The following is a 144,179-nucleotide window of genomic DNA, read 5'->3' as shown; positions in this document are numbered from 1 at the left end:
TTTTTATGTGATCAGTGTATGCTAAACTACAAATCCCTTCGCGCTTAGTATACCGATAGTGGGACACCCTGTATACATATTATAAAGGCGAAAGTTTGTAAGGATGTATGGATGTATGGATGTTTGTTACTCTTTCACGTAAAAACTACTGAACCGATTACAATGAAATTTAGCACACATATAGAGAGTAACTTGGATTAGCACATAGGATAGTTTTTATCCCGGAAATCCCACGGGAACGGGAACTATGCGGGTTTTCCTTTGCAAACGCGGGCGAAGCCGCGGGCGGAAATCTAGTTTAGTTATATGTTGATCCCCAGACTAGATATTGTAAGTTTACCATATTGTGAGTCAAAAAATGTACCGTAGTGGATTTCCTTTATCGCATCCCTGGTTGTTATCTATCTTTAATATAAATAAAGAAGTCTATTCGATGAGAGAAAAATTTCAAAGTCGCGTCACTAACCAATTGCAATACCGTCACGTCATGGAGTAAGGCGACGTTTTTGGTATCTTTGAATCTCGCCAAAGAAGTTTCACTTCTGACGCGACACACGCTCATTTTTCATATGCTTAGTTTCAGATACACTTGTTTTGTCCGCAGATGACACATGTTTTTTCAGTTATTTATTACAGCTGATCAAAGGAAACCATTTAGAATCTTAATTAATCACAGTTTTATTCAGAAATATATTTCATCTCCTATTCTAGGTTTAATTCAAAACGGCAGATGTCCGGTCGGAATTACTTAATTAAAATTGAGGAAATTCCTAATTTTTCTGAATATTCCTGAACCAGACTTTCAAGGTTTTAAATTAATGGAAAAGTTAATTGAGATTTCTATCACTTAGAGGGGCCCGTGACTTCGTTCACGTGAGAGGCGATAAATAGTGTTTTTCATAGATTCCAAATCTGTTGAAACTTTTTTCCTATTTAAAAAATATCTAGTATGTTACCCTTCATCAGAACATTCATCTTTATCCAAAGAAAATTCAATCCAAGTGACCAAGTCGTACCATTACATACATAGGTATATTGGGCCAGACAAACAGAAAAATAAAGAAAACGAAACAAATAGAAATTCCATAGATTTTGTTATAGATCAGAATAGTTATGATAATATGTTCAATGTTCATGTTCATGTTCATATTCATGTTCATATTCGTGTTCATGTTCATGTTCGTGTTCATGGTCATTTTAATTTTAGTTTTCACTAAAACATCACGAAAGAGTGCTAGACTACGCACGCCTGCCCTAGATACGTTTATCTACAGCCTACGTCAATCTCATACATTCGTAGTCTTTTCTATTGAACGCTACGCTAACAGAAAGCCACTTGACTAGGGGGGCTGTTTACACTAAAATAATTTGACACAGTGGGGCTCTAGCTCTTTGTTCGTTTGATGTAAATGCATCGTAAGAAAACATTATGTTCTTATTTTTATTTACTTAGAATAAACTATTAGTCTATTCTTTTGTTTAAACTATGCACCTGTTTTTACGCCTGTCTACCGTACCGAATATTATTTAGCTCCTACCTATATTTTCCGACGACCGCCTCCTTGGTACAGTGGTTGGGGCTTGAGCGTAGAACCGAGGGGTCCTGGGTTCGATTCCCGGTGGAGACGAAGAAAAAAAAAATGTCTCGGTCTGGCAGGACACAGAAGGCTGATCACCTACTTGTCCCTAAAGAAAATCGATCAGTGAAACAGATGTATGAATAATGCATCTGCCCCTTACCCCACTACGGGGACACGGGACTTCACTTTTTACCTATATTTTAATTCGAACGTCAATGCATTATTACAAACTATACAGGGTGTCCCACTATCGGTATAAAGCGCGAAGGGATATTATGTAGTTTTGCATACACTGATCACGTAAAAAATACTTAAACAACAAAACTACGTCAAAAAATTTTTGCAAAATTTTTCTTTAAAATCCATGTCTTCTCTAACTTCGCGCAGCCGGCATATACCTACCACTTGCTTGTTAGGGGTGTAGTACACAAAGAGTTCTAAGAATTCATCTATTTGAAAAAAAAATGCGTCTGGAATTTTTTAAGTATTTTTTACGTACCTACTCAGCGTATGCAAAACTATAACCTCATTTGAGCTTAGTATACCAACGGTGGTACACCCTGTATAGGTGCATAGTTATATTGATCGAAGAGAGTATTTTAAGCAATAGCATGCATCTTTGATAAAGGCCTTTGTCCAGTGGACGTCCCAAGGCTAACGACGACGGCGAATGACATACAATAGAGGTCTTTGTTGGCCATGTTGAGTTTTAGACGTAACTATAAAGTCACGGTTCAATGTTTTTCACTTAAAGTTTAGTTCGTTTACGGGAGCAATAAAGTACCTATGTACATTCAATACTATTCTATGAATGTATTATAATGCATAGTATATTCAATAATCGATAGATTCTTAAAACAATAATTATGAAAACGTACATCCGAACTGCCAATTTATGTAGCTTCTGTCTCTACCACGATTCTGATGATTGCAACGACTCCTCAAAAGACAAAATCCGTCCAGCGGTTTGGGCTGTAGGGCGTGCCAAAGAAATATACTTACATACATACACTCCTTTTTATGCAGTCAACTTTTTCAACTGTATAACAGGAAACACGAAAAATAAAATTTGACTTACGATTTACATAATATGTATATGCAAATTTTGAAATCGATAGCAATATTAGTATCGATATCAACCAACCTAGTAGTACTAGTATACCTAACTAGACCTGTGATAAATTTTTATGTGCTCTCTTATAAAAATGACGTTTTTCGCTTACTGAATAATAAATAGGAAGTTTCGATATACGGATTTTGAAGCTATCAAACATTGATCCTTGTAAAAAGTGTTCGAATGCACTGTTATCACGGCAAAGTTTATATGGAATCCGCGCAAGCTATTCCGCAGCACGCCCGCCCTTGTTTGTGTGTCGGCTTACGACCTCCGTGTAGGTTAGATTAGCTATCTATAGTATGGCTTGAGTATACAGTTTGAGCGATAGAAAGGATGATGGTGCTGCGATGAAAAATCGATCATATCTATACATATATTATAAAGCTGAAGAGTTTGTTTGTTTGAACGCGCTAATCTCAGGAAATACTGGTCCGATTTGAAAAATTCTTTCGGTGTTAGATAGCCCATTTATCGAGGAAGGCAGAAGGTATACATATATCAATACGCTAAAACCAACAGGAGCGGAGCAAGTTGCAAGTTAACATCAACGACTGGTATATTATATAAGTTATAAAATATATGACGATACATACAAATTAATTTTTGTAATTACATAATCTTAAAGAATACAAGACAATCATATTATTTAGTAAGTATAGATATTAATTAATCTTAAACAATACATAAAAAAAATTAAGGTCATAGTTACATAATAAATATTTTTTTCTTGTACTAGTACTAAGTAGGAGTCTAGAGTTATCTATTAACAAAAAAAAACTACGAAAGAGATACTAACACTTAACCTTACTCTCTTAAGAGTTACTGAGACTGATAAAACTTTAAAATCAGAAATTATAATAGAAACGTAAAGCAAACTCGAAAATTAAATTCATTCAAAGATATGCCGGATCTTCGTATAAAACTTTAATGTATAAGAATTAAGTCCTTTTGACTAACTTTTGAGGTTAGAACAACTTAAGTTACCACGTGTAAGTAACTCACACGTGGATTTAAAAATGGATAACCCATGCACATGTAAAGTGAAGATTCAGTTAGCATTCACTTTGTAACAGTTTATATAGAGTAAAAGCCTGCCCACGACTTTGCTAGCACGAACTAAAGATCGAATCAGTATTAAACATTGAGTTACTATGTACTACATACTAGAGAGGACATCGCTATTCACTACTATTTGTAACACGAGTTAAAGTCAATCGTCTCAAACCAATTTTTTTTGTTACATAGATTGGTTTTAATTGATAAGTTTATTCATATTTTTTTAATAAGATAAACAATATTTATTTGTTACATTGATTGGTTTTAATTTATAGTGATAAGAGGCAGAATATCTACAAGGTGTATGACTCACTGTCACGAGCCACCCATCGCCGCTGCGCTTGTCGCACAGATTTTGTTCGTGGTGTCCTCTCTATAATAATACCTCAATGGTATTAAATACTTACATTCAATAATTTACAGTAGCCTTTTTCATCCTCCTCTCATAAATTTCCAAAATGTGATAAAATTCTATAACTAAATACATAGCTCATCTAATAAATTGTTAAGTACTCGTTTAAATTGAATTATATTTCCTTTTCTTATAACACCTTTTGATGTTAGTGTGCTTATTCTCTTTTTACTAGTGTTGATTGCTCCAAGATGGAGCTGAAGCTGGATAAAACAAGAATATCACTGACTTAACTTTTTTATCACTACATAGTATAAAAAAAAAATGTTGTGTGGTTTTATGAAACCACGGTAAAAGTGAAACTGTTCGAACGGTTCCGAACACTGCTTTGTGTAGCGCATGTCGCGTGTCGGTCGGCTGCCGAGTAGGTATACCTACTCGGCAGCCGCGATACGTACGCGACATGCGCTACACAGACCAAAAAGTTTGAGACGATGTAATAAAAGTTTCACTTTAAAAAGTCGCTTTCTCTGTCCCTATGTCCCTATGTATGCTTAAATATTTAAAACTACGCAACGGATTTTGATGCGATTTTTTTTAATATATAGAGTGATTCAAGAGGAAGGGTTTAGTATATAATTTATTATGTTTTAGACAAAGCGGGCGAAGCCGCGGTCGGTAAACTAGTTAAATATAAAACAGTTATTTTAATATCCCCAAAACAGTTGACTAAATTACATAACAATTGATTGTTACAGCTGAAATTGCCAAGGGAGTAAAAGTCACAGTAACAAATCGTAACATTTTAGAAAGCCTTTGGACTTAGTAAATACAAAGCCCTATATTGCAAATTTACAGCATCGTTCAAAGAAACTTTACGATTTTATTCATTTTACGAGCTATTAAGCCATGTAATGAAATTCCTTAAGCAAATCAATACCCAAAAGTTGAAGGGAAAGAATTTGCCTTCACTAAATAATGTATAAATTAGAGTTCGTCGATACGACTGCAATATTGAGACAGTTTTAGATTAAATTTGAAAAGATGGGCAACGTTCTTATAAATCTGCACATATTATATTCATACCCTTTACCGTCTACGACAATACAAGTTAATACTTTTATGCATTCATTTTTTATTTGAATTAAGTGTCCTGTGTGATATCTAATTTATGTGTAGGTAAGGTCTGTGGTAAGGTCAAAGCAATGTAACATAATTTTTGATCAAAATATCAATATGTGACAGTTACCTACTCAAAGACAACCATGTTTTCTTAGTCTTAGTTTAAGAAATTGAGAGGTATACAAAGTGTTTGAGTATTAAATTTTTTTGTTTCAGCGTCAAGGCAATTGAGACCAATTACCTAATTAGAATCAAATAAAAACGTAGATTTCGAAATAAACTTACAACCCTTCCTAACATTTAAATTAGGCGGCAAAGTTTATACCATAAATTAGCATTTGCGATTGAGGTTTTTCAGTCTTTAGGGACGTTTTGAACCTTCAGTCATGATTTCCATGACCTGACATCCATCAAAAGTTTGAAGGTTGTCTGCTTTGGTCTCTGTAGAAATGATTATTCCAAATATTTACATTTTCCGATAATTATAACACGCTTTAGATGTAATAATTAACGAGATTTATGTATTTTATTTCAAAAGGGGAAAGGTTAATGTAGATTTTATCGTAATTATGATTCCTGCCCTGAGTCAAACGTATTAATTTGGTTTAATTAATCGTGGTTGTAAATCAAAACTGAGTTAAAAATTTTGTATTTATGTATAATATTAATTGATATCGTAATAAATTAATTACATAATATATAGATATCATAAAAAATATTTGATAACTCATCCACTTAAACTAATATTTGAGCAGGTTGAGGTAAGTAATAAGTTTTGATGAGGAAATTTTAACAAAAATTTATAAGCTCGTCTCTCTCTTCGCACCATACCTACTTAAATAAGCAATGGAAAAAATTAATATAGTTACTAATTTTTATCAATCAGAACAGTTTTTTCGCTTTAAAGGCTGCATTTATCAGCCCACGGCGTAATTCCACGCATAATCAAACCTAAAACTGTCAATACAATGCTGCATTTGAAAAGTGCAAGCTAATGTTCATGACGTCACTTCATCCTGGGTTAATTTCCTCCATCCCTGTCGCACCAGCTTCCGACGCTCGCACGTGTTGGATAGAATTCTAAAACAGTATTTGTTACAAAACAGGCCATAGTATAAACTGTATGGTGTATGGCCACTTTTCTAACATGTCAAGAGGATATTGGTAACATTCTGGACGAAATTTGTTTAATATTTTGTCTATGATTTATTCAAAATAATGTTTTATGTTCATGGAGTACATTTTTATATAAGTACCTAATCGATATTCTCACCAATTTCTTTCTACATTCAGAATACCTATAAATATACTTAATTCTAATAAAATATAAACATTAAACCGTAATCCGATTTTAAAACGCCAGGATAAACCTACGTTACCCACATTAACGGCTCGAGATTACTCCAGGGAAATGTTGTGCCCAATTCAACGCAAATCTAGATAAAATAAATATAAAGCCTAGCTTTCAATTCATTTTAACACAATATACCTAGCTTAAATCGATACATTAATAATATATCATACCATTATAATTATTTTAAGTTAAAATTTAAAATTGATGCGAAAAAAGGTACCGTTTCTTTCTTCTTATGATAATTAATCTTCTTATGACAGTGCATTTACATCAAACGAGCGAAAGCTCATTCTAACCCCACTATCCCAAATCATTTTAGTGTAAACAGGCGTAGAACATTCTTTCGTTGTTCTTAGTGCGTTCGAAAAGATTCTATGCAATGTTCTAATACTGAACAACACTGAATACGAGTTTTCGTTTACACTAAAAGATCAAAAGAATGCTCTTGTTCTCGCTCGAGCTCTATGTTCGTTTGATGTAAATGCACCGTAATGTCTGAAATTTATATTCATATAAAGAAATTTTTGAAATTTTTACGAACGTTTTGAAAATTGAAGCATTTTCTTTGTACATTTTGTATAACAAGTATGAGCGTTTAGGTATTTATTTACACCTCAGTGCAAATATCAAATACATAATTAATTAGTAAAATTATCGATGTCCATTAATTACGGTTGATTCATTGTCAACTGCGACATTGTAACAGGTGAATGTTAACCATTACAAGTTAAGTATATAATATCAAGTAGGGTTGCTATTAAAAGGTTAAGTTTTAGTTTTTCATGTGGCAATATTATTATATAATATATTCTTTCTTCAATTAGCGGTGAGGCAAGGTGTACGTGTCTCTTTACTGATAAATAAAAAATACTTGAAATATTAAATAATGGTTACCATGGTCTAGTCAATTGCGCAGAATATTATAGAGAACTAGTGCACTAAATATTTTAAACTCTCAAGAGGGGATGAATGATTGACACGATAGGAAAACAAGGCTTCAAAGTACGACTACAACGACGTACCTACCTGGGCCTTATTTCATGTAAATTCAATCTATGGATTATTTATTTTTACTTATTAAAATTGCTTTTGCTTATTGGTTTATATTCAAATGTTTGGAAAATCCTTAATAAAAATTTTCAGCTTATATTGTAAAAAACTAATCTCTAAAAATGAATTCTGATATCGAGTGTTTAATCTATATCTATACTAATATTATAAAGAGGAAAAGTTTGTAATTATGTATGTATGTATGTATGGTTTTCACGCATAAACTACTGGACCGATTTCAAAAATTCTTTCACCTTTAGAAAGCTGCATCTTCACTGAGCAACATAGGCTATATTGCATTCTGAAAAAAAATAGAGATCCTTACCAAAAATGCAATAATGTAACCCAAGATGTAAAAAATTCCTCAATAAAAGTTCTGTCATCGCGTGCGCTGCGGAATCTATGGAAGACAGAACAAAAAAATGTTCTACGGTATTATAGATAATAATATAATCCTTATCCCATTAAATGATGTTTTATTATAGTCTGTTTCAATACCAGCAAAATACTTTTTAAATGAAAAGAATTGGATATTCCATTCAAAAGATATAACGAATTTTTAAAAGTGTCAATCTACAGAAAATAGTAGGTATACTGTTCGAGCAGGCCGTAGTGCGGGACGGGGTAAAGGTGATTTTCATGTGATTAAAAATTAAACCTATAGTCCGACCTATAGTAGACTTTTCACTGTCACGATATCGCTATCTATGCGGATGAAACTGTAGGGCATTGCTAGTTTATTATAAATAAAGTGCTCAATAAAGAGCGATTTTTAAAGCCTATTTAGAGCGTTGAAAACTAATTTGCTTTTAAAATTTTAGACGCTTTTATCTCGCAACTGCTCCGAACAGAGATAATAATTTAAAGCACACGTTTTATCGTAATTAATTAACCTTAGAATTTTAATTATGTTTATACCACACAGAGTATTTATTATGTTCAACTGCTTTATATTCTAATAGCCATGCCCTGCGGTTTTACCCGCAGTGCTCCACTCGTGTTGGTCTTAGCGTGATGATATATACCTATAACCTTCATCGATAATTGTGCTATCTAACACCGAAACAGTTTTTCAAATCGGCCAAGTAGTTCCTGAGATTAGCGCGTTCAAACAAACAAACAAACTCTTCAGCTTTATAATATTAGTATAGATTAAATGCGAGTTCTACTTAATATTATAAATGCGAATTGTGAGGATGGATGTATGTGTATGTTTGTTACCTAAGTCTGTCACGCAAATACTATCGAACCGATCACAACGAAATTTAGCACACATAATATAGAGGGTACCTTGGATTAACACATAGAATAGGTTTGCCCCGGAAATCGCAACGGCAACTATGGTCTTTCTTTGAAAACGCGGGCAAAGTCGTGGGTGGAAAGCTAGTTTAAAATAAAGCAAAGTATGCACGTAATCCCTCTATTTTGAAATTCTTTTAAAACTTCTTTAAGCGCTTTTGCATCATGATATTATTACAATTAGTTACTACTGGAGAGCAATTGCAAGGAAAATGGAAAACTCTTGCGTTTGCTCTTTTGAAGCGATTTAAAATTCATGAGATGTAATTTCAAGCTTTTAATATTAATAAATAACAAGATTCTATCGCTATTTTTCACGAATGATATCACTTCGAATAATAAATGTCGTGTAGGATACTTATTCGGCTTTTACAAAAATTTGGCGTTTATTAAAATGCATCTGGCCATAACTATGTGACATTATGAAATACAATCGGCTAAGTGCGAGTCGTATTCGCGACACTAAGGGTTCCTTACAAACCTTTAAAAAACGAATGCCAAAAGTTTATAGTTTGACAATTCAAACCGAGAAACTAGAGAAATCCAGAATAAAACGGGGCGCTCTTTACCAACAAATAAATTCATTCAAGATAAAACACAAGCGAAGCATTCATTTTCATTGCCAACAATGCAAACAATTGCTACCTGTAATTTTGAATTTTGCGGCGTCAAACGTGTTTGAAAATCAGAGAAATTTCTAGAACATTAAAGTAAAAGAGATGAGCTTCTTTCAAGAATAGATTATTCTTATTTGAATACGAAAAGGAACAAATCCACAGCTTTCGCAACTCGATCAGTTTATTTCGTTCAAATTGCTTGAGAATTTTTAAAATGTTTGCCTTGCGTTATTTGGGGACGTATAATTTTGTTCTTTTACTAAACTCGCTGAATATATTTCTTTTTGGGTAGCACGTAAGTTTTTATTAAGTATTATTATCTACCTATTTAATTCTAGTATTATACTGATTACGATGTATGTTACGCAACTTTTGATTTAATATTTTTGTAGATGAACAATTGTCAATAAAGTTGTCATGCTTAGCTGTCGAATACTATAAAATGCCACCTTCCTTTGACTCGTGGCGCATTCGTACGAATCGTGCCTAGGGGCTCGGACGTTGTTTAGGTATATTACGACGTTTGACTCAACTACCCTCACTTTGCTGCGATTTGTTATCAACTGCCTACATCAATTAGGCAGTTGTGTAGAATCGCAGTACATTTATTAATAATTAAATTACTAATAAATGTACTGCGATTCTACATTCAAACTTATATTTAACCCGGCCTCTCGTATTATTTCTTATAATATGTATAAGGAAACATAAAGCAAAGCATATATTGTTAAATAGAGGCTTTGGTTTTTGACTAATCAGTTGGAATATGGAATTTAGAAGAGGTTATTAATCTCCTAGAGATTGTTATTCAAATTAGTCAAGTTTGAAGTAATAATTGTTTAAAGGCTCATTGATCTACAGTTCAATGGTTTCTTTTGTTGTGGTTTCAAACTATAAGTTTATATTTGTGACTAGCTGTGCCCCGCGGATTTACCCGCATAGATCCGCTTCTATTGGTCTTAGCCACAGACATGTTGTGGTCTTAGCGTAATGATAATATATAACCTACTCGATAAATGCAGGACTAACAGTGAAATAATTTTTGAAATCATACCCTTGGTTTCTGAGAATGGCGCGTTCAAACAAGCAAACAAACGAGCTTTATAAGCTGTTCAGCTTTATAATTTACAGTATAGATGAAATATTTTAAATTATTTACATCTAGAAACCGCAGTATAGACCGCTGTATCCATTAGCTGGGTCCACACCGGCCGATCCACCGCGATCCGATCGCGCGCGGCAGGCGCGCGATCCAAAGATGCGGGCGGTGTGGACGTGCCGCGCGCGATCCATGCACGCGTTTTGCCGCGCGCGATCCCTACCTCGTGCGATCCGTTAGCGGGCGGTTTTTGTACCCGCTTCAAAGGTGCCTCAGTTGCGTGATGCGCGCGGTGTGGACGGTTGTGTTGGATCGCGCGATCCACCTCACCATGGACATCTCAGAAAGTCGAATATCTCAAATTGATTAGCATTCATTCTTGCAAAATTGTGTTCAACTTCATCTGAAACTAACTCTGCGTACAGCTGAGTCCCAGATGCCAATCGATTTTTATAAAATTGTTTCACCCAAAACCGTCGATTTCTTTTTTTTTATTTTTTGCGCAAACATTTCAGTATAATAAAAGTTACTGCTGCAACGGCAAGACGCCGCCGTTGTACGTGTGACTCCATATCGTACAAGAGTTAGACTGGCTGAATCACGGATCGCCTTAGGATCACTTGGAGCGCATATTTTGGATCGCAAGTTTTTAAAGTGGATCGGCCTAACATGATCCACGATCCATTCTCCGCGATCCTGGATCGCGGATCGCGGGATCACTGGATCGGCCGGTGTGGACCCAGCTAATAAGATTCGTCTGGTTTTATAAAGAGCAGAGTTCAAGTTGAAAATATGGCTTTTGTATGATGGTAATAAATGCGCGGTTTGTAGGAATGTTTTATAGTAGTCACACTATTGCAATGTAGCTATTGTGTCGCTATATTATTTGCAATATTTCTGTTTTATTCATGAAAAAAAATAGTAAGTACTGAATGGACGCTTTGGCTACAAGGAGAAAATTTTTATGTGCCTTTTTAGTTTTCAAATAAACAAATTAAAGTTTTTAATATTTAATTCTTTTAAGGGGTATGATTTTGCAATCCTTGGCTAAAACTTATCCGTCCAATAAAGTATTATACGATCATATTAAAATATCACCTGTATTAATATGGAAATGCCGGGCAATAGGATACATGTGTAAAATGGTTGTTTAATTTGTTATTTGACGAATAAGTTTTATAAACGAATTTCATTATTGAAACTTCAATCTAAATTAAAACTCTGTACAAAGTGTATGCATAATTCTTGTCAAGTTTGACACATTACATTAGCATGTTGTGACAGACAGACGTACTGTTTTCATAATTTAATTAATTAATTTATCTGTACGTACGTTACTTCTTAAGTCATGTCGTTGTTGAGTAAATTGTCTTAAGGCTGCAGTCTAGCAAAATTGCGTTTTCAACAAGTTATTTGACAATTTTTTCCCGGCTAATGAAATGATAAACTGAATTTTTTTTTCTTGTTTATCAATTAGTGTTATATACGCAATGCGTGTGAATTTTTTCACATTTATAAAGTTACTTTATGTTACCTTAATCAGGCCTTCAAGATAAGTCTATTTCCCCCAAAGACATTTCGAGCTAAGTTTGTGCACTCACTACGTTGCAACCGATTACAATTTACACAATCTGATCAGCGCATTATTATCCTTATATAGTCGTTATTAAAAACTGCTGAACACAATTGCCGAAAAACTTATGATTTTCTTAATTAGAACGTTATAAATTCATTAAATTTCCCATTTTTTGCCTTACAAAATCTATTGATAAATACTGCTAAAAGTTATTTTTTCCATTAATTTATTCGAGTTGGTTGAAGACCAATGAGTATTAATCCTTTAAAAAAATTTTTTTTTGAATTTTGATAATTCCTTAAATATTAAAAAAATATTTAAAATAATTAGGAAAAATCCTAGCGAATTTCTTTAGTCGCGCTCCTTGGGCCGGAGCGTTCTGACGTGTGCTCTACGCTCGATTTTCCTTCATACCGAAGTGAAAGTTGCTCTACTTCATTAAATTTAATATTTTTGTTAATTGATTATTTTTATCTTAGTTTTGTGCAAATATTCGCATTTTTAAACATTTGATTTCGATATGGAAAATAAACGAAAAAAATACGCGTGTAACTACTAGAAAAAAAATTATCTTCGAACATAAAGTTAATGAAACCAAATAGATTGCAAAGGTGATTGGCAACAATTTCTTTATTTTACGGGGTGTCAGTAAAGGGATGTATATTTCTTTAAAACTAAAGTAAGCTCATAAATTTTCTTATAATATAATTTTTTTGAAGTTCCAAAAATGTTTATTTTTCGTTTGAGAAATACGAAATATAATATAAACTTGTATTGAGAACTTGAACTTCCCAAGTTCATCCGGGGAAATCCCCATACGGGGAAAATGATTTGTTTACTCCAAAATTGATCCGAGGTGTTTTAATTTTTTCTTCTAGTCATTTTCAACGTAGCGACTAGCGGCATGTTGTTTGATTATTAATTTTGTAACTTAAATACAGGATGTTGGTTTTATATTCTGATCTTACAGACGCGCTGACAAATTTAGTCCGCCATTTCTAGTTTAGTCTACCAACTCTAAGTACCAATATTAAAACGAATGGATTATCATCACATCATCAAAACTCAGATGTAATGGAAGATCACAATAACATAGAAAATTCAGTGGGTGTTGAGAACTAAACAAACAGAAGTAACAGAGACGCGAAGAATAAAAAAAGAGGACGAAAACGATAATTCGTTGATGCTTTCCCTTTTCGACGTATTGTTAGGGTACATCACCAATCTGCAAAAAACAAAACTGATGATTCCCAATTGCTGATTAAAAATGAAAAACAAATAATCGACAACAGTGGTGAAAATTTGCTGATCACAATGAAACATCCTTCAGTGGTAGCAGATTTACTCATTTCAAATGTATCGGTGAACAGCGTAAAGGAGAGGAGGACAGGAAAACATTATGAATGTGGATGGTGGATTGTATACAGGTTGTAATCGATAAGTATGTGCAGGCGATTATGACGTTATTATTGCAGGTATCAAAAAACTTAAAACTGATATCGAAATTACTTTACCTAATGAGCAAAATGACAATAATAACTTTTTAAAAGTATAACGAGAAATATCTAAAAAATTTACTTTATACACTCCCATATCAAAAAGGGAAAATGGGACTAGTAGAAGTTAAATGTCTTATTCCGGCAAAAGACATGAATGCGGAAGATGCGGTTAAAAAAAATTAAATATTTGAAATACAATGCAAAAAATAACACTTTTGTCATAGATAAGAATCGTGACTATTTTTTCTAAATTCAGGGACAACTAAACGTTGCAGAAGCAGAAGTCTGCTTATTTGCTGTTTGGACTGGAGTGAATCATTCGTTAAAAATAGAATATATAAAAAAGTATGTAACGTTTAGGCAAAATAAAATGATGGACCATTATCAAGATTTTACATAAATTGCCTACTGTCAGAATTGATTGATTCGAGACTTCAGCATTCGATGCCCATCAAGGACCCATCCTATATCATTCAAGCGATTGAAAAAAAAGAGATAAATCCAGTGCAACCGATAAAGCATCAGAATGCTAGCAAAAGATTTATTAGGTTTATCAATATAAATCTATATATTACACATAATATAATAAATCTGTAGAAGACGCGAAGACTGACATCCGCGCGGACGGAGTCGCGGGCGGAAGCTAGTCAGAAATAAATATCTTTTGTTTTCATTTAACACAAACATTACATTTTTTTTATTATATACAAAATTTGTTTATCCGTTTTATTAGTTAAACTGAACAACTTTCACTAAGAAACTTAGGTCGAAAAAAATGTATAGAGTTCTGCATTTTGTATGGAAAGCTTATTTTTTTTATATTTCGTCCAAATTTCTTTGTAAAAGTTGATCAGTTATATAAACATGAAGTTGAAGATATCAATAGAAAGTATTCGCAAATTTCGTGTACTGATAAAAAAAAATCACCCGGTGTTGTGTAATTTTCACGAAAATTGTTTCAAATTGTCATTTTTGGTACTTATTACGAATAATAAATTATACATACGAATGATTTAATTTTTAAAAATTAAGTGGAGCAACTTTCCCTTAGTACATTTGTATTATTTACATATAGGATGACAGGATGCATTTGTTTGCACTACTAGACCAAGCCCTTAAGTTCTTGTCATTTATAATTTTATGAACTTATTTCACAGAATAATATACTAGTAGATTTAGGGCCGATTTTTCAATGCTTGGATAAAACTTATCCGTCCAATAAAGTATTACACGATAACATTAAAATGTCACGTAAACTGTAAAATACGGGCAATTACAATACGTTTTTAAAATGGTAGTTTTATACATTATTCGACGAATAAGTTTTATCCAAGCATTGAAAAATCGGGGCTTAAACATACATAGGTCGTCTGTTAAATATACAAATGGTGAAAAATATTTTCAATTCATTATAATATTATCGTTTAAAGTTCAATTGAAAAAATGTTATAATCACACTTTTAAACGCTGAAGATGAAGCTTTTTTGTTGAATAGTTGAATCTTCAAAATCTGATAATCATGCAGGCATGTATTTTGACATAGTTCAAGTTTTTATATAGGCATGTTTAATGTATAGTTATTAGTTTGTTATTAATAAAAGCTAAACACAGTGTTCTTAAAATGTGTTTGAATACATTAAATATTACAGAAATAAATTATTTACCAATAGATGTTGTTTCTTATAAACTATTTAATAGAACATTTAGGTTTACACAGCTCTGAATAAAAATGTTGAAAACCATTAATTAATACGTTGTATATTCATTGACAAATAAAAACTTTTGCTGAGTTTATACACATAATAAATGCCACGTTTTACAGTTTCAATGCTATCTGATTGTAAATATATTAATATTTCACAATGAAATTTCGAATGGAGTTGAATGCAGTAATGAGATCGTTTTTATTACAGATAAAAAATAAAAGAGATTTTAAATATAACCAAAATAATAGTTAATTCTGATTGAAGTTTAAACTCCATAAAAGTGATACTTAAAGTTAAGTATAATGCTGTATTTATAGCTTAATAAAGTCGAATGTTTGATTATAATAAACTAGTTTATGTGCTCTTTAATTATTTTTGTAGGTTTTTCGTTGTTTTTCAACACGCTAACTTTTATATAGGTATATAATGCTTTTGTGCCTCATAGGTGTGTGTCATTTTTAACAAACTATTTTATTAACATTTAGCAAACCTATCGTTTCATATACAGTTTCTTTAAGAGCTATGTAAACTAAAAGTTTGTCACGTATTTAATAAAAATATCGTATAATTACAACAAGACTATTATATAAACATTCCCATACAAAATCTCAAAAATTCAGCTATTTCAGAAAACCAATATTTCCAAATAGCAGAGTTTCAGAAAACAGACTTTAATTATAAATACTCTGAAGGAATTTATCAAGAAGTTCAATTAAAACAAAGCCTCAAGATTAAAAGGCGTAGTATCTGATTGTAACTTGATTAAATAACTTGACCCTTCGCTTATTAATCCACTACTTAAAGTAAACAGTTCAATTTTAATTTAAGTTCAAATTTCTTGTTAACCTCAAAGACTTAATCAATATGGTCTTGTAGAAAAATCTTTTTAAAACTATTAATAAAGGGGGTACCTTTGTATGGGCTAGTGGCGTCGTGATGAACTTTAGTGGCCAGTGATGGATTATTTGGAACTTGGATATTTTAAAAGAGCTTAATGCATCCTTTTTTATAGCTTTAAAATTATTCAAACACAAAATATTATAATCCTAATCATAAATTCCTAACCATAATAATATTATAAATGCAAAAATAACTCTGTCTGTCTGTATGTAAAATAAATAAATATTATAGGACATTATTACACAAATCGACCTAGTCCCACAGTAAGCTCAAGTAAGGCTTGTGTTGTGGGTACTAGGCGACGATAAATATAATATTTTATAAATACATATATAGATAATAACACCCAGACCCAAGAACAAATAATTGAGTTCATCACACAAATATTTGCCCTGACCGGGGATCGAACCCGGGACCGTCGGCTTAGTAGGCAGTTACTTTACCACTGCGCCAACCGCGTCGTCAAATAAAATATATAGTGTAAAATATATAGTTGTTGCCCGAATGGTTAGTACAAACTTTCATTCCCTATTTTATCACCTATAAAGAATAATTTATCAAAATCCTTTCCCAGCCGATGCCTACAATCATCATAGTGGCTATTGCATACAAAATATCAACCTAGTACAATATTTTGGGCTGTGTGTTGATAGTTCAGTTTTTCAGTCATTTGTGTTTTATATATTCAGACAGGGATGTTGATTAATTTATACTATAAATTGCTATAAATTTTATAGCAATGTGTTCTAATTAATTAATTATGTTAAAGAGACTGTATCCAGCCACCGCCTACAATTCAAGGAATCTGTAGCATGATAATTATGTACTAACTTGATTTTGTACATAATGTTTATTAGTTCTGACTAATCAAGCTGAAATGTGATACCGTTATCAAGATACGATTTCCATGAAATAATCATTGAAGTCTTTTTGTAAGGTTTCGTCTTGAAAACTTTCATAGTTTTCAGTTTAGTTAATATCTTATATGGTATATAAATCAGAGTGTTCGTGAATTTTAAGTGTTAAAGGTCAAAATATTTTAAGACGTTATATCTGCTTTGAGATAGAAGATTCCTTTTTAACGCTACAACATGGTAAATGGTAAACTATGTTATAATGATTCAAAAGCGTTTCAGAAGAAGTCCAATTGAAAAAAATATACGTTTGAGTTTGAATTTAAACCTAATATATTTATTTCAGGAACACATATTTTACGGAATAAAAAGAGCGTGTGTGCCGAGCACACACGTCAGAAGTGAAACTTCTTTGGCAAGATTGAATCTTCAGATACCAAAATGGTTGTCTTACTCCATAATGCGACGGTATTGCCATGACGTGATCTTGAAATTTTCAATAAAATAAAAAATCTACAATTTACACAAACATTTCTTTGTTAGAAGTTGTGTGTCTTATTGCCCTTAATAATCCACCCTTGTTCATTCTTAAAGGGATGTGTGAAATGGGTTACTTGCAATAAGGTGAAGGAAACGAGTAAAGAGGAATTGAAGTGGTTGAGATATATCTTTGGGTTTCGACATAAATGATAAAACTAAATTTTCTTGCCTTTATTTAACGGTAAAGTTTCAGATAACGGGTTAAATGACAGCTTTGGGATGTATTGCTAATAGGTTATAGGAAGTGACTTATCTTTCGCCTAGAGAGAAAATATTCTCCTTTCTTCCTAGCCTTATCCCGTATCTTACGGGGTCGGCTGCCTAGAAAGGAGAATATTTTCTCTGTCATTTTTTATTAAAAAAAATATTTTCGTTTTTGACAGTCAGGTAAGCCAACATAACGGCATGGGAACTCTTTCGTGAAACGCACTCTAGTGAGGTACTATATTTTAGTTTAGACTAAGAGTGTGCTATTAATTGGATTAAGTTTTGTAATAATTACATTCGTAATAAGGTTTGTTTTTCCATTTTTTCTATTTAAGTTAAAGTATGAAAGTTAATTCAAAAGTGTGTTATAGATTATATCCGTGTATAATACATACCTTCTATTTTCATGAAATACACGACTTAATTTGTAACAAAATAATATATTGTCTTGCAAAACGGATTCCTCAGTATTATTAAAATGTGCATTATACATTTGTTGAACATCCATTAGTTTTCTAGTAGCTTTCGAATATAATATTTTATATCAATAACCTACGCACAATCGATACAGAAAGATTTTAAAGAAATGTATTTTTGGGAATGATAGGATCATTTTCATTTCCTATTCTATATGAAATTTTAAGCTACAACTAAACAGCTATTTTATTATAATAAAACAAGATTATAAACTATATATATATCTAATATCCTATTAATATTAATATTATAAAGGCGAAAGTTTGTAAGGATGTATGGATGTATGGATGTATGGATGTATGGATGTTTGTTACTCTTTCACGTAAAAACTACTGAACCGATTACAATGAAATTTAGCACACATATAGAGGGTAACTTGGATTAACACATAGGATAGGTTTTATCCCGGAAATCCCACGGGAACGGGAACTATGCGGGTTTTTCTTTGAAAACGCGGGCGAAGCCGCGGGCGGAAATCTAGTCTAGTATATTATAAAGGCGAAAGTTTGTAAGGATGTATGGATGTATGGATGTTTGTTACTCTTTCACGTAAAAACTACTGAACCGATTTCAATAAAATTTAGCACACATATAGAGGGTAACTTGGATTAACACATAGGATAGTTTTTATCCCGGAAATCCCACGGGAACGGGAACTATGCGGGTTTTCCTTTGCAAACGCGGGCGAAGCCGCGGCCGGAAATCTAGTAAACTATATTCGTCACTCCAACACTGAATAACTTCGCTAGCCATTCTCACCTACAAAAATGTGGAGTTTTTCCATTTAAAAACCGCAAGCCTTCGGGGAATTGAGCTTGAATACATTCCTTTAGATTCATGACCGCTGCTTGTTACGAGCACTGTTTTTCATTACTTTACTTATAGCATAAGAAGCAAGCATAAATAAGAAGTAAATAATTGTGTGACGAATGAGTCAGTATAATAAATAGAGGGCATAGAAAATAGTACTGCAATAAAATATTAAAGCTCCATTCTTATCATATGGATAAACACTTTTGACACAACGAACATAAAAATTTGTTTTGTATATATTTTGTAGCAACTATGGTACCGTCATAAATTTTGAGGTTCTTTTCTATCCTTTTTTGCTTATAGTCTTGTTTATTTTTCGGTAGCTCTGATAGTTTTCCCGCTAAGTATCTATTTTGATGTTGTTACATGAGGAGTTGTGTGTAAGTTATGTGTGTTCTCGAAGATTGATGAAAAATATTCTAGATTCTATTTCGTCGTCTTATGTGTTATTATTTTAAACTTATATGTGTAATTTACGAATGATTGGCAATATAACAAAATGAAAATTCCGTGATAAAAAGTTAAATTATAGTATATTTTAATCGAATCGTAAAATACACTGACTCTTATAGTCTACACTGACTGAGGGATCAGATTTATCCAGCTGATTGCACTTCTAATATCGCAGTGGAATCTCATTTCTAATGTTTTATTTGAAATTTCAAGACTTGTCCTCTCCGTTAATAAATTAATGTAACTTGTTTTTATATTGGATAAAGAAATAGATCTAGAGACAAATATTTTGTTGTATTGAAAAATTCCTAGCTGATAAAAAATGCTTTTGTAATGTTGATTTACATGTTTTAACACAGGAATACGTGTTTTAATCTTTATTTTTTAGTATACAGACTTAACAATTTTGATAGCTTTGTGACAGTATTTTTATATCCATACTTACCTACTTTAATATTACAAAGCTGAAGAGTTTGTTTGTTTGAACGCGCTAATCTCAGGAACTACTACTGGTCCGATTTCAAAAATTATTTCGGTAATATGGCATAGATTAAAACCAACAGGAGCGGAGCACTGCCGGTAAAACCGCGGGGCATACCTAGTGATTAAATAATTTTTGAAAATAAATTGAGTAGGTATGCGCCAGGATAGGAATAATACTCACCTAAACCATTTTGGTATGTATGTATTTTTAGGTATTTTTTAGGGATGTAACGATACCGATACCGATACCGATATATCGGCCGTTATCTATCGAATAACTACGTTATTTGAGGAATAAATCTATTGGCCGCTCCAACGGCCAGATAGCGCGCTATTCGACGGTTAGGCGTTTGAGTTGACAACTGACGCGTCAAATTTGGGATATTTTCGTATGTTATAACATAGAGCTTAGAATTATTAACAATTAAACCTCTTTCTATATAATTATTATCAATTAAAATCATATTGAAATTGATGTTTTTGATAGTACTGATGACCATGCCATTGAAAATTTGCCGAACGCTGCCTTTAAGTATGTCGTTTCCATCGTAAAATATATAAATTGAAACACAAATTTAACCAAACTCTTTACTCGAATCAAAACAATCAACAATCATAGAAGACAAGAGCAAAACAAATGCACTCCTGACGTGAGTCATAATGACGGTTGTTGACAAATTGCAAGAGTTGACTCTATCTCGCTCTAACCTGACTAATTTAATATGTTTGTTTCGCCACTCTGAGAGCAGAGCTGCCAATATGGAAATATTTGGTCAGATAGTTATTCATCAAATAAATCGCGATTGAAAAATAGGCGAGCCGTTATGAGTTAGATAAATAATTGAATAAATCTATTCGAGGGGTAGTTATTAGACTGTTTATCTCGGGATTGAAAAATCGGCCCTAAAATAAATGGTTTTGTTGTTTTTTGATTTGGCATTTTTATTTAAAAGAATACGATTAACAGTTGTCTCTGTTAAATGTTGGTAACTTTTTATGCATAATTCACTATTTATTTTTCTACCAAGCCATCGATATCGGTATCGGTATCGGTATCGCCGATACATTACTACAAATATCGGTATCGGTATCGTATCGGCAAAATCATGTATCGTTACATCCCTAGTATTTTTAATCATACTTAAGACAAAAAAAGCACAAAGATTCTATTAAAAATGACACAGAATCCTAAATCACCTAAAATCAGCGTTTACTTGAATCCGAACATTAAGCTGATCTTATAGAAAATTTTGTCTAAATAAAAAATGAATGGCGAAATTTGGATATTTTATTCAAACCTTTCAGTGGGTATCAAAAGCCTTATGAAATTCAAATGCGCTCTGGGATTTAAGATCGATCCCAGTATAATTTCACTCGAAATGTTGGCTGCTTCAACTAAACAGGGGTTTTAAAATCGCTGTCCAATTTGTCAATAACGTATTGAATTTTAAGGTGATGTTTTTATGGAATATTTGGTTATTAGTCGTGTTGTATATCATTGAGAATGAATGATATGTCTCTATAGTTAGCGAAATATGTAACTTAATTGTAAACATTAAGTGAAGTCCCATGTCCCCTAGTGGGGTAAGGGGCAGATGCATGATACATCTGTTTCACTGATCGATTTTCTATATGGACATTGGACAAGTAGGTGATCAGCTTTCTGTGTCCTGCCAGACCGAGACATTTTTTTTGTCGTCTCCACCGGGAATCGAACCCAGGACCCCTCGGTCACGCGTCAACCACTGTACCAAGGACGTGATATATTTAATAAATTATTATTATAGAAAAATAATCTGACAAAGAAAACGAGTGAGATGTTTATTGATTAATAGTTCATTATGTGAAATTATTGATATACATAGAGACTTATATTTTGCATTATTTCCATCAACATGACGATTACCTATGACGATAGTAATTTATAGAAATGTTATAAAAATTGTGGCTCTAACTTCTATACAAAATGCAAAAAAATATGCCTACAAATAGGTACCTATGAAATTATACACATACACACATGCAACTCACGTACTCTATAGTCATCCATTATAAATTATCTTCTATTACTACAAAAAATAAAAACTGGAGCATGAACTTCTGTCATCTGCTTGATTTGTGAGAGTCACTTTCTGTGTGAATTTCCGAACCTGCAAACCTTCTACATGAAATATTATGTATTTTATCTGTTAAAATATGCAAATAATACAAATTACTATATTAAAAGGCATCAACTACCGGATATGCTTTTTGTTCACTATGAATTTACGTGAAGACACTAATGCTTATAGCTCACCTATTTCTTTACATTATAATAAACACAGTTTCGGGAATACAGCTTTTATAAACACAAAATTACCCTGTACGATAAAACATTTTCCTTGCTCACAAAACATTTCTACAGAAGATAAATAGCCATTGGGTTGTAATAAATGGGTTGGGTGTTTTTTTTTATCATACAAATCTCCCAGAATATAAAATGCCTTAAAATTCAAATGCGCAAGGGAGTCTTTCGATTTGGGCTTATTCTCGGATCGATTTGAACGTAATAGATTGTTTGACTAGAGTGAAATTTTGTACGATGTAGCAGTTTTGATGAAGAAATTTTTGCTTTATTCATACAGGGAATGAAATATTTAAAAGTAATTTACTCTTCTATTATAGTCGTTAATATAATTGTCATAATTTCTCAGTTATAACGAAACAATTTCGTAGTGTTCTAATCTTTTCAATATGAGGAGGATAGCATTTATTCCGTTCCGTTTTTTGACAAAAAGCGGATAAGAAAAGAACATAATATATTTCTAAATGCAGATTAGATCTTCAGGCATAAAATCTTATCCATATCGCATCCGATAATAAGATATAAGGTGTCGAATTAATGTTAACTAATACGCTTTTCATTTTATTAACATGATAAATGTTCCAAAAGTACAGAGGTTAGCCAGTTACAAAGACATCACGAAGTAGTAACCAATACATTCAAATAAGTAAATTCACTTCAATTACTGTTACCAGGACCTCCTCAATCATTAAGGTCATTAACGTGACTCAATAAAACCATAAATTTAGTAAAGAACGATTGAATTGGAGCAAGTGGCTCTGAGTGCATTTGCCTAAGAGCCTAACGTAATATTTCATCGTAACAGTGATGTTTTAGAATTTCGCTGTAATGGGGATGAAAGGGCCCATTTCTTGTCGTTCTTTCGTATTTTGAGTACAAGTTCACTTTGTGAACCGGTTTCCTGATAATCTATACTTAATATTATAAAGCTGAAGAGTTTTTTTGTTTGAACGCACGTTCCAATGGTCAGAAGTCAGAACTGATTTGAAGATTGACGATTTGACAAAAAAAGAAAACAAAGTCTCTTAACTATATTCCAAAGGAAAATGGTCAGAATAGAGAAAAAATTTAATGGAAACAACTGGAGTCTGGAAGGCACTAATTTTCAAATATAAAAGAATCATCAAAATCAGTTACCTAGTCGATTATACTAGTTTGGAGGCAACAAACCCTTTGGTAACAATTTTTTTTGATGTTGTAGGTTGTAATATTTATGTGCAGTTCTTATTTTTACGTTCACAGAGACAGGCAGGTTTTTCTTCATAATATATAGAGTCTAATAAAAGATCGAAAGCTCCTTTATACCTAGATATAAGATATTGATTTCCTATCTTGTCGTACAAGATACGTTACCTACGCTTTTCCAATATTCCTTGATATCCTCTAGAATTTCTTGGAACACGCCTTCATGTTTAAAAAATGGTATTATATGAAATTCTGGTTTTATTTTAAGCGTCTTAAATACTTGAACTATTAATTCTAATAATAGTCGTCTCACTATACTATAAAATTTACAGGTGGCTCTTTCCCATATCTATTAAATATAAGCGATTATATTGATAATCTATTTCTATTTGCGATATAATAACTTTGGTTTGAGTTCTGTTGAAGACAAATTAAAAATTTTAGGTCAATAAACTGTTTCATGTTGGTCGTATTGATTCATTCTTATCTGTTTATTACGTTTTAGATTGAGTTTCGATATCGACTGTTGTATTGAAGCGCTTATATAAAACTTTTATAATTGTGTTTTATACTAAATTGATTTTTAATTGATCAAGTTTTATGATTCTAACTAGCTTTTCGCCCGCAGCATCGCCCGCGTAGTCAAAGCCTTAGTGCCCGTTCCCGTGGATTTTACGGGATAGCAACTATCCTGTGTGTTAATCTAAGTTACTTTCTATGTGTGTGCCAAATTTAATAAAAATTGGTTCAGCAGTTTCTGCGTGAAGGACGAGTAACAAACAAACAAACTAACATACAAATTTTCGCATTATAAACATACGTATATTAGTAGAATGATAAGAAAATATCAAAAACTCGTATTTTAACTCGTAAATTTCCTATTCAAAGAGACCCACTACTTAACATAATAAACGACCAACAATTTCACACGTATAAATTAACCATCAAAAGTATCACCTAACTATAATCAAGCAATTAGCCATTATCTCGTAGGTATTTACGGAAGCATAATGGTTAATAACGCTGTGTACACACTGCCACGTTTGACCTGGATAATCCAATTTAGCGAAGCTTGTCGAGTGTGAACTATGCACATATAGGCTGGCAAGCGTTCTTGCGTACAATGTCTGAAACTGATGAATGCTTGACACAAGGTTGGTTTGTCCCCGTACACTAGTGTCTTGTTTGGAACTCGGCTGAGCGATATTATGCTTGCGTTAATGCTGTGCCACAACCTTTGTTTTTTTTTATAAGGTTTCCGTATTTGGGCAATAAGCCTGTCGTTTGTATGTCTATGCAATATTGTTAATTATTATTATCAGAATTATTGTGATATTCACTTCATGGAATGACCAACTTCCGTGCTGGGCAATAAAGCTGCATTTTGTGCACTATGCAATTTCGTTAAGTATTATCAGAATTTTTTTGGTATTCACTAATGGCAACAAATCTGAGTTTTAACCAACAGTTATAAGATGAAGACCTATTTATTACCTATTAGGGGTACACAGAAATGCATTTTTTATACAATAAGTGTAACTAATAATACAATAAATTACCACAGATCTCTGGAGTATTTACATAATAAAATTATGGGTACTTTAATTCTGCGTATCACTAATTAGTATACAAAATCGTAGAATTGTACATTTAATCGCCTCATTAAACTGTCACAATTACAATATAATCTTTAATACTAGCCGCTCGTCCTGGCTCCGCTCGGGCTGAACGCCTGAACAAGGATACTAATGAAGCTTTCTATTAGTGAAAAAGCTTTGAAATCGGTCCAGTACTTTTAGAGCCTATTCAAGCTAACATAAAAATCTTCCTCTTTATAATATTAATGTAGAAATATGTTGCATACAAATACCTAGTGTAGTTAAAAATGCGCACGTGATTCGAATGACATTCATAGAAAGTGACATAGATGGATTTCCATCTGATTGATATGGATTGGGTGTAGCGGTGCGCTTGACAGGCTCAATGGGGTGGCACTTTGTTGCATTCTGTATGTAGTTGTGGAAAACTAGTTGCTTGCTCTGGCGCCGCCTGATAAAACTTTTTTTTGTATAGGAGAAGTTGGACTAAAATCCCGCGTGGTAGGAAGCGGTGATGTGGCATAATTGAGTGAACGAGACAATATGGGGATTGACTTTTTTTCATAATATAAAATAATGTAACGATGAAACTCATACTACGTATCGACTTATAGTAAAAAGGCAAAATAGGGGTTTTACAGAAAAAAAAACAAACAATTGTAGTTAGATTAGTTATTACATACTTCAGCTAAAATTTGACTATACACAATTTAAAACGACACTATGACCTGCCTAGTTTAGTATGAAATTCGATGTTTGTCATAATCTAACTCGGAATAAGCTGGAGACACAGGTTGACTTCTATACTAATTTAAAGATATATCTTGAGAGTATCACTTTGAAATCTATTACCAACATTCCACCTGTATTCTTTACTAAAATGTAACAGAACAAAATGTAAGCTAAACTGTTTGCATACTTCTAGCGTTCAAACACCGGCGCTACCTGGCAATTTCGACTATGTTCAACCTCTATAAAGTCTGGTACAACATAAAGCACAATACCGAAAAAAATATATAAAATAGGATGGTCTTTGATCTTTAATTGCTCGCGAGGACTTTTTTCTAAAGTTAATAGATTTCTAGAAAAAAAATGTGCCGTGGTCATCGATTTTTCCGCAAATACTCTATAAACTTCGTAACCTGCTGACTTAGAGCTCTGAAAATTTTATGTTTAATAAATTATCAGTTACACAACAGTCCCTGACGAGGATATTTTGTTTCACTGATTAGTATCTTTTTAAATACAAAATGCGAGGAAAAAAGAAGGTGCAGCGGGAGAGGTTTGAGATCCGTCAAGTATGGTCAAGGTTATTAGCGCATGTAAAAGCCTTAACATTCGTTTCACGGCAACATCACGGATACTTAATCTTGTTGCAAGTTGCAGTAACGCGGGACGCTTCTGGAATATATTTACCTGCTTTACAAATATACGTATATATACGGAATATAAATAGACGTTTTATAGCGCTTGTAAACTTTAAGTTTGGAAATGAAATGTCTTTTAAGTCAAATGTCTTTTGCTAGATAGAAAGCGTTATTGGTGCGTCAGAACACTTACCTACTTGACTTCGCTCTATGATGACGAGATGTATTGTAGGTATTACGCGCTATTGATTTTGTCAGATAGATAGATTTTTTCATAATAAAACATCTGCAGTAGATGCTCCTTTTTTGTTAGTATATTTTTTAAACTTTTTATTTTGCAATTCATGACTTATCACGCCAAATACGTGTTCGTACGTACGATACGTACGATACGTGTTCTACGTTCTTAGCGCGTGCCAGAGCGTTGTAGCTCTGTTTGACGGTCTGTTAGCGTATAGTACAAAACGAATCGTTTTGACGCACTAATAACGCATTCTATTTGACAAATCCATGAATTTCTAAAAATTCTAAAAATACACACAAAGACCGAGCATGTTCTGCAGACGTTTTAGTATGAAAAAATCTCCGTGAAAACGAGTCTTAATTATATTAAAAGTCAAGGGTAAAGCTTTTCAAGTCATTATATTTATAATTAAGAAGAGCAACCTTAGTTGGAATTTTCTTATTTTTTCAGTACGTCTGAAAGGAACATTATGCTCCACAAAGAATAGTGCTAATGTCTTACAAATTAGGTAAAGATCTTTTACGTGCATTCTTTGTGCTATAATGGACCTTTATTCTTTCAGCTTATAAAGGATTTGAAAGGGGCTTAAGACGGGGAAAAAGGATTCGTATTTATTATAAATCAGGTAAAACAATACGTTAGTGCTTCATAAATATGTAAGTGTTTTGAAATTTTTTAACAAAGCAACGCAAAATACATTCGCATTGTAAGGTTTTCATGTAAACAATGAATTAATTTCGTATTTGTTATCGGACAAAGGCTTCTCAGCATTTTTGTACAATTTTAGCTGAACAAAAACCTGTTATTTGGAGACAGATTTAAATTTATTAGACTTTTTTTACTTAATTATACATTCTACTACTTAATTAGGTAACTGAAGTTAATTTATGTTATTCTTGATTCTGGATCATATTCTCTGTGGAGATAACTCCTAGTAAAGAGACTTTAGAGCTATAGAAGTAATGAAAAACATCAAGAACGCATTTACTTAGTTTTTGATTTCTTAGCTGGAGATAAACATGAAAGAGAATACAAAAGAAAATTACTGAAATATTTTTTTTCTTTATACAACTTAAATACGAATTTTTAACACAACAATATGCGTTCCAACCATTTGAAGTATTAATTCTGTCACAATAGAAGCTAAAATCCATACTAATATTATAAATGGGAAAGTAACTCTGTCTGTCTGTCTGTTACTCAATCACGCCTTAACTACTGAACCAATTTGCATGAAATTTGGTATAGAGATATTTTGATACCCGAGAAAGGACATAGGATAGGTTTTATCCCGGAAATCCTACGGGAACGGGTTTTTCTCTGAAAACGCGGGCGAAGCCGCGGGCGGAAAGCTAGTATTATATAAATGTTCTTTTGGCACAGCTGTATCATATAAATCAAGAGATTTAACGGCAGATATTAAATGCGATTTATACATTCAATGTACCAATGTCTATTGTTATTGAAATTTCAGCTAGAGCAGCCAATGTCGGATCATAAAAATATACAAGCCTATTAGGTATTTAATTGACAACAGGGAAGCGCTTGACCACAATCTTGCCTGATGCTTGGCTAAGATGTAGTAGGATGGTACGCGCTTTCCTAGAAGGTACCTGTTCACTCTACGCTTGAATACCCCCATATTTTAGTCGTCATTACTCTCACGTTTCTATGGGACAGAAGAATCCACACGGCGACGCGACCGACGACGATCAGGCGCAGCTTCTATAATTGTTTTCATACACAAGACAGAAAACTTGAATAATGTTTACTTCAGTTTTATGTAAAAACAGTAGAACTTAGGTTGTTGCAAACGTTGGTCGGGACGTCCCACAGGAGCAGGTAATGAAGCGATAGAAAATTTACTTCAGTTATACTCAAGTTAATGCTTTTATCTATGTATCAGTGTATGTCATGTTGGTGATCCTTATGAAATAAATAAATAAGTTGTAACTGGATAAAAATTGTGTATGTGATGTTCTTTTGTTTAAATAAAGTGCTAGGTAGTGTGAAGTTTTTAGAGTTAACAAACAGTTACATAAGAAAATACAATGCGCTATGCGTAGTAAGAAAATAAAAGGTAATAAATGGCAGACTATTAGGTAAGCAAATGTGCGTGTTTAATGATGTTCATTTTGTGAAACGCTTGTAAAATGTTCTATGAAACTCAGCCATAAAACAATGATATTAATCTTGGCTAGAATCTAGATGCGATATTGTATTCATTTATTTGTAATTTTTCATAAATAATTAGTGAAGATCAAGTTACTGTTCTTTTTAAGTATAACCTGACTTGAATTGCTACATTAAAATTATATACAAGTATACCCATGCTTATGTAAGCAACTGAATTTTAAATCGTATTATCTATATCTATACTAATATTATAAAGAGGAAAAGTTTGTAAGTATGTATGTATGTATGTATGTATGGTTTTCACGCAAAAACTACTGGACCGATTTCAAAAATTCTTTCACCATTAGAAAGCTGCATCTTTACTGAGCAACATAGGCTATATTGCATTTTCAAAAAAATTAGAGATCCTTACCAAAAATGCAATAATGTAACCCAAGGTGTAAAAAAATCCTCAATAAAACTTCTGTCATCGCGTGCGCTGCGGAATCTATTGAAGATAGAACAAAAAAATGTTCTACGGTATTATAGAATAGATCAATATCTACAAGAAAGTCCGCGATACCATATGTCCATCTTCAGTAGTTATGTTACTACAACAACTTTTTTACGTTTTCAAAGTAAATAGAAGTGCCGACAGTAATCAAACCATGTTATCCATACACATATATTAATCCTTATCCCATTAAATGATGTTTTATTATAGACTGTTTCAATACCAGCAAAATACTTTTTAAATGAAAAGAATTGGATATTCCATTCAAAAGATATAACGAATTTTTAAAAGTGTCAATCTACAGAAAATAGTAGGTATACTGTTCGAGCAGGCCGTAGTGCGGGGGTCACGGAGGAATTCTACCAATATGCGTCTTGACGGAACACAGTGGGGTTTTGGTCGGTAGGAATCCGACATAACCCACGGCCCCTCCCCCGGAGGCCGTGGGTATCTATGAAAGATTTCCCCACTAAAACAAAAAAAAAGGCCGTAGTGCGGGACGGGGTAAAGGTGATTTTCATGTGATTAAAAATTAAACCTATAGTCCGACCTATAGTAGACTTTTCACTGTAACGATATCGCTATCTATGCGGGTGAAACCGCAGGGCATTGCTAGTAATAATATAAATTGATTTTACGGAGTTAATAAACGTTTCTGACTGAGCCACGATCAATCACAGTTACTAAGCTTCGTTTCTTAAGGATTCTGCACGTGCCGTCCGCAAATATTATAATATTACAACGCCATAACGGCTTTAAGTAGCTCATCCAATATTTCTACATCATTACAGTTTAGCCTACAGCTTTACGATGCCTATAAATCAGGAACGTGGATTCGTGAATGAAATATAGTCTTGCAGACTATGCTATTGACATTTCGATCTTCAGTGACAATTTATTCTGGCCTGTCGGATTATGTTAATCGCGAGGGGACGAAGGATGTTTCTTTTATTGAAATTAGCTTATTTGCTACATAAAATACGTTGGATCCCGAATTTTTGGCTCAGAACTTGAGGTGACCTAGATCGGTGGATATTATGCAAGACGCTTCGAATATAATAAGTTTGTTTCGTCAGAGTGAAGAATTTAATTAGGTTGTATTACAGCTGCTGATTTCATTTCAGACAGTATAAAATTTCACCAGACTTTCAATCTGGAACTTAATAAAATTAGTTTCATTATTAATTTTGTTTGTTGGTTTTCTAAAAGCAAATAAGGCATATTTGTTTCAAGGATTAATTCTCGCAGCGATTTGTTGAAATGTTGACTCTTGGTTTTAACATTAGCGCGTTCACAAATAATTCAGGGCTTGATTACATTTAGTATATATACTTTAACCTCACGTCGTTCTCAACAGACAGCTCGTATTTACTCTACATATAGCGTTATTTATTCATTGTATACTGTATCATACATCTGATTATAACAGGTTATACATGCAAGAAGAGTAACTAAGATATGATTTCATTCGTATATAACGTCGACGAGTAATCCTCGGTTATCCGGCCCGGGGAGGATTTAGTTTAATTACCTCAGTCCCTTCGAAGATTTCAATTATAAGCCAGACGCAGGTTGCAGAATCAAACATTGCGAATACTACATGAGAAAATAGAGTCAGTAATCATAATAACTTTAAACATATATTTTTAAAAAGACGTACAGATAATATAGAGTAGCGTATACAAGAATTACAATTAGATTAGATTGGACTAGAAGAAATAGATTTTATTATATAGATAATAATAATAAGTAAGCAATACGATAAATGATACCATAAGGTACCTTATGTTGCTGTTTATTTGTTTGAAACTACTTACCTATTTTTAAAATATAATTCAAGTAGTTTATGGTACGTCAATTTATTTTTGCCTTAACTAATAAGTAATTATAACGTACCTACGTAGAGTTGAAAAGTTTAAAATAAACCATAACTAGCCTTAACGCATGCAAAAGACAGCACCTGCAACTACAAATAGTTGATGTGACTGCATTTTATTTATTGAGTTGCTGTTTTGAAAGGATAAATGTATTGAAAAGAAAATAATATCGTCTTATCAATAAATAAAATAATGTGCAAACGTAGTAACTCCATAAATAACGAACGTAAATGTCAAATGAACACTTTCCAATTCTTTGAACGTTAGAGCTTATGGCATTGTCTCAAAACATCTTTACAGAACTGCCATTATTAGCTCTTTGTTCCATTTCTGGTGAACAATCAATTATCAGCACTGAAAACAACAGCAAAGCCTCTTTTATTGATCAAAGATCTTTTAATAAACAGATGGGAACAGTAGGTATATTGATTACAGTCTTCTAAAGCCGCACCTAATGAAAACTGAGTCACATTTGTGTTACAACAGTAATGAGAATTTTCTATGCTTGTGTTTCGAATTATTTTCTCTGAGCGGCGTTTATTCGCAGCCTTGCTAATTAACGGGGCTGTTTAAATGTCACAGCGAGCAGGTATTCGGCTACCTATTTTTAGGTACGACTCTACTGAGGGTACTATTAAATACCGCTTTGTATTCATCTGACCACTGTCTGGTGAAGACTGTATCGAACTATCCTCCTCCAGACACTACCACCAGTTATAAGCGGAGAGTATGGAAATACAAGTTAGCAGATTGGGAAGAGATGCGTCACTTTTTTGCAAGTTATCCATGGCGACAAGTCTGCTTCTCGTCGGCCGATCCTTCCAGCTGCGCGGATAATGTCGTTGATGTTATTCGTCAGGGAATGGAGTATTATATCCCTTTCTCAGACGTTAACTTCGATGGCAAAGCTAAACCTTGGTTTAACTCCGACTGCATCACCGCAGAGAAACGGAAGTTCTTAGCTTATAAAGCCTGGGTCGATGCTCGACTACGCAAAGCTCCAGATCTGCGCTCGAAAAAGAGGGCATTTAATAAGGCCGCCAAATACTACAAAAAGGTGCTCAAAAAAGCCCGATTCGACCGAATTGAGAGTATTGGCAAGAAACTGATATCCTACCCTTCAGGTAGTAAGGCTTTTTGGTCTCTTGCCAAGATTGTCGAGTCAAACTTCTGTCGTCCTTCACTGCCACCGTTACTTAAGTCTGATGGTTCGTTGGCACATAGCGCGAAGGAAAAAGCCGATTTACTGGCATCACTTTTTGCAAATAATTCGCGTCTAGATTCTGGTAATAAATGTCCACCAATAATTCCCCATTGTGGCTCATATATGTCTAACATACATATAACACAAAAGACAGTTCTTAAAACCCTTCGTAATCTAGACGTGAATAAAGCCAGCGGACCGGATGGCTTGCCTGCGGTAGTATTTAAGAACTGTGCACCAGAGTTGTCTCCTGTCCTCACACGCCTTTTCCGCTTATCTTTAAAATCCGGAATAGTTCCCAAGAGTTGGAAAGTGGCAAACGTTCAACCTGTACCCAAAAAAGGTAATCGTGCTGAACCCACGAACTATCGGCCAATATCAATAACCTCCGTACTCTCTAAGATTATGGAGCGTATATTGAATGAACAACTTCTCGAACACCTAGAAGCCAACGACCTCCTCAGCGACCGCCAATACGGCTTTCGCAAAAAGAGGTCGACTGGCGATCTTCTAGCGCACGCTACTCACCAATGGGGCGAAGCCTTGGAGAATCATGGAGAGGCGTTGGCCGTCTCTCTAGACATCTCCAAGGCATTTGATAAGGTTTGGCATGCTGGCTTACTGAACAAGCTTCCAGCGTACGGTATTCCCCATGTCCTTTGTGCTTGGATAGAAGATTTTCTGAAAGAACGCACGATACGTGTCATTATTGATGGTTGTTCATCAGATGAAATGACTATTAATGCCGGTGTTCCTCAGGGATCCGTCCTCTCTGCAACTTTATTTCTTCTGCACATAAACGACCTTCTCAAACCCAACATGTTCGGATATGCAGATGATACTACTGTTGTGGAGAGGTATCTGTCCAATGCCCAAGCATCCCAAATCATCACCAAATCCGAGCGGCAGGCTATGGTTGCGCGTATGAACTCAGCCTTACAGGATGTCGCTAGTTGGGGCGACGCTAATCTGGTAGAGTTTAACGCGAAAAAAACACAAGCGTGTTTTTTCACTGCCAAACGGACTTCTCTCCATCTAACTCCATCTTTCTGTGATGTACCGATCTCATTAACTGACAGCCTTGATCTACTTGGTGTATCGATTTCTGCAAATCTCAATTTCGGACAATTCATCGAGTCCAAAGCCCATATAGCAGCCAAAAAACTTGGAATACTTGCTAAAGTGAGACAATACTTCACACCGGAACAGCTTCTAAAACTTTATCAAGCCCAAGTTCGGTCGTGTGTGGAGTATTGTAGTCATCTTTGGGCGGGTTCCGCCAAAACTCACCTTGGAGCTTTGGACTCCATCGAGCGACGAGCTTGCAGAATTATTGCCGATCCCTCGTTGATTCGTCGTAACCTTCAAAGTTTAGATCACCGCCGACAAGTTACATGTCTGTCGGTCTTCTATAGAATACATTTCGGTGAATGTGCGTATGAACTCCACCACCTTATTCCACCTTCTCCATTTCTTTATCGAACATCCAGGCGTGGAATGGGGTTCCATCCCTTCACAGTCGATATACCGCACACACGCACTCAGCGTTATGCGAATTCATTTTTCATTCGAACTGCAAAGGTGTGGAATTCTCTTCCATCGTCAGTATTCCCGGACCATTATAATCTGCAGCTCTTCAAGTCTAGAGTGAATAGGCTTCTTCTAGGCAGACGTGCTCCTTCATAGATCACATCACCGCTTTACATCAGGCGGGATAGTGGTCAAACGCCTGCCTATCATGTATAAAAAAAAAAAAAAAAAAAAAGACCCTTTGCAAAAATTATCAAGTCTATAACTGAAGAGACTTCACTACATAAAAGAGGCCTTTTGAAATATTCAGCGGGAAATACTGATCCTCTTTTACGTTTAATAGATCGTGGAAACACATTGATGGTTTATCATCTATCATCGACTTTGCATGTCATTCGAACGTTCGCACAAATGCGATTTCTGCAATTTTATAAATGTTTTATAGACGTCATAATTACGGAAGCGAACCGCACGATCCCTAATGGCTTTGCTGTAACGCGTCGATATTTTATATTTTACCTGTTTTCATATAAATTTCGTATGATTTATGCGATGGGGAGAATGTCGCCTTGTAAGCAAAGCACGGAAAAGTCCCATTCGTGAAAAATGACAGAGGTAATGGAATAGATTTCAAGATTGGGGGAGGTGAAGTAAGATTAACACTCTACAATTTTATGTTTCTAAAAATGTTACCTTTCAACAATGTTAGACTGAAAAATTTATATATTTTAAATAAGTTTATTCCTTTACTTATCTATACTAGTATTATAAAGCTGAAGACTTTCACTGTTTGTTTGTTTGAACTCGCTAATCTCAGGAACTACAGGTCCGATTTGAAAAATTATTTTGGCGTAAGATAGCCCATTTATCGAGGAAGGCTATAGGCTATATTATATCATCATTCATCACCCTAAGACCAACAGGGGCCAAGCGTAGCAATGCGGGTGAAACCGCGGAGCACAGCTAGTACAAAATAAAATTATATGAATAAATGCATCTAAATAATTATTTCATTATACTCCTACATACCCTTATCATGTTTTAATGTTTAGCAGTGTACACTCTGTAACTGTACTGTTTCTGAACTTTGGCATTAGTCGGCATTACCACTGACCCTTCCTTATCTTTATATCTCTTGTTCCAAACAAGAACACCAATAATACTTTTAATTATTTGTATTTTAGAGTCTTATGTAATTACCGTACCTACCGTACATATAAAGAAGAAAATTATTTTTAACACATTGAATTAAATATTTTTGGTTGTATGCCATTCAAATCCCTACTAATATTATAAATGCAAAAGTAACTCTCTCTGTCTGTCTGTTTGTTAAGCTTTCCCGCTTAAACCTCTCAAACTATTTTGATGAAATTTAGCACAGACAATCTTTAGACCCTGAAAAAGAACATAGGCTACCTTTTATCAAAACACCACGCGGGCGAAGCCGCGGGCGGAAACTAAATAAATAAAAATTTACAAAGAATACAAAAGAATTTTAACTCATTCCAGTTTCGTAAAAGGCATGCCAAAGCAATTCGTAAAGAGCTGATGTAGTATGATTTGTTACTTTTGTGCCAAGCAAAATATTTCAAAAAGCTATTACGAACAAAAATTTCAGCTAAAAATCCTAAGAAACTTGTATTTCATTTCACAAACGCTGTGGGCTTGTTACGGTTTACTTTTTTCAGTTGAAGGAATGTAAAATTGTATTTTGTTATAAGAAAAACGTATGATGAACCGAAAATGTAGTATAATGTGAGTTAAAAGCTGAATTAATATGCAGGTATCTTTTAATATGTAAAATATGATATAAAATCGTACTCGTAATCAATTTGAAAATGGTTTTAAATTTTTCAAAATAATAAATCAGTCAATCAATCAGTAATCTGCCCATATATCCTCTGATATATTGATAATTACTATCAATATATCAGAGGACTTCCATTTGTTATAATATATTATGTGCAATAAAATTGTGTATTCTATAATATAGTATCATTTACCGTCTCCACAATATATTATTCGTGTATGATTTCAGTAATGGTGGCAATCATCGACGATCACTTGTTGGGCCAACCATGCCCAATGCCCATTGTGAAGAGAGCACATAGAGAACAGATTTGGATGATAAAACAGTTGAAATAAAATACATAACACGATTACATCGGTTTATTAGGATTCATGATTCCACGTTATGTTATTTACAGATGGTTTTATTATAACATCGATATTAGCAATAAATATATTATCCAATTTACTTATTTACAATTCAATTATCTAATAGTTGTAGAAAATACATTTACAATTTACATTATTGTATTATAAAATACTTAAGAATACACATTTATTTGACAATCGCATACACATAGGGAAATAGCGAAAAATATACCTACTGAATGTTCTAGAACATAATAAAAAAAAAAACATTGAATCTTTATATAAATCTGTGAAAATATTTCATGTTTTATTTAAATTGATATTATTATAATGTAGAAGTGACACTTACTGAAGTAATTAAGCTGGTTTTTGCACACGATGCAAATAAGGACTTTTTAGAGAGTATTATTATACCATATTTTATTCCGAATGGAGTGTCACTTGAAAAAAATATGATTTTAATTTATTTCAATATTCGTAGAGTTGAAGAACACTTTATTAAGTGTGAAACTGGCGACAAAATATGATAATTCATAACGATCAGCAAAAGAACAATAAGCAATTTTTTATTTCGTGGCAAAGAGACATACCTATGGCGTATATTATTATGTTTACTGTAACTGTTTACGTTACATAAGTATAATATTTATGCTGCTGAACTAAATTGAATTGAATTTCTCTTGACCAGACAATAAAAAGAACCGTGATAAAACGTCAATTTGCCCATTTCCACACTTTTTAGATAATTCACATATGAAATTAATAGACGTCCTACGAACCATAATATGCATCGTGTGTAAACACCCTAAAAGTCAGCTACACATCTAACAGTAATAACGTTATAATTATAATATCATTACGTATTCATAATTCACCGCGACTCATTAGTTTGGATACGACTAGAATAATACAAATTGCAAATTGTTTCAACAATATTGCTATTCACTTCATTATCCCTATTTATTATGTGAATAATAATCGACTAGTATGTAGGCAATAGTATAAGGTAAGTAAATTTTTTAGATAAAAATGTTAATATAGTTTAAAAACGAAAAGAAAACACGCTTAAATTCATGAAATTATTGTATTGTCACCGCTCGCGCTCGTTGAAAAGCGTACAAAGTTTAAATTAAATCTGTCCATTTAAAGTGGGTCAAAATCGAGTCTATAGGAGTCAGTTACATATGAATGATACAGAAATACACGTGAAGCTAATTAATGTTAAAAAGGTGTAGATAGGTTACCTGGCATTGGATCTTCAAAAACGGCAAATTGCACACACGATTAGACGACAAAGTAAGATGATTCAACTATCGTGAGCGAAAAAGAGACAGCTGAATAAAATGTAGCTAATTAGCCACATTTCGACGTGCCTCTCTCAGAGACAAACCTATCTACACATTTTACTCATAACGTCATTGTTTCTAGGCTTCAAATAAATCTAATTTACGCTAAGCTTTCCAGTCAGCAGAAGGTCATGTCTATATTGTATGTTCATATCTAGGGCACAATGAAAGCTATTGTTTGTCTTATAGCCACTTCTAAATGTACATTAACTCTGTATTAGTTGTTACGTGATTAGGCCATACTTTAATATTTAATGTTCATTTGTTTTTCGTACACGCACCTTTAAAACAAAAGCAGCTGTAAAATAGTGTATCAAAAAATGATATTTTGAAATTATGATACTTTGAGAAATATAAGAATATAATATAATATGTAGCGACTGGTGATTATAAGGCATTTAATACATAAAAGTCAAAAGCTTCTACGTCAGAACATAAAGAGGCTATTTTGCGATAGTACGGTTCAATTACTATAATAGCAAGTTATATAAAAATACATACCTTTGATATTGAGGAATTTCGTATTGCCCTCGTTAAGTAAAATATTACTTAGACCCTATTTCTATTTATAGAATAGTATTTGACTCAAATAAAATAGTAAGTGGAAAGATATGTAATAAAAAGTCTTCTGTTCTAAGTACTTGGTGATACTTTCAACGAAAAACTTTAGCAAACAACGATAATATGTGCTCTTGCACTTATCTAATTTACCATCTATGATTGATGATATCTGCTTGCGTAGTTTGATACATCACTGATCAATCACGTTCTTGTTATGGCATATAATGTCGAATTGAACCTTCACTATGATAAATAAACTCTATACTTTTCAAGCATTTATTTATAAACTCTAGGGCCAATGGAATGTGACTTTGTGCGAACATTAAAATCCACCGAGTGAATTCACTATGCTAACATTGACTATATTAGAAGCGTATTATTTAAAGCTCTGTTCATACAAATTGAGATCGCATTCTAACTGAGAGCGCTCCGAGTCCCGGGTCAGAGGACGGGCGGATACGCTCCCAGGGTGCTGGCTATCTTCTCTTCTTGAAATACTGACAAAGCAGCACTTTCTTGAACGCTTGCCTAAATACTTTATTAAATATCGTGTAAAATATTGGATTAACCATAGAAGAAGCGTAACCCAACCAGAGCACGAAATCGAACACCCATATCGGTATACGCTTCTCGCATTCCGGACAAACGGCCGGCACCATGTTCAAAATGAAAAACGGAGCCCAGAGTACGACAAATGTAAAAAACACAACCCCGAGAACTTTAGTCGCTTTTTGTTCGAGCCGCAATATTCTCCCGTGGCGAGAGGAATTACGAGATATAACACTGGAGTTTCTCGAATGATGCGTTCTTGGGGTCTGCCTTTGTGGGGTGGCGTTGTTTGAGGGACGTGAATTGTTTGATCTCCGAATTGTTCTGACTGGCGTCGAAAGAGTTGTTCTTGCTGCACCAAAGCTAGATCCTCGTCTGAATCTTCTTGCTTCTTCCCAAGTCACCATAGACGATGCGCCTCTACTGGGTCGTCTGAAGAAATTTGCAGAAGCTTCTTTGGGCTTCAAATTTCCATTTCTCGGGTATCCATTACACCCATTTATATCTCCACCGGGTACAATTATCACTTCTGTAGTTCGTCTTGGTGGGGTTGATTCTGAACCGAAGTAAGGGCATGTGCAAGGAGGAGGTAATAGCAATCCGTCTTCTGAACTTCGCGATTTTGCAGTTAAAGTAACTGGAGCTAGGAGGCCATCATTTCCTTCATCGTCTGAAGCGCTTCTTGCTCTATGTAATGGAGTGTTTGGATCGCAAGCTGAAGACGGCCTTCTTTTGTCTTGTAACATAGATGATGGTGAACTTGATGATACACTCAAGGATCCAGGTGTAAGCATTCCACCCTTATCCGATATGTTTGTCCTGTAGAGAAATGTACTATTGAAGTCAACATAAAATAAAATAATATTGCAGTGAAAACAATTGTAGCTCTACCAGGAAAATAAATTACATTGATAAGGAATTGACTGCATGAAACATGGAAATGTTCATAAATTTCGGACGTGTAATCATTTCGCGATTGAAAGCTGATAAAAACAATTATTTTGTGTGCAACGTCAAACATCGATTGTGAAAAGTGCATGCTGAATTCCAGTTTTCAAATGAGTTTTTGAAGTGGAACTTCTTTAGGCGCGTTGAGAGTGAAATTTCAAGTTCGCGTCATGGCAATACCGCGGCGACAATTTTAGTATTTTGAACATTGTCAAAGAAGTTTCACTTCTGACACGCTCTTGTTTTAATATACCACATAATTTTTGTGCACAATTTGGAATATTTGAAGTAATATTCCAAATTGTGCACGATCAAAGAGCCGTACAAATAAGTGCATGTATATTATATACCCTTTGGTTGCCTTAGCTGCAGCGGAAGCTTCCAAGCCTCGAGACAGGCGCAACATCTCTGCCCCGAAATGATGCAGTGCGCTCATTGCTGATGGAGCGGGCTCACTGTGCAACACAACATTGGGACACATGTAACATTGACGTGGACAACACTAAGCAAAGTGGATAGGGCCGGTTTCGAAGTCCCTGATAGCATATTTGATACTTTTAGATGAACTTTCATACATTTTTGAGTTTTTTACGGATTTTAAAGGCGATTTATTCTTTATAGCGAATGTGATCACAGGGAGATTTCGTGAATAAATCGCGTTTAAAAGCCGTTAAAAAGTGTAATTTGTCACGTCAAACATAAAAATATATTATACTAAACATGATTTGTCATTTAAACTGATAGATAGGCAGAATATATCAGGGAGTGAAACCGGCCCTTAGGGTGTTATAATGGTAATGTCTATGATCGATTAGGTTCAGGTAGTTATTTTAGGTAATTGTTGTGTGACTTCTTATCGTAATGATATTATTTTGAATACATTTATGGGTAGCTTAAATGGAACGATCAATAAATTACCGTATTTAAATGGATTGGAAATTACGATTTAACTTTTTTTTATTGTAACTTAATAACAGTGTTATTGAAGTGCAATAAATATATGTAATAAGGAAAAGCCGCGTATAAATTAAGCGCGGCAAACCATCGAACATTGGCGCGCGCGGCGGCCGCGCATTATGTAGACGGGATTGCCGCGCGCGGCAACGCGAACATTGCCGCGCTCGAACGTGCCGCGGGGCGATCCGCTCGCTGTCGGTTTTTGAGACCGCATCAAAGGAGCTTCAGTCGTTCGCTCGCGCGCCGTGTGGACGGTTTATAGTTTTGGTGATTCGACTCGCGCGGCGTATACGTAAAAATGGACAACGAAAAGTGCCGTTTACTAATACAATTGTATGGCGCTAATTAATTTTTGTGGAACAGCAAATCCTCCCAATACCACAATAAATCGCTGAGGTATGCCGTATGATGCGTGGGTAGAAATCAGTAAGAAAATGGATATACCTATTCCTGACTTGAAAAAAAAATTCTACACTTTTGGCGTCCTACAGAAGAGATGTTCGTGATGGATCGCCTGCCGCGCGCGGCATCTACGTGCAACTTAAAATATATCTACATATTGGCTCGCGCAGCAAATGAACGTCAACTCTGGTCGAACATTGGCTCGCGCGGCTGCCGCGCTTAATTTATACGCACCTAAACGTTTAATAAGGCATGATACAATACACCTAGAACGAAATTATTATTAGCCAATTCCAGTGCTTGTTATTTACAATAACAAATTAGCTTGGTATTTTCTTAAGGGGGCGCATAAAGCAAAATAACCAATCTTCTATTAGATGATACGTGTAATATGCAAGACCAAAACTAAAAAATAAAATATATATCAAACTAGATGATATGTTCAACGATTCTGTTCAATCAAAAACATAAAATATTAAAATTGACTCGATAAAAAAAAATCACCAAGTTAGCTCTAATTTTCACACTTTTACGTTTTCTACTTGACATGGTAATACTTATTATGATTTTTTTTTCATAAACAATTATATTAAAACATTTGCAAGATATTTGTCAGAGCATTTTGTGTAATTACTTTTAGTTTTGGTTTTATCTGCGATAAACCACTTTTGGCGCTCTTTTTTTCTCGAGATAAACGTTTGATTTTGTCACGATAAAAGTGGTTTATCGCAGATAAAACCAAAACTAAAAGTAATTACACAAAATGCTCTGACAAATATCTTGCAAATGTTTTAATATAATTGTTTATGAAAAAAAAATCATAATAAGTATTACCATGTCAAGTAGAAAACGTAAAAGTGTGAAAATTAGAGCTAACTTGGTGATTTTTTTTTATCGAGTAAATTTTAATATTTTATGTTTTTGATTAAACAGAATCGTTGAACATATTATCATCTAGTTTGATATATATTTTATTTTTTAGATTTGGTCTTGCATATTACACGTATCATCTAATAGAAGATTGGTTATTTTGCTTTATGCGCCCCCTTAAGAATTAAGGTGAAGGTACACACCGAGGGAAAAATTGAACAGTCCTAAGAAAGGTTTCATGGTAAATAAATGATACAAATATCTTTGTGTACTGTGTACACTATTACAATTTTTAAACACAACATTATAATTAGCATGCAATACCAACATAGATAATGAAAACATTCTGAAGCGGTCTAGTCTAAAGCCAAGCTATTTGCTGCCGCTAATTGAAGGCTTAATTGTAAGGTTGGGTTCAGGTAATATTAAATTTGTGTCTACATTGATAAACAAAGTAAGAGGTTTATTGCATTATAGGCATTTTAGCGTATTAAAATCGAAGTGCTTCCGTGGTTTAATATGTTTAGTGTTTACTTTATATCGGTAAAGATGTTATAGCTATGTGTCTTGTGACTTGTTATTTTTTTGGTTTTGTACTAGAGTAATGTTTATTATAAACTAATATGATATTTTTGCAGTTTGTTTTACGTTTAAAATGTAATAATTCTAATTACATTATTTAATATCATAAATTAACTATTTCTACACATAATTACTTAGATTGAAATAATAACTGACTTTACACTAGATTATACTAAAAATAGAGTAGAGTTTTTTTTTGCAATTATAATCTTCTATAATTCTATCAACATTCAACGGACATATATTTCAAAGACAAAAGCAAAATAAAATAAAATCGGATACACACAGTCGTATTTTAAAATTATAATATCTGTAAAAATTGTTTTGGCTTTGCGTTAAAATTTTTACATGAAAACCAAACATGACGGTCACGGAATGTAGGCTGTAAAGCATTCCATTTATATTAAAAGTACTCTGTGAAAGCCTTTTTGAGACACGTACTAACTACGCATATAGGTACTTTATATATCAAGTTCTAAATAAATTCGTTTGAAAATCTATACTAATGTTATAAAGCTGAAAAGTTTGTTTGTTTGTTTGAACGCGCTAATCTGAGGAAGTACTGGTTCGATTTGAAAATCCTTTCGGTGTTAGATAGCCCATTTAACGAGCAAGGCTATAATATCATCACGCTAAGACCAACAGGAGCGGAGCTATGCGGGTGAAACCGCGGGGCGCAGCTAGTCTATACTAATATTATAAAGCTGAAGAGTTTGTTTGTTTGTTTGAACGCATTAATCTCAGGATAGCCCATTTATCGAGGAAGGCTATAATCATCACGCTAAGACCAACAGGAGTGGAACACTGCGGGTAAAACCGCGGGGCGCAGCTAGTTGTTGATAAAATTCAGGGAACATTAATGCAACAGTAGCGTGCGAATGCCTACACACCAATTAAAACCGCATTCGAATACTGAGTAATAATTAAAAGGGTAAATACTTTTACAAAACGCTTTTATGTGATTTTATTTCTTTCTATTTGCATTTTTATAGACTTCTGTGTTTTGGTTATAAGCTAGACTTTTAAAACAACTTGATTGCTTTGTATTAAAGTTTTATTATTCTTATGGACTTTAGTTTTTACGAGCGTGGTTGTTATTTTGTATCTAGGATCTAGATACTGGTTGAATCATGAATGCTAAGAGAGGTTAGTTTAGATAATTTTATTTGTTAAAAAATTAATCAATTTTGTCTGCCTTAAAATGGATTTTAATTTTGAAATAGGAAATAAAAGTTTCAAAATACAAAATCCTGAAAAATACATAAAAAATCATGGTAATCCAATGAATATTCGAAAACAACTGAATATCAATGTGAATTATAGGTACAATGTTGAAACTGCAAGTTATAATCGAAATTCATTGTAAGGAGAATTTTTTTATTCATGACTACTATCTAACTATTCTTTTTTAAGTATTAAAGTTTACTTTTTAATTTTTTATACACGTTAGACACATATATAATATCATGTTTGGGCAAGAACAATCTCACATTTTCTCTCATAAAATGTGAAAGCATTTTAAATAAAAACAAAATAATATTTCATAAGTTTAAATTCATATTTTAGTTTGTGGGATCCGATTCTGCTTGTTAGCGTTATAAAAGCTTGCGGTGAAATAACAAAAAATGAAAATGGCGGTTTGTTAAACGTTCGTGTTTATTTCAATGTTTGTTCATGATGAATTCATGAAATTACAGTACCTATTGCTACCGATACTATTAATTGTATAAAAATTAAATTAAACTTGTCAGTTTAAAGTGGGGATTACATTCAAACATACAGGTGAAGCTTAATAAGCGTGTAATAATGAAGCCAACATTGACCACCAAATGCAAACATTTGGAAGCGTTTAAACAATTAAAATAAAACAACAAAGCACATATACAGTTGCATATATTAAATACAAAACGATTAAAGCTGTACTATACAGTAATACAAAGACAATAAAATCTGCATATTATAATTATTAAAGTGCAGTTATTAAAGCTGTATATTTTAGAATTACCTGGAATCCTGTAACCACAGATCCCTTGTGTCAATGGGAGGTAGTTCGGTATCTGTGGACGCGGCGGAGTGTTGGGGCGTCCCTCCGCGCGGGCTGAGAAACCTCTTCCATGTACAACGACGCTCTAAAAGGTGTATTGAAGTGTTTTATTTTAAATACGTTTATGTTTATATGTAAGTAGATATTAGATTAAATATAAGAAAAGAAGTGTATTCGTATAATTTATGTTGTATAGTTGGTAATTGAGATTATGTTAAATATTATAAATGTTAATGCTTTGTAAAAGGTAGGAACACAATAATACCTATACTATCTTACCAATGTAACCGCTTAAGAGGAGGCTCCCTAACATAATTTCTGGCACTGAGAGACCGGTTAGACCGCTACGGTGCTAGTCCAAGTAAATCTTAAAAAAAAATATATAATAATCCTTAAAAAAGGCATAATTTTTGAATAAAAAATGAATCGAGCGAAAATTTTACAATTACGTAACTGTATTGTTCATGGAAAGAAAAAGACCCAATAAATCATATACTAAAGTTCCATTTTGATTGTATGTGTGACTGTTTCAGTATATTAATGCAAATTCACATAAAATTTAGGGAGCCTCCTCAAAAATTTGAAATGTAATCGATTGGTGAAAGAAGATAGACACTTACTAACTATACCAACTAACTTTATTAATTTTATAAAGTCCAATTTGCTGATTTCACAAAATTAAACCTTTTTTTCAATCATATCTACATAAAACGTTCTTATCCAGCTTTTCATTTGCTCGAAAAATCTTAACATAAAATGTTTTGCACGCACAAACGCAACATCAAACAATTTTGATTAAATATTTCATAAAAAGGGTTTTCATATTTCTGACAGTATGGGAAACGAATTAATGCTTCATTTATATTCTTTAATGAAAAACGGCGTAATCTCTTCGTTCAATTAATTATTATAATCTTCAAATGTAATACATATATTTATTTGAAACCTTCTTTACGAGTTATGCAAGAAGGATTTGCTTTGAAATGTTTATTCGTAAATATTTAATCTTATACGATTGGTATTTTTGTATATTATTTGATAAATTGAAAATTTTTGTGTTATCAAAATATATTAAATGACAAGAAATTATTTCAATTATTACGTAACAAGTTTAGTAGAAAATGGTTTTAGTAGATTAGGTACCTATGCCTATATTATGTGCTACTTGTTTAGAATGTGTATAAAATCAAACAATGGAAGTATCATGGTTCTCTGGACTTTATTCACAAGGAAATTTTACAAACAAAAATTCTGTGCCCAATTTGGTTATTTGAAAGAATTCAATTGAATTCGGCTGAAAATTGAATGTCGCTGTCGATTTTGTGAATACATTATAAAAATGCTATCTATTGTAAATATCTACTGAGAAACTGTATCACAATTATTTGTACATTTGAAAGTAATATTTTCTACATACGTCACCCAATAATATTCAGTTCCTATAGTAGCTATTTTCCAAAACATTGGTAAATGTAATGCTGTGTGTAAGGTATAATATGTTTGTCACTTTCAGTATCAGTATTTGCTTATTTACGAATTTTGCTTATGTGATCTAATATAACATTATTCATGACTCAGGTTATCCCGTGAATTAAGATCGCTTGTTGAAATTGCAAGGGATAAATTAGTGTATTTAGGCACAATTCCCAAATCTAAATAAATCATATTACTATTACCTTTGTTAATCGATCTTAATACATTGCTACTTATAGACACTTCTGTTTCGATTAACATATATAAATTTCACACTGTTCCTCATCACAAAACACAACTAATTCTATATTATCTTACTTTCATCAATTCTCCCTACGAGACACCACCCTTATCTTTTACCAATTCCCTTCTACAAGACAATATTATTTACACCATTATTACCACCATTATTACTTTACACCATTATTATTACATGACACCATTATTATTTACCAATCCCTTCTACAGGTCACCACTACCTTTTACCAATTCCCTTTTACAAGACACAACCACTTTATCTTTTACCCCTCTACGAGACACTATCACTTTATAGTTTACCCATCTACATTACAAATATCCTCTATACCACCACTATCTTTTACCAATCGCCTCTACAAGACACAGTCTTTTACCACTCTCCCTACAAGACTATCTTTTACCACTACAAGCAACATATAAAGCATGCCATAAATACCGATGGGCATCGCACCAAGCCAACCCGCCGCCCAGCCTTGTCCCAGGCCCTTCCTCTGTCGGGCCAGCAGTTGTACTGTTAGAGCATACGTCAATAACATCACACCGAGTGGTATGTAGAAGGAGATAACAGAACCGATCGCTTTGTAAAGCGGATCGGGGATCTGGCACGAACCACCGATTAGTACGGATTCTTCATTCTGGAACAAGGTGCGAAAATTAGAAACGGTTACATATTCTAATATGAGGTATGAGCTATAAGCTTGTATCTTGTTTTATTGGTATTTACATTATTTTTTGATTATGATATGAAATTATTATATTATACACATTTCACGAGTTTGATTTAAAATAATACATAAGTAACTACAAACGTAGTTATTTATTACAAATAAAAAGCAATAGATAAAGGTTGCTTATTACTATTGCACGCCTCATAAGCGAAGCGTTGAGGTGGGTACTACTGTCACTTCGCGCAAAACATCTGATTTTTCAAACTTAAAATGTCTTTATGTATCATACATTGCACTTGTAAGATAATACATACACACACATATTAAGAAAAAACACTATTTTTAACGTTCATGATATTTTTGATGTCATTTTTGTTATTTAAACTAGTTAAAAAACAGTTTAAAAAAGTTCTGTCTTGGACGTCCGTGTGTCTGTATGTGCGGATCCTTTTTCTTGTTAACACGATAGCGACCGAAATACTTTACTAATCGAGTCTTTTTTTTTCTCTTACGCTTGAGTATGCTCAGGAATAGAACCCTTTCATTTTTCAGGGTCTGATTCGATGTGGTTTAATTGTTATTAAATAAACAAAAATAATAATTAATAAATATTTATTAAAAAAAATTATGAGGCGTGCACTTTTGGATTTTCCAAATTATTTTTAAATATATATTTAACTACAAATATAGTTCCTGAACTTTATACCTACTCAAACGAAGTTATATAAAAAAAAGCTTGAATGTGGGTAGTTTTTAATACTAAATCGATTGAATATCCATTCTCAACAAGTATCTAGAATCTAGATATCATGAACGTATTATTAATTACTAATAATAGTCAGTGTTTGTTCAGACCGTTATCTAATTAGATAACTTATGGATGTGTGAATTAATCTGTAATTCGATTATATATTCCATCATATGGGATTCGCAATTAAACCTAAACCCTATTATCATTTATTGGATAATTCACTAGTGTTAATTCAGATTAGGCTTATCACAGATATATTATGATAATTATAAACTTATAAATGTATTACTACAATTTCTAGTAGAAAATAGTTATAAATGATCACTTAAACATACTTCATAGAGAAGTTAATCTAAGCAAATATCAATAAAGATCAACTTTCGTAAATGTCATATTATATCCTTAATTACTCAAGGTATTTTGATAAAATTGTATTGATTCCTGATGAAAACATATTATGTGTCTATAAAAAACCCATAATGCTCCAATGAAAATACATGGATATCTCAATAATTTTTTAGATCTAATCTTAGTAAATATAAATCTCGTGTCACAATGTTTGTCCTCATTGGACTCCTAAACCACTTAACCGATTATAATAAAATTCGCACACAATGTGCAATGTGCATCGATCCAACTTGAGAGTTAAGATAGTTTAAACATGTAGGTAACACAGGCGAAGCCGGGCGGACCGCTAGTATATTATATTTATACGTAAAGAAATTACAATCCGAATCATATTTCTCAAATATAGTGTTGAATGAATAAATTATTTGCATTTACAAATTGTAATTGGATTGCATTTCAATATGAATAAAAAGTACAAAGCAAATATTTTTAATAGGATTGTTTCCTACAACAATACAGTTTACAGAAAGCAATTCGAGTTCCATTGGATAACTATGATACAATTATTCCACTTTTATCTATATTATAACTAGCGGTCCGCCCCGGCTTCGCCCGTGGTACCTACATGTTTAAACTATCCTATCTCTCAAGTTGGATCGAACTACACATGGTGTGCGAATTTTATTATAATCGGTTAAGTGGTTTAGGAGTCCATTGAGGACAAACATTGTGACACGAGATTTATATATATATATTAAGACTAGCAATGCCCTGCGGTTTCACCCGCATAGATAGCGATATCTTTACAGTGAAAAGTCTACTATAGGTCGGACATGAAAATCACCTTTACCCCGTCCCGCACTACGGCCTTTTTTTTTGTTTTAGTGGGGAAATCTTTCATAGATACCCACGGCCTCCAGGGGAGGGGCCGTGGGTTATGTCGGATTCCTACCGACCAAAACCCCACTGTGTTCCGTCAAGACGCATATTGGTAGAATTCCTCCGTGACCCCCGCACTACGGCCTGCTCGAACAGTATACCTACTATTTTCTGTAGATTGACACTTTTAAATTCGTTATATCTTTTGAATGGAATATCCAATTCTTTTCATTTAAAAAGTATTTTGCTGGTATTGAAACAGTCTATAATAAAACATCATTTAATGGGATAAGGATTAATATATGTGTATGGATAACATGGTTTGATTACTGTCGGCACTTCTATTTACTTTGAAAACGTAAAAAAGTTGTTGTAGTAACATAACTACTGAAGATGGACATATGGTATCGCGGACTTTCTTGTAGATATTGATCCATTCTATAATACTGTAGAACATTTTTTTGTTCTATCTTCAATAGATTCCGCAGCGCACGCGATGACAGAAGTTTTATTGAGGATTTTTTTACACCTTGGGTTACATTATTGCATTTTTGGTAAGGATCTCTAATTTTTTTGAAAATGCAATATAGCCTATGTTGCTCAGTAAAGATGCAGCTTTCTAATGGTGAAAGAATTTTTGAAATCGGTCCAGTAGTTTTTGCGTGAAAACCATACATACATACATACTTACATACATACTTACAAACTTTTCCTCTTTATAATATTAGTATAGATGTAACGATAACATATTTGTTAGGAAGTTCATATTATTGAATACATATAACTTTGTCACTATATTTTACAAGATCAAACATTATTAATATTATTAAATATTTTCAGGACAATTTTCAAACACGGCACGATCTGATCCCATACAGCATACTAAGCTTTCGCTTGTGTTATGGAAACCAGATGGCTGATAAACATACATATATAATCCATACTAATATTATAAATGCGAAAGTAACTCTGTCTGTCTGTCTGTTACTCAATCACGCCTTAACTACTTAAACCAATTTGCATGAAATTTGGTATAGAGATATTTTGATACCCGAGAAAGGACATAGGATAGGTTTTATCCCGGAAATCCTACGGGAACGGGTTTTTCTTTGAAAACGCGGGCGAAGCCGCGGGCGGAAAGCTAGTTTTAAATAAATACTTAAATCAACACCCAGTCACAGACCAAACATCTATGTTCATCACACAAATATTTGCTCCGGGTGGGAATCGAACCCACGACCTCTGGCTTGGAAATCAGGGCCTCTACCAACCGAGCCAACAGGTCAAACATAATTATGGATAGTGTTCTAATTAAATGCTTACAAATTTAATTAAACTTTATGAATACAATCAATACTAATATTATAAATGCGAAAGTAACTCTGTCTGTCTGTCTGTTACTCAATCACGCCTAAACTACTGAACCAATTTTCATGAAATTTGGTATGGAGATATTTTGATACCCGAGAAAGGACATAGGCAACTTTTTATCCCGGGAAAATGACGCAATCCCGGAAATCTCACGGGAACGGGAACTATGCGGGTTTTTCTTTGAATGCGCGGGAGAAGCCGCGGGCGGAAACCTAGTATCTTATAAGGCTAAATGATATTATGCTGAAATATGTGACTTCAGCCATAGATTTATGAAACAAATTTCTACAGGAGAAAGTTTTAAATAGACTGTTCCCAGTATTATTAAATATTTAATTAACAACAACTCATAAATAATCACTTTATGCTAATAATAGTTCCAATTAGGTACCTACTTCACTGTTTCATTTTATCTATTAAAGAGGGCTTATTTATTTCACTGAGTTTCTAATGAACTTACTATTTAAAGCCAAGCCGTTTTCAGTGAATACTATTTTGAAAATTTCTTAGTATTTATTTTCTTTTGTAAAAACTTTTCTTTCATAAAAGTTCTAAGAAGACGGAGCTGTGTAAAATATTTAAGAGAGATTAGTCTTAAAAAGACAGACAGATAAGAGATGCTATTGACCCTTTATAAAAGTTAAAAATTTCAATTTATACGATGAATTACTTTAAATATAAACTTATAGAATCACAATATACACATTGACATTTATTATAATTAAAAACAACAGTGGTACGTGCGTACGTACTTCTCACATATTTTTTATAAATAATATTCTTTTTTTTTGCAATGAGTTCAATGAAATTCTATCAAATCGACTTTTTTATTATTTTATTTCGCATATGAAGATAATATATATTGTGTTGAAATAAAACAACTTCATATTTTTGTTCACATTATAACTCATTCATAAGGTACTAGTTTTTTGTAAAAAATATGTAAAGTAAATTTATAAAGAGCAAAAATAACTCGACTACCAAAATATTGACAATCAAATACCACTGAACTTAATATAATAAGCACCTGTTGGGTTAAAAATAGCTCCAGGAAAATTAAAATACACCGAAGCGAGGAAGTAACATTTTAATATAACACATTAAAAATAGCTCTGAAGTTATTTGAATGAGGAGAACTTGCGGTCTTGAATAACAAACGAGGCTTCTAAGGTATGTATTGAATACAAAGACCCAGGTTTGACCGCATACTTAGCTTCAAAGGAGCCAAAACTCATAGAAATAACATTTTTAGATCAATATTTATGAAGAGGTTCAAAGGTCAGGAACTTCAGTATACAGTAATATCGAACGCAGGTGTGTAACCGTGAAAATTGTATTTTCTTTTACGAGTCGCGTATTTTAGAAACTCGTAAAACGAATGAACTTTTTGTATAGATAATATTATAATAGATTGTTGAGCACGACACATTCTATTCATAATTTTTAATATTTAAATATTTCGAAAAAGGTTAAAAATATGTAATTAAAATAAGTGCAGTATGTAAGAATATTAAACTTTGCTGAACAACATAGGTGTGAAATGTGTAGTATCTTAAGTATTAATTAGGTAAGAGATATTTCAAGTGCGTACCTATAGAAAATATAAGCTAAAATACAAAACTCTCTAACAAAATTATTAATAAAATTATGAAATTGAAAATAAAATAATAAATTACCTTAGAATACATGAGACTTAATGGTAAGCTCATAGCAGTGGATAGGATCCAGACAAACATGATTTTGATCGTCACTCTCTTCCTTGTTTTATTCCTGCCAAAGCGCATTGGATAGCGTAAGGAGAGATACCTGAAAATAAATAAATTATAAAACGAAACAATAAAATCCCGTCTATTGTTAAAAAGTATTTTAAAACTATATTAAAGCGGATGAATTTGTTTGAACAAGCTTAGGAACTACTAGTTCTAACTGAAAAAATATGGTTTATAGTCCATTTGAATATAGTGAATTAAATGTTTTTATATATTTCTTTATTTCTTTCATTATCAATGAATATCTATAGGTTATTAAAACTGAAATAAAAATATTACTTTTCAGAGCACACAGTGCCATTAGTCAGCTAGTATACTAAATACCTCATAAAATATCGACCTACAGAAAATGCTTTGTTTTTAGAGCACAAAAGATTTTTTGTGGAAAGAATACAACAATGCCTGCAACAAGTAAACATAAAACTTCAAGTTTGGAAGATATCCTATTAAATATTTGTCACTATAAGACAAAAGCACAGAATACATAATAGTAGCTAAACGCTACAGAACGGACACTCTCCGCCTCCCGCCAAAATTAAACACTTACCTCAACCCGCACGATCAGTCTAAAAATGGTCCATATTTTTCTACAGGGACGATACGCAACGAATATTGACAACATTAATCAAATTGACTTAAAGTAATTTTATTATTTTGGATTTGTGATTATCGTTTTTCGTAGAAAATGGTTAGATATTGTCCTGTTTACGGATGTATTTCATCAGAAAAACGCGAATTTTTTTTTACGCTAGTCAAAAATGTGCCAACCATAAAGCGTTAACACACACATTTGCAGTCTCTACAGTGTGACTGTCAAAATGATAATTTTGTATGTGTTTTGTATGGAGTGTCCGGGGTGTGACAAAAGTATAAAATAAATCTATAAAGAGTATTTAAAGTTTATATAAGTAAAAATACGAATAAATCAAATTCAATAATTATGACGCCTTATTTCCTTAATTAAGATTTTAATAAAGTACTTATAAGAAGCAGAATATTGCATAAAAATGTACATTTCATCATTTATTCAGAACATTGTGTTCATAAAGTCGTTTGTGAGACTGATAAGACCCTTTTTGAAACTGTTTAAAGCAAAGTATGCTTTGCATTTATTTGATTATGTTTTTCCCTTTCATTCTATGAGTCTTTATTTTTTGTGTATTTTTCAAGTGACTACTTTAGGCGCGTTGAAATTAAAATTTCAATATCACGTCATGGCTATACCATCACGTCATGGAGTAAGACGACGATTTTGGTATCTTTGAATCTTGAGAAATAAGTTTCACTTCTGACGCTTGTGCTTGGACACACGCTCTTTTTTATATTTGTATTTTGTTAGATATTTTCAACCATCTTTGCATACTTAATATTTTGGGATGCTTCAACAATTTACATAACACTATTAAGGCTGTATCTACATTCTACACTTAAAAGCTATATAGAGAGATTTTTTAGGACTTAGTCTCACAGTCAGGTAAGCTATTCTCAAGGGAAATTCCGCTTCCTCGAATCCATAGAAAGTTTAATCAGCGGGTCGCAGACAATATTTCCTCTTACTCTAATTGGCACATAGAAGTTCCAATTGGGAAATATTTAAAATTTATGCTTTTTGTTTATAATTTGAGATACTTTAGAACTTCCAGGAAGTTTTCATAAAATTGTTTGATGATTAATTATGATTAGACTAATTAATTCACAGGAAGCCGTTATATGATACGGTGAATTTATGTTAAATCTATTATTTTACCTAGTATAGGTTAAATCTAAATCATTCCAGAATATTAGAAATAATCTATAATATAAAAATGAATCGCAAAATGTGTTAGTAAGCGCATAACTCGAGAACGGGTGGACCGATTTCGATAATTCTTTTTTTATTATATTCCTTGAAGTACCAGGATGGTTAACATAGAGAAAACATAAATCTGTACCATGGGCGAAGCCGGGGCGGCTACCGCTAGTAATTTTATAAATATAACTTTGTGCCAAAAAATTTATAATGCGTGAAAAATATGTGTCAAAAAAAGACAAAATATCAATCTGTATAATAAACGATTTTATTAGAAAACGCGTGTGCTGCCGTCTTCCTCGGTCGAGCTGCTGCAATTGCTTCGCGAGGCTGTTCGCTCTACATACATCGTTGGTTAAACACACTATGAGCCCTCTTCACAATGGGCAACGTCGGCCCAACAAATGATCGTCGATGTTTGCCGCCATTACGTTGATTATGAAAATACATCTACAGTGACGGCTGATGTTAGACATTTACTGTCTTACCACATAAAACTTTAGACACGGTTTATCTTTAAGCGCGGGTTCTCTTTAATTTGGTTACGTCGTATTTCACATAGACAACTATTAAAGTGACAGATCCCTGGTTTAAAGCTGTGTTTAAATTGTTTTGTGGTAAGAATATTAGGCTCTATCGTGATTGCCTCTACTCGCCCAACGCCGCCCAATGTGAAGAGGGCCTATTACACACAATCATAAAAACCCATAAACAGGTTTTAAAAAGAACTTACCTATCAACACTTATAGTACACAGATGCATGATGGATGCCGTGCACAATAGAACATCCAGACATACCCACACCAGGCAGTACACTGCTGGAAGCGGGAAGTAACCTGAAACAAGGAATGAGATTAATTGTATTGAAATATTTTGTGCCCAAAATGAGAATAATATGTCTTTTCGAAATTTGGGAAATAAGACGACATTTTTTAATGTTACGGTACTTCGCAGATTTATAATGCCTATCGAATAATACAATATAGGTATTATAATAAGTAGTCTTTGATATTTTAAGTTCAAATGAAACCATACCTACTTTTTTATTTATTATGTTTTTAGAATAAATATGTTTATCTATACATATAATAAAATCGTAGGAAAGTCAAAACTGTACATTGAATATTTTTTTAAAAGAATACATAATCCATGATCTATAATCGATATAGAAGCCAAAAATATAGTTTTTAGAATTTTTGTCTGTTTGTCTGTTTGTCTGTTTGTCTGTTTGTCTGTATGTTTGTCCGAGCTAATCTCGAAAAGTACTGCTTAGATTGACTTCAAATTTTGCATGAATATTACTAACAGGTCGTGTGAGGTTTTTTTAAACATATTATCATGCTATCACCTCCGGGGGAGGAGCTGTGAACCTTTACTTTTCTTACGTATTCCGTGAACTACGACAGCGTACAATCTAAAGACTCATGTTTAAATGTTGTTTTTGAGTAAGCCATGCTATTATCTAGCTTTACACTATAAAAACTACGTCATTTACGTAATTTGGGCAGAGAAACTGTTTAATGAATCTTAGTACTATAAAGACAAATTTGATTCAGCGCCATCTATGAGATTTCGTAAAAATCAAATCAATTTACATGTTAACACTACTGAACACAATGTTAAAAATTAATAATTTAAATATAATTATGTTATTTATTTATTTAACTCTTTAACCCATAATAAATCTTCCCTTCCCTATAAGGTGCGCTTATATAATTCGTGTGAATATACTACATTTTTAAAAGTGAGGGTAGATGTATATTATTTTAAGTCAAACTAGACACCATTACAGTTAATCTAATATTGATTGTGTTCATTGGTTACATTTTTAAAAATCTTCGTGTTTTAATAATTCGATCACGAGGCGGGACTCTAATACAAAAAGGTTAGTTCGTTGATAATTATTATTCCTTCATCATTTACATGTTGTTAGTAAAAATATACTTTGACTGTTAATACTTTTGTTTAGTATTTATCTGTATGATTATTGCTTGGTAATTAATATATTTTCATGTCGTATACCTAATTATAAACATAAGTGTGATGTGAAACTAGCTGGATTTATTTTTACACACTCACAGTCTTATATTTTGTGTTAATGTTAAAATAGTATTAATAGTGTAAATCATAATATTTTTTCAAAGTTAAAAATATTTCCTTTTTTCTGATGGTGTTGCCATCGAATTAAACCGCGCTGTCGTTTCGTTCACAAAAAGTCATGTTAAGCGTCTTATTTACGGTCCATCTTGACGTACGTCCCGCCAAGGTCATACACGATGCACGACGCAAAACGACAGTGAATAGCGTTGACGTACGTCAATAATTATTATTATTATCTTGCTGGATGTGCACGACCAACTTTTCATCCAGCAAGCACCCCCACCACCGCGAACGTCGTGCAGATGGACAGTGAATAGCGCGGACGTACAGCAGATTAGTGTTGCCAACAGAAATTAATGTAAATACTTGGAAACGTGGCCTATTGATATGATTTTTTTGTGATAACTTAGTGAGTACATGAGCAAGCAAGAAACGGTTATTTTTGATTTTTATGTACACAGGAAATCCCAATTATCATTACTTTTGGATCAACCTTGTACACATGGACAGTTTATATTCAGAAGTTATTATTTTAAAAGAACTCCAAGGCGAATTGTTGAATAACACAGATTTTATGCAAAAGTCCACTGCAGAAAAATGGCAATTTATTTAAAAAAAATATCTTGACGAATTTGTTTATTTAAAAAAAATGATTAGCTATATACTCTCTGTTCCCGCCACTTTAGCATTTACTGAAAGAGTCTTTTCGGTCATGAATGTGAAGTGGCGGGAAGAGAGAAACCGAGCTTCATTAAAAATTAATTAAAAATGAGCTCTTGAAATATATAAATTTAGATTTGGATTGTTTGGATTCATATAATTCATTTAAAAATAATGAAAAATTCTTAGTTACTACAAAAAGTACAAAAAAATACATTTTTAAAAATATTTATTTACTCTTTATTTACCTCCTTTAAAATCAGATATACTCTATTTCTTCAAATAAAAGTTGGCAACCCTAGCCATGCTTGATGCGCGCACGATCGTCAGTAGGATACATCCAGCACCGCGGCCTTGAGCCGACGTACGTCGGGGATTGACCGTGAATAAGACGCTTTATTAGGACCGAATATGTAGCCGCCTCAACTTACGGAAACGAGAGTAACCTGCGTTGTCTGTTAGTTATTGTATAGTCGAATTTAACGTTACATGGAAATTGGAATCTAAATATATGTATACCTACTTATATTAAATCTGTAGAGGTCAATTCTGCACATGAAATATATTTCCTAAATAACTATCACGAGGTGATTAGAGATCGACATCGACGTCAAAAATGTTTGTCCGTCTGTCTGTCTGTATAACCGTTATAGAAACAAAAACTACTCGACGGATTTAAACGAAACTTGGTACAATTATTTGTCATATTCGTGAGCAGAGCAGCAACTCCATTTTTAAGCTTTCGTCGCGTGTGCGTTCTTAATGCGTGTATCTTAATGGTTAAAGCTACACAGAAATCAAGTATGAAAGAAATGTTCTCCATATTATATAAAAAATATCTCCCGACATCATAAATGTCTATCTTTTATGGTTGAGCTTAGGAGTTCAAAGCTTTCTGATTATATTTGTCTACTAGCTGTCCCTGCGACTTCGTTCGCGTCGAATAGTGACTATGGGACCTATGACCATGGGCTCAGGGTGGGGCAACAATAAAAAATCATTTTTATTTTCATGCTCCCACTCCCGCGCCCACTCGCACTCCCACGCCATATGCCACGTTCAGTCCCAATCCCACGCCCACGCCCACTCCCCTTCACAATTAGTATTTACCAGATCAAAGCCAGGGTAAGCGCCCCACCCAGCCCCACCGTGGCTACGCCCATGCTGAATTACTACTTAACATACAATTATTGAGTAAATACGTACAACCATACTGTACTGTTGTACTACCATAAATAATTAAAAGAATTGTTATTAAAATTTCTTACTAAACTGAGCTAAAAAACTTACGTACCAAATTATTAAAGAAAATAAAGAAATGAAATGCCTAACCTATACCAAATAGTTACTACATATTGTAATTAAAAATTATGATTAGTATATAATATCGAAAATCAAAAAAGAAATGCCTAACTAATTCTACGTAAAATTTCTTTTTAAATTATGTCATATTATTTTTTAGGAACCAGGGGGGGGGAGAGGAGCAAATTCTATTTCCTTCCTTTTTTAAACGGATGTTTTTAATAATCTATGGTGTAGCCAGTAGCCACTGATCAGCTTAATCGATACTCAGTTTTTATCAAATCCAGAAACAAATCCAAATTAGATCTTTCCTGTCTCACGCACGTAACTAAAGGCTGAATAGAGAGAGAGCACGTAACTAAACCGTTTAGACGAAGAAAAGTGTATAGAAAAAGGAATAAATAATTTCATAAACTTCCCGACGATCTTTAAAAATAAATTATAACTTTCATTTTTTTCATTCCCACTTTTACCCCTATGTAGGTATAATAAGTGGATGAACCAATTTTGATACACTTTATCTAAGAACCAGCGTCGGAAAATATTCTGCCTAACAAAAAAAACCGCATCTAATTCGGTTTACCTGTTAGCCAGCTACGGTGCCATAGACAGACACACACACACACACAGAAATACATAGCGGTCAAACACATAGGTAACACCAGTCTTTTTGCGTCGGGGGTTAAAAATATAATACGACATAATTTAAAGGACATTTTATGTGGAAAATTTACCTATACACCAGGGTAGATAATTTTTGAAACAAAAAAAAATCGCAGTAGGATGAAACCCATTAGAAAAGGATATGATAAAAATGTAAGGAAAAATAAATTACGGTCAATCGGAGTTCGGGAAGTGGGAGGGGGGGAGCTTTTAAGAGAAAAAAATGGTTTCTCTCGATTTCTCGATAATAATAACACCTGCTAATTTTTTTCTACATATTTTAATTGTACACTGTACAGACATCACTTTTCCACAATTTTATTATATGTATTGATGATGATGATTGAGATTATAACACTCTTAGTCCGTTTTAACTTAATTTTTATTCACCCGCATCAGTGCCACCTAAAAAATCTTTATATATCGAAATTCGAGCAAAGTTAAGAAAATGAGAAATAAGAGTTCTCAAGGATCGTTAGAGATAAGAGGCTTACTATTGACCGAAAACAACATGTGTTATGCCGAACCTGAAACCGCTTCACAACGAGAATTGCGGCTCACAGCTGACCGCGAACGGCATGTACTATCCTGTGAGACCGAAACCTTCACTGAGAGGGTATATATAACGTCTCACAGCTGATCGCAAATGGCATATTGTACTATCCCGTGAGACCGAAACCCTCACTGAGAGGGAATTACGTCTCACAGCTGATCACGATCGTCATATTTTATCTCGAGAATTCTGAAACTTTTACTCAATATGAAGACCGTTTGACAAATAATAGGGTGCACCATAATATTATTCGATCTCTCGAAGATGAACATGAGCATAAACTAGAGTAGGGACGCGAATATTAACCATTATTTGAGACAAGAACGATTAATAAGTTTGTTTAATGAAAGATTAAGAATTGAAACTATTGGTCTCTTTAAACGGACGAATAGCGAGAGGCCCGTCTTACTGCAGACAGATTTCGACATAGTCTTAATGACTTAGAGGTAAACATAGAAGATCAATCTACAAATTCGGTGGTGTGGTCCGACAAAATAATATAAAAGTGGGTTTGCTTATAACCTCACAATTGATTACAGATCATCTTCTGTATAGGCGATATTAACGTAGTATGTTCTTTTTGTAATGCTTCAAAGTGGAGTAAGGAGTCGGCTTTCGTTTGAAGATACGCCGTTTGAAGATACGCCGGAACCTTTGAAATCACTACTTTTAAGTTTTAGAGGAACATGTGCAATCTAAACAGTTCTTAGACAATATTAGCTCTTATAGTATTGCGTTTTAAATGATCCTTTGGTGCTCAACAATTATCAGATGCTCCTATCATTCTTACTTTTAAGATACAAGGTCAAGTTTATCATTTGATAGGATCCCTTTTGCCTGAAGGCCAACCTAAGTTTCTTTAAATATATTTTGTATTCGACTACGACGAATAATCGAATACAAGAAATCAATATTTCTCGAATTTAAAACTGAACTCATTTCACAATTTTAGAACATGTTAATTCATCAGGTTAATCCGTATATATGCGTTTTAAATCGACATTAGAAGCTTTTCCTCAAGATGGTGATATTAATATAAAATTGGTATAAATGCCGATAGACGGAAGTCTATCAGCACTCAGGAATTCCCTGAGCGTGTTATAACGCCCAGGCCACAGTATTACAATTTTTCCTACAGTAGGGCGACGAATGTATTTTCGCATAGCAACGGAGGGGAACTCGTGGGGTGGGGGGTAAAGTGACGCGGGCCACGTACCACAAACATGATTAGTTTGTGGTACCGAGCGCGAAAGAAAGTCATCGTGTTTTTAGTAAAGTTACTATGTAAACTAACGTAATTTATTACTTAGGTACATATTCTATAATGGTGCGCTCAAACTGTTAATCTACATTTAATTTAGATTATTATTTTAATTACTAAGAAATGTAGAATTTAAATCACATTCATTCATGTTTTCCTCAGATATTCGATGTCTATGATTTTCGATGATTTTAAGATTTTCTTATCAGAGTATTCAATTTTAATGTAGTTAAATTTTATAAGAGACAATTAAGAACATTCAAAAATAAAGTGACACGTATTTTTTTTAAACGACGAATGACGAAAAACGACCGAATCGCGGACGAAGTCGCGGGCAACAGCTAGTATATAATATGTAGGTACATACCTCTCCATTAATAAGCATATAGTGCAACCTTAGCAAAATTTTATCGAGTAACAAAATTATAAACTCTTTATTCAAGGCATAGAAACAAAAAGAACTTGTATCATGATTTTTGTAAATTACTATTATGTGTACCTACCCATATTGTGATTTTGCCTTTAACAAAAACTGACTGAACATGAATAAATGAAATAATCAACATTCGAATTGTAAAAACAACGTTATACATTTTGAATGTTATTTCTGTTCATCTGCAAATCTACTAATTATTTATGATGAAACAAAATACCGACTACATAAATACATATATAACACATCAAAAAGCTATTACATTGAAATCTCTACATCTATACTTCTATACTAATATTATAAAGAGGAAAGGTTTGTATGTATGTATGTATGTATGTATGGTTTTCACGCATAAACTACTGGACCGATTTTGATGAAATTTGGCACAGACAATCTTTAGACCCTGAGAAAGAACATAGGCTACCTTTTATTGAGAAATATGTACCACGGGCGAAGCCGGGGCGGACCGCTAGTAATATTATAAAGCTGTAGAGTTTGTTTGAATGCGCTAATCTCAGGAACTAGTGGTCCGATTTGAAACATTCTTTCGGTGTTAGATAGCCCATTTATCCCTATAGCCTTATAGCTATATATCATCACGCTAAGACCAACAGGAGCGGAGCCACGCGGGCAAAACCGCGGGGCACAGCGAGTATCATTATAAAAATATTAACAAGTCGTTACACTAATGAAAGATATTTAAACAAGTTATAGTTTCAATTAGTTAAGAACGAAAGAAAAATAATACCAAGTAAAATTTCCATTAGAGTTTCCGAGAAACATTTTATAACGAACACGATTCCTGTTAAAGTATGATGTCATTTCTATTAGTTAGTTAAATATTAGTTGATGTAAACTATAAAATAATTAGTGACGTCATAAAATTTTAATACACCTACTTTACCTTTTTATTAAATTTGAATACACTTACTTTACCTATACCGCACGCAAGATTATGTTGGTGAAGATGCTTTATACATATTATTAGAATACTGCATTGCAAAAAGGCACAAAAATTGCACTACGCTATACTTGTATCTCAATCCAAATTATACAAACAAAATGCTCGCTAAGTGCATTAGTTGATGACACAATCGCATGTCTTTAAGCTTTCCTTTCATGAGATGTGTGGATAAGATGGAAAAAATCTATTTAATTTTTGCATGTTGCATACTCTCGTATTTCTCAAAATCCCGACTTAATTGAAGTTGTAGTCTCTACAACTGAACGATCTGCCACGTTTTCTTTTTCAGTTTCAGTCAGTTTAATAATCTCTATATGTATAAAATTCTCGTGTCACAATGTTAGTTACCGTACTCCTCCGAAACGGCTGGGGCGATTCTCATGAAATTTTGCGTGCCTATTGGGTATATCTGAGAATCGGCCATCATCTATTTTTCATACCACTAAGTGATTAAGGCAGAACAACGTGTGCCGGGACAGCTAGTAATGTATGAAATTTACGTCAAAAACTGTCAAATAGACTACCTACTTGAACATTATGGGCAACACATGGGCGAGCAATGAAACTGACCATAAATGTTATTGCAGAGAACTAAGTTGGAAGATAAATGATTTTTTACGATTTGATAATGCATAACTATATAAAATATATATGAAGTATGAAGTATATTCTGTGTAAGATATTACAGCACATTATTGGCTCATCTCATCGCAATTTCCGGGCTCAAGGATGGAATGGAGGAACAGGTTATAGAACGTCTATAGAAATATGTTACACTGTAGTACATGCTTGCATGAAATAATCTATAAATAGCACAAAAAATGAATTTATAAAAAAAAATTGTGGTTAAGTTTCTTGGGTATCTACATAAATTTTTGGTATTATTTTTTAATGTCTATCATACAGTGATATCATAATATAATCAAAATAAGACGCTGATTATGACGATTACGTAGAAATATTAATTTTTGAATCTTTAGAATAGATGAGTTCTTGTATAATTATAAATTAATTAATTCTCAATACTTATTATTGTATAGAAAGGGCAAAAATATACGGAGAGAAACATGTGGAAATAATATCTACAAAACTACGTAAAACGGTATAAAGTTTATTTACGTTACTCGTTCTAGCCGCAGTGGCTAAATACAGACCTTTATAAATTGCCATCATTACTCCAAAGTTAGATATGCAGCGCTATTCGTGTAATGCCTCCAATTACTTCATAGGCCAGTGGAAATTAACATTAAATTCGCAAAGCACGATGTAGATTTGAATTTTTGGTATGTTGTTTGGATCAGTTAGGGTGATGTAAATCCCAATTTGCAACTTCGAAAAAGTTGTGCTCGCTGCGCACCACGTGATAAACTGCGAAAATTTTGGACTTTTTTCACTTTTTGCTCTAAAAGTCATAAACTATGCGTTTCCGACAAGTATGATTCAGTACATAAATTAAGGTTATTAAATTTGCAACAATTTAAGCCTAACCGCAGCTCTCTAAACCTTATAACGACTAAACTGTGGCCATTCGAAGATGGTTCATTTTTCCGGAAATATTGAAATTTTTAGTTTTGCTCCCGTTTGAAGCAAAATATTGGCAAAAACCGCTCGTTCTATGAGAAGTTCGTATAATAAAGTTGTAGTGCATTTAATTTTCTTTCATAAGAGCATAGAACAAAGTCTGTGAGACAAATATTTCACACAAAATATCTGAAAAACAAAAAGAAGGTAGAAATAGATTTTTAAAGAATTGAAACTGAGAGCATATAAAATCATAAAAAGAATAATACTTTTTCATTTGCAGGATAGGTAATTAACAAAATTACAAAATTTGGGAAAGTAGGAAAAAAGATTATACGCAAATAATAAACTGCGAAAATTTTGGACTTTTTTCACTTTTTGCTCTAAAAGTCATAAACTATGCGTTTCCGACAAGTATCATTCAGTACATAAATTAAGGTTATTAAATTTGCAACAATTTAAGCCTAATTAAAGCTCTCTAAATCTTATAGCGACTAAACTGTGGCCATTCGAAGATGGTTCATTTTTCCCGAAATATTGAAATTTTTAGTTTTGCTCCCGTTTGAAGCAAAATATTGGCAAAAACCGCTCGTTCTATGAGAAGGTCGTATAATAAAGTTGTAGTGCATTTAATTTTCTTTCATTAGAGCATAGAACAAAGTCTGTGAGACAAATAGTTCACTCACAATATCTGAAAAACAAAAAGAAGGTAGAAATAGATTTTTTAAGAATTGAAACTGAGGGCATATAAAATCATAAAAAGGATAATACTTTTTCATTTGCAGTATAGGTAATTAACAAAATTACAAAGCTAATTAAATTTGCAACAATTTAAGCCAAACCGCAGCTCTCTAAACCTTATAACAACTAAGCTGTGGCCTTTCAAAGATAGTCAGTTTTTCCCGAAAATTTCAAATTTTTAGTTTTGCTCCCGTTTGAACCAAAATATTGGCAAAAACCGCTCGTTCTATGAGAAAGTCGTATAATAAAGTTGTAGTGCATTTAATTTTCTTTCATTAGAGTATAGAACAAAGTCTGTGAGACAAATAGTTCACTCACAATATCTGAAAAACAAAAAGAAGGTAGAAATAGATTTTTAAAGAATATAATAAGGGCATATAAAATCATAAAAAGGATAATACTTTTTCATTTGCAGGATAGGTAATTAACAAAATTAAATTTTCTACAACTTTATTTTATGACCTTCTCATAGAACGAGCGGTTTTGCCAATATTTTGGTTCAAACGGGAGCAAAACTAAAAATTTGAAAATTTCGGGAAAAACTGACTATCTTTGAAAGGCCACAGCTTAGTTGTTATAAGGTTTAGAGAGCTGCGGTTAGGCTTAAATTGTTGCAAATTTAATTATCTTTGTAATTTTGTTAATTACCTATCCTGCAAATGAAAAAGTATTATCCTTTTTATGATTTTATATGCCCTCAGTTTCAATTCTTTAAAAATCTATTTCTACCTTCTTTTTGTTTTTCAGATATTGTGAGTGAACTATTTGTCTCACAGACTTTGTTCTATGCTCTTATGAAAGAAAATTAAATGCACTACAACTTTATTATACGAACTTCTCATAGAACGAGCGGTTTTTGCCAATATTTTGCTTCAAACGGGAGCAAAACTAAAAATTTCAATATTTCCGGAAAAATGAACCATCTTCGAATGGCCACAGTTTAGTCGTTATAAGATTTAGAGAGCTGCGGTTAGGCTTAAATTGTTGCAAATTTAATAACCTTAATTTATGTACTGAGTCATACTTGTCGAAAACGCATAGTTTATGACTTTTAGAGCAAAAAGTGAAAAAAGTCCAAAATTTTCGCAGTTTATCACGTGGTGCGCAGCGAGCACAACTTTTTCGAAGTTGCAAATTGGGATTTACATCACCCTAACTGATCCAAACAACATACCAAAAATTCAAATCTACATCGTGCTTTGCGAATTTAGGGTTTTTTAGTGTCGATTTCTACTGGCCTATCACTAATATTTTAGTTGATAAAACATGGAGTTTATTACAACAAGAATCACACACGCGCTATAATATTATATTTCACAGAACAATATTTCCCGCCCGCTTTTTTCACTATTTTAAAATTGGAACGACGTTCGTTCCATGCGCGTTTTTCTTTTTAATTCTTTACGGCCAGCACACTAATGTTTTGTTAAGGCGCAGATAATAAATTCGGAGTTTTAATAATGTTAGCAACACTAATTGAAGGTTATTAATCTTGAAACAGCAATGTTAGATATGCTTTGTAACTGACAGTAGCGGCTTTGAAAGGGACGACGTCGGAAAGTGACGTCAGCATTTATGAGGACAAAAGCTATCGTTGCGGCTTAATTATAAACTTCGCTTAACATGGTCTTTGTACGCACCGTTACATCAAAAGTAAGGTTGCGCTTTCGGATTATCATGATTACGGACTCTTTACAATGTTACTGACATATGAAGAAGTTTTGTTGGATCAACTTTACTTTAGGTACATGATTACATAAGTAGTATGATAAATCGTAATACTATTATGTATGTAATATGAATGTCATTAACCGTAATAGTTAGACATTTGATTCGTGAATTTTATTATTAAGTCAGTACTTATTTATTTATTTTAAACACTTTATTGTTCTGCCAACATTGTAATGTAGTAGGTACAACAAAAACTTAAACTAGGACAAATTAGCACTAGGATTTAATAATAGTAGCAAACAAAAATAGCTCACCAGCTTATTATTGTTTCATAATATATTAAATATTAAAATGTGTAATCAATAAGACAAAGACACAAAGATGTAATTAACTTTGTAACCGACCCCATCAAAACGTTGGTTAAGTAATCTTCCACGGACTTGCTGATATTTGGTTACGAATTACGATATACTTTTTGTTTAAAAAATATCAATTTTGATCCGACTGCTAAAGAATGAAGTCGGTTAAAAAGGGTTATGTTTTGTGTGTATAATTATACTTATTTGTTTTAAACACGACCAAGTTCGATCCGCTGGACGGATTTTGACTAATGAGGTGTCGTTGTAATCATCAGAATTGTGGTAGTAAATAATAATCTATACTAATATATACTAGTAATATTATAAAGAGGAAAGGTTTGTATGTATGTATGGTTTTCACGTATAAGCTACTGGACCGATTTTGATGAAATTTGGCACAGATAATCTTTAGACCCTGAAAAAGAACATAGGCTACCTTTTATTGCGAAATATCTACCACGGGCGAAGCCGGGACGGACCGCTAGTATGTTATAATATAATAGCAGTAAATAATAAAAAAAAACCATTGCTGTCGATTTTATTAAACACAAGATTTTATACGGGATTGCTTTTAATAATTTCTGTAAATAAGATTCTTATTGAGTAACTTTATATTTTCACACGCCTACGCGTAAACATCTCTTGAATAAATTAAAATTGTGAAATAATTATGGTATTATTTGTGTGGGATGATTATAATTTATAACCAAGAAGTAGCTCAAAATAATATTTGATAAAATTGTATCTATTTATAATTTTGTGTACTTAAAATAAGTGCTTTATGTACTAAAAACAGATCACGCTAACTTTGCCGGCATGAATTTTTTTGTATTGATCTGTATTAGAAATGTTGGTTGCTATTACTCCGTTAATATAATTAAAGATATAATATTAGATATCTATACTAATATTATAAAAGTGAAGTTTGTTTGCTTGAACGCGCTAATCTCAGAAACCACGGGGCCGATTTAAAAAAATAATTTCATTTTTTTTCATTTTTTTAAATCTTCCACTTATCGAGGAAATAGCCTTTAATTATTATATCATTACGCTAAGACCAATTGAAGCGGAGCAATGCGGGTAAAACCGCGGGGCACAGCTAGATATTAAAGGCTATTCAGACATCTTCATTCTAAAATTAACCTAAAATTAAGTATTCAAATACTAAAGGTATTATACTTATTATAACCACTTTTTTTAAGATGAGTGGTGGTAAGAATTAAAAAGTGATTCTGATGCATATTTCAAGTAGAAGTCAAGTTTATTTCAATACTAATTGGCCCACGTTCTCAATAGAGCAGAGAATATCTTATAAAAAAGAAACTGGAAAGATTTGCAACGTAGAGGTTACATATTTTTTAGTTAATAAATTTTAACTTAAACAATGAGAAAATATGATTTGCGACTTCAATACGCATTTTTAGAAATAATGATTAATTTTTAACGTTATTCTTAAAATTACACTCTATCATTGTTTCATCCACACTACATTTTTACGGTATTTTCAATAATGGTAGAAAGTTTTACTCTCTCGTAGGTCTGCAAGAGAATTCATAACATATGAGTATAACACTATAATAATGACGCTTTGCATATTACTTCAGAGAAAACGATCTTTGTAAAGAATGACAGTTTAGCAAATAGCAATATGCTTTTTTGGGAGGGGTACATGGTTTTCTAATCCGTTGAAATTTCACAGTTGCGTACTTTCTGGCACGTAAAACAATCCTTTTCAGCCCTGTTTAATTGAGGCATAGCTATATAAGTCTTCCCGAGACCGATCTTTACTCAAAGACTGAATAAAGACAGTCATAAAATAATTTGGTACTACCGCCAAAACAATTGGTAATAAAACCCAGAATTTATTCTATCTTGCAGATAATAGCACTAAAGATACAGTTAGATCCAAGAGATTTCATCAAAGGAACGAAAGCAACAAATGTGATCGTTTTGTACTTGAAATGGTATATATTCCTTTGAAGTGAGACTAATGAAATGTTAGTTACCTCATCGGCCTTTCTCTCTTTTTAGTGTATTCTTGCTTAATATTCTTGTATATAAAATTAGCTGTTGCTCACCGTGCCTCATTACCAGGAATATAAAAGTGTCTTTTTGATGGTAAATTACTACATAATATAAAACAAAGTCGCTTTCTCTGTCCTTATCTATGTTTAAATCTTTTAAACTAAAATAACGGACTTTGAAGCTGTTTCTTTTAATAGAGTGATTCAAGAGGAAGATTTTAGTATATTATTAGGTTTTACTCCAAGCGAGCGAAGCCGCGGGTGGAAAGCTAGTTTTGTATAAATTAATTTTGGAAAGAAAACTTACAGAATTTAATTTTTGAATATCAAACCAAATTTGTGATCTATTTTTGCTCAATGGAATCTATACAAATGTTATATTATAATATAAATAAAATACTCTGAAATCATATTCCTCTAAGTATACGATGTATTCACACAAATATATTTTTTCCAGTTACAGTTTCCACCTTACTAACTTAGAAACTAGATGAAATTTCCTCCTCCTAAATTTCCTTTTATGTACAAAAGAATTGAGTTAACAAACTTGATAACATTTTAGCTGTCGCAGTACAAGTACAGTCCAACTTCGAAAAGGAAGTATCGAAGAAGAATACAGTGATGGACGGACGGAAATAATACAGTCGACTTTTGCCTTATTTTTTAAATAAAATGTATAGTAATTGAATTTTTCATTTATTTTATAGAACTTAAATTTTTCTGTATGAGATTTCACATTGGTTTTTTGGAACAGTCATGTATTGTACCGCGATGAGCGTCTAGGGCCCTTCGTGATATTTTTCATCCATTTCTGTAAAGGTTAGTTGCCAAAAAAGATTTTTAAATAATATTTTATGCGTTTTCATAGTTGAAAAATTCTCACACTTTAAAATGTTCTCTATAGTGTGCATGAAAATGTCATGCGGAGGCATTAAGCAAACAGGTCTATTTAAACAGAACATCTCGCCAACGAATTTCAGAATCTAAATTACCTTGACATTTGATCTTTTAACTAAACTCGGTAACCTTTCGCTAGTCAAAATAGTGTTATCTAAATAATTGTTCGCTTTCGTAGTATTTGTATTCTCTTTGTTGTTCGCGTGGAAGTGAGAGAAACTAATTTCTTGTTTAAAATTTGACAGAAAAGTGGAGACTCCCTTGTCTTATGTCAATTTTGACAAAAGATTAATAGATTAATAATTTTTAATCGACAGATATAGAAGACAAAGTAACAAGACTAAAATAAAAATGATGTAACTAGTAAATATATTACCTATGTAAGAAATTTTTTAATAACAGAAAAAGTAAGACTTTTGAATGATTCTAAATAAAAAAAAAGGAATAAAGTTCTTACTGATGGAGTTTAGAAACCATTAATAAAAAGGCAAAATATTTACTAACTCTAATCAATTAAAACCGGGTAAATACGGGTAAGAAGTTTTAATAAAAGAGGAAATAGGTAGCGGTGCTAGAAATGTTCAATTTAAATGTCTAGGTAAGTAATGAACTATTTGAAACTCTTTTTACTAGGCACCACAAATTGTAAGTCTCTATTAAAAAAGGTTCATTCAATGAAAACAATTTAAAAAAATTAAGATAAAATTATCTTATAAACATTAATGTGACATAACTGTAAATCTATCTTATATATAAAAATGAATCGCAAAATGTGTTGGTAAGCGCATAACTCGAGAACGGCTGAACCGATTTCGATAATTCTTTTTTTATTATATTCCTTGAAGTACGAGGATGGTTCTTATGTAGAGAAAACGTAAACATGTACCACGGGCGAAGCCGGGGCGGACCGCTAGTATGTATATATATATAAAAGAAAGTCGTGTTAGTTACTCCATTTATAACTCAAGAACGGCTGAACCGATTTAGCTGAAAATTGGCAGGAAGGTAGTTTAGAGCCAGGAGAAGGACATAAGATACAAAATATGTACCACGGGTGAAGCCGGGGCGGACCACTAGTAATATAGTAAAACTTCATAAAAAATGCGTCACTTTATATAAATTTAACGGTATGAAGCCTAAATGCTAATTGATAATTGAATTTAGTGCAATACGTATTAAGGATCTACATAGAGATTATATATAGCTTGAAATAATTCTAGTTTGCTCCAGTTTGTTAATTTAAGTTGGACTCCTCAGAAACGGGGACTTTGAAACAAACTATTCGGTTATCTACAAGATAAGGTTATATGCAAGTTGGAAATTCTTAGAATGTTAAACAATTAAACGCAGTAAGTACTAAGTTATTCTGCTATATGTCCATATAATTTAATACATTATTTTTTATAGCCAAAACCATTTTTACGCGAGTATTTAGAAATTAAAGACTTTTTAACGAATTTGAGTTAAGAGTACGTATTAGAGGAAGTGAAGCAGGCATGTCTAATATTATACTGAGGTAGAACAACAATAGAAATACATAAGGTAATCGAATTGCATTCATAAGTAACGAACTTCTGTAAAGGCGTACTCATTCCGATTGCTACATAAACTCACCTCTAACTAGCGTCAGTATGCCCACGGGCATGACCAACACCGCCACCAGGAGGTCCGTTATCGCCAACGACATCAAGAAATAATTCGTCACATTCTGCAACCGCCTCTCCAAGTAAATCGCCAAGCACACTAACACATTCCCAGCCGCTGTACACACAACCAACACTAACGCGATCAGTGCCCACCAATTGTTCACGTCTTCAACCTTATCGTCCGTTTCCGTTCCATTGCCGGTTTTCTCTTCAATTATACTATAGTTGCTCGTTATAACACCCCAAGTTACGTTAAAGTTATCGATAGCATCGCCAGTTGGATAGATAATGAACTCCAGCTCATTCATTGTTAGGCGCTTGCGATGTCGTTTTCAATTTCATTTTGCGGAAGCGATTCATCTTATTTCATAAATGTGGTATATTGTATTCGGCGGGTCCATTTTCTTGTTCATTCTTGGTGTAGCATCACTGTTACATTTATCATCTGTAAAAGAAAATTGATATTATTGTATTGTGTTGATAACGATCCATTATAGGTAGTTGATCATGATATAAGACGCTTTAGAATTTTTTTACCAACTTTTTCATTATATATCTATTATTAAAGCAATTTTAAATGATTGTTTGATAGCATTCAAATCAATAGTAATTTGTAGCTGACCTAATAGCTTCAGTAAGCTATAATAATACCTACTTATAATCGTATTAAGGCTATTGTTTTAAAAACTAATAAATGCTCTAAACTAATTGTAAACCATAAGCTACTGATATATTTTAATATTATGTTCAATATTTTGTCACCCTTTTATTTATGTCAATTATTATTTCAGTCTCCACAGTCAGTCTCTAAATTAACGATACTTATATATATTGTTCAACCGCATACATTGGAATGGATCGGACGCTAACTACAATGGATAGTGTGTGATCTAATCATAGGTTTCCTGGGTACAGTTCCCGGTAAAAAAGAAAAAGTTTCAGTTTGGCAAACACAGAATCACCTTCTTGTAAATAAAATTATCACTCAAACAGACGTATAATGCACCCGCAACCTACCCCACAAGGGGACACTTTTTTAAGCAGTTTTTGCTGAGTTCGTTCACTAGTTTCACTAATGATTGTGTAGTTCTCTACTCCATTAAAAATTTCTCATTTCTCTTTATTTCTCATGAACGGGAATGGCAGTGGTCGGAACAAGTTAATTTCTTAATGTAGTTATTTCTTCACAATCTTATAACGCTGTTATAAGCAGTCTTATTATAACTTGTTAAGTTTCAAACCGGTAATATAATTAAGTTTTCCAAGTTTTTCTCATTTCTTATGTTTTTACAAAGATTTTAATTTGTTTATGAAACTTGCTTCCTTATTACGCTGGATTAAGTTTTTAAAGAGATTTATTTATTAGCATCGAAACTATCTTAAGATTAAAAACAGAATCAGTTCTTCATAGATATAATATGATAATTATTAAATGTAAATCTGTTATTTTATCAACAAGTAATAATGAAAAACTAATTTTTAATTTGTTTAATTATATCGCAAAACTTTATCCAGTCATGATATCGGTATTGTATTAAAATTACTAACATTACAAAAATTTTTTGATATATAGATAAAGTTTATGATATCTTACAAGAAGATGTTAATAAATAAATTCACAATTCTTAAAAACTTTAATAAAATTAAACTAGACAGCCATAAGAATTTCTTTCAAGGGGGATAATGAGAGGAATAAAGCCTTCGGCTTTCCTTTTTAGCGTAATGGCGCATTTAATTGGGTATTAAGGTGATAAAATATGGTAATCTTTATTTTGGATATTATTTTAGCTGTAGCTAATGTTCAAAAAAATGAAATAAAAAACACATTGTTTATATCATGTCATTTTTTAATACTTGAAGCTTAAAAAACTAAAAACTCACTGTAATGATGGGATTAACTAAACGTGAGATAGTTTAGTTACTCATATACCTACAAAGTACACGTAAGAAAATTATTTAATACAGGCAATCTAAATCAGAATAATAAGATAGTCTTATATTAAAAATGAAAGATCACAATAATTACGTAAAACACACATTAATATTAGAATCTTCATTAATTCTTTTACAGTTTGCTAAAATTCTAACTTCAACGAACGGCAAATAATATACCAGATTCATAGCAGCATTAGGGTGCTTCTCCACTAGGGATGTACTATGCTATGATGCAGTGGAGGTGTTTGATATCCACCAATCATAAATTCGCATAGGTTAGCACTGGTAGAATAATTCAACTAAGATACGCTTTATATATGGAGGAATAGCGTGGATGTGTGCTATGAATGTGTGATATAGATACTCGTATGTGCTATGAATGTGTGCTTTGGATGCGTGCTGTCACGAGTGGTGTAGCTATGCGCGGTGCCTAGGTACTATCGATACATCGATCATTGGAAACGGTCACAATATAGTTTCACAGCATAGCTATTACATTTTCGCAGTACAGCTGCATAGCTACTGCGCCCGATGGGAAGAAAGACGTATCTAACACTTTTTCCAAATTTGACTGATATACTTTGGTGGCAAAGCACCCTTAAGGCCGAAACACGATAGTACAAGTTGAGTTAGCATATCAAAGGTTGCTATTAGCATTCTCTATTGCCTCTATACAGTGCCTGTATTATATCGCAAAGAGTATAATAGCTGACGTGGCAATTAGTTTTGTTTTAGGTTTAACCGACTTGCGTTTTGGTGGTTAATGTGTAATAAATATTCCGTTATAACGTTAATTAGATTATAAATATTGCTAATAGTTTTTTAAGCTATAATATATTTTGTTTTCATGAGAACTTTATCTAACAAATACAATTATTAATATATTCATGAAAATTATTGTATTGTCACCGATTCGAGATTAGTAGGTATACATAGTTTTCATTAAACCTATCCATTTAAATTGGGCCAAAATGCATAAATAAAATAAAATAAAAAGCCTATATTGTTGATCTTAATTTAAATTACAAAACTTTTCTAAGTATGCCTAAGAACTAATTACTACTAACATTTACTAATTATACTTTATAAACTGAACAATTTATATTTAAGTGATTTTAGTTCGGCAAACGGTAGTTACTCCTCAACTTGTCTTCTGACAAAGGCCTCCTCTATAGATCGCCATTCTGTTCTGTCCCTGGGCTTTCGAGTCCACGTTGGACCTGCTATTTTCCGAATACCATCTTCCCATCTCGTAATGTACTATACATATAGCTAATTATTAAGCGTGTTAAAAATTAGCGTTATCGCTCCATTCTCTTTAATATGCAGATATGCATAGATACATAGAGAGGGAAGAAGGAACAGGGTAATTATTTAATAAAATTTGAATATTATCTGCGAGTTATTGCCTAATTTTAGTCCTGTTTTTGACTTATAGCTGAAACATTCCATCCATTTATCTTCATTGTAATGTATTTTTTATAATTTTTTATGACAAAATACGAAATTGAAGATCTAAAAATATCTAATGTGTACACTGTTAAAATACATCGTTACACGCAAAAATTTATAGTTGAAATTTATTCCCCAATTCCGCAAATTACACTTTTAAGTAAAACGAAACGTTTTGATGGATTGATGTAATATTTCACGAATAGCGGTCAGGTAATAGCGCGTTAAAATATAGGGCTATTTCCCTTGATAGTGCTATTTTTACCGTGAATAATTGACTTGACAGTTTTCTTGGATTTAGTAACGATAATTTATAAAACAATCGGTATTTATGACTCAAAGGCTTCATTTTTGTTTTTAAATTAGTTTTAGGTATGTAGTAGGTAGGTATTTGACCATCGCACGGTGGAAAGCGACAAGAGTGGTCTAGGAAGTAGGGAAGAGGTATGAGTAAGGTTTCCTTATTCCGGTCGGGTCCGTGGGTTACGCCCCCGGTGTGTTTTGCCCCCGTGGTGGAAGCCCCCGATTTTAAATTAAGTTATTATAGTTGATTTCGCCGAAATAAAAATATTTTTTACTAGATACAGACGATGAAAAAAGTGTTTCGGAACCAAATACGTAGACAAACTTACTAAATAAGTATTCTAACTAACACAATATTGGATACTATAAACATGCTACAAGGATATTCACTTTATTACTATATTACAATTATTTACTTTAGATGCATTACTTTGTACTTTGTCTAAACGAGGCGCCCGTGCCCGGCCAAACTGGTTTTACACAATAGCCAGATCGAATTCTAAAAGAAAGAGATAGGTAGTCAAAGAAAGGGAAAGATAGGGTTGAAAACAATAGAGTCCAGGGTGACGGACAGTGAAAATAGCAAACATAGCGATGGGCACTCGATGGGCACTATTTCTATCCCTTTCCCACATAGTTGCAATATGTTACTGATAAGAAAGTTTAGTCGGTCATGTTAACTCAAAATGGCAAGTCCAGGTCCTTCACGGGGTTTAGCACAAACCAATTACAAAATAATTTCAAATAAACTAGGTGGAAGAACGTTACTACATGTCGGATTTGCTTATAATCTTCATAGGAAAAATAATAAATCGAGTGTGTGGACATGCGTAAATAAAAGACATGGCAAGTGTAGTGGTTCTATAAAATTAAGTGAGGAAAGTGACAATGTACAAATCCAAAAGTGTCATAATGCTTGTGATAATGCTGAGTGTCAACCTAACTTAATGAAAAATGAAGTTAGAGTTGTTATGGAAAAATTAAAAAAGGAAGTGAAAACGAGTTTCTCGAGCTCTATACAACAAAAATTTGAAACAAAATTTGCCGAGTTAAAAAACACAGACACAGCCTTCGATGAATACATACCCAAATTCAATAATATCAAGCAACAGTTATACAACTCTCGAAAGAAAGCCTTAAATGTAGAAAAGACACAGTTTCGTAATCCAGCTGAAGTCATTATACCTGAGATTTTTCAAAAATATCTATTAGTTGATTACTGTGAGAACGACAACAGAATTATAGTATTCGTATCAGCACAGGCTTTAAAACACATCAAAAATATACAACACTACTTCGGGGATGGTACATTTGATTGTTGTCCAGGTCCATTTTACCAAATATTTACCATGTAACCTCCATAGTCACTGCATATAAATGACTTAAATTACATAATTTAATTACAAAGTTCAAATCATCCTAATATTTTTACTATGTTTTTCTTCTTTTGTTATCTGTGATTTTAAATGTTAATTGTTTTTATTATATTTTAGTGTTTGAACATTCTGTTACCAATCTTCTAAATATTTAAGTGGATGCCTACCTATATACTTAGTACGTAAATAGTATATAAGTACTTAAAATAATCCTAATTTTAAACTGTGATTTTTAATTTCGTATCTGTGATTTTGCATGTTATTGTTGCTTTATTTTAATGTTTGGTTTTATTTGTTATCAAAGTTGTATTTACGTAGATACCTATTATTATTTATTAGACATTTAATTTAATTTTTATTACATATTAAGTACCTACGTATTACCTATTATTACCCATTAGTACCTATTATTAGATAAGCAAACGTTTGTTACACCGACATTGTTAATAAAGATTTATAATAATAAACTATGATTTTGATTTTAATAATGAACCATGACTTAGACATTTTTTATAATAGGTTACACTTTGCTATCTGACTGTACTTTTGATAAAAATATTTAACTAATAAATATTATAGTACTAAAACGAAATCGGGGGCTTCCACCACGGGGGCAAAACACACTGGGGGCGTAACCTACGGACCCTTCCGGTCGATGTAATTCTGACTGTCAGCTAGCAATTATGCTGCCTTTCTGTTATTATACCTATTCAAAAGTTATAAATGTAAATAAAGAGTTTATAACTCGGTTTTATATAATTATTAAAATTGATAACTTAGTTCGTGGACTCCCACTTTCACGACATATTGTCGGTACCTTTTAAATACTCCGTCTCATATCCCACGTTTTATAAAAATTGATACCGTAACTATTTGTATGAAGACTTGAACATACAGATGAGTTATAAATGGGGAATAATGCCAATCAATCAAACGATTAAACAAACTAAAATACATTTTAAATATGTTACAAAACAAACATCTGTAACAATAAAATTCCGCTTTCATTCCGTTCAAATTATATTTCTATCAAAATTCCGGACCGAATTTGGTACGAAATAACATGTTAAACCCGATTCATATAATGGACCACTTTTCCTGTTCAACGCTTGCCACATCGGATTTCTTTTATCTGGAATCAAAGTTTTGTCCTACTTCCGAAATTGGTCCTTTTACGCCTTATGGATAGTTCGGTATTTCTCTTTTACTAGTGCGTCCATCATTTAAAACTGTTACCTATTGTTAATATAATGAATCACTAACCTAACCTAAACTTATGTAAATAACCTACTCTAAATCTTTAACTAACGAATGAAATTTTTTATAAATACCTGTTTAAAATTAAGTTTCTAATATCTTAATGGGAACAAATGTCTTTAAACCTTAAATCAGATGTGTTATGTGTTTTCAATTTTAACGACAAAATTATTGAACCTACTTTGAACAACACTCGCAGAAAACTGTTTGAAACGCCGGCTTCAAACCGGCGTTTCAAACAGTTTGTGGTAATAATATTTTAGACTCATCATCATAATCATCAGTCCATATACGCTCCCACAGCTGGGACACGAACTTCCTATGAGGGTACAGGTCATAATTCACCTGTCATGCTGGTTGGAAGATGTCACATGACGTCGAACTTTCAACACGTCAGTTCCCTCACGATGTTTTCCTTCACCGTTTTAGCAGTGGTGTTGTTATAACATGCGCAGATAAATTGAAAAATCAATTTATTTCCTGCGCACTCGCCTGGTCTCAAAGCCCCAACTTATCTATCTGACGTCCGAGGTCCTCTCCCACTGAGCCACCACTGGTCTTTTAGACTAAGTATATAAAATTGTGCAAACTGTTCGTAAACAAACCCTTACGACTCGACCCCTTTTGTATGCAATTTTTTGTTTATATTTGGTGCCTGAGAATGGGTTGAAAACAATTTTTTATACCCTTAAGTGACAAGGGTGTCCCGAACAACGTCCGCTGGGTCTGTTAATTTTGTTATATTTATATATACAAAAACGTTGTTTTTATTTCTTTGCTTGCTTTTGCGATATTACATACATATTGTTTAATGATTACATATACCTTCCTGATTGGAGAGGTCATTGTTTAAACTAAAACATAGTATAATTAATGTATGTACCTACAATTTTTGTGTAAACCGCAGTTTGTGTATTTTTGAGACAAATATTTTTTTTATATCAACTATCAAGGCATTAATCACATTTTAAATCCTGTCTTATTTTCTACGTAAGTGTAACATTGAGTAAGTGGGTATATTCGTGTACAAAACACAAGAAAACACAATAGGTACACAGATTTTTAAAAGAGCAACTGCGGAGTTTCTTGCCTGTTCTTTTCCGTAGTAACTGCTTTCCGATGGTCATTGGTAAACCTATCTTATGACTATTCAAAAGTGCTTCTAGAAGTTTAGTTGAATGAATAAATGTTTTAGTTTGAGTTCGAGTTTAATCATGATTGAAAGGGTCACTAACCTCAGCAGTCAATAATCACTAGTATTATTTAGTAAGCATGTTATAGTCTGTGTTCCCCGACGAGTACAATATGGGAGTCTTCAAGCGTAGAGTGAACAGGTACCTTCTAGGGAAGCGCGTTCCATCTTAGACCACATCTCAGCTTAACATCAGGCGAGATTGTGGTCAAGCGCTTCACCATTACCAATAAAAAAAAAATCAATAGAGAGATGAGAAATGGCTTCATTGAATGAAGGTTCAACGTATCCTGTCAAGTTCGGCTTATAACTCCATCTTGTTTGGCTTTTGTTGTACGGTTTATGTTTAAGATTTAAATAAATTAAAATAAATGCTATAATAGATTTGTTTCCTTGCAATCTCCTACTTACCTACTAATTATATATTTAAGAAATCATATTTACGTTTTCAAATTTATTTTTACACATTTTATAGACAGCTGAGAATCACCTCATATACCTATAGCATGCATTAATTTATAATATTACTAGCTGCGTGCCGCGGTTTTACTCTCGAAAATGAGTTTTCTTTTTAATCCTAATATTCCTGTGGGATAAAAAAAAACCGTTCAAAATCAGCCGTTCTCGAGATGAGTCGGAACAAACAGGTAGACGGAAACAAACTGTAAAAATGAATATTTTTGTATCTGTACTTTGTATCCATATACATTTAGTAAAAAGCTGTTATTTTAATATAACAAACAGACACTCCAATTTTATTATTGGTAAAAATGTTATTATAGGACCATAATATTTTGTGACCCTTTAGAGCCCAATCAATATGACATAGGTCGATAGGCACCGTTATTACCTGACCTTCAGAAATTTAACCATATCCCCTAGTCTGACATTGTCGCGTAGAAATATTTGTATACTTTAATAATAAATTAGGGAACTTATAACGACGAAAACATATTATTAAAGAATAATAATGTGATACTAAAAGTAAATTAATATGTTTACCTATACTAAAAGTAAAATACGCTACGCTGAAGAAGAAAATAAGAGTTGAAAATGATTTTATTTGAATGGAACTAACAAAAAAATCATAAATAAGCAATAAATAATGCTTGGTGCTTTTAATTTTTTCTGTTCCTCTATTTTCAATGTAGGATTTTACAATTATATCGAGAATTATCAGACCGTAAAAAGTGAGACTAAATCATAAGGTTACCTAAGGTAATTTTACCAAATCTCCATAAAAATAATTCTTCATCCTACTTCATGAAAGGATTTGCTTTAAGTACATTAACGTACAGACTACAGTCTCTGTCTAACATATCACTTTAGAAGTTATACCAAGCACTAACTCTTGGCACATTTGCAAACTTTCTCCTAGTTGAGTACATTAAAACATAATAACGTGAACCTACTAATTATCCTTCCTAACTTTCAAATGCTACACAACGTAGTCTAGACATAAATTGCTTTGTTCAAATATATAAACAAGTGTTTTTTTTTATTCTTTCATATAAAATTTGACGATGGTGTTACAGTTTAAGAACCACACTGTCTAAGTAAAGATTTTCATTGACATACTATTTTTAGGTTCTAACTAACCTTAAATTGTAACTGAAAAGTCTTAATGAAATAATAACACACAAACAGTATTTCATTTCGCTCTTTGGGATCGGACAACGACATTATACTATTAAAACTGTACAAAATATGCATTCAAAGCATAATTCTATACTAATCTAAATAAAACTAAGGTATATCCGAGAGATGGATGTAAGTTTATTTTCATATAGAAATCATGTATGATTTTTGTGGACGTTTTTATTATTATTATTGTATGTAAATGCAATCGTGTCTAGACGAGCACATTTGTATCGCAAAAATTGGCAATTTTCCACTTTAACGGTGTCATATGAAATTGCTTTATAGCCCACGTTGAGACCACGACAAACTCTCCGTGAAAAGAGGTATCTTCGTGAAACAGGATCGTATTGGAACGAATAATAGCTTATTCTTGCGTTTCATTGGCCTTTTCGATTTCTGTACAATGGGCATGATATCATTTGCTGGGTAAGAACGCTGTTGTTATAAAGGGATTTTGGATAGGTTATTTTTGGTAGATTGAAAATTATTTTACGTAACATTTTATTTTTGTTGTAAAGAATTATTATTGCGTAGGAAATTATAGTTAGACATAAGTTAGACGAGACTCAAGTTGTTCTTGTACAATATATTATTATAATTATCGTTCTGTAGGTATTTGATTATATATTTCTACTAAGTTATTATTTAAAAGCAAATCAAGAATTACTAAAATCCACACACTTAATTACGTCTATTCTACAAAACTGTATTGTACGATAGAATAGCGGTATAGAACGGAAAAAATTGCCAAATTATCAAGTGCAGTGACCCGTCACTATTCGATCGTTCAAATCTTCCTGAATCATTGCGTATTAATCACATGGTTTTGTGCGCTACGGGTCAGCATACCTTGTGACTCAATTGGTTGGATCGATCGAAAATAACGGGTTTAAAACGCGTTTTGTCATGTGGTGGTGAATTATGAGTTGGAAGAAGTGTGCTTTGAGTCGTGGAATATTAAATAAATAACAACATAAATATAAAGACATGCAGAATAAAAACTTAGACTCGATATGGTTGTGGAAGTTATATGAAATAGAGATGGGCCGCGGCCATTGCGCCTAATTATGTGTCAATTTTTACCGTTATATTCTGGAAAACGATTTAATTCAAGAGCCCTAACAGGCCCTATTTTAGTCGCTCGAGCACTTGATGCACTTTTTAAGTCGATAAAAACCTTCATTTTTTCATCTCTATTGTGATCAATACTAGATTGAAAAATGTATTCCCTTAATAATTGATAAACAGAAAATATTTACCACCATATTCCACCCCACGTTCAAAACAAAGACTAAAGTAAAACATCAAAAAGCCACGTCAAGTGCATTGTTTCAAACGCGGTAAATCGGCCTTAAAATTCCGAACACTTAAAAAGGATTCCCAACGAGTTTACCTGAAGCCTTTAAACTTTAATGGGCTAAAGTGTTCCCGGGACAAAACTTGCACGCGCCAATTTTATTTTCCACTATAGACTAGTGTTCTTTAAAGGGTGCTTTTCCACCAGAGATGTGGAGCTATGCTACGAAAATGTAATAGAGCTATTCTATGAAACTATGTGACCGTTTTCACTGATACTAAGCTTCGTAGCAGTAAGAGTAAGTTGTGCTCTGAAGATGCGCCTCCGCAAGGTAGCTGTGCGAGGAAGATGCGCAGCTCGAGCTATGCGATGTATCGATAGTAGGCGCTCTACACATAGCCATATCTACACATATCCATAGCACGCATCGATAGCACACATTCATGGCACGAATCCTTCCATATAAAAAACATATGAAAATCTATCATAAGTCCTGGAATTTTATACTTGTTTGACCATTTGCCATGACCTGACAGGCCCATGATATAGATGTAATGTCATAGCATTATTGTATTTTGGAATGTCATGATAAATAAATAAATATCTCAGCTAAGACCGGTTTTCACCATAGCTACGGTATGTGCATTAATGAAATGCAGCAACGTAGCTATAGCACATCTCTGGTGCAAAAGCACTCTAACGCTTAGTCCAACGCCTTAACTGCAAACAATGTGGAACTTTCCTACCTTGTGATTAGTGTATTCTGTTGAAAACTTCGTTCATTTTAAACGTAGAGTAGAAAATAAAAGGGACTGAGAGCTAATGAGATAATCGCTTTGTTTTACTTATGTGGTATAATGCGCTTCTTATTGTAATATTATGTTGGAAAGTTTCAACGCAAATATGAAAATACTTTATATGTTTGTGACGGATAGGATTGTCTTTATGTTTAGACATTTTTCAGATAGGTACATTTCGGTTTTGAAAAACAGAGCAACACCACAGTATTACAATATTATTTCCTAGCAACACAGTGTGTCTGGTAGGGATAATTATTACGTTTAATTAATATTTTCTTACATTAAAAAATAATCATCGGAATTTCAAAATCAATAAACCATAAATATTATAAAATAACAGATAATTCCTTTAAAAGGTTATCAAAATCAATACGAGAAACACTCACTCGCAAATTAAATTGAGCGACGGCTAATAAAAATAACCCCTCTCGACAGAATTGACTTCCCAATAACGTTAGGAACATAAAAACCGTTGAGCAATTCGTTTCACAGGTTATAGGTGTGGTAATAAGACGAATTTGCCACGTTATACCGTTGGAAAGGTCGGCGTGAGGTAATGGCCTGAATTTAGTTTTACGGTTCTGTTTTCAGGTTTGGAGGATGATCATTGTCTAATTTGGAAATGGCAAATTGCATGACATTATTTCTATCATTTGAATGCTAGTTGGAATGCAATATTACTAAAATATCAAATTGCATTGTTAGAGAAAATGTGGAAAAATACTCTATTGATTTAATCGATGTTTAATTGTCTACTTTGGGAATGGATTTCCAAAAACTGTCTGATAGTGGTGTTAATATTAATATTATGTTAGTTTTATTAGAGTTTGTTCAAAATCTCATTTAATCTACTTATTTATTCAAGATTTATACATACATAGAGCAAATCTTAAAACTGCTCCAAAATTGTAGTTGTAAAAAGAAAATGTACAACCTACTATGTTTTATGTAAATAATATTCACTCCACTACATTAGGTTATCCCATTTTGTCTGTCCTATCTGAGTACATATATTTCATCTAATAACCTTGTCCATGGCTCCGTATAATAGCATTACGAATATACTAAACTAAACTAAGCTTCAGACTAAACTATTGTTATTATTCACAAGGAATACGGTAAAGATTAAAGAGGTATAAGTTGAAATAGCTTACTTGCTTTATGTGTCTGGTATCTGTTACACGAATTTAAAAAACAGTAGCATTTAATTTAAACATATTTTTTTACAAAAGGTGAATCAACTAAAAGAAGAATATTACATAAAGATAATATGGTTTGAAATCATACTATACCTCCAATATTCAGACAAATATAAGTCATGTTGGAAAAAATAAATTATCATACCCCCAATCCTTGAAACATTACTTCTTTAACCCTTCAATTACCATTAAAAGAAACTTATAAATATTCAAAACTAGTTGTCCGCCCCGACTTCGCTGGAGGTACATGTTTACTTTTTCTCTCCATAAGAACTATTCTCGTACTTCAAGGAATATTACATAAAAAGTATTTACGAAATGGTTCAGCCTTTCTTGAGTTTCTCGCTTATCAACACATTTGGCAATTCATTTTTATTTTATAGAAGAAATAACTCATATTATTATTCCATACAAACCAGATATTCACAATCACGTTTCAATCCAAAACGGGAGCCATAATAGTAATTTGCTCGAAGATCTCACATTAGGCACTTTCCTCACCCCATTGATTCTTATTGTCTCTTATCACAAGGCGGAAGAAAATGCCCATCTTATTAGGCTGGTTCACATAGAGCGAGCAATCCCGAAGCATTTTTGACACTCATTAAATTTATCCCAATGATAATATTGTAAAAAAAAGTGTAGAGAGGTTACAAGTGCTCTGGATGTGGCACGTCAACTTGGATAATAAGCCACATGTTACTTCAGCTGTCTCTTTTTCACTCACGATAGTTGAATCATTTCATCTTTATTTGACGTAAACGGTGTGCGGTAGTGTGCCGTTTTTGAAGTTCGTATATTGTGTTGGTAAATCATCTACCTTTTTACTTTCTTCTATCATTGTGGGAAGAAAATGGCGGCACTAGCGCTCTCCTTTGTCGCCTCTCGTCCACACAGATTTAGCTGCTACGCAGGGCAATTGCTTCGCGAGGCTGTTCGCTCTGTGTGGACTTGCCTATTTACGAATATTGGTAACAATATAACCCGTTTATGAAGCGAATTCATTTCGCAATACTTGTCTTTTTATATTGGCTGTTGACTTTCCGATATTATTTTTTCTATTGATGCTTATTGAATTGTTATTGAATGTTTACAAAGTGGTTTCGTGAAATGAAATTTGTTTGGGAAAAACAAACCATTTGCAATATTACAAAACGTATAGAGATGGTTATATAACTGCAGTATTTCCAGGAAAATAATTTTCATGTGTTATATTGTTTTTAAATATATTTTTAGATTTAAATTAAATTTTATTTCGTGCAATAGATAGTCAATCTTAATATAATACAGTACATAAGGATATTTATTTACTTACGTGTTATCTTCTACCAATAATTAGTTTTAAATTTAAACAAATTATACAAATAATAAATATATTAGGACATCAATTAACCAATTGTATGTAATTATCATAACATAATTGCAATAGTTTTTAAATAATAAACAATCCGCGTAAATTAGAATATCATGGAAATAAGTTGGAATCAAACTACACTTAATATTAAACAAATCCAAACACTGAACTAAATAAAACGATAAAACCGACGTATGCAAACGTTTTGAAAACTTCTATTTAATGTTGAAACTTTTTTAGTACAAACATATTATCTGCATATTTATAAATGTACCTATTTTTTTATTAATTCAAATAGAGCCAATATAACTGACACTTAAATTTAAACTCAAACTTTTTTTCATTCAATAAGACTTCTTCTTGTAGCACTTTTGAATCATCATGACAAGAAGAACCGGCAAGAAACTCCGTAGTTGTTTTTTAATCATCTCAATATTATGTCTCTCTCCATAATTAAGGACCACCAGAAGGAATCCGGTCCTTTAGAAGGCTTACGTAGGGACACAGGTCCAACACGCAGAGGCCCTTTAGAGAATTTAATGTGTTGTTGGACAGCCGTAGCCTGCCCATGACTGCACTAGAAAGATTCAGCCTGGGCAGGCCACGGCCGATGTATTACTATTGCAAAAAGCATGGAAAGGAGTAAAACTTGGCTATTATATTACATATTCACATAATATAATACATATGTATCGTAATAGTTATGCCAAAGAACTGTCCTATAAAGAAATAAGGTTGATTATAAGTATTCGGTTTCTCGAATTTACGAATTCAATATAAGATAATAAGATTCACAATAAGACGTCTATAGAACCATAATGATTACTCTCCAACCTTTATTTATTTTCCTCGTCGGAAGCAATAAGCATAAAGGTTTTATACGGAATTATTTGTTGATAAACAAACTTGTATTTCGACTTATTTCGTTTTTAAGGCTTTGCTTTTGAGATTTGTTTTATATTTTCATTTGATTGAATATTTATTACTTGTTCTTGATATGTCTTGTGTCTTCATGTATTATGAAATGATCCTCTTATGTGATATATAGAGATTAGAGACCCTTCTGACTATTTTAGTATCGGAGATTGTTTTATTAAATCTCATTTTTTTTCCTTAAAGCTTTTTGTTATGTTATCTCATATTAATAAAAGAAGCAAATAACTACTAAATTTACTCTTTATACAGCAAATAAGACCGTAGGTATACCTCTTTCATGTATCCGAAAAGTAATTGATAGTTATGTTTGTTTTTTATGTATTTGTACAAAAAAAGTACTAAATAATGTTCAATGAGAGCTTGTGACTTTTTATTTATTTGATTTGCATTTAATTCTCATTATTTTGGGCTCAAACATAACTTTTTTTTGCAAAAATACTATATAGAATTATAAAAAAAAATGCATTGAAATCAATCGTGATATGAAGGCAGTAAAGCATCGAATAAAGCAAAAAGGCAATTCTCGTCCGCATAAATGTATTTATAATGTGTAAATTTGGAAAAGAACAATGGAAATATTCTTATTAGTAACTAGCGGTCCATCCCGGCTTCGCCCGTGGTACCTACATGTTTACCTACGTTTTTTTCATAAGAACCATCCTGGTACTTCAAGGAATAGATTCCGCAGCGCACGCGATGACAGAATTTTTATTAAGGAATTTTTTACACCTTGGGTTACATTAATGCATTTTTGGTAAGGATCTCAATTTTTTTTGAAAATGCAATATAGCCTATGTTGCTCAGTGAAGATGCAGCTTTGTAAAATAATGTGTAAATTTGGTGAAAGAATTTTTGAAATCGGTCCAGTTTATGCGTGAAAACCATACATACATACATACATAATTACAAACCTTTAATCTTTATAGTATTAGTATAGAAGTAAAGATAGTATAGATGAAGAAATACGAATACGTCTAAAATTTATTTAACGGAAACTTAGCGATATTAAAAACAAACTTAATACCTATTATCTAGAAAAGATTAATGATTTGTATGAAAATAATCGTGCTTTACTTGCTTCCGAAACGTAAGCATTCGTTTTCCTAAATACATAGGTAGCTAACAAAACATATAATATGACATTATAATACATCTTCATATAACCATAATTCACGCTAGATTCGTAGAGCTCAGGTGCAGCTCTCAGTAATAACCTCGGACAAGCAATGTTGCCCGCTTTTCAATGAATACCTTATTATTTATACAGCAACCCTAAATATTCAAAGCTCCTATTAAAATTGAAGGCTTAGTTCCGTTTCTTTACCTCGTTACTTGAAACATAAATATAATAATTAGGTAGAAATCTGCACCTTTACCAACTTTACTATAGAAAATTCTCTATGTATTTTTGTCGAGATGCCTTGGAAGCTTTTTAAATTAAAATAAAACCGGCCAAGTGCGAGTCGGGCTCGCGCACAAAGGGTTCCGTAGCAGCAAATATAATAAATTACAGTTAAATCAACCTATCTCAAAAACTATAAGAGATACTTTGATCAAACCAAAAATCGTTGAAAGAGTTAATTAGCATGCATCACCTCTATTTTTTTTAGAATTTTATACCCCGTAGTTATAAAAATAGAGGGGGGGGGACATACTTTTTACGACTTTGAGAGCTGATATCTCAAAAACCGTTCACTTTAAGAAAAATGTTTTTTAGAAAACTTTATATCATTTTAAAAGACCTTTCCATTGATACCCCACACGGGTATGTACATCGAAAAAAAAAATTTCATCCCTCAGTTACATGTATGGGGGGCCCCACCCCCAATTCTTTTTTTTACTATTTAGTGTCATATTTTTGTAGCGGTTCATACAACACATATTCCCATCAAATTTCATCACTGTAGTACTTATAGTTTCCGAGTAAATCGGCTGTGACAGACGGACAGACGGACAGACGGACAGACGGACATGACGAAACTATAAGGGTTCCGTTTTTGCCATTTTGGCTACGGAACCCTAAAAAGCAGACTATATTCTCCTTGTGGCAGAAGCTTTTTTCTATTATATATTTGTTCTCAGATTTAACGGTTCACGAATTATTGTTAATGCATTAAGTATATTTTATATCGTCAAAATGGATTCAGAAATTAGCCAGATCATAAAATAGTATGTAACCAAACAGAAAGACAGACACAGTAAGCCACTGCTTGACAAAATTGATCACATTATATCGTCAATGTAAAGTAAGTTTATTTATCTAAATAAAAAGATATGCTTGCATTGTGCATTTTGGATGAACGAAACGAAAGACATAAACAAAATAACATTAGAAATAGAGTATCATATAAACACAATTTTCACATAATCTGGAAAATAAACGTAGGTATGTTTTCCCATTATTCCAGTCACGCATTCTCCTAATTTCCCCACATTCATACGGCGTGTTTCTTGTATTGTTAGATGTTATGGAAGATTTTAAGTTATGCGCATGTTTGATTATGTCTTATATAGTGGGAAGATTAATTACCGTATTTCTCTTAATTATGTGTAAAGAGAATAATACAACATAATGGCAAGATTTAATTCTGTTTATTTGCGATTTTTAGAAGTTCACTTATTGTAATTATTCAAGAGTATCGCTTCAATGTTTTTTAAGTTAAAAAATAATTATATTAAATATAAATAACTAAGTACCAATCCATTTTAATTTACATACAACTAATAAAGTAATATTGAACTGCTAGTTTCAATGCAATTGATCAAAAAAAAATTAATGATATTATAGATTTAAACTTTTTAATGATAATAAGTTATAGTGTGACATTAAAAAGAAATATAATATACAGTCTAAAACCGTCCTTTAATTTAGAGTTTAATAATAAAGAAGCAATAACCTAGCTGTAAAACAAATTCAGTTTCCCTACACAATATATAACGGAATAAATTCCTATACCAAATGCTAAACACTCCACAGAATATGTAAATACAGAAACGATACTATTATTTACTCAAAGCATTACATCAGTAATATGCATGGCACGCAACTATCGCAAAAAGCTTACAATACAGACTATAAAATATCAGAAAATACTATCATGAAATATTCGCAATTGGTTTTGCTATTGGCGACCTGGTTTGTACCGTTAATAAACAAATTTATTGGATGAAACGGCCTTATATTGTATTATTTAAAGAGAGAAAAAATAAAAACAGTTTACTATAAGATTAGACTAAGTTCAATTGGCGGTCTTATTGCTTTAGAGCTATTTCTTCCAGACTAAGTATGGTACAATAGAGGGATTAATTATATAAAGTGATATTATAAAGAGGTTAGATTTGATTTTGCCTTGCGTGTATGATTCATGTCAAAGTTAAAAACACCACGATACACGATAGAAGTATTATGTGACAATGTTTTTTCTTATCGTTGAAATCACTACATAGTATAAAACAAAGTCGCTTTCTCTGTCCCTGTGTCCCTATATCCCTATGTATGCTTAAATCTTTAAAACCACGCAACGGATTTTGATGCGGTTTTTTTAATAGATAGAGTGATTCATGAGGAAGGTTTTAGTATATAATTTATTATGTTTTAGACAAAGCGGGCGAAGCCGCGGGCGGAAAGCTAAGTACACTATAAACGATGATATAGGTATTTACGACTTTTCTTACTTGGTTAGTAAAAAAATAGCTTATTTGTTGAATTATCCAATAAAACTTAAAACGTTCATGCATTCACACTTTCTTAAAAATATATATGAGTAGTTAAAAATGCAATAAGAAATAAACATATTCAATATAAAAAGGAATATAATAGCTGTTTCGCTAGCGTGCGTTTCACATTTATGTGAAAACTCTCAGAGGAATTTAAGTGAAAACTTGTTTGAGCGATTGTGGTAGCAAAACGTTTGGGTTAGCGCAACCTACATCTTCATATATATAAATCTCGTGTCACAATGTTTGTCCTCAATGGATTCCTAAACCACTTAACCGATTATAATAAAATTCGCACACCATGTGCAGTTCGATCCAACTTGAGAGATAGGATAGTTTAAACATGTAGGTACCACGGGCGAAGCCGGGGCGGACCGCTAGTAATATTATATAACTATGCTATTATGGATTAGTATATTACATTTGAAGCAAATATCATTGATTCTTATATTCTCTTCGTCTTATTTTTTAAATTATATCCATATAAAAATAAATCCGGGAAAGTGCGAGTCGGACTTGTGCACTCAGTGCTCCGAACAAATATATATTTTTTATTATGTTGTAACTTTAAATGTATGCTTTAAGTAATGTTTCCTTTATCTGTGCTATTAGACGTTGCTTCGTACCAAACACAGGTACCAAATTTCAAGAAATATGGTAATTCCCGTGAATGAAAACCTACAAGTTTTGATTCCCTTGCGAATGGTGAACATATATTATATTTTTCACAGACTACATAATTTTCATATTTTTATCCAAGCAAGTAGTTTTATTTCACACTTTGTTCATATAAATAGATAATTTGATTAACAAATGAACATAAAAGCCGTGTAATATGTTATTATGTAGAACACTTTATATTGAAAGTCACATGCACTGAATTACCACGCCAGAGAGAGTCCATTCTTGTTACCTTAAATGTTAAGAGCATAGATTAGATTTATGTAGAGTCTGCATATATTTTCTCTATAATTTTTATGTTTTACCATAACCTTACGAGAAGACCGATTTAAAAATAAATGGATATTTTGAGTCTGTGTAGATAATATTCATATACAATGGGATTCCATTTGATTAAGATTGACATTTGACAGGTTACATGTTTTTTGTTTAGACATTAGGGTGACAAATCAACATCGAGCTATGCTGCGCTGTACTGCGCTGTGCTGTGTTTGGTCAACTCGCTCGTCTAATATTTTAACGAGGATACAAACAAACCATGCTGTGCTGCGCTGTGTGAGGCTACGCTCTGTTTAAAAACGCAGCAGTCTCGAGCGAGGCGCGCTACCCGCCATGCTGAGCCGCGCTGTGCCGAACTGTGCTATGTTTTTATGGAGCTCTGCCATGCTGCGCTGTGTCGAGCTTATCACTAACTAGTATAAAACAAAGTCGCTTTCTCTGTCCCTATGTCCCTATGTCCCTTTGTACGCTTAAATCTTTGAAACTACGCAACGGATTTTGATGCAGTTTTTTTTAGGGTTCCGTACCTCAAAAGGAAAAAACGGAACCCTTATAGGATCACTTTGTTGTCCGTCTGTCCGTCCGTCCGTCTGTCAAGACCCTTTTTCTCAGGAACGCGTGGAGGTATGAAGCTGAAATTTATAATATCAATTACTCAGGTCTACTGTCCCTTGAAGCTGTGAAAAAATCAAACTTCTAAGCCAACGCAATCAAAAGATACAGCCGTTTATGCCGCAAATTTTCGACACTTGCAAGGGAATCAAAACCTACAGGGTGCTTCCCGTGAACTCAGAATCTTGAAATTTGGTACGAAGCAACGTCTTATAGCATAGATAAAGGAAAAATTACGAAAACCATAAATTTTTAGTTACATCACATAATATATATTTTTTTAATAATTTTAAACTTATTTGTACGGAACCCTCGGTGCGCGAGTCCGACTCGCACTTGGCCGGTTATTTATTAATAGATAGAGTGATTCAAGAGGAAGGTTTATATGTATAATAATAAAATAAATAAATAAATAAAATAAAATAAAATAAGCCTTTATTACTGTTAAATTTTACAATAGTTACAACTTTAGTCTTACTTTAATCTTTTACAATAATATTTACAATTTTCTTAAACAATTACTTTTTTCTATCAATGGGTTTCAATAGTTAACAGTTTGTCTTTCGACAAAGGCCTCCTCTAAAGACTTCCATCTCTCTCTATCTCTCGCAGTTCGCATCCACTCTGAGCCGGCCACTTTTTTCAGATCGTCTTCCCAACGTTTCATTTGACGTCCTTTACTTCTTTTCCCATTCCTGGGATACCACTCTGTTATCGTTTTTGTCCATTTCCCATTTGTTTCCCTCAGCATATGCCCTGTCCAACGCCATTTTAAAATCTTACATGCTTTTTTTACGTCTTTTTATTTCTTCTAGTTTTATTTTACCTTTTCTCTTGACACCTATTACACTTCTTTCTATTCCGTTCTGACATACCATCACCTTATTCATAAGTTTGTCTGTCAGCGCCCATGTTTGACAACCATATGTTAAACATGGTAGAATGCAAGTATTGTATACTTTCCTTTTCTCTTTGATTGGCATATCTTTATTTTTCATAATTTCGCTAAGAGACCAATATCTTCTCCATGTATTTGTTATCCTTCTTTCTATTTCATTGAGCATAGTATCTTTTACCGTTATAAGCTGACCTAGGTATACATACTCTTTTACATATTCTATCTTCTCTGTATTTACTGTTATGTTATAGGCCTGTGAAGCGTTAGTCATAATTTTTGTTTTCTCTATATTCATGGTGAGCCCTGCTTTCACGCTTTCGTCTGACAGTTGTTGTAACATGTTTTCGAGTCTCTTTGGACATTCAGAGAATAAGACTAGGTTGTCTGCAAAACGTAGATGGTTCAACATTTCACCATTAATTGAGAATCCTTCGTAGTCCCACTGCAGCTTTCTGAACACGATCTCCAGAGCCGCTGAAAACAGTTTTGGTGAAATAGGATCACCCTGCCGCACGCCTCTCTCTATCGGAAACATGTCTCCCATACTTTCAAGCCGGACTTGGGCGGTGCTTCTAGAGTAAATATTCTGAAGAATTCTTATGTATTTTCCATGAATGCCCTGAATATTCAAAGCTTCCCAAATGTAATCATGTTCTAAGGAGTCGAAAGCTTTATTATAATCAACGAAACCCAGATAGTATATTTTATTGTACTCGTTGTATTTTTGCAGAACTTGCCTTAAAACATGAATATGGTCTATTGTGGAATATTTACTCCGGAAACCCGCCTGTTCTTTAGGTTGGTTTGCATCTAGCGTAGCAGTGATACGAGATAGGATTATTTTCGAGAATACTTTATAGACGTTAGACATTAAGCTAATAGGTCTATAATTGCCTATGTCCCCTTTGTCCCCTTTTTTATGTAGTAATGTTATTGTAGATTTTGTCCAGTCTTCTGGGATAATTTCTGAATCTATAATAACATCCATTAAATAGTGGAGAAGTACTGTTATTTTTGAGGTTTCTAATGTGATGTCGTAAAAAATTACATTTATTCCGCTTACATTGCAAACGCAGGCTGAACCCTACGAGTGTTATCAAAATAATGTACTAAGTATTTATACACATTGAAAAGGTCTACAGAAAAGACCGCGATGGTATATGTCTATCTCTTATGGATAACCCACAATAACTTATTTTTGTCATTTACTTTTTACGACAAATAATGGCTTATTTTCGAAGCGATTTTAACCAATACAGCATTAATCCTTAACCAATTAAATACCTTGAATACATTGTTCATTTAATATAGATCTATATGGCCCTTTAGTCTTTACACCGTATGATTTAAGTGAATATTTTCGAAGATATTGCAGATTTAAAAAAATTGCGGGACGTAGCGTTTGCGGCGGTACCGGCCGGCCGCCCGGCTAAACTAAACTAAACTAAAAAAAATGTTGTGTGGTTTTATGAAACCACGGTAAAAGTGAAACTGTTCGAACGGTTCCGAACACTGCTTTGTGTAGCGCATGTCGCGTGACGGTCGGCTGCCGAGTAGGTATACCTCGGCAGCCGCGATATGCGCTACATGCGCTACACAGACCAAAAAGTTTGAGACGATGTAATAAAAGTTTCACTTTAAAAACAGAACTTCTTTTTCAAAACAAAATAAACTTCTGAGTAATAATAATAAACATATCAAAGCACATATTTATCTATGTTTGGCTTAGTTTTGACCCTTGTCTGTCCATCTTTTCCCAAGTAAAAATCACGGGAACTTCAGATATCTCTTCATTGTCATCGTCTTGCTCGGTTTCGTATGTCTCTTCTTGTACCTCCACGTTGTCTTCCACCTCACTGTCATTTTCGTCTTCATAGCAGAACCAGAACTTGATTCTTCCAGCAACAATCTGATTTGATCATCGTTCATTTTGACATGAAGTATGGCCTAAAAAATTGGTCAAAATGTAATTTAGAGCAACATTCATACATATATTTTACTATACATACTTCATAAAGTATTCAAAGTCTTAAAAAATATATAAATGTACAAAATATATAATATTAATACTTACACAAAAACTTGCACCTATACTCGCGTCGGTCTCATGGACCGATTGGCGCCAAATGCTATGACACGTGAACTTCTGCCGACCACGCGACATGCACTAAAATGAAGTTAGCCCCAAATCCGGAAACTAGCAAGGAACTCAACTTCACAGGATTTACCTGCATAAAAATAATTACGAAAATGTGTTTCGTCGGTCTCACAGACCAACGCGCGAGTATAGGAAGGTTAAAAAACGTAGCTTAAGAAACACAGCACAGCACAGCGCAGTACAGCGCAGCATCGTTTAATTGTTAAAAAAACGTAGCTTAAGAAACACAGCACAGCACAGCGCAGTACAGCGCAGCATAGCTCGATGTTGATTTGTCACCCTTAATCTTTTGCATAATATCATTCTTAATAAAGTAAAAACCATTTAAAAATCGAAGAAGCAAGAAAGCAAGAAGATACATAACCACATCAAAACTAAATTAAATCCAGTTAAATCTGAATTAATGGCCTATTCCCTTATTATAATAATTTTCCGAAGTCTCCATACGTAGCTACTCTGTGCTGTCCTCTGTCCTCTAGCCACAAATTCAAGCCGTTCATAAAAGCTTCCCACATCGTTAGCGCTACTTCACATTGTGACATTTTTATGTAGAAAAGGTTAATTTCACTCTTTAAATCTACTTTGGCAAACTTTTGAGGGACTTATGTTGGAAAGGTTTTTCGTTTTGTTGCGCAATTTCTCGTGTTACATTGTTAGAAATGTGCCTTACAACGATATTACATCTATTCTATACTAACGGTCCGCCCCGGCTTCGCCTGTGGTACATGTTTACGTTTTCTATCCATATTAACCATCCTCGTACTTCAATGAATATTATTAAAAAAATAATGTTATAATTGATAAATTTATTACTCGATAAATTTATTTGAAAATTTGTACAAAGTAATATTCACGTATTCCTTCAAAATCCTTATATCTATATATATGTATATTCTTCAAGCTGTCTAGTTTATATCGCTATACAAATATTTTATAACAAACAAATGTCTTAACCAACACTAATGAATGAAAATAATAAACAAGCTTAAATATTATGAAACAGTATATTTGCCTTAAATAAATAAACACACTATGATATCAACTTATAAAGTTGCTACGCAATTTAATATACATAATATTATTTATGAAAAAATATTTAGATTACAACAGATTAAATTATTTAGATTATTTTACTTCAATTATTAGTAGGGGAGGCCAAGAGAGGGATTTTGGGATTTACTCGAGCGCGTCAGATTACTATAAGGGACGGTACCTTAGCTATTCATTAGTACCTCTAGTCAATATGAGCAGTTATGGTTGGTGGGTGCGCTCAGGGGCCCCGCTGGAAAATTTGAATAATCCATAATTCCCTAAGGTTGAGCTCGAATCGTCAGATTAGCGAAATGGGGACTTCTTATATTGTAATTAACCCCCCCATATATTAATCTGACGCACTCGAATAATATTACTTTAATTTTTTACCCTTTCTTCATAGCGATTAAATCGCCACTTAAATCGTCAGATTAACGTATACTTTTTTTCAGTGACGTCCTGGAGCATGCAAAATATCAATATCTAACGCGCTTGAGTATTTCCAAGCCAATTTTTTTCTTTTTTAAATTAAAAACAATCAAAAAACCCTTCCCCACCGCTAAAAGTGAAAACATTATAGGACCTTTTTTTCTCGCTATGGTCTAATCTACCAATTCTAATAGGTTCCCGTGACGCTCGAGTAAATCCACATTTAGCATCCTGGGCTCCCCTAGAGAACAATTTATTTATTTATTTAACAATTTAATATACCACACCAAGTAATATATTTTACAATTATACAAAGACGATTAATATGGTAGGTACATTAGGCGGCCTTATCGCTTACTAGCGATCTCTTCCAGGCTGCCCAAGGTAAGGGATAAAGAAGAAATACATGTAACGCGGGTGGCTGATATAATACATAAAATAATAATATAGATCATAGAAGATAGAATACATAAAATACAAAAATGAATAATAGGAAAGGATAAAATACATTATATTAAATAGAAGGATATGCTAAATTGGAGAGGTGCTTATATAAAAGAGATTTAAAAGATTTTATAGAGGAAGCTCGTCTAACATCCACAGGCAGAGAATTCCACAGTCTGATAGCGGTTACAACAAATGAGTTACCGAGGAAGGAAGTATGGTGAGAAGGAAAGCTAAGGCGAAGGTTATCGGCGGAACGAAGAGTGTAGGAACCTGAATCTAAGAATTTAAATTGATTTTTAAGATAGGAGGGAGAATTGGGATTAAAGAGGATGGAATATAACAACTTCAATGCATTTGCATTCCGGCGAAGTCTAATAGGAAGCCACTTGAGTTTTTTGCGAAACTGGGAAACGTGGTCGTATTTGCGTAATCCGTAAACAAAACGAATGCAGAAATTTTGGAGACGCTCAAGTGTATTCAATTGCTCTTCACTAAGATCAGTGGTACAGGCGTCAGCGTAGTCAAGGAGAGGAAGGAGAAGGGATTTAGCTAACGTAATTTTGGTAGAAATCGGTAAGAAATGCCGTAAACGTCTCAAGGAACTTGCTGCAGCGTAAAGTTTACGACTTGTTTCCTTTAAGTGGTACGACCAAGACATGGTCGTGTCAAAGTGAACCCCTAGATTTTTGACATTACTTTTAAATTCGATTATGGAGCCATCTATATAAACTTTAGGCATGCATGCCCAGTCAATGCGCGAAATTAAATGGGAGCTACCAATTACAATAACTTGACTCTTGCTTGGGTTAATTTTTAGACCATACCTACGACTCCAAGTCGAAATTCTTTCCAAATCGGTATTAGTAGTTAAGAGTGCAGAGGATAAGTTTTCAAGGGTTGACTGGGTATATATCTGGAGATCGTCAGCATACATGTGATAGAGAGAAGATAAATTCTTGGTAATAGAATTTATAAATATAGCAAATAGGAGAGGGGACAAAACGCCACCTTGCGGAACACCTGCGACAACATCACACGAGGACGATGATTCGTCCTCCATTAATACATGCTGTCGGCGACCGTGCAAGTAACTATGAAACCAATCAACCACTGTAGGAGATATGTTAATAGAATGGAGCAGTTGTAACAGTATGTCGAAATCGACGGTGTTAAAGGCGTTACTAAAATCTAGGAGAGTAAGAACTGTCAACTGCTTCTTTTCCATTCCATTACGTATGTCGTCCGTGACTTTAACAAGTGCAGTAGTCGTACTATGACCTGGACGGAAACCGGATTGGAATGGACTGAGGATATTATTTTTATATAGGAAGGAACTAAGCTGTTGGTGAATAAGGCGTTCAAGGACTTTGGAGAGAAAAGGCAGAATGGAAATTGGACGGAAATCTGAAAAGGAAGCAGGATTAGTTTTCTTCGGGAGAGGAATAATTTTGGCATCTTTCCAAATGTCAGGAAATTTACTGGAAGAGATGGAAACGTTAAGGATGTGGGTTATGACGGGGGCGATTATATCAAGGATGGGGACGATCATATTACGACTAACTGAGTCACTACCGACGGCGTTGGAAGAAATGGACAGGATATTCTTCTTAACACCACTAACAGTGAATTGATTAAAAAAGAACGGTGGGTGAGTAGGAGTTGCAGATGATGAAAGATATTGGAGCGTTGATCTTTTTTGATCAGGACAGACATGGGAAGATGATGCAAAATGCTTATTAAGCAATTCAATATTAATATTAGGTGGTATATTGTTTGATTGGGATTTACCAACTCCTAATGTCTTTAAAAATTTCCATATTTTACTTGTGTCGCCGTTCTCGACGGAATTATGGATATGGCGTCTTTGTGCATCTCTACACAAAGTATTGCAACGATTCCGGATATTTCTGTACTTCTCCCGTGCAAAATCGGTTTTAGCGGTTTTGAGTTTGGCTTTGGCATTGTTCTTTTTATTCATTAATGTTTTTAGTTCTGGAGTAAGCCAGGGCGCTGGAAGGTGCTTAACTTTTATACGCCTAATTGGGGCGTGCTTATCATAAACCTGTAAAAGAAAGCTATTAAATAAGGCAATTTTGTCATTTATGGTACAGGCTTCATAAACCATATCCCAGTTGATATTTGCTGCATCGCTTAACAACTTTTCTAAATCGATACCACCAAAATTACGCCGCAGGATGTAGGTAGGCTTAAGTTTGGGAGGACGTAGATTGTAGGATAAATGGATGAGGTCGTGGTTAGAAAACGCATCGGCTGCACACTGACCGTAGCTAGATACTAAATTACGATTAGAAACTATCATAAGGTCCAGGAGTGAAGGATTGCAGTTGGGATTGAAATGTGTTGGGTTCAAGGGTAAGGTGTGAAGGTCGAAGGAATCAAGAAGAGAAAGTAACTTTTTGCTGCGGGAGTCATCCTTTAGCAAACAGGTATTAAAATCACCCATCAGTATAACATGTTGGTAAAGGGGGACAAATTGGTCAAGGAGTTCTTGAAAGGAGGGAAAGTATTTAACGGACAACGAAGGACTATAAAATACTCCTAGAAGTATTTTAGTGTTGGATAGAAGGATTTCAATAAGGAGGTGCTCTGCTGCATCAGAAGGAGGGGGCTGAGTGCATGCGCTTATTAACGAGTACGGTATATGAGAGCGTAAGTATATCGCTACTCCTCCCCCGGTCCTGCCGATGCGGTCATTGCGGATGAGTTGGAAATTGGGAAGAGTGAAATTAGAGGAGGGGAGGGATGGCTTGAGCCAGGATTCGGAAATTAGGATAGCGTGAATATTATTGGAACTAAATGAGGAGAGCATATCAGGATAATGAGCCGGAATGCTTTGGGCGTTAATATGAACTACATTGAACGTTTTACTAGAGTTATGGAAAATGGTGGAAAGAGTAAAGTCTAAGGGAGGAGAGGAAGTGCTATGAAAGGAGTCACTATCAGACGAAGTTGAGGAATTATGGCTGTCAACGAAACTGTTACTAATGATAGACATAAAATAGACTAAATAAAAAAAGGCTGCGTATATAGATATTAATTAAATATCAACAATTAACTAAAATAAATTATATATGATACTTATATAAAGTAAAATTGAACCTATTTAAAATAATTCAAATAATACTGTATTATAGATATGAATATATAATAAAAAATAATAATAATAATATACTAAATAATAAATATATAATATATGTATAGATAAAATATGAACAACAACAAAAATAATGTTAAGATTTAAATCAAAAATACGGCCAATAAATTATTTTATCCCGTACCTTCGGCGCGCTAATTACTTATTATTATTAATTACACTTACACGTTACTACATTATTATATATTACACATAATTAATTGAATTAAATTAAAATACAAAGATATGTTTCACAAGTAAGAAGAAGATAAGTATAAGTAAAAATAAACATGAACAAAATTGAATCAATAGAATATTTTGTTTATGGATCGATTATTCACAATCTTCACAATCGACGGCTGAAGTTTATGGATGACAATTTGTACACATTCAACCTGGTAATACCGATGCGATGTACTATAGTCTATAGTAGACTAGGTATAGCTATGTATGTTGTTTACAAGTTAAGTTGCAAAGTTAAGTATCGAGAACGGACTAACATTTTATCAAAGTGAATAATAGATACTATATACTGATTATAAAAATATTTGATACCTATAAAAAGATTAGTTTTGAACACAAAATCAGTTAAAACTAAGACAGTGAAACAGTGGCAAAATAAATAAAAAGAAAACCTAGTAAGGATAACCTTAAAAGTATCAAAGTGAAACATATTAATAATACAAGAAAAGATAATTCATTAAAAAGGAAAAGACAGAAGAAGGAGAATGAAGAACCAGTTGCGTGAAAAAAAATAAATTACCTATGCAGACAGAGAAATTAAGTTTATTTTTTTTTTATTTTTACCGTCTGTAATAATTTTTTTTCTCTGTATGACATTTGTTTTATGTAAACCGCAGTTTTTCTATTAGAAATTTTTATTGAAGATTACATAAATAACATTGTAGCATAGTTATGGGCGCAAAGCAATAAAAAAAATGTTGAAAATTATGCAAAACCAAATCTACCCCACTCCCACACGAGTCGACGCGCACAACTATTGAATAAACTTAGATTGACCCACAACCCATCAAATGGGTTTTCATAAAGTGCGCCCCAGAGCCTCAAAATTAATCACAATTGTTTACGAACCGGGCCATAAATTAATGTCTCTACGTGCCATCCCAAATATGTCGTTAATAATTTAAACAGAACACTAAAATGGGTCGAGCACCATAAGTTTGCGGTGTCCGTTGTAAATGAAAATTGTCGTAAAATGGAATGGTGGGATTGATGGAGTTTTCTATAAGGATACTTGCTGCTGGATTGAACCTGCATTTATTTATTTATTACTATTGTATACTATTGAATGAATACATTTAAACAATTGGCGGTCTAATCGCTATGCAGCGATTTCTTCCAGACAACCAGACGTACAGAGAAAAAATAAATTTATTTCTATAATGGAGTAGTAAAACTTCACAGTTTCTAGTTGTTACTTCACGAACTGATTGAAATATTGTGCAAAACTATAAAAACTAATGATTTTATAGAGTAGAATAAAGACAAGTTGATTTGCTAATAGAGTTACAAATATTTAACTGGCCATAAAATATATTATTTCAATATAATTATTGAAATAATATAATTTATGGCCAGTTACCATACCAACCCATACCATGAGCTTTCATTTCAATGTACCTAAGTTTTCAGATTCAAAGACTTTTGCATAAAAATACACAAAATATAAATAATAAATAAAGTAAAATTCATTTAATTCAGGCCACATACCCCATATAGTGTTAGTAAAATCTTATCCTAGTGTTAGTATTACAATTCACTATTACCTACATATATTTATTTCTACAGCTTAATATTATCTTTTATTATATGACTAGCAATGCCCTGCGGTTTCACCCGCATAGATAGCGATATCGGTACAGTGAAAAGTCTACTTTAGGTCGGACTATAGGTTTAATTTTTAATCACATGAAAATCACCTTTACCCCGTCCCGCACTACAGCCTTTTTTTTTTTTTGTGGGGAAATCTTTCATAGATACCCACGGCCTCCGGGGGAAGGGCCGTGGGTTATGTCGGATTCCTACCGACCAAAACCCCACTGTGTTCCGTCAAGACGCATATTGGTAGAATTCCTCCGTGACCCCCCGCACGGCCTGCTCGAACAGTATACCTACTATTTTCTGTAGATTGACACTTTTAAAAATTCGTTATATCTTTTGAATGGAATATCCAATTCTTTTCATTTAAAAAGTATTTTGCTGGTATTGAAACAGTCTATAATAAAACATCATTTAATGGGATAAGGATTAATATATGTGTATGGATAACATGGTTTGATTACTGTCGGCACTTCTATTTACTTTGAAAACGTAAAAAAGTTGTTGTAGTAACATAACTACTGAAGATGGACATATGGTATCGCGGACTTTCTTGTAGATATTGATCCATTCTATAATACCGTAGAACATTTTTTTGTTCTATCTTCAATAGATTCCGCAGCGCACGCGATGACAGAAGTTTTATTGAGGATTTTTTTACACCTTGGGTTACATTATTGCATTTTTGGTAAGGATCTCTAATTTTTTTGAAAATGCAATATAGCCTATGTTGCTCAGTAAAGATGCAGCTTTCTAATGGTGAAAGAATTTTTGAAATCGGTCCAGTAGTTTTTGCGTGAAAACCATACATACATACATACATACATACATACTTACAAACTTTTCCTCTTTATAATATTAGTATGATATTAGTATGACGACGCGGTTGGCGCAGTGGTAAAGTAACTGCCTACTGAGCCGACGGTCCCGGGTTCGATCCCCGGTCAGGGCAAATATTTGTGTGATGAACTCAATTATTTGTTCTTGGGTCTGGGTGTTATTATCTATATATGTATTTATTAAATATTATATTTATCGTCGCCTAGTACCCACAACACAAGCCTTAATTGAGCTTAATGTGGGACTAGGTCGATTTGTGTAATAATGTCCTATAATATTTATTTATTATTTATTTGTTTATTATTTATATATACCTAGCTTATATAAAATATACCTGCATGACATTGAAAGGCACTTATTTTCTTTACTAACCGCAAGTATATTAAGTACCTACACTTAATAAAAATAACATACAAAACTCACGATTCTCAGAAAATATAAACCTTGGCATTTGATAGCGCAAGGAACCGGCCATAATTATATGGTTTTAAAATTACATGAAAATAGCCCATTAGAAAATATACATGTAATTTATCCTTCTATCGAAACACTTCATACTTATTTCTTATGTAACTTTTAATTATAGTTAGTAGGTACCTAAAGAATGATATTTAGTTGTGTAAATAACTAGATTTTTAAAAGCAAAAGCAATCGTAAATTAATGGTTTAAAAATCATTTGAAATCTAAAATTAGTGTAATCTCCAGTAAAATAAATTTAGTTTTATAGCAGATAATATAAAACACGTCATATACAAATTTAAAAAACACTATTACCTACCTGGAATAGTACTAATATTTTGTAACAGAAGTAAAAACATAATATATAACCTGCATAATATAAATGGAAGAACTTTTAAACCATTGCTCACTTCAATTTGTTTGATATAAATATGCAAAGTTAAATAAAACTGGACAAACAGAACTGAAACGGAATGGGATCTAAAAGTTTGTCTCAAATAACCCTGCGAACTAATAAACAAACTTTTCCATTTATGTTGATGATCTATCAATTAATATGATTGGATTTTCATCTTATTTAATGCTCCGTTTATTTTGTAATTCTTCTCTTAGATAAGTAAAGTTCTGGAACACTAAGGAGTCTTGTAGTAAGAGGCGGATTAATATTAAGACTGACCATTTTTCTTTTAGGATGGTGAAGTTTTTGCACGCCTCATAAGCGAAGCGTTGAGGTGGGAACTACTGTCACTTCGCGCAAAACATCTGATTTTTCAAACTTAAAATGTCTTTATGTATCATACATTGCACTTGTAAGATAATACATACACACACATATTAAGAAAAAACACTATTTTTAACGTTCATGATATTTTTGATGTCATTTTTGTTATTTAAACTAGTTAAAAAACAGTTTAAAAAAGTTCTGTCTTGGACGTCCGTGTGTCTGTATGTGCGGATCCTTTTTCTTGTTAACACGATAGCGACCGAAATACTTTACTTATCGAGTCTTTTTTTTTCTCTTACGCTTGAGTATGCTCAGGAATAGAACCCTTTCATTTTTCAGGGTCTGATTCGATGTGGTTTAATTGTTATTAAATAAACAAAAATAATAATTAATAAATATTTATTAAAAAAAAATTATGAGGCGTGCACTTTTGGATTTTCCAAATTATTCTTAACTCTGCTCAAAACCTATTTCTATTATTATTTCACACTGACACACTATACATAGTTCCTTACCACTGCACCTTGAATCTACTAACGCACAACTTTATTTTTTTTCCAACTTTTTCATGGTTTTTAGTTTTTACTGAACTAGAAAATGTTGAATGCGTTCTCTAAAGTCCACCAACCTTTAACCAAAGTCTATTATTACTAATCGTTAAACTCGCAAAACATATCTTAAAATACATCAGCAAAAGTTCTTAATTCCCTAAAATTATTGCCACAACACGCCCCACACCACGCAAACGTCATATTTCATTCAGCTATTAAAATGCAATGAAGCGTCATTTGGACTTTGATTTCTGTCGTAATGATGCTGAAATTGGTATGCAACTTTGCTGCTTAGTGCTATAAGTTAGAGTTTCAAATCGTTTAACCGCATCAGTATTAGGGAAAAAGTTTTTAAACATTTTTGGTACGATTATTTACAATAGAAAGGGTCACAATACTATTGACCAATTACTAACACCTAATAATAGTTATAAAATATATTATATATTACAATTGTCTTAAAACCAACTAACTCTAGCAGATGTTGCTTTTCAACTCTTGAAAAGTGTTAAAAATAAGTGTTTTAATCCTGTGTTTAATATCATTTATTGAGTTTAAATATAATAAATAACTATGATAAAATAACGACTTGTGATATAAGTTCAACACTTTTACAACCAAACATCTTATATTTTTATATTGATTGACAATAATTTAGAAATACCTTCATCATAAAAAATTCTATTGAAAATGAACATAAACATTATTACAATCACGATAGAGTATAGTATAGTTTGCCATCACTCACACATAATATGAAAGGTCGCTATAGCAATAATTCTAACTCCATCAGAATGCTACCTTCGACCTGAACTCACGAAATGGGTCAAACAAAAGAACATAAATCTTTATAAGACTTATAACAAAGGAGGAGTTATTTTTCAACTTTCGGAATCTCGATATCAAATTGAATAGAAAGATACAAAAGTTGAGGACGTGTCTAAGTATCTGTAAACAAATGTAATGGTGTGTAAGTTAATTAATACTCTTATGGTTTTACGGAGGAATAGTTCTAGAAGTTGTATAATAGTCTCGTGTATACAGTGCCGTGTATTTTTTCAGTTCTTAGCGTATCAAATATTCCATTGAACTCAGTACACTTTTGTCTCTATGTATGCTTAAAACTTAACAACGGATTTTGATGCAGTACTTTTTAATAGAAAGAGTGATTAAAGAGGAAGGCTTAAGGGTATCTTAGGCAAGATTTCCCCACTTGAGAAAAAAAAAGGTTTAAGTATAAAATTTAATAAGATTTCTACAAAGCGGACGAAGTTGCGCGCGGAAAGCTAGGGTTATGTAAGACAATCACTTCTATATAATCAATGTTTAAGATCTTGTAGGTATATTACCAACTGCTCGTATCGACCCCGCCAGGGTTGACACTTAATAAAAATAAAATATAGCCTATACACTCACAGATGATGAGGCTTTCTATTGGTAAAACCATTTATAAAATCGGTTCAGTAGATCCGGACCACTCTACAACGTCATAAAATCAAAAATTCACAAACTTTACTTCTTTAATTTATAAGTAGGTAAAGAGGTTTGAAATAAGTGTAGATCATACTTAAAATTTTGAATTTCATTTTCTTTCAATAAGTTGTTATAATTGTAAAATGATTTACATAAAACATAACCTATAAAAGTTTTAATCAGCTATGTTTTACGTTGCTTTAGTAATAAAAACGCGATTTAGTCCGCCTTTATTTGAATGAAATTTACGACTTTTTATTAAGGCAAGTTCTTATAGAATTATACTCTATTTTATAATATGAAATGAAATGAAATGATTTATCGCCACAATAATATGGGTACAAAAAACTTAAAATCTACTTAACCGAATATGCTAAAATATATAACCACATAATATAGAAATCAGCCAATGAAAGCCTTTTAAATAAAATAATAGTGATGTACTAGTTTCCATTATCTCATACTTTGAAACTGGACCACAAACTATATCCATCAACATATCGCTAAGAAATATAACTTGTTTAGTCCGGTTCAAACTAGTTTATCCTGGGTTAAACCGGTTCCGTCCAGGTTAAACTAATTTGGTTCTCCTGGTTAAATATAGACGGGAAATCGGTGTTAAGTTTTTCAATAAGTTTTCCGATATTAACGTTGGTGCTGTATATTTTTCAGCTAATTTGCTTTGTTTAAAATGAATAGTGTTTTAAAGATATGATGAAGATATTTCGGTATTTTTGCTGACATCAAATGTGACATGACGATGACACATCCACAATTAAAAAAAAATTGGTATATTGTGTCTCATTATTCTTCCGCCTTTTCTGAGTTCCGTAACAAAAAGTTAATTGTGACTCTATAACTGAGCCTTCGCTTTCTGTCTGTCTATCCTTCTGTCACCAGACTGTATCTAAGGAACCGTGGTAGGAAGACAGATAAAAATTTCAGAAATGATGTGTTTCTGTTGTCGCTATAAATTGTGAGTATTATAGATTGGATTTATATCGCGAGTTCGATTCGTACTTGACCAATTTTTATCTTATTATGTTTATTCAAGGCTTCTATTATTACAAATTAAAAGTTACGTTACATTTTCACGTTATACCATGTTCAGTTCTCTCCAAAGTACTGGATAAAATCACTGTTTAATATTCTCCTATTTAAACATCATAATAGAAAGATACGCTTAGTTAAATTTATAAAATATCCAAACAGTGAAACACTTAACTAAACAATAAACATTTAATTTGTGCCTTTCTTAAATAACGTGTTTAATTAGTAAGTTAGTAAACATAATATTATTGTCTAAACAAACACTCATGTACATAATTTGTTATATTGTACATTATAATACATATGTACATTATACATAAATAAATTCACCATGACCAACTAGTTTGCCAGAGCGAGCTTTTTCTTATAAATATATGTTAGGAATATTTTCGGTGTCTTACTACAAGCTATGTTGAACAATTACTATACATATTACGTCTTATAAATAGTTGAGTACACAAACAACTCGGTTTTATTTTCTTTAAAATGTTTTGATACACTTATGTCTACTATAGGTAAACCACTGGACGGTTATTGCAATTCTACGGTTATTTCCTATCACATTATTGATAATATACGATAACTGCCTTCTTCATTCTTCTGCAAAAAACTTATACATAATATTATATAAATATCCATCGTATTTTCAATACTATAACGGCGAACATATTCTTCTTTTACAGAAAAAGAGCTTATGTGCCGAGCACACGTGTCAGAAATGAAACTTCTTTGGCAAGATTCAAAGATGCCAAAATTCGTCGCCCTACATGACGTGGCGGTATTGCGTTGACGCAACCTTAAAATTTTACTCTCAACGCGTCTAAAGAAGTTTCTACAAATATATACATTGTTTATTCAACACAATACGCACCTATACTGAAACATTCGTAATCACAAAGCTTCGAATATACAACTATACCCAAAACTGATTAATCTATGTCCTCCACACAAATACGCAAATAATTTATTTAGTTAATTTCCTTTCCCATCGCTATCTGTCCGCGGTGTGAATGAATCGTTATGGCCTCAGAAAGCGACTCGCTATAAAGAAACCGGTGCGTTCCAATTTATTATTGGAAGTTACGTAATCTATAGGGTTCCGAATAACTTTTTAATAAAGAAGGATTCGTACAAGGTCAATCTATTTCAAACTGAACTTTCCCTGTCGATTAATATCAATTCCTGTGTTTTTCTTTGTTAGTTTGATAATTGGTTTCTTTGGTAGAGGTAATGTTGTGGTGCAATGTAGTAGTATACTAGGTTTAGAATATCTTCTTCTTCTTTATATTAGGAAGGTAAAACTATAATATATTCTTACTAATAAAATATGTACTGGATTTAAAATGCACCAAATAAAACCTTTTCTTTCATATTTTTTGTAAAAAAATGTCAAAAAGTAAGGGAATCAGTTACTAACAAATCACAGTTACTTTGTTACTATGAATATTAATTATCGGAGGGTAGTTAGGTCGGTTATCGATCAGAAAATGGCCAAGACACACGCTACAAAATATTATTGTTTATAAAGAATGATTTGTTTCTGTCTTTTGTTTTCTGACGAAAAAACCAGCTGGAGCATCGGATAATCGTTCTTTTATGGACTATGAAGTATGCACAACGCTACATATTAAATTATTTTAATAATATGTAATAACAAAATAAAAAAAAATATCCTACTAATATTATAAAGGCGAAAGTTTGTATGGATGTATGGATGTTTGTTACTCTTTCACGTAAAAACTACTGAATGGATTTGAATGAAACTTTACCACAATATAGCTTATACATCAGAATAACACATAGGATAGGTTTTATCCCGGAAATCCCACGGGAACGGGAACTATGTGGGTTTTCCTTCGAAATCTAGTATATAATAAATCCTCTTATCTACATTGCGCTTAAATCCATACTTACTCATGACACGAAAATTATACATAAGAAGCAATTTCCACCATCTAAAATGTCACTATTCAACATAAGTAAAGATTCATGTATAAATTCCTCAATCCAGTCTTTAGGAGACGTGTGACACATATTTTGGGCTTGTTTCTGATCGATTCTATACAAGTAGGTCAGCCTATACTTTCTTCGAACAATACAATTTTGACCCACTATTCCGGTCCAAGGTGAGTTTTGGAATTCCAATCTCCATTATTTGCAAAACGCATTTTATATAAATTCTATGTAACGTTTTTTAAAAGATAATTCTTATACCTTCATCTTGTAATATACGCACTTACTATACATATATATTCAATATTTTCTTACATAATACAAAGTTATATTTCATATTTTGTAAGAAACCTATGTTGTCAAACTTGATTGATAACAGTTCAGTATTTCTTACTTGATTCTATAACCAATTTTCCTATGATTTATGATGCTTCGACAGGACATCTGTTTTGTATTAATTAGGTAGGTATAAAAATAGTTATTTATTTTTAAAGTATTATACGAAAATACTCATCACTTAAAACATACTAATATTATCAAAAATAGCTCAATTCACATTCATCAACAACATAAAACAAAAAAGAGCGTTTGTGCCGAGCACACGACGGAAGTGAACTTCTTATCAAAATTCAAATTACCAAAATCGTCGCCTTACATGACGTGACGGTATTGCCATGACGCGACCTTGAAATTTTACTCCCAACGCGCCTAAAGAAGTTTTACTTTACAAAAAGTATTGGTTTTATCACATGCCATTACTTACGGTTATTTTCAATGAATTAAAAACTAAGAACTAAATCTATATACAATTATTATTTTATTTATTCTACCACAAATGTTAGAAATTTACTACTGTATAGGTCGTACTCAGAAAACCTTGTCAATTATAGTACTCCGTACTAATAACACTGTACTTAATTGTATATTGATTAAATTTACTTTATTGATTCCTATCACTTACAAAGAAGGTATGCAATTACTTTTAATTACGAAACTTCGTAGTATATTCAGTTATTAATAAGTAATTGAAATGACTTAGAATTGTTTATTAATTCGTAAAGAAAACCCAAGGATTTCTTAAAGTTTTTTAACTTTAAGAAATCCTTGGGTTTTCTATCCTTTTAATGAAAAAGCGAACGTGTTAATAAATTAGAATGTCGACCAGAGTTAGCTAATTTTAAAGCCATAAAAATTCTTTAAATAATATTAATTTGTCTAATTATAACATAAATAGGGATGCTATATATTTTGTATCTAAAGATTTGTATAGGTACAAATTGCCGACACTCTAGTTATGTTTAAAGGCCTAGTAGACCGTAGCTTGGAACATTATGATAATACTAGCTTAAACTTGCATACTTGCATACTATCCTTATCGCGTATCTATGTAAATTTGCTACATAATACAATATGCAGTTATCTATATACCTACACTTCTTTGTATCAATACATTTTTGACTGAATGATGTGCTTGCATGAGCTCATGAGGGTGTAGCAGTAGTAAAACCAGGCTGCACAGCTAGTATAATATGAAGAGTAAAGGTTCGTCTCTTAATTTTAAAGTTAGTTCATAATGGACAAACTAAATCGATCTCAAAAATATTCTCTCAAAGTGAAAAGCTATTATTTCCAAGTGATATTGGCTCAATTTTTTTTTTATTTTTTCCAGGGTCGTCCCGGGCAGAGCTGGAGCTAACGGATGCTATAAAATAAAGTACTTTCTAATCCGATAATCCGTTATTCATTCAAGAGAGGATCAATTTACATGATCTTTGATATATTGGATTCATAACCTGAATAAAACCTATTTAAATATCGGGTAAAACACAAATAACCGGGCTAGAAAGTTAAATCAATATTACGCCATATTCATAAAAATATGTCTTTTCATTTAAAAGTAATTTGACTAAGTTTTTTATTAAGAGACAAATTATCAGTTCTTATGAATAAACCTAATATTTTCATACGTAAATGAAACTAATTTATGAATTAATGAAATCGTTTTCTTTCATGTTAGCGGCTGTATTTCTTACAAATAACGCCCTGAATGAAGTATCGGTTATACGCGATTACGCTACTTCGTAGCGTATTCGTAGAAGCGTAGAACAAGTGCGTAGCTGGGGGCTACGGTACGTTCTACGCGTGTCGTTGATTGTTACGTAAGTAATTTAGGAAAGGAGTTATTTAATTTATTCAATACTAGCAATGCCCTGCGGTTTCACCCGCATAGATAGCGATATCGCTACAGTGAAAAGTCTACTATAGGTCGGACTATAGGTTTAATTTTTAATCACATGAAAATCACCTTTACCCCGTCCCGCACTACGGCCTTTTTTTTTTTTTGTTTTAGTGGGGAAATCTTTCATAGATACCCACGGCCTCCGGGGGAGGGGCCGTGGGTTATGTCGGATTCCTACCGACCAAAACCCCACTGTGTTCCGTCAAGACGCATATTGGTAGAATTCCTCCGTGACCCCCGCACTACGGCCTGCTCGAACAGTATACCTACTATTTTCTGTAGATTGACACTTAAAAATTCGTTATATCTTTTGAATGGAATATCCAATTCTTTTCATTTAAAAAGTATTTTGCTGGTATTGAAACAGTCTATAATAAAACATAATTTAATGGGATAAGGATTAATATATGTGTATGGATAACATGGTTTGATTACTGTCGGCACTTCTATTTACTTTGAAAACGTAAAAAAGTTGTTGTAGTAACATAACTACTGAAGATAGACATATGGTATCGCGGACTTTCTTGTAGATATTGATCCATTCTATAATACCGTAGAACATTTTTTTGTTCTATCTTCAATAGATTCCGCAGCGCACGCGATGACAGAAGTTTTATTGAGGATTTTTTAACACCTTGGGTTACATTATTGCATTTTTGGTAAGGATCTCTAATTTTTTTGAAAATGCAATATAGCCTATGTTGCTCAGTAAAGATGCAGCTTTCTAATGGTGAAAGAATTTTTGAAATCGGTCCAGTAGTTTTTGCGTGAAAACCATACATACATACATACATACATACATACATACTTACAAACTTTTCCTCTTTATAATATTAGTATAGACTAGCTTTCCGCCCGCGGCTTCGCCCGCGTTTTCAGAAAAAAAACCGTTCCCGTAGGATTTCCGAGATAAAACCTATCCTATGTCCTTTCTCGGGTATCAAAATATATCTATACCAAATTTCATGCAAATTGGTTCAGTAGTTCAGGCGTGATTGAGTAACAGACAGACAGACAGAGTTACTTTCGCATTTATAATATTAGTATGGATTTTGGTGTGACGTGATAAGAATAAGTATTCTTTTCAAATTATGAAAAAAGCTGGTCGCACTTGCTATATTTTCAAAAAATATTTTCAATAACACTGCAGACATTTAAAAGGAACATCATGTTCATTCAATTTTGAAAAAATCTGCATGTTGATTACGTGTATGTAAAGTAATATCAAATCATTACTATAACTATAATAAATAACCATTTGACGATGTCCATTCGTTTAACTCGTACAGAAAATAAAGGTTTCTTTCAGTTAATTCTAAACAAACATAACCCTTCATAAATCTAGTCATAAGGGTAACCCTTGCAAATAATCTTATTACGTATTCATATTGATTCAATATACACCAAAACAAACAGAATAATTGACGACCCGGTTGAAAGATGTTGTAAGTACATAAATAAATATTGTGTTATGAATATTTTTTTAGTATGCATTCGGTATTCAAATTTGTGTTTATCGCATATTTTACGAGGATATTATGGCTATGAATTTAGCATTATATATCGTAAAGTGTCTGGAATTCTTATTTAAGCATAGAAGAACCGATTTTAATTGTTTACTGCAACAAAAAATGTTAAAAAATCACACTCAAGCTGTAATTTTTGAAACTATCTTCAAACACGAGAAAGACGAGAAAGAGTAGTCATTACGACTCTTTCTCGTCTTTAAACAGACCCTTGTCAGTGAAAAAAGAAATTCCAAACTTTTGCGAATACAACGTATTTTTAGCTAATTTCCCTGCGCAGATGTAATCTCACGGGCAACCCTCCGAACATCCATCTTACAATGTATCCAAGTAATACCAAAACAAATTCGAAGCCGAAAGGATTAACACCAGGGACGTACCTCTGTAATAAGGGGCCCCGTATTATTTTAAATATTAGTGTAAATAAAAGAAAAAAACAAGTGCCTAAGTAAAAAAGTCGATTAACTTCATAAAAATAAATATTGAATGTTATTATTGATTACAATAATTTATTATCTATAAAATGAATCGCCATGTGTAGCTCAGCGTAAAACTTGAGAATGGCTTGACCAATTCGGCTTTGACGTTTTTGTTAAGGCATAAGGAAGGTTCTTATGAAGAGAGAGAAACATGAAACAGGGGCAATAAGACCGAACGACGTCTGCTGGGGCTGGGGCCAGCTAGTTATAAATAAAATAAAAAAGAGCGCGTGTGCCGAGCACACGTGTCAGAAGTGAAACTTCTTTGGCAACAGTCAAAGATACCAAAATCATAGCCTTACTCCATGACATGACGATTTCTATGACGCGACCTTGAAATTTTACTCTCAACGCTCCTAAAGAAGTTTCACTTTGATAATATAAATTTAATGGGCCCCGAAATTGTTTGATACAGGGCATCCTTAAGGTATATTACGGCACTGAATAACAAACCGACAATCGATCATTCGCCGACATGTTTCTTTGTGTCACCAACAAAGGTTGCTTTAATGAACAGTGCTCTTGATCTAATACGCAATAAGGTCGATGTGTGACCTTTGGAATTAAATATGGACTGTTTGACTTATGAAATCGTTTTAATATGTTTGTTTGTGTAATTGTGTTTCTGCAAACCATAGATAAGAGTAAGAACGACGACGACACGACGAAAGAAACTAAGTAAGAAAGGTATATTTTATAAAGGTTATTGGTTATTATCTTTTGCAATAAATGAGTTCATTTACAGTACCTACAATAATCAAAATGCTATCCATTTTTATTACCTGACTATGAGTGTTTTAGCGCTTTTTGTAAAACGGTAATTCTATTTAATGTAATGTACTTATGGACTAAACTAACATAATATTATAGTTTTAATTTTCTTTTCATTAATCTCGTCTCTGCAAAATTTCTTACTATAATAACAACAGTTAACAAAAGCCTTTCAAACTAACTTAATTGTGGCAACAATAGTTTTTAAATTCAAGTTAGATGGAGATAATAAAATAACAAAATAATAAAGTTAACGAAAACCTACATATCTCCTTATTTCACAGCTATTATCTGATAATAACTCGTTAGGTAACGAAACAATGTAGTTGAATAAATACCTACATAATATAATCTTATTTCACAGCTACTCACTTCGATAATAACTCGTTAAAACACGTAATCTTATACTTTCAGCGTACATTGGCTTCAAATTCATTTGTTCCCTAACACGCGTCTAACAAGGTACTCTACGGTTACTATAAGATAAGCTCGGTCTGCCTTAAGCTGCTGTTACATGCAATTTTATTAGTGTGATTATTTCACATTTTTTTTTTGAGTTTAGCTGATAAAAAACGTCTATGTCCTTAATTATCTATCTATTTATCTACAGTTTATACATGACTAGCTGTGCTCCGCGGTTTTACCTGCAGTGCTCCGCTCCTGTTAGGCTTAGCGAGATGATATATAGCCTAACCTAACCTTCCTCGATAAATGGGCTACCTAACAGCGAAAGAATTTTTCAAATCGGAAAAGTAGTTCCTGAGATTAGCGCGTTCAAACAAACAAACTCTTCAGCTTTATAATATTAAAGTGTAGGTTAGTGATTGAACAAGGAATGGCCTATCTATGCATTTAAAATAAAACGAATATCTTATATAAATCAAAAGAAATGAACACACTAACAATATCATAATCATCATTGAATCTAATTTATCACGATAACTGACTACACGTACCATGACTATCTCCGACATATACATTATGGAAGTTATAAAAACTCTCCCTCTCAACTACGAGTTTTATAACTACATTGTTACCCTATGTATACTTCAATCTTTAAAACTACACAACGGATTTTGATTCGATTTTTTAATAGATAGAATGTGTCAAGATATATAATTTGGCAAGTTTTCTAGAAAGCTAGCAAAGTCGCGAGCGGTAAGTTGAATATATTTTGTCACGAAAACTGACCAAACTATCCTACACTGTCCTTCTCTACTACGAGTTTCATACAGTATAAAAGTTATCGCTCGTGTACCGAATGTATAGTCGTCTTAACTCGTTATAAGGAGGTTATACATACAACTTAGCCGGGCCTTTCACATCCGCCGACACTAATTGCACTGTATCCGCCTGGTATATTGGATTTTATACTTATACGTGTTTCAATATCGAGTTTAGATTAAATACCTGTGGTGAAGAACCAGAATGGTTATGTTTTTAACGAGGTTCTTTACAAGTTTGTTAACCGGCAAGATATTTCTAGACAATTTTCTTGTATTTTGCTTTACTTTTATGTTAACAATTATATAGGTAAATATTTTTGGAAATAAAATATTATGAATTTAAAACAACTGAAACACTGTCCATGGTTGGGATAAAGTCTTTTTACTTCTTTGTTTTTTCGTCTGTGCAAATATTTATCATGTAAAGTGGGTAAATTAATTATTATATTATATTGTATTAATTCAGAGTCAATATTAGTTGAACTTCAATACGAATACTATTAACATCAATTAAAATCAAGACGGTCAGACAAACATTGCTCTAAACTATATTCAAATAAATAAATATTGAGCGTCTAAAACGTTTTCGAGTTCTAACTGTATTATAACATTAATCATTTAATTAATAAAGAAATAGGGGTGGCACCGTCAAAATTAGACCTTTATCATTAATAATTCAAACAAAACTTAAGTTTGTTTGAGTTTTAGCAACATTTACGCGAATTTGAAATCGTTTGAAGTTGAGAGTTGATACGGATTACGGTTATTTGTCTTTTTGATCACTGATCTATAATTAAATAGTTTTAAAGGCTTTCAGGGTTGCTATCGGCCGCAATCGAGCAACCGAGCAAATGTTTGTCTGTTTATTTATTGAAAGTTGTATTGAAACTAATATTGGACTTATTATTAGATGAGATGAGTAATACGGGGTATAGGGGTCGTATTGTGTGATATTGTAACTATATATGTATAGAAAAGGATTAAAAATGGAAATTCTGTACGTGACTCGGGCATGTATGCGATATTGAAATACATACAGAAAATGATATGAAAGGTTTATATGGAAATATGGTCAATGATTATTTACTTTTTCATTCAGCTTTTTTACAAATAAGAATAAATGCCAAAAATATAGCTATTTCTAAAAATTAATACCCTATCTTACTTATCTTCTTATATATAAAAATGAATCGCAAAATGTGTTGGTAAGCGCATAACTCGAGAACGGCTGAACCGATTTCGATAATTCTTTTTTTATTATATTCCTGGAAGTACGAGGATGGTTCTTATGTAGAGAAAACGTAAACATGTACCACGGGCGAAGCCGGGGCGGACCGCTAGTAATATTATAAATGCGTAAGTTTATGAGGATGAATGTATGTATGTTTATTACTCTTTCACGCAAATACTACTGAAGCGATTACAATGAAATTTAGCACACATGAGGGTTACTTGGATTAATACATAGAATAGATTTAAACCCGGAAATCCCACAGGAACGAAAACTAAAAGAGTATTGAAAAGCACGTATATTTATATAAAACCATAAATAACTTGCTTCCGAAAAATAACAGCTGTAAAGTCTATAAGGAAATAGGGAATTTGTATTGACGGCGAAAATGGAAAACCATGATTTGAAATGCACATAAAAATAAGATTGAATCCTGATACGACATACAACTGTTTACGAGGTAAGAAGGAACCAAACATGTTATGTAAAACTTATTGAAATTTTTATTAGTTGTTGTTCTATTAAACAATTTAGTCAAAGACAAACAATACATTGTTAAACAAAAGAATGTACCTATCAAGTAAATGAAGACAACATAATGCAAATAGAATAACAAAGGAATTCTAAAACACACAAAGAATTAATTCCCGTCTTGAATTTTTAACGAAACTTAGTACATTGACGCAAACATTGGCAATGAGAATGCACTGCATGAAGACATATTGATTTTTTACCTTTTAATATTGGACGTTTGTTTCCAAAGAACTATTGTTGTAACTAGGAACTGAAAATAATATAATATGAGGATTCTTTGTAAATTGAAAGATTGTATGGGAAACAGGACACACAATAATTTGTCCCATATTAGAGTGGACAGGTGCTCTTTATGAAGTATTTTTTGTAGAACAAGAGAACCGTCTATACTCAACAGGGCCGTTTCTCAGTTTCGTAAAAACCTAATAGCAAAGATACTCTAAAAGTAGAGCTATAGTGTGTTCGGTGAATTGGTGGTTCTTAAACGACAAAACAAGATTCATTTTTTGATGGCATACTACTTTAAACATTTTTTTAGTTTTATAATGATACAACACATACCTTGAATTAGTATAGTCATTCGAAACAACCTATAAGAAATTCCATAAAGCAATTACATGGAGAAATGATTAAAGTACCAAGTAAAACAATATAGCAGTGTAGATGATATTACCATGCAGATTGCAGGCTGCATAAACAGAGCCAAGATCGCAGTATTAAATTCATTACCTCGGGCTTACAAAGACCTTGCGGGTTTTAATATGTTATTATTATTAAAGAACACACGCTGCAAATCGTTTCATATTCCTGGAAAGTTAAATGTAAGTGAATGTTATTGTATGTTTGTTCTATTAACTTTGTATCTTTGGCTCTTGATGGAACTGCATTTTAGAGGTTATTAAGCTATTGCATAGCTTCTATCGCGGGCCTTGAGCGCGGGGACCGAATCGGGAAATTCCGTAACGAAAAACCCTCACGCTCCCCACTCCGACGGGCTCGGAGGTGTGGCTTGAAGGCATGCTATGCAATAGCTTTACCGCTGCAGTCCCCGAGTGCCACACGTCTTTTTTTCTAAATTTTAGCTATACCTGATGATGGTGCTCATAAACCAATTGTAATAAAATTAGAAACAGAATAAAAGTGGAGCTACTTATCTATACTCATATTAAGAAGCTGAAGAGTTTGTTTGTTTGATCGCGCTAACTTCAGGAACTACTGGTCCGACATGAAAAAAATTTTCAGTGTTAGATAGCCCATTTATCGAGGAAGGCTATAGGCTATATTCATTACGCTAAGGCCAACAGGAGCGGAGCCATGTGGGTGAAACCGCAAAGTGCAGCTAGTTGTATAATTATTATATTTTTCACACACACATTCTAATTGAACAAATTTTTGCAATAAGCTAGCGAATTAAACGTTTGTTTATTGAAAAAATGTAAAACTATCTGTTAAGTAAAATATTGTATCGTACTAATTGTGTCTTTAATTAGAAATTATTTATAAACTAAATAAAGGTCGGTGTGGAAGGTCGTGCAAGAAATAAATTCGTGAGGATAATTTAAACACAATCATTAGTAATTCTTGTTATATCTTATATACTTATATAAGATCTGCAAATTTATATTAAATTGAGTACAAATGTATTTCTCATGTAAAACATTACTAAAATATTCGTAATTAATGAGTAATGTGTTGTAAGCAGGCACAGACAATATCTTTTAGATTCTAAATTAAATTCTAAGATAGAAATGTGAGGAATATAGCCTGCCTAAATATTATATAGTTATATTTATGTCATTAATAATGACAAAGAAGACTTGCTTTGATAACATTTGGATAAAATAAATTATAATAGTCCATAATTGTATTCGAAAAAATTTTTAGTTTTATCTAGAAACCTAAAATAAATATTTTATTATAATTATTCTATCATAAAATTGTTATTCCTTTTCTTTATTTTACGTTACATTTATCAAAAATAAAACGAGAGACATTATTTTAAGGTTGAATCTAATTATAAGAGCATTCTTTCAAGAACTTTGAATGGACAAAGCAGACCTTTAGAAATTTTAAACGGCAAAAAGATTGTGATCATAAAACAAAAGAAACTATTGAGATGGATTGTCAAAGGCAGTCATTGTTGGATCATTTAAAAATTTTCACGATCAAAAAGGTTTTATATAATACTGGTTGGAATTCTCGTTAAGAAATGTAATCCAACAATTATCAGTCGTTTTTAGTTCTGTGGAGGTCGTTCGACGTTATTTAGGCATTGAGATAATATTACTACGTATGGAGGAGACACCACGAACAAAATCTGTGCGCCATTTTTTTGCTCTAACTAAGTTTTAAAAATTATTATCTGGTTAGGTACTTACCGATTAAAGTTATTCCTTTGCACTTTTCCGTATTATTTGTATTATTTGTGTAATATCGTAACACACACGAAGGCATATTTGATGCGTTTCACTTTAAAACCATAAAAAATAAAACCGGCCAAGTGCGAGTCGGGCTCGCGCACAAAGGGTTCCGTAGCAGCAAATATAATAAATTACAGTTAAATCAACCTATCTCAAAAACTATAAGAGATACTTTGATCAAACCAAAAATCGTTGAAAGAGTTAATTAGCATGCATCACCTCTATTTTTTTTAGAATTTTATACCCCGTAGTTATAAAAATAGAGGGGGGGGACATACTTTTTACGACTTTGAGAGCTGATATCTCAAAAACCGTTCACTTTAAGAAAAATGTTTTTTAGAAAACTTTATATCATTTTAAAAGACCTTTCCATTGATACCCCACACGGGTATGTACATCGAAAAAAAAAATTTCATCCCTCAGTTACATGTATGGGGGGCCCCACCCCCAATTCTTTTTTTTACTATTTAGTGTCATATTTTTGTAGCGGTTCATACAACACATATTCCCATCAAATTTCATCACTGTAGTACTTATAGTTTCCGAGTAAATCGGCTGTGACAGACGGACAGACGGACAGACGGACAGACGGACATGACGAAACTATAAGGGTTCCGTTTTTGCCATTTTGGCTACGGAACCCTAAAAACCGCTCAACATACGCCACATGGCGTATGTTGAGCGGAACATAAGTGATGTAGGCGGTGTCGTCTCCATATGGCCGATTTTTCAATGCTTGGATAAAACTTATTCGTCGAATAATGTATATAAAACTACCATTTTAATAACATGTTGACAGTTTACGTGACATTTTAATAATATCGTGTAATACTTTATTGGACGGATAAGTTTTATCCAAGCATTGAAAAATCGGCCCTTAATCGAATAAACGAAACATAATATATAAAAATATCTATGCCACACGCATTCACTAAATATTCATGGATCACGTTAAAACGTTTATTTTACGACGGACAAAGATATTAAAAAAAGCTTTGAACCGGCAGCATTTTGCGGTTCATCCAAATAAATTGAGCGTGAAGTTTAGAATGCCCGAATAAATAGTCTTTGCTGACAGTAAAGAATGAATTGTGCAGGAATTCATTACACGGCTCCAGCGGGGATTGTGGCCTGTAGACGGCTATTAATAAACTTTGCCTGGAAATGCGCGGAATGCTCGTGTGTTTTTACGGTTTACCTCTGAGGAGCACTCCATTGCCTGTCACTTTTCCCGCGCTTGTAGAATATGCTCGTGTTAACGTTATAAGGGTGATTTTCCACCAGAGATGTGCAAGGATACGTAGCGAGGGATGTATTTGTAAAGAAATAAATAAAAAAAAAATCATTTATTGAGTACCAATACAGTGACATAAAATAATACAAACTCGACGATCGCCTCAACTAGGTATAAACCTGTGCTAGAGACGACCGACGCCTTCCACATTAGACTTAGCCATAGCCAGTATTGTACTATAGTCTATACAAATTTAAATTTCACTACACTATAAATAAATAAAAAATGTACAAAAACAAAAAATAAAAAAAGTACAAAGACCGGAATTAAAAACATTCAAATTTCAGGCATGCAATGTGTGTGTATGAGTATTTGAGTGTGAGTGCGAGTGCGAGTGTGTGCGTGTGTGTGTTTGTGTGTGTGTGTGTGTGTCTGTGTATGTGTGATTAATAAAATTATGATATGCGGTTCTTTTAAAGTGTTATATTTGCGCTTTCAGAAAATCTTCAGTTTCCCCGTAAGAGAGGGTAAGTAATAAGTTTGTTAGTTTGTTTTTCAGTTCAGTTAATGTCAAATTGCGAATGTTTAAGATTTTATTGATTTTGTTGTAAAGAAGTGGACCTAAGAAACCGTGGAAACGTTTAGCAGCTGCGGTGTGTACAAACCGCAAGTTAATAATTCTGTCCTTACGCCTCCTTACAATGCTTAATTCCTTCCAGTTCGTCTGCGTGTGAGTGGCAAAGAAATAAGTATTGCTTCAAACGCCAAAATAATATGTTACACATCCTCCCACATCTCTGGTGGAAAAGCAACCTAAGAACACTGCAATTTAAACGAATATTAGGAAATGCATGTGTTTTGTATGTATATTTGTAATATTTTCTTACAAATATACGTAGATAACACAGCTATCACATGAAAAGTACTGGACCGATTTCGAAAAATGCTTTCACCAGCTGAAAGCTACATTTTCTGACACACATAGGCTATTATTATTAAGATAGTTGGGCATATAAATTGTATTCCTTTTTATCCTGGGTCAATCTAGGATGAGCCGGGATGAGCGGCTAGTATTAATTAATAATGTAAAAGGAATTTATTAGTTGCCAACAATGTTTAATTAATAATTATTGCCAAATTTATTCGTTTACACAAATACTATAATGAGCAAAGTTTTGATTACCTTGTACATTTGTAAGGACATTTCAAAAAGCTTCTAAAGATTATTAGTTAGTTCAACGACTTTTTCGACGACTGACAAATTCGTTTAGGAATTTAATAAATATCTGAATAAGTGAATTAAGCAAATTATTCCAGATTTCTTGAGCGTTATTTATTCTTAATTTAATTTACTATTCAATACGTTTGATGGAATAATATGGATAGATTGAACGTATTCCTAATGGGTTTCGTAGAATAGACCTGAAAAATACGCTCAAGTCTTGTGAGTTTTATATTACCGTTGAATTTTAGAGTATTTTGCGTTATTCTTATTTAGCCTGTGTAATACAAAAGTATAACAGGTAGTTAATTAATATTAAATTTCACTTACACAAATTGTAAAATTGTTAAAGGTTGTATGGAAATAAAAGGCTTTTTTATTATTAATATGTACAAGAGTATGGTACAAACTGCCTTCTTGGTACAGTGGTTGACGCAATAGCGTAGCACCGAGGGGTCCTGGGTCCGATTCCCGGTGGAGACAAAGGGACACGGGACTTCACTTTTAATATAAAAAAGTAAATCGAATGAAAAATGTAAAACTAGCTGAAGTTTTGAAGTTGTGTTTAAAATATTGAATAAATACTACAGTGAAAAGAAACTTCGACATAAAACTAACAAATAACAAATTCCTACATCCCTCATTATTAATTAATTATACGAATACTACAAATTTCACGATACTGCGACCGTTTCGAAACTTGGCTTTATTTTCATATAAAACACAGAAGGTTCATTATCGTACAAATTCGAGTGACACTTCACATTAAAATAATAACGATGAATATTATGATAAGTATATTAACGAACAGGTACATGTTTTATTCGGTACAAAACAAGCGTTCCCGAAATAATCACATTATGGATGAACGGTAAATTAATGCTGTCGATGATTAAAGTAGCCGAAAGGCTGAAAATTCAATGCTTAATGAGTTACGGGAAGAGTAATTATAAATGTATATTGATATATTAACCAGTAACAAAAATGGTATGAAATGTATATTGTCATAAGATAAATACAGTTGGTTTAAAAATCAATGAAGCTATACTTGGTATTATTGTTTCTTGAAGCATTCAGGATTTTAGATAAAAAATAATTGTATTCTACAGCTTACCACTTTTATCTACTCTTTAATTTTTAATTTCAATACAAAAACTAGGGTTTTCCTAAAGGCGATGTTCCGAAACCGACAAAACTGTAACGCAATAAAGCTTTGATATGTAGATACTCTACATAATGTAAGTACCAAATTGAGTTTTTATTAATAACAACAACGTCCAACAAACTTGTTGTTATACAAATAATATTACAAAGCGGAATTTGAAGCCATGTTTTTGTGTCAATAATGAGCCAGAAAACATAATGATAATAACCCATAATTATTTATGACAGAGGAAAAAGTTGATAAAAAATATGATTATTATCTGTAATAAAAGACATCAATACGTAATTATTTAACAATCCAAATAAATATGAACGAAATGACATTCCAATTCTTGTAGACAGAAATCTATACATGGAATATCCTTACTAATATTATAAATGCGAAAGTAACTCTGTCTGTCTGTCTGTTACTCAATCACGCCTAAACTACTGAACCAATTTGCATGAAATTTGGTATGGAGATATTTTGATACCCGAGAAAGGACATAGGCTATCTTTTATTGCGAAATATGTACCACGGGCGAAGCCGGGGCGGACCACTAGTTTGGAATATAGCTTAAAATATATTTTGAGTCGAGAAATTTAATAAAATGTTTCATTATTAATAAGTCATGTACAATATAATATATTTTCATTACATAAATATTATCTACACATAAATTGACTAGCTTTAGACAGTAAGTGAGCGCGGGTCATATACAGCTGCGTAATGTGTAATGTGTTATGCGTATGTGCTTAAACATTATCTATTTCTGCCAAATTTCATACAGACCAGCCCCCTAGTCAAGTGGCTTTCTGTTAGCGTAGCGTTCAATAGAATAGACTACGAATGTATGAGATTGACGTAGGCTGTAGATAAACGTATCTACAGCTTACGTCAGTCTCATATATTCGTAGTCTATTCTATTGAACGCTACGCTAACAGAAAGCCACTTGACTAGGGGGGCTGATAAATATGTGAATAGTAGGTACTTGTACTATACAAATTTAGTTCTAATACTTTTTCTAATACTTATGTTTTTTTTCAATATCCTTTAAAACGTTTTAAACGAAAACTTTAAAGCAATTCTCACTCTTTGTAAGTTTGCGATTACAAATGTCAAAAGGAATGACCTTAGAATACTCCGTAGACAGAGAAACCAATAGACAAATTGATATCTTATGTCGCATTCACACAAGAAAAAGAGCAACTTATGCCGGTGTTGTGTAAAGAAATGAGAGAGAACGATAAAATTTTTTGTTTCACCCAGCGTGCCACTTTTTTCAAGAAAAGCAACCTACTTTGCTAAACAAAGTTTGACAGCTAACTATCGTCTTCCCTAAAAATATAGTTTTTACATGTTATAAGTTAGAAGTAATTCATTGTGTTTGGTTTTGCATAATTTAAACTTACCGTTTATACCTTATAAAATAATACCATGGTGCGGTGTAGTGTTAAAGGGTGTAAAAGTGATAGTGGAACGAAAATGCCTGGATTGTCTTTTCACTCGTAAGTATACAACTCTTTATCAGTTAATAGGCCTTCGTGATATTTTAGCGTGTTAATATATTGTGTATCACGTGCTGTTGACTTGAATACATTGTTTAAAAACCACAAAAATAACAATTATAAATTTTAACCTAAAAAATTTTGTGTTGCCAGCTTTTCTACAAATTGTTACCCACTATTATGGGAAATCTTAATATATATAAATCTCGTGTCACAATGTTTGTCCTCAATTGGACTCCTAAACCACTTAACCGATTATAATAGAATTCGCACACCATGTGCAGTTCGATCCAACTTGAGAGATAGGATAGTTAAAAACATGTAGGTACCACGGGCGAAGCCGGGGCGGACCGCTAGTAATAATATATATTCTGCAGTGTGTATTTAATTAAATATCTGAAATATTCAATGGCTTTTTCCAGTTTTCCTGGACCGGATAATTTACGAAAAATTTGGATTGTAGCTACAGGACGAACAGCTTGGAAACCAAAACCGTCATCAAAAATTTGCAGCAACCATTTTGAGAAAAAAATGTTGATCCAAAAGAAAAAACTTACAATGCTATATCCTTATGCTGTACCTATTCTGGTAAATATTTAGTGGCATATTAATCTTATCAATTAAAGTCTCAACTTTTATATGTTTTATGTTTTTAAAATTTAATCACCTGTAGAAAAACATTATTTTGTGCATTTTATTACTTTTATAGACATTTTATTATTATATTATTTTATTATATACTAGATTTCCGCCCGCGGCTTCGCCCGCGTTTTCAAAGGAAAACCCGCATAGTTCCCGTTCCCGTGGGATTTCCGGGATAAAACCTATCCTATGTGTTAATCCAAGTTACCCTCTATATGTGTGCTAAATTTCATTGTAATCGGTTCAGTAGTTTTTACGTGAAAGAGTAACAAACATCCATACATCCATACATCCATACATCCATACATCCTTACAAACTTTCGCCTTTATAATATTATAATAGGATATTATTTTACATTTATAGACAAATGTTAACTAACGAAATTTTTTTGAACTTCCGTCCTTATTGCACATTAAAAAAAATGTTTAAATAATTGTCGGTAAAATATTTCACTTTTTGGAGCCCTTCATATAAATATACTTAACAAGATCGCGCCATAAAAGTTTAAAAAATGTTAATACTTTGTTTATAATATTTTTTTCAAGTTAAGTAACTTGAACAAAAAACTAGAAATTTCTAGTGTTTTGTTAACTTGAAAAAATTTTTGCGGTTCCAGAAAGTATTACGGCAATCACCACCACCGCGACGCTGCCCCGCCGAAGACAATGGACACTCTTGGTTCCAACATTGAACCGGAGGGACGTAGTTAATTAAGTTAGAGATAATTTAAATGTAATTTTTTTATTACAATAAATTATTATTAAGTAAATTTCGTTTTTTTTTGCGCCTTCGCGGGTTGGTCAATATAATTAAAGTGTGTATCTGTTAATTTACGAAAATAAACATTATTTTATTTTATAAAAAATAATAAACAATCGAGTTTTCATCTGCATTATCATTACATACACATTTTCATATGGGATTATGATAATGATATATATTCAAATTATATAATATATAGGTATGTGTATATACATAATATGTATTACCCATCTAAAAGTAATATGTTTATTATATACTAGCTGCGCTCCGCGGTTTCACCCGCGTGTCTCCACTCCTGTTGGTCTTAGTGTTACGGTACAATATAGCCTTCCTCGATCAATGGGCTATCTAACACTGAAAGAATTTTTCAAATCGGAATCAAAGTAGTTCCTGCGAATATCCCTTCCCTACTCACCTTCACCCCGTCCCGTACTACGCCTCCTCATTGAATTATACAGTATACCTACTATTTTCTGTAAATTGACACTTTTAAAAATTCGTTATATCTTTTGAATGGAATATCGCGGACTTTCTTGTAGATATTGATCCATTCTATAATACCGTAGAACATTTTTTTGTTCTATCTTCAATAGATTCCGCAGCGCACGCGATGACAGAATTTTTATTAAGGATACATTATTGCATTTTTGGTAAGGATCTCTAATTTTTTTGAAAATGCAATATAGCCTATGTTGCTCAGTGAAGATGCAACTTTCTAATGGTGAAAGAATTTTTGAAATCGGTCCAGTAGTTTATGCGTGAAAACCATACATACATACATAATTACAAACCTTTCCTCTTTATAATATTAAGTATAGACATGTAAGTATGTATCTACATAATATCATTATGTGGATATCTCATTATTATCCACTTATGTGAATAATGATATTGAGAGATTTGTATCTTACAAATTGTGGGGTAAATTTTCCCTCATACGGTAACCCTAAATATTGTGACGTAATCTTTTCTATCCCTTTCTGCGACACGCATTGCCGGTGTCTATTGGATTCTCCGTCTACGGAATACTCCGTCACAGTCCGTGAACGATATCCCCGTAAAAAATTATTCTGTTACTTCTTCTGACAATTTTTCTTTTCTATCTTTGAATATTTTGCTTCCTTTCCGCTTTAATTTATTCAGTTTCTTTAATATATTGCATATTTTTACCTAGTAAGAATTTTATAACTTGAATTACAGATATATCTACATTTATTATATAGAAAATCAAGACGGTATGTTGGTTGTGTAATCTAAAACCTACGTTGAATATCAAAAACCGTGTATAATTTTGATAAATGGGAGGAAGATATACATCAAATATAATTCAGTACTGTTCTCATCCATAGACCCAGGCAGAACTCAAACAAGGCTCACAACAAAAATATTAATTTTAGTGTAATACACATACTTAAAACAAAAATTTTACACATCTTAAATTTGAGGCAATTCATTTCAATTACTTTATTAACTACAAGTATTTTAACCAATTGTATAACACAACTAGCTGTGCCCGCGACTTCGTCCGCGTGGAATAGTGACTGCATAGTAGGTGACTACTTAACTTTTATTGAATAAACACGTACTACCATAAATAATTAAAAGAACTGTTAGAGCGTATACGCATTATGCGGGTAGCCGTCCGGCTGACCGCAAGCACAATTATGTACGTAATATTCATTAATATCAATATCATACAGTGCGCATAGAAATGAATATTACGTACATAATTGTGCTTGCGGTCAGCCGGACGGCTACCCGCAATGCGGTTACCCGCATAGTGCGTATACGCTCTTAGTAAAATTTATTACTAAACTGAGCTAAAAAATAAAAAATAAATGCCTAGTTAATTTTCTACATAAAATTTATTTTAAATTATGTCATATTATTTTTAGGCACCATGAGGGAAGGGAGCAAATTTATTTTTCTTCCTTCCTTGTATGGATGTTTTTGACAATATATCATGCAGCAACTGAGCGCCGAGACAAACTTCAAAACGCAAAGGAATAGAATCCGCTATCGATACTAATTGACATAAGCGTATGATGTTTTGCTAAGGTACAGGTAGAAACGGTAAAATTATCTATAAAAAACTTCAAATACATTGTTTTCTAGGAGCCACCGTTTCTACGAAAAATCTATTTTTTCATTCGTTGATCTCAAAAATAAAAATTCCAATCACCAGAACGACAGGAAATTTTAATAATTTATTTTTAATTGTGTTTAGCACAATTTTGTTAAATTACGACTGGATGAAAATTTTGTTCGTGGTCGTCGTCGTCGTTGGTAAGGTGAACAAATCCTTAGCAAAACATCATACGCTTATGACAATAATTAGTATCGATAGCGGATTCTATTCCTTTGCGTTTTGACGTTTGTCTCAGCGCTCAGATCTTTCCTGTCTCACGCCTGTAGTAACTAAACCGTTTAGACCGTGCAATAAAAATTAAATAAAAAAAAAAACCAACGCAACGAAGAAAAGTGCATAGAAAAAGGAATAAATAATTTTACAAACTTCCCGAAGATCTTTAAAAATAAATACCATTTTAAATATTTATAAAAATAAAAATGTTGTGTGGTTTTATGAAACCACGGTAAAAGTGAAACTTAGGCACAAAATTATCGTATTTGTACGATAATAATTATCGTACGGTTCCGAACACTGCTTTATACCTACTCGGCAGCCGACCGTCACGCGACATGCGCTACACAGACCAAAAAGTTTGAGACGATAAAATAAAAGTTTCACTTTAAAAAAAAAGTCATCGGGGCTGCCATACCATCATTATCATATCATATACAATTATATTTTTTTTATACTTAATGGTACTTAATTTTAAAGATCGTCGGGAAGTTTGTAAAATTATTATTTATTCCTTTTCCTTCGTTGCGTTGGGTTTTTCTTTTTAATTTTTAAATTTTTAACTTCGGTTTCTTATTTTCATGTGATATTTTCAAGTGAGTTTTTGACCTCTACCTCCATATTACATTCCTACATCATATTGATATCTATAAGTTTGTTGCTCCTTGACATCTTTTAAGTTGGGCCGTAACCGTGCACAAATTGTAATGGATCACAGTGGCAAAAGAAGTGGTATCTTTAGGAAAAAAAAATTGCCAAGAGCCAGGCCTATGTGGCTTTGAGTAGAGTTCAAAATTTCCAGGGTGTGGCTATCCTCCCGCTCCCATATCCCCCTCTTCTTTCACAGACTTTCAACCCTTCTCTTTCCACACCTAGTAAATGGCAGAACCGATTTTGATGTAAACCATATTATCTAATTATACCTATATGTATTATGTACACGTCATATCCTGTCGTTTGATGCTCCATTTGGTTTATTTATCTAACCACTGTCACCCCTAAATGTAATAAACGGATGAACCGATTTCGATAAAATACGTTGCTCTTTTATATTTTAATATGCCGCTTGAGTATATTATTTGATCACATTCGATTATTGTTCATTCCCACTTTTACCGCTGTAATCTAATAAATGGATAAACTGAATTGGATAAAAATATAACTAATATTTTTTCCCACATTCCCACTTTTACCTCTATATACCTAGGTATAATAAATGGATGAACCGATTTTGATACACTTTATCTAAGAACCAGCGTCGGAAAATATGCTGCCTAACACGCATCTAATTCGTATTACCTGTTAGCGAGCTACAGTGGCACAAACAGACACACATAGCGGTCAAACACTTATCACCCATCTTTTTGCGTCGGGGGTTTATTTTATGTATAAAATTTACCTAGAAGTAAGCATAATTCTAATTTGACCCCTCCCCCCCCTACTACCTCAGCTTACCCCCCCCACCCTTGGGGACTTTCAATATGATCACCTGGACATTTATAAGGAAAAACTGTAGCGTATAACAGATAACTTACGTTTTATCGTACACTGTATAGTGTACAATAGAATGCCTTAGCAAATGTTCGCCGTGAATACTTAAATGGTCATAACTTTTTTTTTATTTACGAACCGATTAACATGAAATAAACTCTAAATGTTAAATGAAGATTACCACAATATATTAATAAATAATAATAAATCGCATCTAAATCGGATAAGCCGTTTCTGAGATTAGCGTGCACAAACATACAGACAAACAGACAAAAAAATTTATAACTACAGTTTTGGGTTTGAGATCGATTTAATAATAACCCCTGCTATTTTTTTTACATATTTTTATTGTACAGACATCACTTTTCTAGAATTTTATTATAAGTATGTATTGATTGACCACGCGCAAGGTTACTAATTTCCACTACATCCTCACGCAAATCGTCAATTTTTATGAACATTGAATCTGTAAATAAAAAAAAAAATCAAAAGATAAGTACCTAATTTTATTAAAAAGCTACTAACAAATAAAGTTTTATCAAGAACTAAAGTGACCTTCTTTGGGCGTATAATATAGTCTTGTAAAAGTTATACATAAAAATAAAATTTCATCATTTTCTTATTTTGTCATAACTTTAACTAATTAAAAACATGAGTCTAACTATATAAAAGCTACAACTTACCTTTTGTGGGAACGCAAGAAGGCGAAAATTAAAAAAAAGCCGAAGATTTTTAAAAATGTAACCAATGAACTATTATTATAGTACTCTTTGCAATGAACACAATCACTGTTATCTACTATTACCCAAAGAGAATACAAATACTGCGTCTATTACCTATATAACTGTAATGGTGTCTTGCTTGACATCAAATAATAAACATCTACCCTCACTTATAAAAATTTAGTATATTCACATGAAATATAAGCGCACCTGAAATGGACTCTGGGAAGATATGAATTATTTATTTAACTTTAAAAAAAAAACAACCTCACCAACATCATAATTCATAATATTTAAATTATGAATTTCCAAGGAGCGTTAATATTATAGGTATATTAAGAAGAGCTGGAACGTCAACACATTTACACATTGCACATGTTAGGCCGGGAGATACTTACACAAAATTTCGGGTCATTTGTAACAGGATGGCGGTCTTGAGGGGTCTTAGTACGCAATGACAAATAGAAAAATGATGGTCAGAACGCTGGTACCGGCGGACTAGTCGCGTGGGCGTTAGTCACACTCGTCGGATAAATAGCGAAAGTCCAACGATTTGTAACACAAAAATTTTAGAATTTACCGATAGCCCTTAAAAAAGATGTAGGCGGTAGTGTCATGCCATACTTTGACGATGTGACTTACAGTCCGCCATACCGACGTGAATGCGTTGATTTAAAAAAAACAATTCAACCATTTGTACCCAATGATATTATATATAGAAACAAGAGGTAGATACGTCATCAACGCACCAAAACTGATTCCGTGAATTGGTCCTATTTGGGACCAATGCAATCAGTCAGATTGTCACCGGTCCCAGTGAGCGTATATGCCGATAGGTACATTAAAGTTGTCGAAAATGCCTTCCTGTGTGTTCAGAAAGTGCACGTATTCGTGCAAAAAAATAAAAGATAAAGGAATATCATATTATCACAGCAAAATATATTAAATTATTACAGTTTAAGAGTAAAAATAACAATTTACAATTCTTTATGAATGACACTTGCTTGACACGTGTATTGAAATAATGAAAGGGATAAAACATTGCTTCAATCACTAGTGTGACAAAGCTAGCGTACACTGTGTTCAAAGATTATCATGTAGATACGATTATTGAAAATAGAACGGTTATTTTATTAATTTCGATTTTGGTAAATACTTGATTATTTTTATATTTAAATCCACAGTTTACATCCAGTGCATATAATTAACAAATATAGCTATTTATTATATACAATGAAATCGTGATGGCAAAAATGTTTGTATGCAATAATAAAATGATTAAATATAAAAATAAAATGATGTTGAATATACGTAAACATTAAAGAAAAGATTATCGCTACTGACGAAAAATGCTATTTGCTTTTCTGTAAATAGCTATTGAACATAAATTTTATTTGTGTTTTAGATAAAAAAGGCTTATTACTTCATCCTTTCTTTTATTTCATCCTTTTTTTCATCTAGGCACCACTATTATTATAATTATCCTAGAAGTTGGAGTGATGACCTTGTACGGGTTTCGGGAACTGCCTTGAAACGAATAGCGTAAGATCGGTCCTTATGGAGTTCTATAAGGAGGATTATGCAGTATGCTCAGCAGTGGGTGTTTATCGGGTCAAATGATGATGACCGAAAACGAACACCACAGCTAGTAATAAATACTTAATACAGTTATATCTCCAAAAAAAATTTTTTTTTTCATTGTAATACGACATCATAATAATCATAAAATAGTAAATGAAATTGTCACATTTATTTACTTGTGCAGGAAACCTAACATCTATATTCTATAACATTGAACCTTCTGTGTCGTTAGTCTATGCCAATTACCATGGCAACTACTTGTTTATTTATATTTAATTGGCGAATTCTTATGACTTTTGCTTACACCTGCGCGGAAGTGACAAACTATCTTTGTCTTTTTTATTTATATCATTTTATTAGAGCCATCTCTCTTATACAGTCTGTCAATGTAATAAATTAAGTAAAATGAAAATTGTATTTGTGTGTGCCTGACACTGCATATGAAGCATTTTTTTTGGATATATTGTGAGTATATAACGTATCTATACATAAAATATCATTGTTTGTACCGGGCATAGTCAGTATCTCCCGGCCTATGTATGTGTCATATTTTGCAATTGTTTATAAATACAGGGTGATGTAATTGGTGTAGTACGAATATCTAAAAATCTATGAAGAATTTTGTGATACAGTAAATGGAAGAATATTTTACAGTATTTAATAAAATCATTTAATTTTTTGTTCATTTTTATTAGAAATGTCAATTTTTCTCACCAAGGTGGAAATTTGGATGATAAGGATCTTGTTAGAAAAATATAAATTTTGACTAAAATCGGCATTTTTTTTTTCAAAAATCAAATTACTAATTAATAATCAGAGTTATCACATTATTAAAAAAATAAGCCAAACTATACACCATTTTTACCTACTTGATGCAATCCTCAAAGATCATGGACATAGTGTATTGCGCCTTCCACCATCCAGAACTCAACCGAATAGAGTTACTATGGGGCATAATTAAAGGGAAAGTAGCATCACAAAATGTGAACTTTAACTTGAAAACTGTGGAAGAATTATTTAGAAAGGAAGCAAATGCTATTAGTCTGGATATGTTTAGTGACGTTTGGAGAAAGACGCGAGAACATGAGGAAAAATATATTCAATTAGAACCAAAAGTAGATAATTACACTGACTCATTTCTAATAACATTAACCTCAAAATTTAGGTGAAATATTCAAAAAACCAAGTTATTGGTTTTTTATTTCTTTTTCAAAAATATTCTTCTCCTTTTCTAATGGGTTTCATCCTACTACTATTTTTTTTAGGTTTTTATCATTTTGGAAGGGATTGGCCCTAGTGTATGTTGGGAGTGAGCGCACGTGTTATTTGTATTGTTTTTATGACCTGAAATTTAATTATTATTTGATAATTGAATAATTATTAATACTTTTATCCAATTGATTATTATTAGAATAAATAATTAACTTCATCAATTGATTTACTTTTAAATTATAATTTTACAGGTAAATTATGAGAGCTTTCATAATTATATTTGCATATATTTATCTACAACGCACCCATTTTACAATTCAAGTCTAAAATGAAACTAGAGTCGCATTTATTTTTGAACATACTGTAAGTGAAATTGCATAAGTGTGAGTACTGTGAACATGCCAGCTTTCCTTAATTGACCGATATGTAAATTGATTTAATTTTAATGAAATCTCATAGATGGCGCTGTTTTAAATTTGTCTTTATACTACTAAGATTCATTATACTGTTTCTCTGCCAAAATTACTTAAATGATGTAGTTTTTATAGTGTAAAGGTAGACAATAGCATGGCTTACTCAAAAACAACATTTAAACATGAGTCTTTATATTGTACGCTGTCGTAGTACAGAGAATACGTAAGAAGAATAAAGGTTCACAGCTCCTCCCCCGCAGGTGATAGCATGATAATATGTATATAACAGCCTGACCCGACCTGTTAGTAATATTCATGCAAAATTTGAAGTAAATCCGTGCAGTACTTTCTGAGATTAGCCTGGACAAACATACAGACAAACAGACAAACAGACAAACAGACAAACAGACAAAAATTCTAAAAACTATGTTTTTGGCTTCTATATCGATTATAGATCATGGATTATGTATTCTTTTAAAAAAATATTCAATGTACAGTTTTGACTTTCCTACGATTTTATTATATGTATAGATAATATAGACATAATCGAACAGCTTTTTGTCTAGACAATCTCAGAAGTAATCATTTTACCTTAAATCGAGTTCAAATAAAGTCCTATTAGAGTTCTTTTTCTTTGTAATCTAATTACCAACGTTTGGCGCAGATGGATTTTCCCACGACAAATTCTTCGGATGTCGTCCTAATCTTATTGAAATGCATTGAATAATCTATCCTCTTAATTCATTCGAATCGAATGTTGCGTTTGTTATTTGGAGACAAAGCTATCTCGGGAACGTCAGAATGTTTTAGAGCTAGCGCGCACCACGACTTTCTGCAGCGTGATTATTTTATCGCAGAAATACAACGTATGAGTTACTATGACAATGCGCGCACATGCGATTAAATAATCACAGCGATTTTAAAATTGTGATTTGTCACATTTTGCTGCGACTGCTCGCGACGCGATTGTCGCGAAAATCAAATGCAGAATATGAAATTGTATGGTACCGCGCGCACTGCGATAATAAAATCGCACACTCGGGCCCGGCCGGCACTTCACTTGTGTTTCGTCTGTCCAACAGTAAACATCGTAGTTGTATAGGTAGGTACTGTTTGGTAAACATAAACTCAGTAATCTGTCAAAAGTTTGAATTTATTTATTTAACACTTTATTGTGCAAGAAACAAAATATAACTAAGTACATAAAGGTTACAATAATAAAAAATAATAAAAAAGCACAATGGGCGGCCTTTTGGCGGAATTTTTATTCTATAATAGCCAAAGAATTTTTTGGGATACATCCGAAGTTCATTGTATTTCTGATAAAAGAAACCATTGACAATTCTATCTGCTGTAAAAGGATGAGTCCAATATTGACGAATTTTCTTTTTTTTTTTCTTATCCTCCGAAGTAGTAAATAAAGACAAGCAACTTGTACGAAATCAATGATGAAGTGAGTAATGATCACTATTAAATTATCGCTGTGCGCGCACCGTACTCTCTGCGATTTTCTACAGCGCGATTTTGAAATCGTGTCGCAAAAATTAAAATCGTGGTGCGCGCTTGGCCTTAGCAAAAGTTTGGAATTATTTGGAGTTCGTTAAATGTGAAATAAGATCCGGTTGGTTTGAAATCAGTTTCGTACATGTCATGTTTATTTGAATTTGATCTGAGAATTTTTAATTTCCGCCTTCGTAAATGTATTTGTCTAGTAAATGTATTATTATTGTTGTAATTGGAAAACATATTCATTTTATATGAAAAAAAATATTATAAAGCTGAAGAGTTTGTTTGTTTGAACGCGCTAATCTCAGGAAATACTGGTCCGATTTGAAAAATTAATGCGGTGTTAGATAGCCCATTTATCGAGGAAGGCTTTATATCATCACGCTAAGACCAACAGTAGCGGAGCAATGCGAGTGAAACCGCGGGGAACAGCTAGTATGAAAATATAGGTGCTTAACGAACGTTATATCCTTCTTATAGGTTTAGTGTGAAAGCTTGCATTAGAAGTTTCTCGTCGTCGTTTAGTTTTGTTTGAATAGAATGTAGTAAAAGATCGATTTACTAAGAAATCGAATCTCTTGCAAAGCACACAGCATCCAACACGCCAATCTGGTTAGGTACACATTCACTCACATTTCAAGACATATCCACTAGGATACCGTATAAAATAAATCTCACTAGAAGCATTATATAAATCTCGGTACACAACAAAGTTCGAAGAATATTGAACGGAGAAAGTATTAAATATGACACCAATATTACAAGAAATATGAATATTTCTCTTCGCGTAAAATATGTAAATTTCACGAAAATAACGGAGCCTCTTATATTTGTTAATCAAATTCTTTATCATGGTAGCGGCACCCACGTTTCTTCAATAAGCCAACATATTTATTTTATTGAACAGGAGAAAGTATTAAGTCCTAGCTATGCCCGCGGTTTTACCCACAGTGCTCCGCTCCTGTTAGTCTTAGGGTGATAATATTATATAACTTATAGACTTCCTCAATAAATGGGCTATCTAACACCAAAATAATTTTTCTAATTGGACCAGTTTCAATAATCACAGGTCGATGTTGCTGGCCTGTGGTAGCCACTAGTCGGAGTGACCTCTATCAAAAATATAATTTGTTTTCCATCTAATTATGCCAAGTTACACTAAAGGACAAATAGCTCAAAATAATAAAATTATATGACCCGAATCCATTAGAGCCTTGTTTTACGTCAAGTTCACAGAAGAATTGATAGAAGAATACTTGATTTTGTCCGCCGTCTGCGAGTGAAACCGCGCGGCAGAACTAGTTTTTCTAAATTAATTTAGATTCATGCAAAATTGATTACTCGCTATTCCAGTGCACTTCGGTTCTGGATAACAATGGCCGCTTTGGCGGGAATAGATTGAATGTAATGTATTTGATACATTTAAACTTTGGATTCGCCAAATGGTGGGTTTGAATAGGTTGAATATGTAATTAATGCCACAGATAATATAACACTATACTAGTTATTTAGTTAATACTATGTTACGTGTATAAAGATGATACGAGTAAAACATTAGGACCTAAATATTGGGGTCAGATCAAGCTAAACATTTTCGAATTAGGTAGGTGTATTTTTTGATATAATTTTATTTGGAAGCGCATTTCAATCATCAAAATATAGATGAATCATCGAATTATTAACCACCAGTTCGGAACGCAGTATCTAAAGAGAGAATCTGGAAAAACAACGATGTAATATAAATATCGTTTTTAAAAGTATTATTTAAAATTTTACAAAATTTGTAATCCTGATATTTACTTTTAGAAAATCGTCTAATTATGTGGTATTATTATGTTTTTGGTTGTGTATATTTAAAGTATAAGCCCTGTCCATATCTCACATTTTAAAAGTTTTAATAAAAATAAGTTATTTTTTACAATAAAAAAGTAATAAGCCCATTATTATCGATTGCTTCAATAATTACACTATATTCTTTGATAGATTCTTTTCTATAGATCACGGTCGTAATTATATCTACGACAATTGTCCAATTATCTTATATATATAAAAATGAATCGCAAAATGTGTTGGTAAGCGCATAACTCGAGAACGGCTGAACCGATTTCGATAATTCTTTTTTTATTATATTCCTTAAAGTACGAGGATGGTTTTTATGTACAGAAAAAGGAAATATGTACCACGGGCGAAGCCGGGGCGGACCGCTAGTAATTAATACAAATAATTGGTCTACACGATATCTATTCAATTAAAAATTATACTTTAAAAATGTAACGTTCTATTTATAGTTTCATCCAAAAATAAAATACAAATTGATTCTGCGAACAGAATTAATTAAAGACCAACCAGCCCTTATTTTCAAGAACAACCCCTTATAAGGAAATTTTATACGAAATGTCTTTCCCTTTTCAATAAGAGGAAATTCACGCAAGCGAAGCCAGTAAAATATCTAAGCCGTATAATATGGTGCTAAAAATAACTTCTGAAAAATATAGAGTATATTTATACAATACTAGCTTTCTGCTCGCGGCTTCAACTGCTTCGTCTAAATCCTAATAAATTATATACTAAAATCTTTCCCAAGAATCACTCTATTACAAAAAACAATCATGTGTGCCGTGCACACTTGTTAGAAGTGAAACTTCTTTGGCAAGTTTAAAGATACCAAAATCGTCGCCCTACTCCATGATGATAATATGATATTGCCATGACGTGATCTTGACATTTTACTCTCAACGCGCCTAAGGAAGTTTCACTTCAAAAACCCCATCTAAATCCATTGTGTAGTTTTAAAGAATTAAGCATACATAAGGATATAGGGACAAAGAAAGCCTATACGCCGCCCCGGCTTCGCCCGTGGTACATATTTACGTTTTCTCTACATAAGAACCATCCTCTTACTTCAAGGAATATAATAAAAAAAGAATTATCGAAATCGGTCCACCCGTTCACGCGTGATGCCGTGACCAAGGAAAACGTATTTCATTTTTATATATAAGAAGATGTGTGTGTGAGAGTGATAATTGGTATTTTCATTACAAAATCACTTAGATAACGAACGGTCAGGCTATATCACTTAACGAATCGAATAGAAACATGTAAACATTATAGGTTTTATAGGTCTCAATCTAGGATAAAGCTTTAACAGAAATTGTTATTGGATATTGCTTGTATATTATTTTTTTCTGTATTTTCTTATGTGCACGTGTAGATTTTATTTTTATTATTTAACTAGCTACGTTCTGCGGTTTCACACGCGTGGCTCCGGCTCCGCTCCTGTTGGTCTAAGCGTGATGATAATATAAAGCCTATATAATAGGCCTTCCTCGAATAATGGGCTCTCTAACACTGAAAGAATTTTTCAAATCGAACCAGTTGTTCAAACAAACAAACAAACAAACAAACTCTTGAGCTTTATAATATTAGTACATTTAGGAGAGTTTTCGTTGAATTTCAATATTTAGTAATAAGAAGATGAGATAGCTCTTGGATATTGGTGTTGAACGTGTACCTACATAATTTTTCATTTTATTTCTTTTCCAAAATCAGATAATAACGGATCTGATCTATTAATTTTTCTATGAATATCAATTCTTTGAACTATCAGTATGAGATATAAATTAATTATATTAACAACTTAAATGACTATTTGCCTGGAACTCAAAATATTGATACTTTTGAATATTTATTAGACATCTATAGTTGATTTTGAACTTTAAAAAATGCATTTCCATTAAAACTGTAGCAATAGGAGGTAATTTACATGTCGTGTATGATGCAGAAACCATTACTTACAAGGATGGAGGTAAAAAGCTGGTTATGTAATAATATGTCAAGGTGAATTTTTTTTAAAGTAAGGATTTCACTGTAACTGGTTGTGAGAAAATGCATTTATTATAAACAAACATTTCGATATCTTTAAGGTTTAAATTTATGCGTAATTTGTAAACTATCATCTGTCAAAATACTACTTAACTTTCTTACATAAAAGTTAAAAGAAAGCAGGAATGCTAGGAAGAAAGAAAGAATATTCTTGAGTGACGTCCTGGGTGTAGCCGGGCTGATCGACTAGTTTTGTAAGTATTTTAATTAAGTTAAGTTAATGTTAATTCATTAAATTAAATTGATAACCGCAAAATTATTATCCCATATTGTACATCATTTAGTTAAATAAGCCTTTATTATATAATTCTGTGAAACATATCCTTATCTATCATAAAGTATAATGTTCAAACATATATCAATAATGGTTCTCATTGAATGGAGAGACGAACATGTCAATCAATATAAATTGCCGGCGATCTGTCTGTATGGAATATGGGATTAACGTCAATCATAACTACTTTTTGGAATTAACTGGGCTTTTTACATCGGTTTGCAGGAGTTAAACTGTTTTTTTAATCCTTGTTGATAATTAAGTCGTTGAATATGGTTTTAATATTTAGTTTCATTGCATTACAATCTTTTGTAAACGAGTTATTTTTAAAGGATAGTAATTGACAAAAAGAAGCGGGTTCGAATCCCTGAAATAGATACCTACACAGTGCTTTCTGAAAAAGAAAAATATTGAAAATCTACAATACAATCTACCGAAAACGTTTTAACTACTAGTTCAGAAGTCGGTGTTTTGTATAATAAATAATGATAGAGTCAAATTAAATCCGTTTAAAAAATATTAATAATTATGTTCAGATATTCATCCTATATAACTATTTCATATATTTATGAAGTTAAACAAATTCTATAAATATTATCCCGTCCATTAAAATTATTTTTAGAAAAAGAAAATATTTCACTACACAAGTCATATTTATTGATAAATAATGCTCTTTTTCTTTCTAAATAACAATTTCTATTACGTCTCTACTCTCCCATGATTACGTGCATTACCCTAATTTCGTAGCAAATTGGAATCGCAATCTACTTACTATTATTTAATAATATTATTTATTGTTATTAGTTTATTCTGTTCTATTATTCATAGAAATCTTCTGATCATTTCAACTCAACTAATATTGTTACTAATCTTATATGAATTTCGTTGATCTGAAAGCTGTTTTAAAATATTAACTAACTTCAACCCATAGTTTACTTTGCTTGGTAATTCATTCAAAAATCCTATATTATGTAATCGTAAAAAAACATGTTATTTCTAATTATTCAGTAATTTTCTATAGATAAATCATTAGGAACTAAGAAATAAATGTTATCCTGTGTTTAAGACATATATATATTGAAGGAAACTTTTTAATATACTAAAAGATAATAAAGCTAAACTTACTCACGGTATATTTAACTTAAGCAATACAATAAAACCGTTTTATAGCGCTTAAGCTGTGCAGTTACAACGCAAGTGACTTTATTAAATGTATACAGAAGTTAATATACGTCTTATTTGAATATATTGTGCATTTATTCTTAATATAATGTGTAGTCTTGTACTAAAATTTTCGGATAGAATTCAGCAGTTTTGATCGTAGTTTAAGCTGAACCTAAAATAAAATTATCAAGATGAAGACTTCGTTGTAAGGGTTAAAAATTGTTTGACGAAAATATGAATAATTTTATCAGTCTTATAAATAAAATTCTGAACTCTTAAAAAATTGTGTTAATTAATTATTAAACATAAAAATGTGTGAAGAAAATATGTGCAATTTTAAAGCTCTACATTATTCCATTTGTCGTAGATATTAACCAAAACATTAAAATATACATCAAAAACCATTTACCTCCGCGCTATCCAATCTGTTCCAACATTCACACTCAAAGTTTATGTTCTTGCAATAAACTTAACAGCGACGTTTCGTCTTTACCACTCACACATATTCATATAACGGCGCGAATTTAATTTCCAATAAAACTTTATTATTCAGAGCTTTTTACCGCATGAGCATACGTCCGTCATCCACGGCGGTTGCCGCCGACTGATGTTCAAAACGCACCTGTTGCCTCACACACTGAAATCAGTTGAATTTCAGCAGCGACTCTTCAGCTAGTGCACGAATCCATGGCTGCTTTTACACGAGAAGTTATTAGGAAAGTCGTGGTTCAACGCGCAATGTATTGCAATGCTACGTGGTTGAAAATGTTCATTCTCAATATAAATTCAGGGCTGTAGTTTCAAGACGACCCTTAAAAATTAATTGAAGTTTTACCGACAGTAGTAATACCTCTATTTTTATTTTTTCCCATTAACGATTTCACCGCTGTCGCCTGCCTTGCTGTTAATGGAAAATCGGGACTCGTAGCGTACCTAATAAGCGAAGAGCACTTGTCGTAAAATTATTTTGATATTTTTGTAGAAAATTCGAAATATAGCAGGATTTATTGTGAAAGGAGTGGGGTTTTAAAGCAACGAAAATGTGAAATTAAATTAGTTTGAGAATTACTTTGAGATGTATTATTTATAGTTTATATGTGGAATTTTGAGACTCAAGGACAGCGCTAGCCGCTGGGATAATTATTTGGACCTTTCATATCCATGTGGTATAAAGTATCGTTCTTTAGTCCGGTTGCAGAGCTTAACCGACCATCAGTGCGTACGTCAGTCGCGCTTGTCATATGTATGGAAATTCATAAAACCGTTCATTATAGCTAGACCGACCATACGCCCGCGTATTTCCATACATATGAGGCCGGTTGCAGAGCTTCACCGACCATCAGTGCGTACGCCAGTCGCGCTTGTCATATGTATGGAAATACGCGTGCGTATGGTCGATCTAGCTATGAATGGTTTTATGAATTTCCATACATATGACAAGCGCGACTGACGTACGCACTGATGGTCGGTGAAGCTCTGCAACCGGCCTGACAAGCGCGACTGCCGTACGCACTGATGGTCGGTGAAGCTCTGTAACCGGCCTGACAAGCGCGACTGCCGTACGCACTGATGGTCGGTGAAGCTTCACCGCAGAGCTCTGCAACCGGTCGAGTTGACATAATTTTTATAAAACATGATGCTTTAATATAAGGAGTGATTTAGAAATTAGATTAGGTACATGTAAATTGTAGAGGCAGTAGACATAAATATATTATATTATATAGAACCTACTGCCGGATTAATTCTTCGTAGATAGTTACCAAAAAAATTAGGAAGCCCAAATAAACAATCTAAATATAATAAATTGTTGTATGTGATAAATTCTTTATTATCCCAATACAATGTAACCAGAACATTTTCATTATAAACAATATAAGTCCCAATCCGACAGCGACTCTCTCTGGATTCCCGTATGACGAGGGTAAGGGATTTTTCCACGAACTGTCACCTAAGCTTAGCTTATTAAATGGTGTATTGTGTCAATTGGGATTTATTGCATTTAACAATAATTAGAATACAATAGAGAAAAGGGAATAAAATAAATGATATGAATTTCTACGATTTATGATATTTTATATTTTCTTATATTTTATAGAGGCAGTGTGTAACCAATATAAAAATGCATCTCACGGGTGGTACATACCATAGTATAAAAATGCATACAACATATAACTATAATTTAAAGGACAAAAATATCATAAGAATATCATAAAAATATCATAATTGACAGTTGCTTTACGATGGAAAGTGCTACGTTTTCAATAGAAATTCATTCTGTGATATGTTATTTCTAGCAAAAAGAAATAATAAATATGGTAATAATTCACATTTTAAATGGTTTGAGGAATACCTCTTATATACGAATTACTTAAATATAAGTCATACATACGACAGGAAAATGAACGATTATTCTCTATAGTGCTATTAAAAATAACAACTGTCCAATACACAAAATAACACAAACATACTCGTATTAAAAACTTAGTACATTTTCCATGTCAATTATCTAATGTGGGCTCTTTCAAACGATGTCAGACGTCCAGCCTTTCATATATCTTATAACTAGGTCCTATTCCGATGAAATTGCTACTATCTCTATAATATTTTATATCAGTACCTAGTTGATCGGTTTAATAACATGAAACTATTTATTTTAGGCTCAAAATACTGCTATTTTTTGTAACTACGACATTACTCATTATTATTAATAATTGTAATGATGAGTAATATCATTTTTTTAACACCATTTTTCTATCAGAAATATAAATTATAAATCTTTAGAATATTCCTTTTAGACGATTGTAAAACAACAACAATAATGGGAAAAACAAAGAAAATAAAGTGGATTAAAATATTTTTTTAAGAATACTTTGTGAGAGAAATTTGAGCCATCGAAAAAAACAGGATTCATATTGTGATGGGAAAATCTTTGGATTTTCCTTTAATTTATTCGTCTATTCAATTTAAAATCGTATTACAATACGTACATATAAAGCGTATTTTACTACTATCGTTTGTCTTTATAGACGGTTACTGCTTTGGGTCGTTAAATGAAACTATGTTCTAGATTGAACCGATTTAATAGTATGGGTTATGTTAGATATTACAATATAACGACTTGTACGATAATTACTAAAATGTCATATAGTAGAAAATTGTAAAATAAGTATGTGTATCTTGACTAAAAATGCATTGTATAATGTATACCTTATATTTTTGTATCTACAGAAAATAATTCGATGCTGCAAAAAACATTTAGAGAATTACAATAATTGCTCTAATAATTTAATTATTTTTTTTCAACACAATATTTCAAGTCTGTTTAAGAAATTTTATTGCATCCAATTTACTGTGGTATATTTAATGAGTATTTTAAACAATATTTATCTTAGGGCTGATTTTTCAATCCTTGGTTAAAACTTATTCATCGAATAACGTATTAAACTACCATTTCGAAAAAGTATTCGAATTGTCCGTATTTGACAGTTTACAGGTGACATTTTAAAATGTTCGTGTAATACTTTATTGGACGGATAAATTTTAACCAAGGATTGAAAAATCGGCCCTTAAACTACTTAATAATTAAAAATGTATTTAAACTAGATATTCTAGATAGAATTATAAATTCATTTATTTCTCTACAATACTTGTGGAACCAGCTAAGTGCAGTTAGTTGTTCCTAGAAGTTTCAGGGTGCGGTATTAATTTTAATTGAACTTAAGTATTCCCTAACATCTTTATAATACATGTAACAAGAACAAAGTAACTATTATTTTATAGTGTTTGATTTTACACGAGTATTATACATTTAGAAATTAAAGATTTTAACGATTATTCATTACTAGCTTTCCGCCTGCGGCTTCGCCCGCGTTTTCAAAAAAAACCCGCATAGTTCCCGTTCCCGTGGGATTTCCGAGATAAAACCTAGCCTATGTCACTCAGAAATGATGTAGCTTTCCAACAGTGAAAGAATTTTTCAAATCTGCCAAGTAGTTTCGGAGCCTATTCAATTCATACAAACAAATAAAAAATCAAACCTTTCCTCTTTATAATATTTGTATAGATGTATAGACTAGCTGCTGCGCGTGGTTTCACCTCGTAGCTCCACTCCTGTTGGCCTTAGAGTGATGTTATATAGCTTATAACCTTCCTCGATAAATGGGCTATCTAACACTGAAAGAATTTTTTAAATCGGACCAGTAGTTCCCGAGATTAGCGCGTTCAAACAAACAAACAAACAAACTCTTCAGCTTTATAATATTAGTATAGATATTATTTCGTTTCGCACACTTTGCAGCGATCCGCTGAGTCTCCCCATAAAATTTGTTCAAATTTTTAATTTCTAAACAAAGTAACTATAGAAGAAAAGTTTCGTTTCGTTTCCTACTATATATTTTTTTCGTTTAAACTGCTCTATTTATAAAAATAATAGCAAAGCTTTAAGCAAGAAGGAATACCTATTACAAGTATTATTGTCTCAAGCAGAATCGCAGGAAGTTTCTTGGCGACACAAATTTAGGGCAAGACAACAAAACAATGACCCGAAAAGAATAAAATCGGATAAACATTCACATTTTTACGAGTGTTTGTCGATTGTTTTAAATGTTTATTTTCAGAAGATATGAAATACAAGTTTATTTTCAGAAAATTTATGTGTTTTTGAAAAAAAATACAATTTTAAGATTAAATTAAGCTAGTTAATATGGTAGAGGTGTTCAATAATTTGTTATTTAACAATGTATTAAACACAATAATATAGAAGAAAGCCAGATTCAGACACAAGTCAGTTAACATGACAGAAAGGTCTTCAATAATTATTTAAAATTGTACTATTGACAATTAATACATTTACTTAAGTTTTCCATTAATTAGACGAGACTTAAACAATACTATATATATACTATATGTATAAAAATGAAACCCGTTTCGCGTTGTCACGGCATC

At 32.7% G+C, this 144,179-nt stretch overlaps 3 protein-coding genes and 1 long non-coding RNA gene across 4 annotated transcripts; 2 read left to right on the top strand and 2 right to left on the bottom strand.

Annotated features, from left to right (window-relative positions):
- Nucleotides 1–38,672: 38,672 nt before the first annotated feature.
- Nucleotides 38,673–139,753, bottom strand: 5-HT2B (5-hydroxytryptamine receptor 2B). Its single transcript, XM_090118389.1, has 8 exons — nt 139,645–139,753; nt 70,618–71,094; nt 54,588–54,690; nt 51,973–52,102; nt 46,716–46,914; nt 44,510–44,633; nt 40,044–40,148; nt 38,673–39,564 (listed from the first exon to the last, which is right to left on the bottom strand). Exons 2-8 carry the CDS (start codon nt 70,955–70,957, stop codon nt 38,673–38,675), a joined length of 1,893 nt encoding a protein of 630 aa, XP_089974515.1. The 5' UTR covers nt 70,958–71,094; nt 139,645–139,753.
- Nucleotides 74,949–75,694, top strand: LOC149909942 (uncharacterized). The gene has a single exon (XM_090120209.1). The coding sequence runs from the start codon at nt 75,026–75,028 to the stop codon at nt 75,692–75,694; it is 669 nt and encodes a 222-aa protein (XP_089976335.1). The 5' UTR covers nt 74,949–75,025.
- Nucleotides 93,339–94,013, bottom strand: LOC149909941 (uncharacterized). Its single transcript, XR_016458409.1, has 2 exons — nt 93,653–94,013; nt 93,339–93,525 (listed from the first exon to the last, which is right to left on the bottom strand). It is a non-coding gene; the product is annotated as an uncharacterized LOC149909941 (long non-coding RNA).
- On the top strand, nt 122,870–124,699 carry LOC149909940 (THAP domain-containing protein 6-like). Its single transcript, XM_090118604.1, has 3 exons — nt 122,870–123,223; nt 123,646–123,811; nt 124,483–124,699. Exons 1-3 carry the CDS (start codon nt 123,153–123,155, stop codon nt 124,555–124,557), a joined length of 312 nt encoding a protein of 103 aa, XP_089974730.1. The 5' UTR covers nt 122,870–123,152; the 3' UTR covers nt 124,558–124,699.
- Nucleotides 139,754–144,179: the final 4,426 nt, after the last annotated feature.

This window comes from Colias eurytheme, chromosome 3 (genome assembly GCF_061535395.1).
Source record: "Colias eurytheme isolate Ceu_HAF_F1 chromosome 3, ilColEury1 Martin Lab GWU primary, whole genome shotgun sequence".
Taxonomy (NCBI): Eukaryota; Metazoa; Arthropoda; class Insecta; order Lepidoptera; family Pieridae; genus Colias; species Colias eurytheme.
This window is presented reverse-complemented; position numbering and strand designations above follow the sequence as displayed.

Excerpts from the sequence above, each read along its gene's own strand:
- LOC149909940 (XM_090118604.1), top strand. The coding sequence starts at position 123,153 with ATGGTGCGGTGTAGTGTTAAAGGGTGTAAAAGTGATAGTGGAACGAAA. Across the intron at positions 123,224-123,645 it reads CCTGGATTGTCTTTTCACTC|TTTTCCTGGACCGGATAATT; the intron begins GTAAGTATACAA and ends GGCTTTTTCCAG. Across the intron at positions 123,812-124,482 it reads CTTATGCTGTACCTATTCTG|AAAGTATTACGGCAATCACC; the intron begins GTAAATATTTAG and ends TTGCGGTTCCAG.
- 5-HT2B (XM_090118389.1), bottom strand. The coding sequence starts at position 70,957 with ATGAATGAGCTGGAGTTCATTATCTATCCAACTGGCGATGCTATCGAT. Across the intron at positions 54,691-70,617 it reads CATACTGACGCTAGTTAGAG|GTTACTTCCCGCTTCCAGCA; the intron begins GTGAGTTTATGT and ends TCCTTGTTTCAG. Across the intron at positions 40,149-44,509 it reads CTGTGGTTACAGGATTCCAG|TGAGCCCGCTCCATCAGCAA; the intron begins GTAATTCTAAAA and ends TGTGTTGCACAG.
- LOC149909942 (XM_090120209.1), top strand. The coding sequence starts at position 75,026 with ATGGCAAGTCCAGGTCCTTCACGGGGTTTAGCACAAACCAATTACAAA.